General features: G+C 39.3%; 2 protein-coding genes and 1 long non-coding RNA gene across 3 annotated transcripts; 1 reads left to right on the forward strand and 2 right to left on the reverse strand.

Moving 5' to 3' along the window:
* Positions 1 to 12425: 12425 nt before the first annotated feature.
* MED10 (mediator complex subunit 10) lies at positions 12426 to 18170 on the reverse strand. The gene is made up of 4 exons (XM_039329301.1): positions 17915 to 18170; positions 16787 to 16870; positions 14928 to 15030; positions 12426 to 13318 (listed from the first exon to the last, which is right to left on the reverse strand). Exons 1-4 carry the CDS (start codon positions 18034 to 18036, stop codon positions 13223 to 13225), a joined length of 405 nt encoding a protein of 134 aa, XP_039185235.1. The 5' UTR covers positions 18037 to 18170; the 3' UTR covers positions 12426 to 13222.
* Positions 18171 to 36607: 18437 nt separating this feature from the next.
* On the reverse strand, positions 36608 to 85469 carry LOC120301715. The gene is made up of 2 exons (XR_005554988.1): positions 85355 to 85469; positions 36608 to 37442 (listed from the first exon to the last, which is right to left on the reverse strand). It is a non-coding gene; the product is annotated as an uncharacterized LOC120301715 (long non-coding RNA).
* On the forward strand, positions 85444 to 102507 carry UBE2QL1 (ubiquitin conjugating enzyme E2 Q family like 1). The gene is made up of 2 exons (XM_039329270.1): positions 85444 to 87236; positions 101178 to 102507. Exons 1-2 carry the CDS (start codon positions 86433 to 86435, stop codon positions 101307 to 101309), a joined length of 936 nt encoding a protein of 311 aa, XP_039185204.1. The 5' UTR covers positions 85444 to 86432; the 3' UTR covers positions 101310 to 102507.
* Positions 102508 to 115361: the final 12854 nt, after the last annotated feature.

Genomic DNA, 115361 nt, shown 5'->3' on the forward strand with positions numbered 1-115361 from the left:
GTATCTCTGCCTATACCAAGGATGTCAAACTGGCACCCCACAGGCCGGATGTGTCATGCGTGGGACATGCCCACCCGGGCTCTGCAATGCAAAAAATGTCATGAATATCATGATATGTCACATGATGTGACCGAGTTTAACACCTGTGGCCTGTACTTATATGATTATGCTTTTGGCAAAATATGTCTTTATTGGAAAAGATTGCTCACATCTTTTTATATCAACACTACTGCAACCTGAAATACTGTATATCAAGCATATCTTAGCTAATGGAGAAAGTCCCCCCAAACCCCTAATAAGAATTCTGTCATAGTTCTGACTAATGAAACACTTCAACGAGCTTCCAGGCATTGTTCATCCTAGAAAGCCTTTATTACAGTGTAACAGAGTGTCAGCACAACATGGATGGATGCCAAGATCTGTATTTCCCTTCCTTTGCACATAACATTCCAGGCCATTCCCCACCCCTATTTTGCTGTCATGAGTCACATTTTCCAATCAGCCTGGAGGGCAAAGATTCACTTCTGTTCCCTTCCCGTATCTTTCTCCTCCCCCCTACCATCATCTAAATTAACTCTAAAAATACCAGACAGTTCTGCGTATCTTGTCAGAGCAATAATATCCAATATTAGCAGTCTCTGTTTCAGACTTTTGCAGATTTTAGAGGGAATCTAAAATTCTCAATTTCTAACTTCAAAAGAAAAATGAGATGTTGGTTATCCAACACATGACCCACAAAGGACTCTTTTTCAAATGAATTTTGCCTGCAGCTGAAAAGTTGGGATCCATCACCACATAGTAGTGCCATTACCATTCAAATACAGTATACGGAAGAAAAAGCAGAGCAATACCTTACAAATACAGTGAAAACTCTGTTTGTGCTGGTACAGGCAGATCTTGACTTACGATCACAACTGAGCTCAAAGTTTTTGTTGCTAAGAGAAATGAATTTTGCCCCATTTTACAACTTTTCTTGCCACATTGTTAAATGAATGGCTGCAGTTGTTAAGTTAGTAACACAGTAAGTGAATCTGGCTTCCCCACTGATTTTGTTATCAGAAGGTCACAAAAAGTGATCACATGACCCTGAGACACTGCAACCATCATAAACATGAACCACTTGCCAAGTATCCAAATTCTGATCATGTGACCAATGATCATAGGTCACTTTTTCAGTGCTGTTGTAGCTCTGAATGGTCATTAAATGAACCATTGTAAGTTAAGGATTACCTATAGTAGGGAAGGGTTATATAGTTTAAAAAGGAGTTCCAGAAAACTGAGGATTAAAAATCAGTGGCAGTAGCATATTTGGGATAAAATATTTGGGATTTCAGGCCTGCATAGATGGATGACTGAGCTTGATTAGAATATACAAGATCCAGAGGCAGAGTTTGGCTGACTCTCCTCCCCCTAAAAGTCTATCATTTATTATTATCTACAATTATGGCAGGATATTACACTTCAAAAGTATTTCAAGCAAAGTTGCAAGGTTGTTCCCTTTGTATGTGGATGGCTGTTAGATTTTGAAATGAGTAACTCAGCCTAGAAATTTCTTGGCACAAACAGCAAAGATGAGAAATAAATGGCTCCTTGGAGAGTCTTTCATGGGATAGAAAGCAGCTCAAGTGAGATGAATGAGCTTCCAGCCTCCAGCTACAAACAGCCAATATACAGGTGATGTCAATCTGTACGATTGAGAGTCATGGATTTGATTAAAGAAGAGTATTAAGGCTGAGAGAAAAATCTAATTTGCTGATGCATCAGTAACTCCATGCTATAATCAAATGAAGAGGGGAGGGGAAAACAAAAACTTTAGCTAGGAAGGAATATATTAAAATGGAAGCAAAAGATGAAAAACCGATGGTGGTGGTGGTGGTTTTGCGGAGCGCTTTCTTCTGAGCTTAAGACTGTAAAAAGGGCTTATTTATCTTTGTTGCTCTTGTCATCTCATCAGTTTTCTAGCATTTTGCTGTCAGCTCATTTGAAATGTTAGATATTCAAGCAATTGTGATAGAGCAGTCTATATTTGCTGTCAAATAATTATTTGTAATACATTTCAGGGGCTCAAAGTCTAATGAATGTGGCTCAGCTGGGATGGATGATGAATAAAGGATCGTTAGTGAAAGTGTAAGCCTTGCGACTGCTTGGATTTATTTAGTAGATTTTTCCATTGTGGAACCTACAGAAGCTGTTGCAAGAACCTGAGACTTCTCTCCTCTAAACATTAAAAAGATCCACTTCTACTTACCTTCATCAAGATAGTCGGTCGACAGATACTCACTGTCACACCTAAGAGTCATCTTGGAACTGCTTCTGTGTGAACTGATAAGTGAACATGGGATGATTTGCCATTGCAAATGTAAACAAGTTCAAGTTGAGCATGTGAAAGGTTCTATTGAGAGACACTGGATCTGAAATGACAGGATTGGAAATGTGTACGACTTCTGGTGACTCATTCCTACATTCAAAAGCAGTGATGTCTCACTTCTGCCAGAGGCAGTTTTGTTCAGGGAAAGTCCTTTTTTTTCTGCTAGAACAGTACAATTTACTCAACACTCAAAAATGGTTATATTCTGGAATTGGGAAATTATAATGTTTCTTTCTCTCCACCCCAACCAAGTGACCCATCAATATCCATTGCAAGCAGCACATGGTATTGTGCAAAGGCCACAGCTTCTGAAATTGTTGACAATAAATTATCTTCACCCAATTTGTTTTTTGAACTTTAACAAGTGTCGAGACATTTACCAGGTGACCTGTGAGGGTTGCTAAGCAGCCAGCTTTTTATTGGTTCTACCAATCTTGGCATCTGAAAAAAAAAACAATACTAGATTTTTCAAAAAAGGTCCACCTTATATTTCAACTCTCACTTTTTAATCTTCACCATTTTCAACCTGTCAGGCTGATTAACTCATCAATTTACAAATCAATTGATTGCTATTTGGTGGTTAGCAATCTGGGAAGCAGTGTTTTTGATCTCAAGAAATGTATCCCCCCAAGAATTGACCTTCTTTTGGAATGAAGAATACTAGAAACATGCACGATTTTATACATATATATGTATGTATGTATGTATGTATGTATGTATGTATGTATGTATGTATGTATATATATATATATATATATATATATATATATATATATATATATATATATATATATATATATATTGTTGTTGTTAATTGCGAAATCGTGTCCGACCCATCGCGACCCCATGGACAACGTTCCTCCAGGTCTTCCTGTCCTCTACCATCTTCTGGAGTCCATTTAAGTTCACACCTACTGCTTCAGTGACTCCATCCAGCCATCTCATTCTCTGTCGTCCCCTTCTTCTATTGCCCTCAATCTTTCCCAGCATTAGGCCCTTCTCCAGTGAGTCCTTCCTTCTCATTAGGTGGCCAAAGTATTTGAGTTTCAACTTCAGGATCTGGCCTTCTAAAGAGCAGTCGGGGTTGATCTCTTCTAGGACTGACCGGTTTGAACGCCTTGCAGTCCAAGGGACTCGCAGGAGTCTTCTCCAGCACCATAGTTCAAAGGCCTCAATTCTTTGGCGCTCAGCCTTTCTTATGGTCCAACTTTCACAGCCATACATTGCAACTGGGAAAACCATGGCCTGGACTATACGCACTTTTGTTGGCAGGGTGATGTCTCTGCTTTTTAGTATGCTGTCTAGATTTGCCATAGCTTTCCTCCCCAGGAGCAAGCGTCTTTTAATTTCTTGGCTGCAGTCCCCATCTGAGGTGATCTTGGAGCCCAGAAAAATAAAATCTGTCACTACCTCCATTTCTTCCCCATCTATTTGCCAGGAATTGAGAGGGCCGGATGCCATGATTTTGGTTTTCTTAATGTTGAGTTTCAAGCCAACTTTTGCACTCTCCTTCTTCACCCGCATCAAGAGGCTCTTTAGTTCCTCTTCACTTTCTGCCATTAGAGTGGTATCATCTGCATATCTTAGGTTGTTGATATTTCTCCCGGCAATCTTAATTCCAACTTTTGATTCATCTAGCCCTGCCTTTCTCATGATGTGCTCTGCATATAAGTTAAATAGGCAGGGCGACAGTATACAGCCTTGCCGGACTCCTTTTCCAATTTTGAACCAATCAGTGGTTCCGTGTCCAGTTCTCACTGTTGCTTCTTGACCCGCATATAGGTTTCTCAAGAGACAAATAAGATGGTCTGGTATTCCCATCTCTTTAAGAACTTGCCACAATTTGTTGTGATCCACACAATCAAAGGCTTTAGCATAGTCAATGAAGCAGAAGTAGATGTTTTTCTGGAACTCCCTAGCTTTCTCCATGATCCAGCGTATGTTGGCAATTTGATCTCTAGTTCCTCTGCCTCTTCGAAATCCTGCCTGTACTTCTGGTAGTTCTCGATCCACATACTGCTGGAGTCTAGCTTGTAGGATTTTAAGCATAACTTTACTAGCATGTGAAATGAGTGCAATGGTGCGATAGTTTGAACATTCTTTGGCATTGCCTTTCTTTGGAATTGGAATGTAAACTGACCTTTTCCAATCCTGTGGCCACTGTTGAGTTTTCCAAATTTGCTGGCAAATTGAGTGTAGCACTTTTACTGCATCGTCTTTTAAGATTTTGAATAGCTCAGCTGGAATACTGTCACCTCCACTAGCTTTGTTGTTGCTCAGATTTTCTAAGGCCCATTTCACTTCACATTCTAGGATGTCTGGTTCGAGGTCAGTGACCATCTCATTGTGGTTATCTGGGATGTTAAGCTCATTCTTGTATAGTTCTTCTGTGTAGTTTTGCCATCTCTTCTTAATCTCTTCTGCCTCTGTTAGGTCCCTGCCATTTTGGTCCTTTATCATGCCCATCTTTGCATGAAATGTTCCCTTCATATCTCCAATTTTCTTGAAGAGATCTCTGGTCCTCCCTATTCTGTTGTTTTCTTCTATTTCTTTGCACTGTTCATTTAAGAAGGCATTCTTATCTCTTCTAGCTATTCTCTGGAATTCTGCATTCAATTGGGTGTATCTTTCTCTTTCTCTTTGCCTTTCGCTTCCCTTCTTTCCTCAGCTATTTGCAAAGCTTCCTCAGACAGCCATTTTGCTTTCTTGCATTTCTTTTTCTTTGGGATGGTTTTAGTTGCTACCTCTTGTACAATGTTGCGAACTTCCATCCATAGTTCTTCAGGCACTCTGTCTATCAGATCTAATTCCTTAAATCTATTTGTCACCTCTACTGTATATTCATCAGGAATATGATTTAGTTCATACCTGAGTGGCCTAGTGCTTTTCCCTACTTTTTTCAATTTAAGCCTAAATTTTGCAACGAGAAGCTCATGATCTGAGCCACAGTCAGCTCCTGGTCTTGTTTTTACTGACTGTATAGAGCTTCTCCATCTTTGGCTGCAGAGCACATAGTCAATCTGATTTCTATGTTGACCGTCTGGTGATGTCCATGTGTAGAGCCGTCTCTTGGGTTGTTGGAAAAGAGTGTTTGTTATGACCATCGTATTCTCTTGACAAAATTCTATCAGCCTGTGCCCTGCTTCATTTTGTACTCCAAGGCCAAACTTGCCTGTTATTCCGGTTATCTTTTGGCTTCCTACCTTAGCATTCCAATCCCCCATGATGATAAGGACATCATTTTTTGGTGTTAATTCTATAAGGTGCTGTAGGGCTTCATAGAACTGGTCAATTTCATCCTCTTCAGCACCAGTGGTTGGGGCATAGATTTGGACTATTGTGATATTGAATGGTTTGCCTTGGATTCGAATTGAGATCATTCTGTCATTTTGGGGATTGTATCCCAGTATTGCTTTTCCTATTCTTTTATTGACTATGAAGGCTACTCCATTTCTTCTGAGGGATTCTTGCCCACAGTAGTATACCTGATGGTCATCTGAGTTAAATTCACCCATTCCTGTCCATTTTAGTTCGCTGATTCCTAAGATGTCGATGTTCAGTCTTGTCATCTCTTTTTTGACTACGTCTAGCTTGCCTTGATTCATGGATCTTACATTCCAGGTTCCTATGGAGAAAAAATCTTTACAGCATCGGACTTTCCTTTCACCACCAGATATATCCACAGCTGAGCGTCCTTTCGGCTTTGGCCCAGTCGCTTCATTCTTTCTGGCGCTACTAGTACTAGCCCTCTGCTCTTCCCCAGTAGCATATTGGACACCTTCCGACCTGAGGGGCTCATCTTCCAGCGTCATATCTTTTTTCCTTTTAGTACTGTCCATGGGGTTTTCATGGCAAAGATACTGGAGTGGTTTGCCATTTCCTTCTCCAGTGGATCACATTTTGTCAGAACTCTCTGCTATGACCTGTCCGTCTTGGGTGGCCCTGCACGGCATAGCTTATAGCTTCATTGAATTACACAAGCCCCTTTGCCACGACAAGGCAGTAATCCATAAAGGGGATATATATATATATTCTCTTGATAAAGAAGGAGATGCCTATGAATCTAATGTAGTCTTAGTTTTTCTGAGTATGTAGTCTTAGTTTTTCTGTGGAACTCAGTGACACTGTCCTTGTAAGTAGAGATCAGCAGAAAACTCAGTCTACATTCAACTCAAAGAAGACTCTTTCCACATACAAAGATTACATTTCAGTGATGGCAGACATCAATCGCAGACATTTTCTAGGATTGGAAACAAAGATGGATGTGGTAGAGACCAATGAATTCCAAGGCTATAGGCTAGGCAAGGGTGTTCAACCTTGGCAACTTTAAAACTTGTGGACTTCAACTTCCAAAATTCCCCAGCCGCCATGTGGGGAATCCTTGGAGTTGAAGTCCACAAGTCTTAAAGTTGCCAAGATTGGACACCCTTGGGCTAGGCTGAAAAGTATATTTTTTGAAAAAAACCTTGGAAGAAAGCAGTGGCAAATCACATCACTATTGCTGTCAAGAAATTGCACAAACTATCTATAAAGTCACCAGGAGGTTTTATTGTGCCCTTTTAGAAAGATTAAGGTCTTACTCTCAAACAGCAAAGTGGTCATTTTTCAAACACAATCTATATATGCCATTGGCTTCAGACTTCATCCATAGAAACAGATTGCCCATTTAGTAAACAATGCACCAGCATTAACATTGTCAGCTCCCAGATCATCCATTTTCAATCATTAAACTGGTCAAATGCACAACATATATAATCCCAAACTCAGTATGTAATTAATTCAGCCAAGTCCAGTTCTTGTATGGTTGCATAAGGACGAATAGCTAAATTATCACAGCATTCCTTGTTACTCCTCATGAATCAAAGATAATGTAGGTGTAACTCTAAAATGGAGCCACATGGTCATTCCTCCTTACCTTCTAAACCCAATAACTCAAAATGTTTGAATTAAATGTTGACTAGCTTAACAAAATTGTGCAGTAACTATCAAACCGACACAATATTCTCATGACATTGCCTTCCATGCCCAGCCAGTTCATGTGTACTTCTGGGTACAATTTAAAGCACTAATTGTCACTTATAAAACCATTTTCATAATTGTCTCTGTCTCATTGTTTCTCATTTAAATCAAGCTGGAGAGGCATGCTGTGATCCCTGCCTATTAAAGAATGTCATATAGCACGATCCAAAAAAATGGGTTTTCTTGATTGCAGTGCCCGGCCTTTGGATGCCACACCCTGAGATTAGACTGGCTCCACCTCAGTCACTTTTCAGAAAGTTTTAAAGATTTGGATGTGTTCCTTGGCATAGGAATCGGAAAGTTAGTTAGAACCTGTGTGATGTTATTTCTCTGTGGATTGGGTTTTGTCTCGGTTGTCATCATAACTGTTTTTCTGATGTTCATTTTGTATTGTGTTTTTGTATGATATTAGCTGTCCAGAGTTGCTATGACAAGATGGGCAGCCATAGAAATCAAATCAATAAATAGATTAACCAGTGGTTATTTAAACCTCCCATGTTTCTCCTTTTCTGAGTAACTACAGCATGCCCTACCTATCCTAACCAATCTTTGGCAGGCTCTCTTTTGGGGGAGAGGCTGTTCCAGGTGATGTGTCACCTCTCCACTGTTGCCCATGCTCTTCTATGGTATCAGCTATACAGGCAATTACACAAAATCCATTGATAGTAGAGGATGTCTTAATAGCTTGTGCTCCTTGAGGACCAAACCTCCACTCAATGCCTTTCATATAAAGTCCTCTGTAATCTATTATTAAACACGTACCCAATATAATTTGCTCCCAACTAATGAGGTTCTGCCGTTACTCAGAAATATCCCACTGATTTCAGTAGCATCCTCCCACTAACACTGACACAAGTAAATATACATTTTATTTGAAATCTCAGCATCCCGTGTGTAAAAACAATATATCTGAGCACAAGAGGGCTGTCATTTTCAGTTCCCTGAGACACTTTGCTGAGTTGAAGTCACATGAGCAGCCATCCAGAAACACCAATTAGTACAGCCTGTACTGTTTCAGTGTGATCAGGAAGACTTTGCAGGCATCTCTCTCTTCAGATTTAGAAATGCCAAAGATCTTAGTCAGAGGTTCTGATCTCCTTTTCGTAACTTTTGTCCAATGATCTGGTGGCCATATCTTGACCAGAGCAATATCTGATAAAAAGCTTTACCAAAACTATTGCAAATGTTGAGGCAAAAACTCTTTTCTGGATTTCTCCTGAAAAAAAATGCAACTCCTGTGAGGGGATGAATCAACTGGGCTTTCATTGGTCTAGATTAGGGGTTTTAAACTGACCACGTCATGTGACATGCTGCGAAGTATCGTGACTTTTTTCCCCTTACTGGAGCTGGGGTAGGCACAGCTTCCACATGACACATCCAGCCCGCGGGCCCGCAATTGATACCCCTGGTCTAATCTCTCTCCCTTTCTATCTCTTCCCATAAATTACACATACACACTTCTTTTGTATCTAGCTATTTAAATTAGCATTATATAAAATGGTTTATCTCCAAACACACATTTTAAAATTTCAGATAAGTATTTTAAACATATATTGATATTTTTAAGCTGCCAGGATAATGTCATTCAGGAATCTGGAAACCACAGATAGTTACATTCCAACTCATGTATTAGTCTGATTAAGTCAAATCGTATTGGAATTTGTAAAGCTCTTTTTCAACCATGCCTTGCTGTACTTGAAGGTACAGGGGAAACACACAGCAAGTGTTCAGTACAGTTGGTTAGTAAATATTAAAACCTATTTTCATCTTTCTACATTCTAGCCAAGCATTTGGATGACTGACAAGTAAGAAATTCCTTATCCATTGTATAAGGAAATTCTCCAGAAGGAATTGTTATATAAAAATCAGCTTTGGTTATGTCCTTTAAGATTAAAAGATTGCTTGAAAGTCAAATCAAATTCCAACATTGAGAGGGGGAAATAACCGATTCCAGTATAAATGCCAGCAAATTGCTAACATCTCAGGCACAAAGAATAGTTATCACAGAATCTGCAAATTATGTCTATTATATAAATACTGTAGTGATTATCGATTATCATAGTGATAAGGAAAAAGCATGTTTTTTGGTAATGTACATTTCATATGATCAATCTATAAAACACTACCAATCCTTGCCTGACGTAAAGCTGCACTGAGCTCCCCAAATTTATCACCTCATCCATACATTAAACAAATCATATAGCCACTCACAAGCAAGCTACATTCACTTTTTAACATTCCTTTGGTTAAAGCATCTATACCTACAGCACCAATCTCTTTCTCTATATATGCATTGTACAATAGTCACCATTCTCATTCATTCTTGGATCTCCCAAAGGCTCAATCCCTTTTTCTGTACATTCCTCTTAGCATCAATAAACAGAATGATTTTTCCCCCATGGATCACATTTGAAATCAGGCTTACTCTAAACTACTGTATTCATTGGAATGTAAGAAGTAACTGGTAGAATCTATTGATCCTTAGTTTGTGGTTTGCCATGAATGCCACTGGTTGCAGTCTTCTATGCTTTATTGGTTAGCAAAGATAGATAGTCCTCAGATTATGACTTGTTCATCTTCAGTTATGATGGTACCAAACAAAGGGGACTTACAACCTGTCCTCCAAGTTGCAGCCACTTACAATATCCCCATAGACATGTGAGCATGATTTGGGTGATTGGCAAAAGTCTTGCAATTACAATGCTTGCAGTGTGTCACAGTCATGTGATGACCATTTGCAATCTTCTTTGCTGGCTTCCCACAAGCAAAGGCAATGGGAAAGCCAGCAGGGAAGGTTGAAAGTCATTTCTCTAAGTCGTTCCTTCTGTAGAAAGTCATGGGTTTTCCCTTTCTTTGGATATTGTTGGGAGTACACCTTAGGCTTGTTGGATATAGATACTGACTGCCATTATCCAGCAGGGCTTTCCTCAACATTTTTACATAATTCTTTTTAAGAAAATAAAAGCAGACTTTGGTTCCAGGATTGTTGACAAATAACACAGAGAAGGCTGAATTGCAGCACCTATTCCATCTTGCTTGAGACCTCCAAAAGACAAAAAGCTATGATAAGGTAGCTGTAACAATATTGACAGGCGAGACAGGAGAAAGAGATAAGGGTCAAAGTCACAAAGGAGAAGGTGAAAAAAGACTCAGACAATTTCAACATGTTCAAGTTACAGAGTGCAAGTCTTTCAATGCTTTAAAGCAGTGTTTCTCAACCTTGACAATTTTAAGGCATGTGGACTTCAACTCCCAGAATTCCACAGCCAGCAGTGCTGGCTGTGGAATTCTGGGAGTTGAAGTCCACATGCCTTAAAATTGTCAAGGTTGAGAAACACTGCTTTAAACTCATGCATTCCACACATTTCAGACTGTACTTTGAAAAAGTGCTCCTTTTTTTTTAACTAAAACCTACTTTAGAATATTATATACAGGTTCTCTCATCCACATGGATTTTAATATTACTAAGATAACAAAGTACACACCTCTCTGATATGAGTTCCATTCAGGGCACTCTGATTAGCAGGAACTACTGAAAGAGGGACGGGAGAAACAATTTTCATACATTTCTTATCTTTACCAAGGCTTAGTCTTATCTGTGCTGTCCCTAAAAATATTAACAATTTTTTTTCAGAAGACATTAGGGTCTGCAAAATTAAGAGTGAAAAAATGTCTCATTCCCACTAGCAAAAAGATTTCACTTGAATCACAGGAAGCCATCTTTTCTCTGCAAAAAAGCAAATACTAGATCAAACTATATGTTTTGAATTATTAGGGGTTTTTTTTCTAAAATTGTTCTGTTTTTTTACTTTTGTTATCAACACGTTTCATACATTTGGTATATAACTGCAGATTTTGATTACATGATTTTATACAACTGCTGTAATAAAATATACAAATTAGATTCATAGTAACAGTACTTTAAAGAAAAATAAAATCATAGGATGAATAGCCCTTCCATTACTAAAACTTAGAAAATATACCTTCCTAAGGATGATTGTATGTCAGCTTCTGTAAGCATCTGAGGCAATGTGTATTTCAGTGTTATCCCATTAAATATTTAAATCCATTTTAATTAGATTATATCCTTTTTTTCTAGGGATGAATATAACGCACACACATGCAACTTCATTTTTTTCTCTTACTGCATTATGTCAAATTGGAATTGGAGACGAAGACCAAATCTTATGACACTGTAATATGCTATTACAGGTTTCAACCTCATCACATCCTTGATAATAAATCTGATCAGTTCAATAACTGATCCTTTGTTTAGGATAATTGAAATATTCCCTTCCTTGCATAACCTAAGCAAGTAGAGCTCATCATGCTATCCCCTCCAATCTCAAATTCCCAGGACTCTGAAAGGCAATTCTCCTTTTCCTCTGTGTTTCAGGGATGTAGCTATCTTGCCTGCTATCTTGCCCATCCCATTCAGAGCTTACCAGCAAGATCCTTTTTTATTATTCAGCATCCTAATTCCTATTTGCATTTTTCTTCCAGAGTGATGATGTTATGTGCAAGAATACTGTTCCATTTACCACAATACATGCAATAGATTGCAACTGCAATCAAAACCCACGCACCTGTCAGTGCTTTAAATGTCTGAACTCACATTACTATTTCTATTGTAATTTGCAGGCTTCACTGAACCAGTTTTCAAACTGATCTGATTGTCTGCAAACAGAAAAATGAGGAATGAGGCAACAAGCAAGATCCTAGCCTGTGAGTGTGAAGGCTGCAGTGGATCATTTTAGAAGTCATTTCCACTTTTTTTAGGTCATGCCTAAGCCTACTTTCTATCTTTAACCTTAGGCATACAGCTTGTTTTTTTTTAATTTGTATATGTGTGTGTGTGTGTGTGTGTGTGTGTGTGTGTCTACATGTACACATATGTAAATGAGCTTACATTGTAATTATAGTGAAATATCAATTACAGTTAAATATCACTTTCCTTTTCATTATACACAATGGATGATTCAGAAGATGTTTTTTCATTAAATAGTTAAACAATTATTCCAATGAAAAATACTCAAGATAAGATATGCAAGTTTTCTTTGTTTATTCATAACTCATTTCCATGCAAATCAGAACTGACTGCCAGAAATTATTAACATGCCTGTATGAATAAGCTTATACCTTTAGAAGGTACAAAATGTAAATCCTTTGTTTACAATTTATGTAATCAATTCTCATGGTTGCCAGACTATCAGAGGAGATATAAACAAAAAGCAGAACAACACATAAAAGATGTAAAACAATTTAACATATTAAGGCTATAATATATTTAGAAGTTCAATTTTTCATTAACCATAAAAAACTGAAGAAATTAAAAGTTGCTTTGACAGTACCTCCAAGTATATTTCCATGTATAATATTAGAAACTTTCCTGTTTTTTTATGACAACACAAAATAAAGAAATATCATTCTTGTAGATCAAAATATAGCAAAAAGACTTCACCCTATAAACCGAATAATTTAGAATTCAGAAGAAAGACACATTTATACTATTACCCCACTTCATATAAGCTACAATACACAACCACAGTCCTAAGCCCTCTATACTTTGTAATATTTACAAGATGCAAAGGAGAGAGCTTTCAGTTCAAAAACAGGCTTCATGTCACTTTAAAGAGATGTTTTGAATTTCTGGATTCTTTTTGAACCTCCTTAATGACTGCAGATGTAGCACAAAAGAATTCCAACCAGGCCAAGAGATACAATGTTTAATCAGTATTTCAGTTGAACACATCTTCACTTCTCAGGCTGTCAATTATTATCATATAAATATATCATCAGAGTCTGGAAGGGAGTACAGGACAATAGAAAATGTAATTATGGAGAAGGATCTTCACTCCGAATAGCTTTGTACTTAGCCATGTCCTCTGGGAACACTTTAGTCAGTTCCTGAATCAATAGGCTTTTGAATTTCTAAGAGAAAAAAGAAAGAAAAGTCACGTCAAGAAATTGGAATTTCATTTTTTAACATGACAACAACCCAAAACATACTTCCAATCAACAAAGAATGGCTTCGCCAGAAGATCAAAGTTTTGGAATGGGCCAGCCAGAGCCCACATGTGAATCCAATTAAAAATCTGTGGGTGACCTGCAGAGGGCTGTGCGTAGGAGATACTCTCACAATCTGAAATTTGGAAGAGTGGGCTATGATTCCCAAGGCAAGATGTGCTATGCTGATAGGCTCATAACCCAAAAGACTGAATGCTAAATCATAATATATACAGAGCACAACCTCATCTTCTTGTACATTCTTGTATGTTCAGCTCTAATGTATTGACTATACAAAATACTCATGGAGATGGCTCAGCTAAATGAGTCCCTTTCCTGCAGATAAGAATGAAGCCATATACAGCAGATTTGCTCACTGTGGTATATTTTGCTTACATAAAATAAAATCGTAAAATCAAAAGGTGCTTCAACAAAGTATTAAGAGTATGCACACTTATACTGCCACATTATTCTAGGTTTTTTATTCCTCCTTCCCCCCAAAAAGATTTCAGTTTGTTTTTCAATTGAATTGTACAACTTATATGTTGATATAAAAGGTGGAAAAAATTCTGAAGTGATTTATCTTGGGTGTTTTTTTTACATCTCAAAAACCTGGCATGTTAACAGGAATGAGTAGACTTTTGATATCCACTGTATATCAAGTATTTTAAATTTTTCATGTTTTATTAGTTAAAAAATGTTTTTAAGGGTTCTATCAGGGAAATCTACGAGAACGCAAAAAATAAAAATAAATGTAAAAAACCCCATGGTCCCAAGCAATTTTTAAAATACATTAACATTAAAAAAAATGGAAGCAATGATTAAGCATGTTTGCTTGCAGCTTTTGCCTGCAACCACCAGTCAGATTCCACAAAGAAACAAAAGCAACACATTTCACTTCAAGGGAGCCCTAAAGTCAGATTGACTCTGATCTTGCTGGCTTTCTGGAAAGGCCTGGAGGTACGATTTTGCCATTTCACCTGAGGATCCTGTAACACGGGTATAGTGGTTCTATTGCCTAGAGATTATGGGATTTTTTATGTAGTATGTTGATTAGCCATTAGGCCATACCAGAAATACAAAATATAAAATACAAAGTAAGAATATTGTTAAAAATAGAATAAAAGTGTAAATTTAGGGGTGCCAGAGAAATATGATTTGTATTTTCTTTTAACCATGTTATTTTACTCTGTTTCAATATATGCTTATTATTGTTCTGTATTTTACATTCTGTATTTCTGGTATGGCCTAATGGCTAATCAATAAAGGATTATTAAATTATTAAAGGAGAGGGAGTTAATTATTATTCAAGTTTTGTTATGCTTTGGATTAATTTTCTGTCTTTTGTGTTTTTAACTCTGTACATCATTCACTGACATATGCAAGGTAAGAGACTGTATAAATTTACAAAATAAACTACATAAATTAACAGCATAAACTAATTCTGTAGTTATTGACATGAAGCTTTTGAATGCATATGCAGACAATGTACACTTAAGGAATACAGTTTTTTTAAGTATAAGTGTCAACTTACCTTCATGGTATCAATTTTACCTTTCACTTGTTCATTTTTAGCTAGAGCTCTTTCCAAGCATTCTTTAGTATATAATTGGGGATTACGACCTTGATCTATGTACCTGAGAAAATAAGTGTTATAAGTTTTTAATGTGGCTCGTATATATTAACCATGCACATGTTATGCATTCTACCAATATTATTTTCTGAAATTCACACTGGATTATCATTTAACCCATTTAACGTCACAATCACAATAGCACAGAATTTAAGTAACATTTACAGAAAGTCCTTGATATATGAACAAAATTAAGCCCCAAATTTGGGTCATAAGTCATTGTGGTTGTTAAGCAAAGCACCCATATGACTGCCATACTCAACAACTGCAATACCAGCTCCCCCTCAGGAAGCGGAGGAGACCTGGGATTAACTGCCATGCAGAAACATGCCAAAGGCTAGGAGGCATTGGCTGGCTAGCCCACGGGCCTGTGGGCCTTCTCCCCACCCCACTCCTCTCCCAGAAGTCTTGGGTCTTCCCCACACTCAACCACATGATTCCATGGGCAAAAGGGATTTTCAGCACCGGGCTGCAGAAAAACTTGCATCTTCATGATCCCAGCTTCCTTTCCTCAGCCCAGTGTTGCAGTTCCCTTCCCCTCTGTTTACAGAATATCTACACATGGCCAGAATGATTTTGCACTGTGGGGTACAAAATCAATCTAATAGGCAGCCCTTCTGCCCTCAAAGAGGGTGGCTGAAAGCTTAATGGAATTTTAAGTATAGGATACTTGCAGAATGGGGTGTTTGGGCCTGGCTCCAAACATCCTATGGTGCAAGAAACCCAAGCTAAAATCCCATTTGACTTTTGCTGTGGACTCTTTAAGCCAGCATCTTTGAGAGTGAAGGGCTGCTTGGCAGAGGAACTTTGCCCTACACTGAATAAAATCAATTTGATTTCTGTTCTCAAAGAGGCGGACTGAAAAAGGTCCACCTCAAAATGGGTCCCGGTGAACCTTTTTCAGGCAGCCCCCAGGAATGAGAGGCAGCTATATCCTTGCGACCTTCCCTGTTGGCTTCCCCATTGATTTTCTGGAGAAGTCAACAGGGAAGATCAAAAATGAGGATCACAGGATCATGGGTGCTGTTGTAAGTGCGAACGGGTTGCCTACAGTCCAGACTGCAATCACGTGATTGCAGGGGCACTAAAATGGCATAACTTTGTTCAGCAGCACCATCATATTTTTGAACAGTTGCTGGGCGAATGGTTGTTAAGCAAGGACTACCTTTAATGATACTGAGTTCCCAGCAATATATTGGGTCTATACAGAAAAGATCTGGAGGAAGATATGAAGACCATTCAATAGGATTGCATATGAGAACCGAGCAACCCATTGCTCTCATGGCCCATTTTGTAAGCAAAACAGACTGTACCAGTGAAATTCAGTGCTAAGCCACATGCAATTTCCCACTGATTTTTGAAAAAAGAAATACTACTGTATTAAACATGAGATAAACTCAATACATCTATAAGTTTAACTACCTCACCATATTTTCAGAAAAATGGAATAACTGTCCTCCAAGTCTGAATCTGTAGGGAGATTTCATTTCCTTCACATTGCAGATACAACTACAGCCTCTGCAAATGTATTTCCCAAAAGCAAAAGGATATAAGATGCTTCTCAAAAATCAAACACTATTTAGCATTGTACACTCCAGAGGATATTTAAAAATGAATTTCTAATGTTTACACATATACTCTATGCTCTGCAGTCCAATTTATTAGACTTACTGTGAAAATATGTGACGGCTCTTGTGTAAACAGTATCAATATCTCTAGGGCCACATATTGACAGCTGGGGTAAGAAGTTAAGCACTTACTCAAAGACTTCCAAAGGCACAGTGATATCATGAAGCTGTTGTCGGCACTTGTCAATATCTTGCAAGCCTGTAACCATAAAATTCCTAGACAGAAACCATTTTTATTAATGTATAGCACAGTGAAGTCAAATTATCAATTTATACATCCTCTGGGCCAACCAAGGGTTTATAAAAGACATTATGAGGCTTGTCAATAACCAATTTAACTCCACAATACGAACTGTTTGCAATAAAAATAAAGGAAACAGAAACTCTCAGAACAAAAGGGAAAGAAAGCAAATTGGCAAGTCTCATTTAAAATCCCTGCCCTGAAGCTCTCTACACCAAACAACAGTTGCCCACAAAATTAGAATGACCATTTCAAACTCCAATTCTACCATATGTTATGGTAAAATTCTACCATATGTTATTGTGGAAGAAAGGGTGAAAACAATTCCCAATGTATGTTATATTCCAGTATATGTTCCAGTTAATATTGAATATTAAGAAGAAAATAACAGCCCAATATTCAAGCTCTTAAGCTGCAAGCAACTGTCTTTAAAACTAACCTTCAGCCCATTATCAGAAAAATAATGTATACATTTGTTTTTGTTTTCCAGAATTAGTTTCTAAAAAAAGCAACTGTTTCAGACCATATATATGTAATAGTTACACAAGCATAACAATTCATTAGCTTTATGGGAAAGGGGCTGTATTTTTTTTTTTTACAAAACTTACTTTTTATAAACTTCATCTAAGTTAATGAGACTTAAAATATGCCTAGGGACATCAATCTTGAAAGGACAGTACCCTACAGCCATAGAGCCCAACGTTCAAATACCACCAACAAATAAACTCTTCAAGATTTGTAAATGGCTTTTTTAAGCCTCACTCCCCCAAAACACACACACACACACACACACACACACACACACACACACACACACACACACACTACTTGGTAGTTGGGCGGCTAATATATTTAAAATAATATTTGCTATTCAATGACTAGTGAAACTCCGGGATTTATTTTAAATAAAACGCCATCTTCCAGGTGACCATTTCCTACAAACCCCCCCCCCTCCCCCGGCTTTGGGGAAAGGATTTGGGAATCCGGAGTGAGAAGGAGACGCGAGGGAGGAAGCTCACAGTTTCTGGCTGAGTCCCGCTTGGCTGCTAGGCTGGAAGTCGCTGACAATGATGCCCAGCTGCCGGATATTTTCCACGAACTTTTCCAAGTGCTCCTCCAGGGAGTCGAACTTCTCCGCCATCCCTCGGAACCAGAGAGAGCAAGTTTAAGCCCCTCCGCGACAACCCCTTTCGCTACACCGGACTCTGTGTTGCTAAGAGCCCGGCCATCAACGCTTATCTACCATTTCCTCTTCCGGCTCAAGGAAGGCCTGCCTTTTTTTTCTTTCTTTGAATGGAATATAATCGGATTCGAGAGCAGATGTTGTAGACTCCGCCCATACAAGTAAAACAACCTTCGCCAGCCCTCATGCGCATGCGTAGTTCCATCTCCTGGTTAGTTCGCCGTTCTGGGGTCCTGGAGCTTTTGTTCTCATTTCGGTCGGGTGGCTTGATTTTTTTTCTAAAGGGATAAACGAACGCTTTCGCTTTTCACTCATTTAATCATTAGTCTCATGGCATCAAATTGCTCTCCTTATAATGGTATAAAGTTTATACTATAAACTGAACTCGGAGTTCATTTTATCAGCTGCACGCAGTTTAATCTTAAATCGGCGGTGGCCCGACGGGTATACATCAACCATTAGACTAGGATAGGGTGATTTTGTTTTATTAGGTTATTGGTTAAGTTCCACATGGCCACATATTCACCAGACGTGGTTGGGCGGCTAACCAGGATTCAAAAGACGGGGAAGTTTTTTTAAAAAAAATGATGAGCTCGGGTGGTGGAGGTAGACCCACGATTGATATAATTACAGATATCCCCGCAGGAGAGGGAAGGGCCCCCTTAAAACTCTATGGGATTGGGGCCGACCAAATTTCGAAGAAAGGGGAGTTGATTTTGCATCTGCTTTCCCTTTAAACTGCTTTCTCTTCATTTTACACATATTTCACACCAGGATTGTTGCCTATCACGTTAGAATTCCCTTCATGCATTTCGGGATGCAGAGTCTGATGTATAGACATGACTTTTTTTAAAAAAAATGGCTACAAGATTATTTCCCACTGCCTCTTTTGGTAAGCCAGTACAAACTTACATTACGGTCTTCACCTGTGATATAAGATACCTTGGATGGAATTGACCACTACCAATTTTTTTTACAATAAATAAACTACTTTGTTTCTTACCTGTTTTAAAATAAAATAAATTACAAATGCAATTAATTACATGTATTAAGTGTTTATTCTGTAATCTGATATAATGCTGCCATATCAGAATTTCATAAAATCTCTAGAAATTGGCCACTAGTTAGTAGCAAAGAGTTCAAATTTTATACCTCTTTGCTGCCATTTACTGCTCAAAAGAAATTTCCCAATCTACACATTTTATTGACATCCAACTAAATAATAACTTATTTACATTCTGATATATTAAACTGCTACAAACAACTGAAAGCCCTCATTGCACTAAGTCAGTGGTTCTCAACCTTTTTAATGCCGCGACCCCCAACCGGTAATAAGTTGAGGACTACCCAACCGGTCGTAAGTCGAGGACTTTCCCTGCCCGGGAGTGCTGCGCATGCATGGTGCCGCCCCCTGTGCCAGCCCAGGTGTAGCTGGCAAGCAGCAGAGATGGCGCAGGCCGACCACCGGCTGGGCCACCAGCTGGCCCAGCCCAAGGGAGGTAAGGCACCCGCCGGGCCCCACGCGCGCCAGCAACCGTCCCTGCACCCGCCGACCTCGCACCTCCCACCCCTGGCCCTCTTTTACTTACATTTTTAGTAGTTGCTCAGCAGGGAGGGGTGGAAACTTCCAGACAGCTCGCCTTCGCTGCAGACAACTTGCAGCACCGTTTGCAGAATGGGACTTTTGGCGGGCTCAGCAGGGCAGAGACAGCCTGGACAATTCCTATTGGCTTTTGAAAGCCAATAGAATTAGACTCTATTCAAGAGAGTCTATTCTATTGGCTTTCAAAAGCCAATAGAATAAAAGGGAGTAGCACAGCTAAGGAAAAGGAGGGGGGGGGAAATGGCGGACTGCGTTGTTTGGCGACCCCCATGAAATGGTCGTTCAACCCCAAATGGGGTCCCGACCCACAGGTTGAGAACCATTGCACTAAGTCATAATGTGATTTCTTTCATTTTAGCTTAGCATGTCACGTAAACTTAAACCAACATGTAATTCAGCAAGGACAAAGATTTTAATTCAGTAGACAGTTGCTACATTTTATGTTTATCCAGATATAAAGCTCTTTGTTTACAGGACCATGAAGAATTTGAACAAAGGAGATTTCCACTGCAAATAGTTACACCTCTGATGTAACAGTAATGGCAGAGAACAATGGAAATATATTTCTCTGTATTCTTCCTTGCTATGCTATACCACCCATTCCCCATTTAGGATTAAAACCTAGTTTTGGCAAGTTTGAAGCTGGTATTCCTTAAAGTCATGTAACTATACACATGTAAGGCAATAAATCTGTAATCCTAAATACACCTGCTTGGAATGTAAGCCTCACTGACTTAGAAACAGCAACTAATAGACCAACTCCATACTTCAGAACTGCCAGATGAACAGATCTGGCAGGAGGCCTATTATGCAAGGGAGCATAAAGTAGCTACAAGAATCAAACCAAATGAAAGGTTTATGTGTTTCAGCTGTTGACTTTCATTGTTCTCAATCCACTGGTGTTACCAGTGAACTAATGTAACTATTATCTAGTAGTAGTAGTGATGTTTTTATTTGATACATACTTAAATGCAATACAAAAAACAACAATTCTGTAAGAATCCTGTAAACCATGGAGCAAGTAGTCAATATTATCTTTTAGTAAAATATAGATAACAACAATTTATATTTTACCTTCTACCAAATCTTGAGTTCTTCCTGTTCCCCATGCTTGCTTTTCTTATTCTACATGTTTCATCACCAGGTTAGGATACCTATTATGGCAATAAAATAGAAGAAAACCAGGCAATAAAATAGAAGAAAACCAGGTTCAGGGAACATCAAGAACCTACATATATTTTCAACCAGTGTTTCCAGTGACTTAGTGCAGTATAATGTAGTTCTGCATCTCATTGCAGCTAAATTCATGAATGTGATTTTATTATTCATTTATTATCTTTATAACACACTTTTTTCCAGTTGCAAAAAGCAGCATATATTCCATCTTCCAAAACCTGAAGAATATCAGATCTAGTAAATCCCACTCCCAATATTCAAAAGTATCCAGAGAGTCTGACGCCAAATTTACCAAAATAACAACAAAGTCAGGATAAAAATCAAATAACACTATTGCAATGCAAACTGCCCCTTTTGTACTACACACAAATATTGTAACACAGGTATTAAAAATTGTGGTGCTCTCTGAGCTTGATTGTTTTCTTGATGACATTTCATTACCCAGCTAGATAACCATCAGTGCTAGAATGGAGTGGGTTTGCAAACTCCTCCTGCAAATGCCTTTGCCAACGTTTGAGGAAAATATCAACAAAAGCAAACATAGAAGCAGGAACTTCTTAAAAACAATTTCCTTCCTAGAATAGTTCAATTGTAAAACGGAGATCCCTTTTCCAAACCCCTCAATGCATACCAAAGACTGTTTTAAAAGTTGAAGCTGGACTATTGAAAACAGATGAGGAATTAAGATGCCATGTTTGGTAGTTGGCTAATGTTAAATCTAGCCCCTTCTAGACTTGTTCTTTTAATACATTCATGAGAGTGTTAATTAGAAGCAAAATTCAATTTATATGGCTTTTCACAAGGATTATTTTTGGTTTTAAAGCTTAAAACGAACATTAAAGAGTTAATTATATGGAACATCAAACGGACTAACAAGCAGTTATGATTTGTATAAAATAAATTGCTTGCTCAAGCCAGCTAAATATCATACAGATAGAACAACATACTCATTAGCAAGATGCAGTGCCTTACCATCTGCAACACCATATGGAAAATATAGGAAAATTCCATATGGCATGATTAGACTACATGCTTTTAAGAAGTGATCTTTTTGAAAATATTTGTTGCTCTATAATTGTCTCATTCTTCTTATCTTTCTGGGGTGACTCTGAACATTTCTGGCTTCCTTTTCACTTTAGAGAGAGACAAAAAAAGCTCACTTTTATATGGTAGCTCGCAGGATCCAAGAAGACAGTCATAATTCTCATCCTAAGATTTAAATTCTGGGCATTTTAATATTGAGATGGGGCTTTCTTTTAGAGTAATCTTATAGTACCATGAGTCTGTATTAAATAGATAGCTATGCTTTCACTTTTATGTAAGTTTTGGGCTTCGAATAAAAATAGTGAGGGGATGCTGATTTATCATGAACAAAAAAAATTGAGGAGTGACTTCTGACATATAATAACTTATTAATCCAGTTAAAAGGGTTATATGATCTTGGAAGTTTGATAAAACGAAAAAGCCTGCTGTGAGATGCAGCACCATAACTAGGGAACGGTTACCATAATCTTTTCTTAGAACTTGAGTCTAACATACAGAAATTATCAATAAATTCCTTCAATGGACAAAATGTTACAATGCCATGCAGTAGAGACCACTTAAAACGATGTTATTCTCAATGATGTATGTTTAACACAATTTGTTCTCTCAACTGAGTTGCAGCAAATACCAATTTTTTAATTAGTGTACATGTATGATACTTCAAATATAATTTTTGTCATATATGTACTTTATCTTTTGAAAGTGAACATTACAAATCTCTAACATATGTTAATTGTAATTGCATCTTTTTCAGAGCTTAGCCATCTATTATTTTTTTATGTTTTACTTATTCATCAAAATTATATGGCCACCCATCTCATGAAAAAGTTACCCTGGGCAGCATAAAATAAAAAGTAATATGTAAAAAAACAAGTACTGTTCAGAAAAAAATTAAATATCACCATTAAAGTCTAAGAGAAGGCAATAGATGTGAACAATAATGGAGCAACCTTGCTAGTCCACTGGCGCCTCAGACCTGATGGCATAATCAGATATTGTGGGCCTTCTGGAAAATTAACAGGGATGGAGCTAGCCTCGGAGGGGAGGATAGTCCATAAGACAGGTACAAAGGGAGAGAAGTCCCACCTCCTGAGTCCCACCAAGTAAAGCTCTCCAACAGACAAACCTGCAGCATGTCACTTCTGGTGGGGTAGGCAGATATAATCAGGGAGAGGCAGTCCTGCAAACAATCCAGCTCTATGTAGATGCTGAATAGGAGTAAGAGAGCATCAAATCCTGCAGCACCTCACACAGTAGGAGCCAAGGGCGGGAACTGTCCCCTCCATTACCTTTGACTGGCATTGACCCCAGAGAAATGAGGCAAATCAGCACAATACAGTGTCTCCCACCCTCATCCTCTGAGTTGATCCAGAAGGATATCATTATCAATGACACTGGAAGCCGCCAAGAGGTCAAGTAGAGTGAGGATGGATGCACATTAGTTTAATCAAGATGATATATTTGCAAGATGCATGTTTTTAAATTTTCAGTGTGTATAGAGCTTAGTTTAAGTTTTGTTATGCACCTTACAAGAACATGTGTGATTTATTATCAGCCTTGTACCTTCTGAAACCCAAGAAATGCTAAGCTTGCAATAACAGATGCAAAAATAGCTCTGGACAAAAGCACAATATATAAATCTTACACACTACCATTTGCACTCTGCTGTATCTATCAAGCAAATAACATCAATATCCAAAAGTGCTTTTTTTTCCTGAAGGTAAATCAATACCTTAATAATTGACATCATTTACAAATGCCAGTTTTGCAATACCTCCTGATTTACCCCCTTTTCTATGAATAACCAGAACCTCTATCTTTGCTATACCTTTTACTTCCAATGGGTTTAATATTTCATGATATGTAAAAATGTAGGTGTTTTGCCATTTTTAGATACATGCAGTTTAGAACGAGCCATGATGGCGCAGTGGTTAGATTGCAGTACTGCAGGCTAATTCTGCCCATAGCCTAGAGCAGGGGTAGGCAACCTTGGCTCTTTTATGACTCGTGGACTTCAACTCCCAGAATTCCTGAGTTAGAACAGCTGACTCAGGAATTCTGGGAGTTGAAGTCCACGAGTCATAAAAGAGCCAAGGTTGCCTACCCATGGCCTAGAGCAGTGGTGGCGAGTCTATGGCATGCATGCCAGAGACAGCACTCGGAGCCCTCTCTGTGGGCACACATGCCATTGCCCCAGCCTTGCCTCCTCCCATGACCCACTCCTCACCAGTAGCCCCACACAGAGCAGCGCAGCCAAGGACATAGCAGCCAGGCAGCGTAGATAAGACTCTGCCCTCACACCCCATTGTGCACAGTTGATGCTGCGGGGCGCGGGCAGAGGGCATGGCCGCAATGGTGCTGCTGGGTTGCCTGGGTGATCTGCGGTGGGCCCTGGAGGTAGTGAGTGGCCCTGCGGGCAGGTGACGTGGGGGTGGGGCGGGGAGTGGAGCAGGGGCAGGGGCAGGTTTTGGGCACTCAGTCTCTAAAAGGTTCATCACCACTGGCCTAGAGTTTAATCATGACTGGTTTAAGGTTGACTCAGCCTTCTATCCTTCCAAGGTCGGTAAAATGAGGACCCAGACTGTTGGGGAAAATATGCTGACATTGTAAACTACTCAATAGAGTTGTGATGACTCTCTCAGACGCTTCCCCAGATATCTCTCTAGATGTCAGCTTGGGGGAGAATGAACCAGTTCCTGGCACATGAAGAGCTGAATTGATTGATGGCTCCAAGCAGTCACCTGTGAGGGATTTGGCTGAAGCACAGCTGCAGCAGAACAGTCCTGAGGCTCCAGGTGGGGAGAGCATGCATCTGCAGTTGGCCAGTGATGAGGAAGTGGAATTGCCTTCTGCACCTGATCCAAGAACATGTAGGGCAAAGAAAAGGCAGGAGCAGAGAAAGTCATCCAGACTACTCGCGAGGAGAAAGCCTTGCCCTTCTTGATGAACTGCACCAGAAGCTGGCTATTTAGCACAGCAGACAGATGGATGCAATGCTAGGAACAACATGTTTGTCTCCAAGCTGTGTGTTTTCTAGTCATTGTGATTTTTGCCTCACTTTGGATTGACACCATGCCTTGACTTGGATTGTGCCTTGGAAACTCTGGACTTTTCTTGTCTCGTGGACTCTTTTGTGTTATTGATTTAAGTTTGCCTGGTGGATTTATTTTGATTGAGAAACTTTCAAGTACATTATGGAATCTTTGGCCATTGCTCCATGCACTAGCATTGCTCTGCTTGTGGCTAGACTTAATTGGAACGGTTCTGGGTTTTTGGTGAAGGGAATTGCTGGGGAATATTACTAAACTCACTAAACCATAGTTACATATGTATTTGTGTGTGAGAGAGTGTGAGTGGTAGACTCAAGAGTCTTTGCAATAAAGCTGAAATTAGTAGATCAGTCTTCTTTTCAAATTACTAAAAGACCATTTTCATAACTTCAGAATTCTAATGAGATCAAGAAAGAGATTCAACTTCTGGGTACAGCAATTGAGGACTGAAGATGCCTCCACTTTTGCATAGCCAATGACCACAGTGAAAAGGGAAGCTGGTGAATGGATTGGTTCCTTGGAATTCCTCTCCAGATCAAGCAGATGACACAGTACACCCACAAGTTTGCTCCTTACAAACTTTGTGTGTAAAGAAATTGTAAAATAGTGATCTCCAGCAGATGTGAGAGTTCTGGGAAGGGGCATGGAGAGGGAGGAAAGTCATCTTGCCTAAGCTGTGGTTTGACACCTTCAAACAGACCCCGGATTCATCTATTTCCTCTCTTAACTACATTAGGAAGCTGCTTATTACTGACAGTTTTACAAATTAAGAGTCTTCCAAAAGGCAAGTTTAATTATAAGATAAGATAAGATAAGATAAGATAAGATAAGATAACCTTTATTGTCATTTTTTTTTACTGTGGGCACAACAGCCCGCTCTCAAAGTGAAACACATACATACTATATGCAACATATGTAAAACCCACACCCCTATATATACATAACAAATATTAAATACTGTCCATCTTTAATATAATAGAAGGAGAAAGCTTGAGAGTTCACAAGGTTAATGCTGTATGGAATGAAACTATGGCTGAATCTGGATGTTTTGCTACGGATACCACAAAGCCTCCTCTCAGAAGGTAACAAGGAAAACAGGTCATGAAGAGGATGTGTAGTGTCCCAAATAATCTTACGGACCCTGCTCAAGCAGCACTTTTGTGCTATGTCCTGGATGGGAGGGAGGGAACTGCCAATGATCTTTTTGGCCATTCTCACCACTCTCTGCACCGCCTTCCTGTCTGAAGCAGTGATGCCTCCAAACCAGACTGTGATGCTGTATGACAGGATGCTCTCGATTGTCCCCCTATAGAAAGTGGTCAGGACAGGGGAAGGAAGATGTGCTTTTCTCATGCGGTGCAGAAAATGTAGGCACTGTTGTGCCCGCTTCATCAGTTTCTCACTGTTGAGCGACCAAGTCAGCCTACTCGTTAGCTGCACACCCAGGAATTTGATGCTGATAACCATCTCCACAGGTGAATCAATTATGCAGAGAGAAGTGTGGCTGTGCCTGCCTTTTCTGAAATCAACTATGATCTCTTTGGTTTTTCCAGTATTTAAAACTAGGCTGTTTTCCTTACACCAGTTCACCAACCCTTCCACCTCCTTGCAGTAAGCTTCCACCTTGTCATCCTGAATAAGGCCCACTACTGTTGTATCATCTGCGAACTTCACAATATGGTTGGTGGCAAACCTAGCACAAGAATCATGGGTCAACAGGGTGAACAGCAGCGGACTTAAAACGCAGCCCTGAGGAGAACCTGTGCTCAAGAAAATGGTATTAGAAGTATTTGTTCCAACTCGCATATATTGGGGCCTATTGGTAAGAAAATCAAGAATCCAGTTGCACAAAGGGGTGTTTAAGCCTAAAAGGCCCAGTTTGTCTACTAGATGCTGGGGAATGATTGTGTCAAATGCCAAACTGAAGTCAACAAACAACAAATGCACATGAGTATTTCTGAGTGCTTCAAGCTCAGATGGAGAACCGAAGAAATAGCATCCTAGAGCAATTTGGTCAGTAGGCAAACTGAAGCAGGTCAAATGCTGGCGGGAGGCTAGATACAATAATGTCCTTTATCAGCTTCTCAAAGCATTTCATAATGGTGGATGTCAGTGCAGCCGGATGGTAATCATTGAGGCCTATAATTGTGGACTTTTTTGGCACTGGCAAGATGATGGCCATCTTAAAACATGATGGGACCATTGCCTGCTGCAATGAGAGATTGAAAATATCTGTGAGAACACAAGCCAGCTTATCTGCGTATTCCCTAAGGACACGTCCAGGGATGTTATCTGGGCCTGCTGCTTTCTGAATGTTAACTTTCTGCAGTGTTTTCCGGACAGAGGTGACATCAAAGCTTAGCACTTGCTCATCAGGATGGGGCATAGCTTTCCTAGCAGAAGTGCTATTTGATGCCTCAAATGTACCAAAAAATGTATTCAGTTTGTTTAGGAAATCTGTGTCGTCCTTGCATCTTGATGGTGTCACCTTGTAATCCATAATGGCCTGGATTCCTTGCCACATTCACCTGCTGTTTGTTGGGTCCTGAAAAAAAATCCTGAATTTTCTGGCAATGGGTTTGTGCTTTGCACCTTTTATGGCATTTTTCAGATTTGCTCTGGCTGTTCAAAGTGCCAGCATACTGGGAGAATTTTCTTCCGCTCTGGATAAAAAAAAAATCTATGTAAGTTTAAAGATTAAAAAGAAAAACTTTATTTTTTTGAAAACAGCAAAAGGGATACTAGATATTGATTCTGCATAGTTAAGGAGCTAGATTGGCTTGAAAGAATATTTCTTGTGGGTTGTTTAAAATTTTACAAAATATATATATATATACTTTGAAATTAATTGTAAGAAACCCTCCTAATGGAAAGTTTTGTTGATTGGAAAATAAACAAATGATAAGAAAGAACTAGAAAGAACTAACAATTACAATTCAGAGGAAAAAAGACCTCTTAGTACAATGGAGCAATACTATCTGACTGTAGAAGAAAGGCTGTTTAGAACAATATACTCAGAAATTACTTAAAAGAGTGTCTGATTTTATAACATAGAAGAAATTTTATTGGATAAAATGAAGACTGAGTCTGAACTGAATGCGTATTTGGATTTTAAAAAATACCAGATTACAAAAGTGATGTGGAAGAAGATGCTACAATGGATTTAGAATGAAACCAGCTGATATCTCAATAATTAAAGGGGACATATGAATAATAAAGCAGAAAAGTGAGTTGGAAAACATTCATATCTTGGATTTACAAAATGATGGTGACAATGTTATCCATTCAGTCATGTCTAACTCTTGGTGATTTTATGAGCCCCGGGTCTCTCCACATCTTCCAATCTTGCATTACTTCTTTGAGCTTTTCTGCTCTCTGGCTGGTGTCAACTTTGATGGTGGGATTTACGAAAGGGGCATGTTTAACTAATGGAGCTGTTCTGGAGAGCAGACAAAGAGAATATGATAAGAGATCAGCTTCTGGGACATTATTTGATGTTAAAGATCAAGAAAAGTAAATAGAAGGAATTCAGTATGGACATTTGGTCAAGTTTATATGTTGTTTCTGATTGCTATGAATGGAATTTCTTTTTGAACAGGTTTTAAAGATGTGTTTATAAATAGGGAGATATTTCATTTTATTTTTAGAGAAAGATTTAAATTGGAATGCAAAACAGATTTAATAGATTAAGGTTAAATATATTTTTCACAACTGTTAATACACTTTTGCAGATTAGAATTAAATGATGAGTTTATATAATTTGATGATTAGTAACAGATAAGAGATTTATTTATTGAAATAGTAGAGAAGATATTAAGTTACTGAAGTTGTTTATATTTGCCTGGAGGGAGGGACGATCATTTTTTATATTATCTTTTTTCTTGCTTTTTATTTCCTTTTCTCTATCTCTTTGTACTTCTTTTTTTATCTTCTTTATTTTTTTTTACATTTTTCTTGGTTTGTATTAGTCTTTTATCTTTGTATCTGTAAAGTATAATAAAAAAATATTACAAAAAGATCAAGGAAGCTATGCCATCATAACCGTAAGGTAGGTAAAGGAGCTAGTTGAGTAAGGAAACACAGGTGCAGGCAGTAACCACACTTTCACTTTTTCCCCCATCTCTAGCAATGGCATCTTATTTAAAAACCAGTAATACTATGCATTGGTTAAGATAGGATAGGATAGAACAGGATAGGATAATAGTACTTTGTTATCTAGATAAGGAAGCAGATAGCCTGGATAAAGATGTCTGTCCCTGCCAGTAATTAAACACCATATTTACTGCGCTTAGAGAAACATTTGCCTGCATAATCCCAATCACATATTCAAAACTAGATGGAGGCTATAACATTTTGCCTTCTTAGCTACTTTTTATTGTGTTTTTTAAGTGATCTTAAAAATTGAACCTGCAAAATCTATGACTCACTGACCACTTACAAATGGCAGCCCAATCCTCTGTTTGCATGAAACTATAATTTAGTTCACAAATATAATTTGTAATTATACAAATTACAAACCTGTATTACAAATTAACAAATATAATGTACAAATTTAACAGTTCCTCAAGCTGTAAATGCAAGTGAATGAGATTTCAGCTATAGATAGTAGAGTTCTAGCTACAAATGATGAGGTAAAGAAATTGACCAGATTGACCCAGTGGTCTAGATATTACTGAATTCCAGTTATCATCATCATTAGCCAGTATTATTGGAATTCCTATCCAACACAACTATCTGGATAGCCATACATTGCTGCCTTTCCCACTGAAAATGCTACACATGCACACACACACACACAAACATACTGTACGTATAAATATATTGCATTTTGTGTGTGTGTGTCTATGTATGTATATGTATGTATGTATAACTAGATTTATTTTTTTCTTGAGAGTATATACAAAATAGGGCAATCAATAAGAAAAAAAACCTCCCTACAAATTCTTGTGCCCTGAACTGGAGCTGTTCCACTAGATGAGGTAACAGTTGTAGGCCTTGTAATTTATAGATGTGCAAATTAAAATTGCACAGGGGATTTGAAGGAGGTAATGTTAATTCATAACTCCATCTGTTTCCCAAGGCTTTCCTACTGTTAAATCAAAACAGATCTAAGAAACATTAGTGAGCAGAGCAGATTAAATTATTGAAACTCATGTTATAAAATACAAGAATAATACCATTATCTTCCTTGAATAAGCAATGCACTCTGTTTATTACATTATTTATCAGAAGAGAAGCTCAATCATATAACTAGCCACTGACTTGTGCAAAACATTCTTGATTTGACAGGGTAAAACAACACCTAGCACTAACTTTATTCCTTCCCAATAACGCAAATATTCAACTTCATTTTTAAAGCTCTTCTTCAGGATGTTGTATACACAATTTACTTCACCTTAGCATTTACTTTGTACCTGTCTATGACCTTCATCTGTGATATTGTAGTTTTTCTAATCCTCCCATAATACCATATTTATATCTAGGGCTGGTACATGGGGATTTCAATTTGCCACCTGGTGGCACTGAGTCTGGCATACCTCAGGAGTTCATGGCCTCCATGGAAACCATGAATGTGTCCCAAGTCATTGATGGGTTGGTTCACTCTGTCAGTGACACATAAGATCTGGTTCTCATCTCAGGGCAGTTACAGCATGACCCTGTAGTGGAGGAGATTGGCATCATACCATCTGGCTTAGTGGTATTCTCCTCCTCCTCTGTGAGGAGAAAGGATGTAACAAATGAAGACAAAGAGGATCTAGCTGATTGGCAACTGAGAGACCCAATGGGTCTCCAGGTGAACTTGGGTCCCTAAGGACCTGGTAGGTGTTTTTGGTGAAGCCTTAAATCGCTGCTTGGAATGAATGGCTAGATTTTTGGACTCCATGTGGCCTCTTTGCATTGACTGTGGGACACACTTTGGTTTACTGAGAAACTCCAGATGAAATGCCTGAACAGGTTCAGCCATGTTTAGTCAGACTCGCTTCAAGACTTTCTCTAATAATAAAAGCCCATATCAGGGATACTTCATGGCAATAAGGGTGGCGAAATGTCAATATTTCTCTACTCTTATTGCATCTGAGGGTAGCCATCTAGCAGCCCAATTTTGGGTGATCCAATCTCTTCTGGACAGGGATGGGCCACAGGACCATCTGCAGGACTATTGTGAGAAATATTCTGTCTATCCATTGGATAAAGCTGCTCAGATCTTCTATGACTGGGACTCCAACTGAGCAGTTCCTGCCACCATGTCTTCTGATGTGATCTGAGATGAATTTATATTGATGAGTCCTTGGTAAGTAGATGGTATTTTCTGTACTGAAAGTTTGGCCATCTGTTTATTGGGTCTAGATCCCTTCTGAACTGTGAAGACAACCAGGGAGGTGGCCAGTAGTTGGGTCCATGCTCAGGTGCCAGGCTTTTTTAAAGAGGGAGTGGTACCTTCAGCCTTGAAGGAAGGGGCGATGCACCCCTCCCTTAAATAGGGGCTCTCTTCTTAGACAACTACCATCCTGTCTCTAGCCTTCCTTCAGGGCCTCTTCCTGGCATGTTGATTGGGGTGAAGAAGTAATTCCATAGGCCATTCCTTTGCAGGGTACTATAGGGCTTGGTACTTTCCCCCTCTTGTTCAACATTTAGATAAATCTATTCGGTTAGATCCTCTGCAGATATGGGGTTCAGTATCATCAGTATGATACCTAATCGTACTCATCAACCACAGCCCAGCCAAGGAGGCTGACAAGTTTCTGTCCCTTGATTGGAGGCTATGCAGTCCTTTAGGGAGAAAGAACAAAACTGAGTAACTGTGTATATTAGGACTACTTTGATGTGACAAAATTCCATATTTAACCTTGGATGGGGTAGTACTTCCCCATTCAAGAGTGGTGTGCAATCTGGGAGTCTTCCTGAATGGCTCCTGTAGTAGTAGCGGTAGCTAGGGAGGCCTTTGCTTATTTATTGATTAAATTTGTTTGCCACTCATTTCACTGTGAGGCAACTCTGGGTGGCTTACAATGTTAAAGGCAGGAAAACCATCTATACCTACATTTGTATCTATATACAGGTAGTCCTCAACTTACGACCAAAACTGAGCCCAACATTTCTGTTGCTAAATGAGATAGCTGTTAAGCCAGTTTTGCCCCATTTTATGATCTAACAGTTGTTAAGTCAATCTGGCTTCCCCATTGACTTTGCTTGTCAGAAGGTCACGAAAAGGGATTACACGACCCTGGGACACAGCAACTGTCATAAATATGAACCAATTGACAAGTGTCTGAATTTTGATCATGTGGCCATAGGAATGCTGCAATGGTCCTAAGTAAGACAAACAGCCATAAATCACTTTTTTCAGTGACAATGTAACTTCGAACGATTACTAAAACAATTGTTCTAAGTTGAGGAATGAATATACCGTATATGGATGTGCATGGGGTCCATCAACCACCTCCAGTATGACATTCCTTCAATGGGGCCAGATCTTCAGGCTCTTATGGAAGGCTATGGGGAGGCAAGATGCTCCAAAATGCCAGCACCAAAATAAAGAAAGCCTTTCTCCTGGATCCCACCTGCTGGAATTTCTTGACAGAGAGGATCTGCAGCATTCCTCCCCTGCTAGCATGGGGGGGGAGCAGGTTTGTCTCATTGGGGTGAGACAGTTCCTCAAGTAATCTGGACCCGTGCTATGCAGGGCTTTAAAGGCAATAACCAACACCTTCAATTGCACTTGGAAGCAAACTGGCACCCTATGTAGTTGAACAGCAATGTAATATGGACCACTATAGGACACCCCCAAGACTGCCCACACTGCCACACTCTGCACCAATTGAAGCTTCTGAATGCTCTTCAAGGGTAGCCTCATGTAGAGTACATTGCAGTAGTCCAAGTTGTCAATGCTGCTAACATTGGATGTTCTTCCTTTGACAACAGATGAAAATGCAGCCATTTTCTCTATGCTTTTAGAATCAGTTGGTGCTGGGAGGGGGGATTGGGATGAGAGTTCAGTTAGCCATAATAATAATAACTCTGCTGTGGGAATCCAAGGACAAACTGGGTCCAGAGCTAACAACGTTTGGCGGGCTGGAGAGCTGGGGAGAAAGCCCGCGCTTCAGGCTAATTGGGGAATGTGATTTATGACTGTTTATTGGGTGTGGGAATTGTACTTTGTTACTTTGTATCCAGGGGAAGGGAATTTAGTTTTTGGGTTCAACTATGTAGTGGCGATACTTTGTTTCCTGAATAAAAGATTCTTTAAGGAAAACAATGCCTTGAAGTTTTTTTGAAGGGTTTCATCTGTCGGAACCATGACAGAAGTGTGAGATGACCACAGCTTGAATGGTTGAACTCAGAAAGTTCTGATCCAGGAAGGGCTGCAACTGGCAGACAACACAAATTTGTACAAAGGCTCTCCTAGCTTCGACTGCCACTTGCTCTTCAACAGGAGTCATGAGTCCAGGAGAATCTCCAAGTTGTGAACCAGGTCTGCCTGGGGTAGTGCCACTCCCATCCAGAACTAATGATACCAGAATCCCGGATCTTGAAGCTCCATGCACCCAAAGTCATTTGGTCTTACCAGGGCTCAGCCAAAGCCTCTTGTCCCCCACTGCCTCCAGGCACCGTGAAAAGGCAGCAATAGCATCACTTGGGTCACCAGAGTTGGAGATATAGAGTTGAGTATCATCACCATATTGATGATACCTCAATCCATGGTGACAGATGATCTCACCCAGTGGCTTCATATAAATGTTAAAAAGGAGTGGAGAGCATACTGAACTTGCAGCATACCACAAAAGACCAGCTGTGGGCTGGATCTCTCACTCCCTATTAAAACCGTTTGGGACAGGTCTTGGAGAAAAGAATCAAACCAGTGCAAAATTGTGTTGCCCAGCCCAACATCTCACAGCTGGCCCAAAAGGATACCATGGTTAATGGTACTGAATGATGCTGAGAGATCAAGGAAATGGTTTCACTACTCCCATCCTGCTCTCACCAGAGATCATCCACAAGTGCGACCAATGCTTTTTCTGTCCCATAACTGGGCCTGAAAGAGGAAGATGAGAAACTGGACAAAAACATTTTTATGCCATTGTGCCCTTTACTGGACTGGGAAGCCCTTCAGACAATCACTATAAAGCCTGCAGGGCAGTGCAGGCCACCTCCAGAGGCTGCTTCAAGGTGAGTGAGAGAGAGAGAAGCTGATGGTTGAGGCCCTGGCCATCCTCCACCCCTGCCCGCCCACCAGATTCCCCGATCCAGAACAGGCTTAGAAAAGAGGCAGCCTCTATTTGCCTCTGCCCCCGGCTCTCTTAACATTCAGGCTACCTTGTAGTGGCAGCACCAGCAGCAGGCGGAGGTGAGGGAGGGGAGACACATGCGAGCCGGCCTGCCAAAAAACAGATGGTGGAATAGAGTGAGTAGGCTCTGAACTAGGGATTATTTGGGGGCTAGGGCTTATATTAGGCCCACCCCAAAAAATCAGGCTAGGGCTTATTTTCTGGGTGGTTCTTATTTTGGGAAAAACACGGGTACAACAAATATGCAGTTAGAGGATAACCAGCAGTTAGGTGAATGGAGTTGATTACCACAGTGATGGGTGCACCATTTGAAGACCTGAAGGGTCAGGCTAAGGGCAGTTCATTGTAGAGCACTGGGGACAGATCAATCTACCGATGTGGTTACTAAGAGTCTACATCAATTCATCTCACTGACAAGTTTGGACATCTCAGTCACTGAAAATGAATAACCGAAGACTTGTCCCCTCCCTCTCCTAACAAAAAGTATTATTTCGTGATAGCCGAAAATCTCTTCTGAGCTCTTGGAATATTGATTTGGAAAAATATCACTCACCAAATTGTGATTAAAAACAGATTCACTGGAACCAGAGTCTGCTCTAAGTTTGAAAGAATTTCTAGCTGGACTTCACTGAAACAATGATTAGCCTTGTAGAGACAAGGTATTAAGGCCAAGCTAAGCCCGTTGCCATGAGAAATTTTGTTTGTATATAGGAAGTAGAAAAGGACAAACCAAACCACCATCAAAATCAGGGCATTGATTCAGAATCAACAGAAATCTGAACGTTAAAAGTTATGAATACAGCATATAGAATACAGTATGTGTCTTGTGAAATGAATTTTCTCTGCCCTTCACCCTATGTAGCTACCATAACTTTTTGTTGACATGTACATTAATCTTCCTCCTCTTCCTCCTCCTCCTCCTCCTCCTCCTCCTCCTCCTCTAGTGTTAGTAATGGTGACAGAAACAAGTTTCCAAAAGTTAACAAAAAGGGTTACTGTAAATACCCCATAGTATTAAATTTGTAACAGAAATTGACTTTGGAAGACATTTTGTGAGATTGTTTTAAAATGAGTAGGTTTGTTTATAATGTACTCTGCAAATTCCACAGTGTTCCTTTCAAATAGGATGTTACGTTCAGCAAAACTACAGTCTAATTAATGCTGGTGGTATTGTGGCACATTTCTCTATTTAGGAAAAAAGGAAATGTAACTTTCAAATTAAAGTAGAATCTTTTGTTTCATGACTATTATAATTACACTGTATATGAGGATTAGAAAGAATAATGTGCCTGTGCTAAAAAAAAATGCTTGAAAAAATATCTTTGAATTTTATAGAGAGTGAACACCTTTACAGGCAAATATTTTCTTCCTGTTTCTGCCCAGTATTTGTGTGTGGGGGGGTATATAAAATATTGGAGAGAGAGAGAGAGAAATGTGTTTGTGTATGTGTGTGCGTGCATTCTGAAACTTTTAATTTTATTGTAATGTTATTTGCTTGTTCTTCTATTTTATTTTAAATGTGTTTTACACATTTGATTGATTGCTTAATTACGGTATGTGCCATCAGGTTAGTGTTGACTCTTAGCAACCACATAGATAGATTTCTCCATGACCATCTGTCCCTAACCTGGTCTTTCAGGTCTCAAAACTGTGCACTCATTGTCACTGTAACTGAGTCCATTCACCTCACTGCTGGTCTTCCTCTTCTTCTTTCCCAGTATTAAGCCTTCTTCAGAAAATTAGGCATAATGTGTCACACATAGTATTGCATTTATTAGCTTCTTATGCTATGCTTGTTTTGGGCAAGTAAAATAAATACAACAAAGTGATTATATGCCCTCCTGTACTAATTTCTTCTAAGGAGGAATTTTATCTCATTATTTGGGAACAATATGTTGTAAATACATGTACATTTTCACATAAAAAGATTCAAGTCATGAAGATGGCTTTGGGCAAACACTATTGAAAATGATATACCAACAATTTTCTCCATAGCACAAATTAAAGCTCTGGGGACCAAAATCAAAACATTTCCTTTAAGCTCTGATCCCTGTTTGCGTCAGTTCCTGCTTCCCCAAAGACCGTAAGACATCATGATGGGTTTTCTGTAATCTCATAATCCTAATGTATAATGAGAATGTTTCATGATGCGTTTCATTGTGTTTCTTTTTCAGTTTCAGTACAATTAACTGGAAATTTGTGGAAAAGGTTATTTCCAGGAATATTAATTATAACAAGTATTGTAATATAAGTAAGTATATAAAGGTCTCTCCAAGCATAAAGATGGATGCTCTGTGCATTTTTCAGACACACTTAGTTCCCTTTCCTCCTAGAAGTACCACTATAAAATTAGACTATGAAATAGTTAATTGTTTAAAATATTTTAATGCCTAATTAATCAGAAGCAGCACAGACAGGCCCAATCACAATTATTCTTTATGAACTAACTACTAAAAAGCTGCTGAAAAAATTCTGCCCAGTAACTCTGCAATTCTTTCAAACTACACGAACTGCAATGGGCCAAAAAAAAAAAAAAATATTACTAGCAGACAGCACTCCTGAACATGCATAAAATCCTGCCCCCCTTGTAAATGTGACCTTTTGATCAGTGAGCGGGAGTCTTTTCACAAAATTAACTGGCATCAACTGGTTGATGTAGAAAGTCCAGAGAAATTTTCTTTTGACAACTGCTGAAAAAAACAACAATCATCTATGTCTTCCAAAACTGGCTTTGGTGATTCTAAAGGTCTAATAGGGGCATCAACTCAAGCCAGTTTGGTCTGATGGTTAAGGCACCAGCCTAGAAAGCAGGAGACTGGGAGTCCTTGTCCTGCCTTAGCCATGAAAGCCAGGTGGGTAGCAGCCTTGGGCCAATCACTCTCTCTAGTGGCATTCTTCTAGATTGTCTAAAAGGGATGTGGTTGAGTTGGCACTTTTTTACACTCGTATCTGGACAAACCACTTCAGTCAATGGTGCTGGAGAAGTCGTCAATCCACTGGCCACTTCTTTATGGAGTGTCACAAATCCCAGATCTCTCTCCAGATTTTCAATATCTAGCTCTATGAAACTTCTGAGGAAGTTATCTAACAGTTTGGGGAGAGGTATCATCAAAGTGTTGATTATATCCACACGTACATCTTCACCTCCAGTCAAGATGGTGGTGCACTGGAAGTCCTTACCCAGATCCTGGAGTTTGGAAGGATCTGAAAGAGAATAAAAAACTGAAATCATACAAGATATAAGTATTATTTATCCACAATCTGCCTAGCCTATTGTCAGTTTCTATATTAGCTGTAGATTGCACTTCCATGAAAGAGTTCAAAAATCTATGACCAGGTACCTTTTGTCCAGTTATAGCTGTGCACCAGTTGCTGCCTTTTTGGGAGCAAAATGTCTTGGTAAGAAAACCCAGGCCCTCGTCAACCTTAGGCTGAATTACTTCAGTGCATTTTATACAGACCTATTTTTGAAGATTAACCAGAAGATGGCATTGTGTAATTCCAGTCAAATAAGTGGCTGTTGTGGCTTTAACTGACCATTAGATTTAGTATGATGTCCCACTTGGCTTAGCACTTATATGAATCCACTAGTGAGGATTTGTAATGATCTGAAAGAAGGCAATTAGTATGTTAATGGCAGACAGATTGGGTTAGGGTGAAACAGATGAAGTGGTATTGCTATCCCTTCTCTAAGAACTTTATTGAAATGTTTGCTAGATGGAGCTGATGCAAAATGTTTGCTAGATGGAGTGTTGCAAAAAGGAACAGTTCTCACCTTTAAATGTCTTCTGGACATAGTTCTATATACTCTGAGATGGGGGGGATTCCAAAATTATTTTGTTCTGCACCAGGTTCATATCACCAATCACCCCAATGAAATTATCTTCAACCATTATCAAACAGTGAGGACTTTGATCTCTGCCATAGCATCTTTTGGGGTATTTGTGTATCCATGTATCCCAAACAAATAATCCAAACGAATATCTTTGTGCTCACTTTGCTAATACTGTAATTAGAGAGAGTTCTAGGAAGGGGTTAAATAGGCTAGTAGCTAAAGATGATATAATGGACTACATAGTTCCAGCGGCTGTTAAAGATGGATTACAGTTAAAATAGCAGAGATGGATTTAGACAGCAACTGGCTGTTGAAGTTGAGTTGTTGGGTTTAGTATAGCACAGTATAAGATGGATTTATTCATGGGGAAATGGGAAGATTCCTCTCTCCCCCCCTCCCCATTGAACACTATCCAAAGAAGCATCCTGAAGTAGAAAATTGATGACACTATCCAAAGAAGTATCCTGAAGTAGAAAATTGAACATGATCTGTTCAATCATGTCTGATGCTTGGCGATTCTATGGATAAGCTTTCTCCATATTTTCTGATCTCATACAGCCTTTTTCAGATATTTTATATTCTGGCTGGTGTTGGTTTTATGATCTAGCCATGATGGTTTTGGCAATCTCATTTACTTTTACGGGTGATCATTCCAAGCCTTTTCCAGTTAGTTTGATTGCATGACATGGCCAAAATAAGTAAGGCTGAATTTTTGTGATTTGTCTTCCAGCAATATGTCTGATTTTATATGCTTCAGTACCTGCTTCTTTGTCATCTTTGCTATCCAAGAATTGCACAAGAGCAATTCTGAGCAAACACCACAGCTGAAATGGTTTTCTCTTGTCTAGTTTTTTCATTGTTCAATTTTCACAACTCTAGGTAGATATGGGAAATCCAATCATGCAGACTAATTGGGTTGTCAGGCTAATGTCCTTACTTTTCCATTCTCAATTTATGCTCATCATTGCTGTACAACAATTTGATGATTTATTTCTGGACTACATTCATTACTTTGATCAATGATTGATCATAGGAGAGTTAATTCTTGCAAACATTTAATCTCTACACCATAAATTGTTATTTTGACATTTCCATTCTGCACAGCAGTCATGAGATTGGTCTTTTTTCATGTTCAAGAAGAGGCCAAATTTCTCACTTTCTTATTTAATCCTTTTGATCAGATGTTTCAGGTCATCTTTGATTTCTGAGATAAAAGTTATGTTGTCAGAATATTAAAGATTGTTGATGTTCCTTCCTCCAATCTTTACTTCAGTTTTTAATTTTATTCCTCATAATCACTTTGACATACATGTTGAATAAGAAAGGTGAAACAATGCAATCTTCCTGCACATCTTTCCCAATTTTTAACCAATCAGTGTCTCTATATGATGTTCTTACAGAAGCTTTCTAATTTGTGTACAGCAACTTCACTAAATTGACTGCATATGTTGGTGCCTTTCTGTAGACAATAAAGATGTAAATATATATACAGTATGTATGCATATGTTTGTGTATATACTGTACATTTATACATCTACATATCTATATATCTATCTATATCTATCTCTATATCTATCTAGGGAAGATAGGGAGATTCAGGATTGTTAGAGACCGGCTATAGACAATTAACATTCAGTCTGGTTGATGAAGGGATGCTAGACAGTACAGCCTTAAGTCTATTCTTAACTTTGGCAAGGTGGACAAGTGTATGCACGTGAGATGCAGACATGGCTTAAGTTAATACTATAACTTCTAAGAGATTCCTGCTTAAATGGCTTTGAACTAGAAATTAGGCTGTTGTGGGGGAGGGGAAATGCTCACTCTGCATGTTTATTTCTGGTGTCTAGCCCTGTCGGTCTGGAGGAAGGAATGTCTCACTAAAATGCAAAACAAATAATTAGAAAAACAAAACTGAATAAATTTGGAACATCATTTGATGGCTGTGGCTGGGAGGACCTTTGCACAAGTTCGTCTATTGCACCAGTTGCAACCCTACCTGGACCGGGAGGCTCTCCTTACAGTCACTCATGCCCTTGTCACCTCACGTCTGGACTACTGCAACGCGCTCTACATGGGGCTACCCTTGAAAAGTATTCGGAGACTACAGTTGGTCCAGAATGCAGCCGCGCGAGTGATAGTGGGTGCTCCTCGATACACCCATGTTACACCTATCCTCCGTGAGCTGCACTGGTTGCTTATTGGTCTCCGGGTCCAATTCAAGGTGTTGGTTATTACCTTTAAAGCCCTACATGGCTCAGGGCCAGGCTATTTGCGAGACTGCCTACTACCTCATAGTTCCCTTCATCCGGTTAGATCCCACAGGCTGGGCCTCCTTCAGGTCCCGTCGGCCAAGCAGTGCCATTTGGCGGGGCCACGGAGGAGGGCTTTCTCTGTGACGGTGCCCATGTCTTGGAACCAGCTCCCCCCGGAGATTAGGACCGCTCCCACCCTGTTGGTTTTCCGTAAGCTGCTTAAGACCTGGCTTTTCCGGCAGGCCTGGGATTTATAAAATCTGACCCCTGGATGACTGTAATTGTACTGTTTGTTTGTCATGTTTTATGTTGTTTTTATTGTTAACTGCCCAGAGTCCTACGGGAGTGGGGCGGTTTATAAATTTTAAAAATAAAATAAAATAAAATAAATAAATATGTACCTTACTGTCTTTTAAATTAATAAAATTAGGAAAAAATTATGCATATGCAGATAGATAGATAGATAGATAGATAGATAGATAGATAGATACACAGAGAGATAGAGAGATAGAGATGTATAGATATAAATATAGAAATAGAGATATATAGATATAGATGAATGATTCTTTCTTTTCTTTTTCAATCAAATCCTGAAATACATTTAGAAGTCTCCACTTGCATTGTAGTGGCAGTGATAGGAACTGGGTTCAAGCACAGTTCACATGTCTAGTTAGCATCCAATTATTTTTACCCACCCTAGAGTAGGAGAGACCCCCATACTCACACTAGGAGATGGGCAGAAGCCTTGAGTACCTCTACAAACATGACTGAGGAACAACCCAATTCTGAAGAAAAAAAATCTTATACAGTGCTTAGGGAGATGGGTATCCTTTTGTTCCAACTCAGAAGAGGGAGATGGGAATTGGAGAGTTGTAATCTTGGTGATAAACTAAAGAGATTAAGCCTCATTCTAAAGGGGGGGCAGAGAGAGAGAAGAAAATCCCATAGGTACTTCTTATCACCTTTTCCTGAAGAGGAAGGGAATTAGAGATGGCTGGCAGGGAAGCTGATTACTGAGCATAAAGAAGACAGAGAAGCTTTGCTTCAAACTTTAAATCATGGGGTATAGTTAATGTCCCATACCAGATAAAAATCCACCATTTAAAGAGTGAAGAGATTGAAATGTTTTTCTGGGCTGTGGAAGAACAGCCTGAGCTTCTGAATGACCAGAAGAATAGTGGGTCACAAAGCTCGCCCCAGCCCTCAGTAGAAAAAGATTAAGAGAGTAGCAGCCTTTCAATAGCAGATGCAGAAGATTATAACACTCTAAAGCAAGTAATTCTGCAGCAAGGTGATGTAATTCGGTGTAGGTATTGGCAGAAGTTCAAAGGTATTATAAAATTATAGGATAGATTGTTGGGATTATGTGTTCAATAGCCACAACTAAAGTTTGAACTTCTGAAGAAATATTGGAGGAGATTGTTTTGAAATAGTTCTTGCAAAATTTTTGGGTTTAGTTAGGTTCTGAGCTCAAGAACACTATCCTTGGTAAAAAGCAAAAGATGTATAGACACAGAAAACTCAGTGTGTCTCTATTATTTTTAGTAAACATTTCTCTCTCACACACTGCTTATTTTTTTCTTATTTTTTTTTTAGCATTTATAGATAATAATATAGTGGAGATTTTGGCACTAAGCTCAAAGATCTGTATTCTTTTTCAGACCACAAAATAACTCAATGAACTTTGTTTGATATGATCAATATTTTATTAATATTATACTGAGAATTTATTATATAATTGTAGTAACTTTCTTTCCCACTTACTGATGTTTCATCTTTTGAAATTAAACAAGTAACTTAAAAGGGGAAGAAAAGGAACCCACTAACACAGACATGTTAAACACAAGGCCCGGAGGCCAGATGCGGCCCGTGATGTGGTTTCATGTGGCCCATGAAGCCATCCTGGAAACAGTGAGGGAATGGCCCCCGCTGCCTTGGCCCCGGCCCAGGCTGGCCAGGAGCCAATGTACAATTTTGTGGTGGCCTTCTATGCTGAAATGCATTCAGTCTTAGCTCCACAAGGCTATCTGGAAACAGTGAGGAACCAGCCCCTGTCACATTGGCCCCATCCCCTGGGTGCATGCTGGGGAGGTGTCACCCTTTGTGAGGAATGAAGAAATGCACCATTGCCTGAAAGTGGCCAGCAAATGGCCCTCGCCTACTTCACATATCCGGCTTGATGGGCTTCGGGGTAGGGGTTTCAGCAGGCTTGTCCAGTGGACCATGCCTTGGTGCTTGTCCTGGTCCCACCCCCTTCTGCCAGAGACCCTAAGATCTGTCCCACTCCTGCCCAGGCCCCCACAGGCACCTTTGACACGAACGATGTAGAGCTGGCTATGCCCACCCAATAAGCCACGCCCACTCCATCCATGCCTACCCAAGCCACGCCCACCATGGCCACACCTACCTCCCCCCCAAGGACAACCGCAGTGCTGATGCGGCCCTCAGTGAAACTGAGTTTGACACCCCTGCACTAACGTAACTCTTTTTCATAATTCCCAGATAAAAGACCCCAACTTCCAATCTGTGTTGGTAAGTAACTTGTCCCAAGCTGCTTTCCTATTCAGCAAACCTCTGCTCAAAGAATTCTTTTTGGCAATTTGTCCACAAACTAAACCAGGCCAGGTTTACCAGCCCACATTGGATTTACTAAAACCAAGAACTCTTCTCAAACAGTCAGAAGTTCATCTTAGTCATCTTTAGCATTAGCCATTATAACATCTTTTCCTCTCCCCAGAATCATTTTATTAGTGTTTTGTTCCACTTCAAATGCCAGTATAGCAGCTGATATTGGTATTAGCCCTCTCTAACCCCTCGTTTTAGAATCGCTTTTTAATAATGTTTTTCTTATAAGAATCTAAACCAGCATTTCTCAATCTTAGCAATTTTAAGATGTGTAGACTTCAACACCCCAAATTTCCCAGCCAACATGGAGTTCAACTGGAAGTTGAAGTCCATGCATCTTAATGTTGCTAAGGTTGAGGAAACCCCTATCTAAACTAATCCCTGCCCCAGCCCCATATCAGCACAGTTCAGTCTGTTTTGTTCAGCGATAGACAAAGAGCCAAATGAGAAGCTATTGCTGAGAGTAGGTTCATCATGCAAGTTGATAGCACTTCCACCAGATCTAGCAACAATCTTTTAATAATCAAAGTTGCAATTTCCAAAAGGAGCAGATCTTTTTCATAGAATGAAGATCAGGCCGAAATATTTTCACATAATGGCTGACAGTAGTTGACAACAAACCAATTCATAAACAACTGGAGTTATTATTAGCTATCTCTTACTTCAACACTTTGGCATCGTGTATCTTCTCCCTGCTCCACCCAGTTATCTTACCTTAGAGCAATGTTTTTTAAACTTAGTCATTTTAAGAATAAGTAGACTTCAACTCCCAAACTTCCCAAGTTCAAAGTTGGCCAAGGTTGAGAAACCCTGCCTTAGAAATTAAAGAATTCTAAACTAGAAAAGGAGCCTAGTGGCAGTTTGAAAACAAAAAGTTAAGAAAACAAAAGGCTCCCAGAACAAGGAAGAGGATGCAACACTGCTTCATATTCCAATACTACTACAGAGGGTAGATGGGGAATTGATCACAACGATTCAACAAAATTAAATTGATTCATGTAGACAAGCGATATGGGAAATAATACCCTATACAGGTAGTCCTCATTTAGCAACTGCTTCAGATAGTGGCCATTTGCAATTATGATGGTGGTGAAAACTTTGTGACCCGTGCCCGCATTTACCACCTTCGCAGCTTCTCTCCCTCAGTCATGTGTTTGCCATTAGAGTCAGTTAGTATGCAGTGTGCCTGGCCTGGCCTGCTCTTTTTTTTTTTTTCTTTTTCCCCTATCACAGAGCAGAGAGATTGTGTAAACAAACAATTTCTTCCTGAGCTGCTTTTCTCTGCAGCACAGCATGTCCCTTGAAAGTGCTAACTGCAAGTTAACAAGCACAGCGCTGTGACTTTTATTAGTTGATTGGAACCCTTTGATGGCTCACATTGCTACCCGACACTGACCACCACATTTCCTTTCAATGTGCATTCTCCATTGTGTGCCTTACTCTCTTGTAATCTCTTCCTCTCCAAAGAACCTAGGTACAATCATTAATTCCCTTTTTGCTAATTATCCCAGCACCAGGACATCCCCAATGTGGTGGGGAGTTGGGGGTAAAGGGCTATAATAAGATTTCCTCCGTCATCCAACTTCCTCCTGAGTCAAGTTATGACTTCCCTGCCATTTGGGGTTGTACATTTCTGACACTGTAAAACAGTGGTTCTCAACCTGTGGGTCGGGACCCCATTTGGGGTCGAACGACCATTTCACGGGGGTCGCCAAACAAGGCTGTCCGCCATTTTTTCCCCTTTTCTTTGGCCATTCCCCTGGCACCCGGTGATGTATAAGTGGTTGGGGGGTCACCACAACATGGGGAACTGTATTATGGGGTCGCGGCATTAGAAAGGTTGAGAACCACTGCTGTAAAACAAAGGAAACCCAAAGTAAAATAATAAGCATAGTTGGTAGTCATGTGGTTTTTCACTTAGCAACTGCTTTGCTTAATAGCCTAGTCCTAATTATGGTCGGTAAACGAGGACTAATTGTACATTATTTAAAGATAGCTAAAATGAAAACAGATTTGTAATGTAACAACTTTAAGGGGGAACAATGTTAAAAAAGATCAGTATAGTATTTACTTAATGGGTATGATCGTCTTCCTGGAAGAATTTCATAAAGTTGTTAATCATTACAGTTAGATGGTTGTGCAAACAGTGCACAATAGACATTCACACATCAAGTAGATGACTATTAAAAAGAATTCCCTTTTACTTTTCAAAAATTAATAAAAACAAGATATAGTTATATAAGGTTTAACAACCACATATTAATAGCAATATACTTAGCTATAAAGCTACAAAATTTCTTTCTCCAGAAAATGTTTTTTAAAAATGTTTTCAACAGAAACTGCGATAGGAGAGGCAATATCATACAAGCCCGATTCCCTGCAACTTCTAAACAAACTAAACTAATTGAATTAAAAATTAGGAAAATGACAGTTTAATATCATATGGTTTATGTGATATTTGGAAAATTCAACATAAGGATGACAAGAGTTACACTTTTTATTTCAAAAAAGCATAACAGATTCATTTAATCTGATTTAATTTGATATTAGCAAAACATATTCAAAATCTTACCCAATTCTCCACTGGCCTAATTAAAACAACAGATCATGCTCCAGTTTCAAATAGTTATACACCTCTATTGAGAAAACTAGCAGAAATTAAATCCTATTTTACTATCAAGTAAGATGTATAGTAAGTACTAAATGAGATATTGAATAATTATTCCCAAATATACTGGAAGGCTTTAAATTGATGTGAAATGTATGTATTAAACAACTTAACTCATTTTAGAAAAGACAAAACAGAAAACTAAACTAAAAAGGGAAAATCAGTGAATGATTAAATATTCTCTCGTACTCTTTCTTACACACACACACAAGTTCTTTGAAAATATACAAAAACCTGAGACAAAGCTAGATCTATGGGATTCAGGTACCACAAATGTTAAATTTGAAACAGATGTTTTCTGAACAGAGGGGAAAAAAACCTTAAAATTCTTAACCAATAGATTGGAAAAATTACAATATCATAAGATATTGTAAGGTTTAAAGCAAGATTAGGGGAAGATTTTAAATAAGTCAAAATTTATTACAAAATAATAAGCAAGATTTTATTTTCAGTTATCCATATGGAATAAGTGGATTAAGCCAACACTGAGTATATGCAAATACCTTCTGTATCAGAACGAAGCAAATCTGGCTAAAACAAAATCACCCAGATAAGATTTTTATATTTTTAGAGCAAATATTTCAATCCTTGCATTCTTTCATTTTTAAAATCCTTGAAAATGAGGCATGGAATAAATGATACATGGAGATCAACTATCACAGTTCCATTATCTAAACTCCATAAATATCATAGATATCTGATATCTACTTTCTGCATTATTAAATCAAGATTATAAGATTTTTATTTTAATTTTTCCTCACCCCTGTCTATATATATACACAGACACCAAGACACACATACATAACACTCAAACTGATTGCATGTCCAGCAGGCATATAGCTGATTCAGTTTTCAGATTATTTAATAATAAAATGTAATGATTAAGCTTCATGACATTGTTAAATCATTTTGGGGGAGGGATATTTATAAAGTTTTCCATAGACTGAAATGGACATATTAATACTTAGTAAATGTTTTATAAATGGAAGCAGCAATGATAGATAGATAGGTAGGTAGGTAGGTAGGTAAGTAAGTAGGTAGGTAATGGATGGGCAAACGGACAGACAAATTGATTTTTGGCCTTTATTTTCAGGTCCTGTTGAAAGCCGGTCCACTCCCCTTTACTTTTATGTTAGCCAAAGAACTACTATTAGTAAAATTAAATGAGATAAGCAAATGAACAAAAATTCAACCATGGTCTGAATGTTTGTGCAGATAACATTTTACTTCGCTTATCTAGCTAAGAGGCAGCAATCACAAAAAGGCAGCAATTAAAAATCATTCAATGTTCCTCTCAATAAACTAAATCTATTTTTAAAAAAATTATTGATTATTTCCCCCAGAAATGGAAAGTCACAAGGCCAACAGGGTTTACAGGCAGGCTGAAGGCACAGTTCTCTAAACAGGATTTTACTTTGTGGCGAATGGCAGTGTTCTGTTCCCAGAGCATTCTGTCAGTGCAAAGCACTATTTTTTTTCTACCACTTCCTCCCTCATGAAGTCTTCTACTTTGCTTTCATTCCCAGAGTATTATAGAAAACTTATGAAGCAAAGGAGCAGCTCCTTTTAACATGCTGTAAACAAATTCTTGGGTTTTGAATTTGTATTCTGCCCGAGTATCTTTCCTAGCAACATGAGTGAGGTTGATTTCTTGGTGTTTCTCCAAATCCCCTTTTTTGGGCGAGATGGAGAGTCCCTGTACCACTCTTCTACTACAGCAAGTTAGGTTAAATTCTCTCTTAAACTCTCTCATTTAAGAAGCCATGCTCAGCATGCTTTCCCTGCTTGCTTGTCATTTAATTACTCTTGCAGAATCCTGAGATACAAATCAGATTCCAGATAAATTCCTACATTCTAGAAGAGATTCTACAATTCAAGACATTCTAGAAGACATTCAAAACATTAGTGCCAGGTCTAATATCTTTTTTAGAAACATTCAGCAAATTAATAATTATAATAATTATAATTTATAATAATTAGGTCAGCTCATAGATAGCTAAGTGGTTGAAGGATAAGAAACAATTATGCTTTTTGTATCTTTATCTTGCATGATGTCTGTTTAAATAATCTATCAAATCTTGGACTTCCGGTGGTTAGCGACGATGATGGCGGCTACATTGTAGCCATCCTCCTGGGACGGCGTTAGATCTGCGGAGCACAGCGGATATCAGCTGGCCCGCGGCTCGATATCCCCTTCCCGGGTGAAGGGAAGGGGTAGAGAACTACACGAATAGAGGTAGAACTTCTTAACCCCCCCAGGAGGTTTTTTTTGGGGGGTAGAAAGAGCGTTCCCTCGGAGTTCGTGTTCTCTCCGCCTCCCAGCTCTTTTTGTTTCTTCGGAAACAAAGTGAAACGCCGCTACCATCTCCGCGCTTAAAGTGTTCTGGTGAGTGACTTTTAAAGCGGACAGAGCTGTTTAAAGGATTTTACTTGTAGTGTCTCATTTTTCTTTTAGTTTATGTTGATTTCTTTTTCTTTTGTCTTTTGCCGGTGCGGAGAGTGAAAGTAAGATGGCAATTTGAAAGTGCCTTTGTTTTTTTTTCCCTCCGGAAAGAAAGAAGTGACTCAAACGGAATGTAATGGACTATATAGTTCTTCTCTTCTAAGCTTCTCTTTTTTTTGAAAGTGTTCTGGTGGCTTTGAAGCTTTTTTTGCACTCTCCTTTGCATTTTTGCACTCTCCTTTGCTTTTTTTTAAAACTTTGAGGATTTTAGTACCCTTTTTTTTTAAGAAGGAAGAAAGAGAGAATAAGATTTCTTAAAAAAATGGCTTCAAAGAGGCAACCAGCTTCTACAGTTTCTAAAGTGGCTTCTTCTCCTGCAATTCTACCAGTACAACAACCTAAAGCTACACCATCAGTACAACAACCTAAAATTACACCTCCATCTTCTCCTCCTTTGCCAGTATTATCTGTACAAGACATGAAACATATAATGGGAAATGCTGTATCTCAAATCAGAGAGGAAATGAAGGACCTTTTTGAACAGAATAAATCTGAAAGTAGAGAGGAAATGAAGGACCTTCTTGAACAGAATAAATCAGAAAGTAGAAAGGAAATGAAGGAGCTCTTAGAGGAGAATAATACTATTTTGAGGCAAGATACAGTAGCAGCCTTATCAGGATTGGCTTCTGTGGTCAAGAAGCTTGACTCCAGAGTGGAAGAGGTTGCAGATAAAGTAGACCTCTTGGAAGATAAATTTGAAGATATGGAAAAAAAGATGGAAATTTCACAAGATGATATTCTTATGTCTCAGTATAGGGAAATGGAATATGCCCTGAGAATCAGGGGTCTGAAAGAAGATATGAATCAAGATTTGATAGAGATGGTGGTTAAAGACCTTGCTGTTGTTTTGAATAGGGATAAAGATGGATTACGTAGAGAAGTGGAAAAAAATTACAGAGTTAACTCTTGGGTTGCGAAGCAAAAGAATTTACTAAGAGATGTGGTGATTTATTTTGCCAAGAGATCTCTGCGTAATGAAATCATACAAGCTTTTTATAATAAGAGGTTCCAGTTTGCTGCCCAAGATGTCATCATTCTAAAGGAAATCCCATCTAAAATTTTAAGAAATAGAAAAGACTTTGCTTTTTTAACTAATGAACTTAAAACAAGACTGATGCCATTTAGATGGGAAATCCCGATGGGTATTGTTTTGAGCCATGCGGGGACACGTTACAGACTTAACACTGTTACTAAAGCAAAAGAGTTTTATAACTCCGTACTGGGAGCAGGCTCATCTCCATCTATGATTCAGAAAGTTTTGGATGGCAAAGAGGTGGAACAGCAGTCTGAAGGATTAGGTCTGATGGTTGCTGGAAAGTCACAGGTTGAATGGTCGCGACAAACAGAGATCAAAGAGCAAAGAATGACTCATGCAGCACATAGACGCAAGGAACAACAAAAGAAAGAAGTCAAAGAATCTTCTCAAGAAAGTGTCTCGTTGCCGGTGGGAGGAGCAAGACCCAAGAGTTCTGCAACACATTCTTCAATGGCAGACCTTCAGGTAGTCTTCTCCAGGCTTCTGGTTAAGGGAGATGGTAAAGTTCCTGACCTGGAATGTTAACGGCCTCAACTCCCCTCAGAAGAGAAAGAAAATCTTTCATTACTTAAAGCAACATAATAATGATATTATTTGTTTGCAGGAAACACATATTTCACCTAAAGATCAAAAATACTTAGTTAATGCTCGCTTGGGATCTCATTTTGTATCTTCTGCTCCTGGGAAAAAAGGGGGCGTAGTTATCTATGTTAAGCAAAACTTATCAGTCTGTCTGGTAGAATCAGATCCTCAAGGAAAATATGTTATGATTGAACTTGGTTTATATGGTAAGAAAATACTTATAGTGGGACTGTACACACCAAACCAACAACAGGAACAATTTTATAGACTGTTACATCAGAAACTAAGCTCGTTGGACTATAGATCTGTGATATTAATGGGAGATTGGAATGGTGTTCTAGATACACAAAGGGACAAAAAAGGATTTTCTACCTTTTTTAAACAGGCTAAATTACCTAAAGCTTTTTTTGATTTGAAAGAGGACTGGGAGTTGAGAGATTATTGGCGTGAACGTAACCAAGAGGAGAGAGACTTTACCTTCTTCTCAGATAGACATCAATCTTTTTCAAGAATTGACTTTTTTTTATTACAACTGACTTATATTTCAGGGTAAAGAATGTAAAAATCTTTCCTAGGTCGTTGACGGATCATAGTCCAGTTTGGATGGAATTGGCTGATGAAAAAGAGGAGAGGAGATTGTGGAGGGTGAATGAGAACTTATTTAGACAAGAAAAGAATGTTCAAAAATTAAAGGAGTGCTTAAAGGATTATTTTGCTTTAAACATGCATAAGGGAACTTCAATATCAATGGTATGGGATGCAGGTAAAGCTTTCATGCGTGGGATTCTGATAAAAATGAATAATGTCCATAGACAAAAGCAGATTCAGAAACGTAAGGAACTGGAAGATGAGATTAAATTAAAAGAAAAGTCTTTGATTTTAAATCCTACAGATGAAAAGGTTAAAGAATCTATAAAGTTGCTAAAAACACAATTTAACATGTTGATGGCTGATCAAACCGCAACTAATTTATTGTTTATGAAACAAAATACATTTTGTAATGCTAATAAACCAGGGAGATGGTTGGCTTATCAATTAAGAAAGAAACAGAGACAGAGAATTATAGATAAAATAAATTATAATGGTAAATTAGTGTATCAGAAGGAGTTGATTAAGAAATCTTTTTTAGATTATTATCAAAAATTATATAAGAGTACTAATGTACAAATTTTAGATATAAATAATTACTTAAGTGAGGCCAACTTCCCCAAATTAACAGAAGATCAGAAACAAGAAATTAATGGTTTAATTACCAATGAGGAAATTGTGACAGTTATTAAGCAATTAAAATTAGGTAAAGCGCCGGGTACGGATGGCTTGACATCCATTTATTATAAAACTTTGGTAGAAGAGATGATTCAACCTTTATGTGAGCTTTTTAATAATATACTACAGGGCTCAGAGATTCCTCCGTCATGGCGCAGAGCTTTTATATCTTTGATTCCAAAAGAGGATCAAGATCTCACTTTACCAAAGAATTATAGGCCTATATCTCTTTTAAATGTAGATTATAAGATTTTTGCAAAAATTTTAGCTAATAGGCTTATGAGGGTTTTGCATCAGCTTATACATAAGGATCAGTCGGGTTTTATAACTGGTAGGTATATGAAGAATAATGTTAGACAAATTATTAACTTATTAGAATATTTAGATAAGAATAACCAAATTTCTGCAGGGCTGATATTTTTAGATGCTGAAAAAGCTTTTGATCAATTGAACTGGCAGTTTATGTTAAGATTAATTGAGGAAATGAATTTTGGAGAAAAAATATTACAAGCTTTTGGTGCTATATATCAAAAACAAACGGCACAACTTATTGTTAATGGGGGTTTGTCAGAGGTTTTTACAATAGAAAAGGGGACTAGACAGGGATGTCCATTGTCACCGTTACTGTTTGTTTTAACTTTGGAAATTTTGCTGATTAAAATTCGAGAGTCGCAGGAAATAAAAGGAATAGAAGTTAACAAAAAAGAATATAAATTAAGAGCTTTCGCAGACGACTTGGTGGTTACTTTGTCTCAACCTACCTATTCTGTAGTAAACTTATTACAACTGATTTATCAATATGGACGGGTTTCGGGTTTTAAAATTAATAACAATAAGACTAAAATATTATCTAAAAATATGACTAATTTGGACAAGCAGATTTTGGTTAATCTGACAGACTTTGAAGTTGTTGATAAGATAAAATATTTGGGGGTTACCTTATCTGTTTCTAATGGAAAATTGTATAAAAACAATTATGAAAGGCTGTGGGTCAGGGTACAAAAAGATTTGAAAAATTGGGAGAAGTTACAGTTATCTCTTATGGGAAGAATTGCAGTGATTAAAATGAATGTCCTGCCAAAGTTTCTCTTTTTATTTCAAATGTTACCTATTTTAAAAAATGAGGTTAATTTAAATGAATGGCAGAAAGGTATTAACAAATTTATTTGGGCAGGGAAAAAACCAAGGGTAAAGCTTAAAATTATGCAAGACTTCCGTGAGAGAGGTGGACTCAAGGTACCGAATCTGAAATTATATTATGATGCTGTGGCTCTAACGTTAATTAGTGATTGGGTTAATTTAACAAATGTAGAAATACTCCATTTGGAGGGTTGGGATTTATTTTTTGGATGGCATGCCTATCTAATTTTTAATAAAAAAGTGGACCGGGTTTTTAAATCTCATATTATAAGGATTTCCTTACTCCGGGTTTGGAGGAAATATTATAAAAGTGATTTTAAAATACCATTATGGGCTATACCTTGGCATGCGATAGAGGGGATAAGGAGAGGAGTTAAGATGGATAGGGTTTCTTTACACAACTACTTAGATGGGATGGTCAAAATTGGCAGTTAAAATCTTTGGAAGATTTAGCACATGAAAATATCACCTACTCATGGTTTCAGTATAGAAAAATAGTGGATAGATGGAAGATGGACCGTAATATGGGCTTGCTTAGAGAAGATGAAAACCTTGCTAAACAAGTAAAAGATCAAAAGCGAACCCATATTAAGAGAATCTATGGGGTTCTAGTAGAACTGGATTCAGAATCAGAACTAATTAAAGATTGTATGATTAAATGGGCACAAAATTTTGGTGAACCAGTTCTACTAGATACCTGGGAAACTATTTGGGTGAGGAATGTTAAATTTACACAAGCCCAGAACTTAAGGGAGAATTTTTACAAAATGTTTTATAGATGGCACCTTGATCCACAAAAAATGTCTTTTATGTATCCTGACTTACAGCCTAAATGTTGGAGATGTGGTTGTTTGGATGCTACTTATTATCATATTTGGTGGTCGTGTAAAAATATAAAAGTCTTTTGGATTAAGATATGGTGGAATATTCAAAGAATTTTTAGAAAGAGGGTAAAATTTACCCCACAACTCTTTTTGTTAGGTATCATTACTGATTGTGATGCTAAGGAAGTTATATTGATGTTAAATTTGATTACAGCCGCAAGGCTGCTAGTAGGGCAATATTGGAAGAAGGAATCCTTGCCTATCTTACAAGAGTGGTTTTTTAAAGTTTCTTATTTGGCGGAAATGGCAAAGATTTCGGCTTTCTTAAAGGAGCAATCGCAAGAGAAATTCTTTGTGGTATGGGAAAAATGGATAAATTTTATACAATATAAATTGGATATAAAAAAATATCATTTAGCTTTTCAATAACTTGTATATAAATTTTAATATTTTATAGATTGTATTTATATATATATATATATATATATATATATATATATATATATATATATATTCACGATTAAAAAGGTTAAAAATGTGAACCCTAGGGATATTCATAATAAAATATAAAAATGAACACTAGGGTAATAAAAACTAAAGTAGTTTTTAATGGGTTAAAACTATAAAAGTTTTAAAAAGCGCCAAGCTTTCGCCGTCACCTGCCGGCATCCTCAGGGCTGGCGTGCCAGAGAATGAGAAGGTCTTTGTATAGGCGTGTCGAGGTTTGCACTCGGCTCCTTGATCTTGTTATGGGGCCTGATTGGTTCAGCCGTGTGTAGTTGGCCTGCGCTTTTTTTCTCTTCTTAGTTGTATTTTTATCCTCGTCCGTCTCCAGTTCTCCCAAACTCAGATTAGCTGAATGGCAATTCCAGTTATTTCGGTTGCTTTCATGTTCCGATCTCCCCTCAGGCTTGGGTGGTGGTGGACGTTCCAAGTTCCTTTCTCCGCCCCGTTCTGTCCGGTTGCTACTTTTAGAGTCACATATATTTCCGGTCTCAATGCTTTCGGTTTTAATATGTTTATCATCCTGGTAATCCCGTAAATTGTTACGAGTCTGGTATAGCGTGGGGGGGTATTCCGCATGGTGGAGGGGTCGTCTCTTGTTCGTTGTCATGCCCAGCTGTCTCGCACGTGTCTTACTCCGAGTGCTCAATCCTGGGGGTGTGTGCACAGTCATCGGGGCGCGTCCCTCCTGGTTACCGTGGTCTTCCTTAGTTCTCCCCTTTTTTACCTTGTTGGAAGCGCTCGCGTATGTTCTATGGGAGTCCTCAGGATCGTCAGGTAGGGGGTATGACAGCTCGATCTCTCGCCCCCTGCCGCTCTCCGACTTTCCTTCCTCCTCTCCAACGGTATGCAGGGGTTCATCATCAACCACCTCCCGGGGTTTGTCCTCATAGGAGCTGATCGTTCCAGCTACATGGGGAGGTTTTCTCCTCCTTTCCCGACCAGCTGCGATGTTTCTTTTGGTGTGTGGGCAGGCCATTGCGTTTGGTGATTCCTCCGCATTTTCACCTGCCGTATCTTCCCTCATCTCCTCTTTGTAGCCGGGGGTCCGGACCTGGGTTCCTGTCCCTCCCCTGATCTTCTGGGATTGCGGCAGTCCCGCGGGGATGGTCAAGGTGCCTCGCGTTTGCTTCCTTTCTTTCGAATTGCACCTGGTTCGTTGGGCGGTGCGGGTGCTACCCAGATTGTTATCAATAATCGGCGGCAACACCCCCAACGGTTTGATAACAATCTGGGTAGCACCCGCACCGCCCAACGAACCAGGAGTAAGATACGTGCGAGACAGCTGGGCATGACAACGAACAAGAGACGACCCCTCCACCATGCGGAATACCCCCCCACGCTATACCAGACTCGTAACAATTTACGGGATTACCAGGATGATAAACATATTAAAACCGAAAGCATTGAGACCGGAAATATATGGGACTCTAAAAGTAGCAACCGGACAGAACGGGGTGGAGAAAGGAACTTGGAACGTCCACCACCACCCAAGCCTGAGGGGAGATCGGAACATGAAAGCAACCGAAATAACTGGAATTGCCATTCAGCTAATCTGAGGTTGGGAGAACTGAAGACGGACGAGGATAAAAATACAACTAAGAAGAGAAAAAAAGCGCAGGCCAACTACACACGGCTGAACCAATCAGGCCCCATAACAAGATCAAGGAGCCGAGTGCAAACCTCGACACGCCTATAAAAAGACCTTCTCATTCTCTGGCACGCCAGCCCTGAGGATGCCGGCAGGTGACGGCGAAAGCTTGGCGCTTTTTAAAACTTTTATAGTTTTAACCCATTAAAAACTTCTTTAGTTTTTATTACCCTAGTGTTCATTTTTATATTTTATTATATATATATATATATATATATATATATATATATATATATATATATATATATATATATATATATTCTTCTTTCTTTTTTGTTATTATCTCTTTTTCCTTCAAGTACTTTTTCTTTTTAATACTTATGCTTTCTTCTTACATATATTTTATTGTTAACTACTTTATAAGTTGTTTATGTAAGGTATTTAGATATATTTATGATTTATATTTTTTCATTTTTTTTTAAGATTCTTAAAAATTTTAATTAAGCCTATATTCAGCTCTGGGAAGGTCGGGGGGGATGGAGAGGGAGGGTTGGGGTGGGTGGGTTAGGGTTGTTTTTTTGTTTTTTGCTTTTTGTAAAAAAATTTAAAAAATTTTCAATAAAAAAAATAATCTATCAAATCTTATGCAATTTTTTAACAAGGAAGTGGAAAGTAGGAGTAAACAGACATTCTTAGAAATAGAAAGATTCTCGTGGAGATGATATTTGGTATAGTTTTTCATTAATGTAACTTAAAATGTGTTAGACCTCACATTAACAACAAGCAGATACTGTGACTGCACCTGACTAATACCATCAGTTCTGCTGAGGTTGTTAAATGAATCACCTGATGTCACATGACCACCAGATGCTTTGACCGCCGTAGGTTCAAGGACGAGTTGTAAGTCTTCTTTTCCAGCACTGTAAGTTTAAATGATCACTGAACGAGGCAGTCATTAACTGAGGATTACCAGTAGTAGCAATTTTCAGTTTAGTTTTCAGTTTGCATAATCCCAGTCAATCCTTATATGCAGCTTGCACCCATTCCATAAGTCATAGGGTTTTACCTTCACTTTTTATTGGTAAGCAGTTTTTCAGATAAGTGGCTGTGTTCTTTCCCCCCAAAATATTCTAATGACTTTGAAGCAAGCAGAAAATACCTATACAGATACCACAAGTTCTTTGTGACCGGTTTTCACTGTTGCCTTTTGGGAGAGGCTTCAAACAACTAGATTCTATAACAGTTTTGTTCCGTATAGTTCGTTCCTTGCTAATTTTCAAGATTCTTTTTTCTGCTATGCATTCAAAATAGATTGTGTTAATGTAAGTTTTGGTGCCATATTTGTATTAAGTTGGCATTTTGGCGCTGCTGCTGCTGCTATTATATTATTATCGTTATCCTTGGGATAGTGACATGATTCAGTAGTGTTCCTTGTTTCAAGAGCAGGGCATTGGAATATCATTGTAATGTATGCCTTTGCCTATGCAAGTAAATGATAATAAAGGTTATCTTATCTGCCTTTGATTCTTTTTTTCAACCCTTTTTTGATCGTGGGTCTAACAATAGTCTACACATTTATGACATTATTGCTCAGATATTTTTCAAATTACCAACTGCATTATTCTCACCTGTTATCTGACATTAATTTCTTAATTTCTTCAACAATTATTATTTACATAAGCAGAGTACACTTTTCATTTCTTAAAATAGTTTACTCTTAATGATTAAGAGATAAGAACAAATTTATTTGAGTAGCAGCCTATATATGTTAGAAAGTAGTTTTTCCTGCCTTTCATTTGGATTGTCATGGGACCATAAAAGTCTGAAAAAATAAATACCAACAGGTGATTGGCTTGTTGGATTCAGTCCCAGGAAAACTATTTCCTTTGGCTTTCAAACAACAATCACATTTTTATTCCCTTTCTTGCAAGAGCAAATAGTCAAGCCAATTCATCCTCTTTCTTAATAAGAGCATCATCTCTGTGACCAAAACTTTCACACCATCTTGTAGGATTATAATGCATCCTGTTATTCTGTTTGCCTTGAGGATGAAAAAAGTTCCAACAAGTTAGCTGCATTGTGTTTTCTTTTCAATATTTCATAATAGTTTCTGTGGCAATGCCAGTTTCCAATGCAAACTTCATTTTTAAGCACAGTTGTACAACCATATCACATAAGACAGAATAGACATATGTAATTTGCTTCCAATTCACGTAAATAATACACTTCTTGAAATATTCTTTTTTCCATTATGGCTTATTAGGCATTCCAGTTTAATCCTACCTTTTCCACATATTTTTATCACCATTCCATGAGCTGAATTAACTTGTTCTTGGTAAGAGTCACCAGGGCTTATAAGTGCATTTTCATTGCAGATATAATGATTCAGACGAGCCATCCATAACAAGCATCGGGGCATGCTGACTTCCGGTGTGGTGTTGGTTCATGATAATGCTCGCCCGCACACTGCTAGATGCACCTAAGAACTTTTGAAGCAGTTCCGTTGGGATGGTTTTGATCACCACCCCTATAGCCTATATATGGCGCCAAGCGACTACTACTAAGGAATTTCAAACTTTGTAAGATGTTATGACAATTACCTCAATTTGAATGGCGATTATGCCAAAAAGTAATGTAATGTTGTAGTTTTCTAATGTGCATAATAAAAGTTCTGTATCTGCAAGTGTCTGTCGTTGATAACCAAACGGAGGTTTATTTCCAAATTGCTCTTGTGTGAAGATTTGATTTTTGTCTAGAATGTGTGGTCTCTTTAATTCTCTGTGTTAGATGGGTCTTGGCATTGTAAATTCTCTTTTAATGCGTTCCCTTCTGTTTCAATAATGACAGAGTATACTTCTCCCTTTTATCTTATATAGAGAATTCCTTTAGCTGCATCACTCAAATTATGCTGGCGTAACTCCAGTCTGACAATTACATTCTCACATAAACTCTTCAATTTGATTAACTCTGCTATATTTTTATAGTTTTGTGGTGGCAAATTTAATGACAATTCCTTGATTAAATCATCTAAAAGTTCACACCAGTTTGGTTTAGTATCTTTTGAATAGGAAGATACACTGACACATATTCCACTAAACTTTCATATCCTTATAATTTCAGACTCATGAATTTAATTCTTTCCCATCTTCAGATATTCCAGTTCCAGTAACACTATGCTTTCTCTAAAATTTTATTCAGGCTCTACAGACATGAAAACAACTGCCCCTCAATTAGGATGTTTTAAGTCCTAATGAGTAACCACAATGTGCGGACTGAGTGCTGGTTCAGCTGTATGCTTGATCAAGCATGTGGAAATAAATGGAATGTTTTTAACTAGGGTGCTCTTGGTGAACTGTGTTTAGTTCTGGCTCCCTGCTGAGCCCATGACACTTTTGTTGAAAAATTGCTGTTTAGATTGTACCCAGCACACTCCCAAGTCTCTAGATCCAAGTTACACATGCTACTCAGTACAACAAGCCAAAAATATACCGATATTTGTTTATTAAACATCAGAAAATATTTAAAAAATGCTAACTAATCAAAGAGGATAAAAAGCAGGCAAAATCCGGGAGAGAAGCATGAACAAAAGGCAAGAGTTTGATAACCACAATTACATTTTCTATACCCATATCTACATAAAAAGGGACAAGATTTTCCATTGGAAGCAATACTCTGGCTTGTCCAAAAGGGAGTCGCCTTTGATTATTTCAACTTTAGTTCTTTTATGAACATAGCAGACTAGAATTAGAAAATAGGACACCAAGTGATCTTTCCTCTATTCTGTACAATAAGGAAAATAATTTGGTAGATGGGGTGATTTATCCAACAAAACAGAGGCAGTTAGTTTAGCAATGTTGCAACTTTCTGTTGGCACTGATATATATGTTGAATAGAAAAGTCAGGTATATATTTCAGTATTAAACTCTGCATTTAGAATTTTCTATGCATATCTGTTTTAATTTCAACAAAGAGCTTCAAAAAGAACACTAATAAAAAGCTATCTGAGATCTGAAATGGGTCTAGAATACTTGATTGGTTTGGTGGCAACTGAAAGTAAAATATCTCACTTTGAACCCTGATAAACTGATATCTGCAAGGCATAAAACAAGGATAATGTAATTTCAAATATAAAAGCAGTTGCTTTCTCTTTCAAGGGAAGTATGTTCTACAAGTGAAAAAAACATTTTAAAATAAAACTAGAAAGAATTTGGCTGTTATATGGTTCTTTCAGATACACGTTCTGTGAATATTGCCATCTTGAATACATAATTTTAACACCGCATGCTTCAGGAATTAATCAGTAATGTTGATCTGGACTTGTGCATACAATTTCCTCCAAACTGGTGTTACATAGATCAGTAAAACTGGTCCTGCATATACTTTGATAAAATCAGAAGTGTTTGAAAATCAATATGTAAATAAGTTTGAAAATTAAGAATGAAGTTATAAATCATTTCAAGAAGGTGCAAATGGATTTATAGAAGATATGAATTATCATAAACAATAATATCAGTAAGGTATAAGAAAGCTGTGAAAATATAACTGAACCCCTCAACCAGAATGCTGCACTTACAGTTGAGTACTTTGAGATAGTTAAATTGCTGGTGTTATCTATTAGGTCTTGTATACATTGCTTCTTTGACAATGAAAATTAATTAATAGGAAATATTTTCAAAAATAAAACCCTTTTTTTTCATCTTCTAAAGCTGAATTTTAACTATACATAATCCTTGTATTTGATATGTCGGGAATTGAAAAAGTTGGTTTTTAATCCCAGGCCAACTTTCCCAGTCAGGTTTGGCATTTTTGTTTACCTACCGAGTCCTTACCTAGGACTGGCAGATCTGGATGTTTGATGATGTTACAGATATCGTCGCAGGAAGTAGGATATCACCAGATATTCAGGAACTCCAATATCTAGCATGGATCTTGTTAACCTGGGTGACATCCAAGCTGGCAAGGCTTTCGGAAATTTATGTCTCACCATAGTTTTTTATGGGAGAGAGACTCTTTGTCTGACTCCTCTGATGAGGCCTTTCTCTCAGCCCAACTCAACAGGGTTGCTGTTGTGGGGAAATAGGAGGAGGAAGGTGTGTTGGATATGTTAGTTGCTTTGAGTTATTTGTAAATGTAATAAATGCGGGATACAGATAAATAAATAAATACTGAATGTTGTTTTTTCAATATGGGGGGAAAGGGAGGGGAATTGCAGTTATTTTTATTGCTTACACTTCTGCCCTAACCTGCTCTGCAACATACCTGGACATTTGCTGGATAGTGTACGTGAGGGGGGAAAGAGTGACAAGAGAACTGAGGAGAAACAGGACTTTTAAATAATTAAACAGAAGAGAAATATCTAAATCAAAGATGTTTCTCATCTTCGGCAACTTTAAGATGTGTGGACCCAGAATTCTGGGAGTTGATGTCTGGTCTTCTTAAAGTTGCCAAAGTTGAGACAAACTTATCTAGATTAATAGATGGCAACCTACCATATCCCTAAGCAAAACAATCTCCTGCTCATTTCTTACCAACCAATTAAAATAAACACATGTCTTTCACCCCAGTTCAAACTAGCCCTTTTATCTAGGTCTTTTCCAATTTATGTGTAGTCAACAAACTGGATGTGTTATTTCCCGGTGATTTTGATTCCTCAGCAACTATAATTCATTTTAATGAATAATCCAACCTAAAGCCAAAGAGAGTTTTTGCATAATAAGTCAGCAAAATAATTTGCTTATGCATTTCCATTATTTTATACAGGATTATTCAAATCTAGTTAATGCTGCTATTTGATGTACGGTTAGAAGCAAAGCACATGTAAGACTTCAAAATGGTAGTAAAGCTCCCAAGAGCAATATTTATAGATGCAGCTCTTTTGAACTGTAGGATTTTTAACTTAATAGAAGTTATAGCTATATTATAAAAAGTCTCTGACACCTTTGTGATTTATGGTTGCATCGGATAAGAATGTCTCTACAGTACACTCAGCACCCTTTTAATATTGCGACTGTGGAAATCACTCAAGATGTTTTATTATTAGTTTGGTTTCTTCTAATTCCTTTTGCATGTCTTCAATTATATGTCCTTTATTGCCTTTACAGTCCAAGAAATTAGGCACGATCCCTTCTGAAATGTTTGCCGTGTCCACATTACTTCTGTAAGTTAAACTGGTGCAATTACCCAAACATTCCCCGGATTGTGGCTCTTTCCCCTGTGTCCCAAGGTCTTTGCCACATACTTATTACATCTAGGGACTGGACAGCACTGAATAATACTTTGGAGGAAACTATCAAAAACAGGAGAAATGTTGCCTCAACTAATATATAAGCAAATAGTCATAGAGCATAAGTACTTAGCTTTTCCCATTTGGATGATTTACTGGAAAATTTGTTGGGCTCTTGCAAATACTGGATTCTCAGAATGGCACCAGTTCTGGCTTGAATATTACAACTTTTATACATCCTTAACTAAGAATGTTTGAGGCAAATACAGTGGTACCTTGATACATAACTGCTTTGAAACTCATCAAATTTGGTATTCAACGCATTTTGATGCAAAATTTTTGTCCTGGTACTCATCATTTGTTTGGTACTCAATACATAAGCTAGAACTTGTCGGTGTTGGCTGCCTTGTGACTCACTACATTATTCCTTATGGGAAAAAATTGCTTGGTACTCATTGTTTTTGATACTCATCGCACCTCCTGGAAGCAATTACCAATAAATACCGAGGTACCACTCTAATATGAAAACATAAATCAAACCTTTGCAATCGCAATACCTCCACACCATCCCAGTTGTAGGTTAAAACATCTGGAAGGACTCCTGCTGGAGAAGTGGATTTTGCAGGCTTATAGGGAAAGTATCATTCTAAGTAGATCTGTCTGTCACTTAGCAACCAGTTTGCCTATCTGTATGCATTTATGAATGTTTCTTCTTTTTGTTTTTTATGACAGCAATTGTGCACACTAAATATTTCCTGGTACATTACCAAAACAAAACACACTTCCTGCATATTTACGTGCATGCCATTTTAGTGTTTTAAAAGAAATACCAACCTATAATTCTTTACCTATTTTAATACAAAGTAGTGGTTAAAAGGCTGAGCTGCGAGTTCTCAGGTCAGTCCTGACTTTAATAATGAATTTGGTGGGCAGTTTAAGACAAAACACTGACTTGACTCACTTTATCTCCTGTTACAACATGACAATAATACAATTCTGTAAAGCCACGACAACAGTGTGAACTTTGCTGAATATTCTAAAGCATTTTATACATGCTCTGCATTACGAATGATTTAACTACACACTTCTTGCCATTTTGGCTGAGGTTGCTGCTTTTGATTACTTCTGGATTCAAGGGAATTTGGAATCCAACCATTGCCAACTGTGGAATAGTTAAAGCATCTGTCATTTATACTATAATGAGAAGGCCAATTCTTGAATTTTCATTTACACCAAGGCTTAATTAGATTATCTTAATTTGTTGCATAAATGTTCTTTGGTACTATGCTTTGAAAGTGAAAACACAATATGTATCTGCACAGTACAAAGTACAGCTTCCCAGTTTTTCCTTTTTAAAAAAAAAAAAATAAACTGGGAAGCACATTTTTTTTAGAAGTGCTTCAAAATACAAATTATCCACTGGAAGGATATGAGCCTCTACGGTTATTTATGAGAAAATAAACTTTATATTTTACTATAATGTTTCATTTTCAACTCAGAAGGTTCTGCTTATATTAATAAAACAAAGCTTTGACTAAAATAGTAATTCAATAGTTTTTGTTAAATCTTTAGTAAATTTGAATTTATTTTTTTCCTACCCTGGAAGCTTGCCTTAAACACAAATAAAGAAATCGATTGGTTAAAAAAAGGACTTTGGAACCTATCAAATATGAACTTGAAAATTTCTCTCCCCACAATAAAGTAAATAATTTCTTACCTTTATTTCATCCTTCCTCAGAGTGCTGACTTTCAGGTGCCTCAATCTTAAACTTTTGACTATGCTAAGGTGACCAACTTTTTTACAGTGAAAAGGAGGACACAAATAAATTGAAGAAAAAAAATATCGTAAATAAAAGAAACATTTTATTCGTTGCAACAATAATACCGTATACACTATAATATGATAAATGCATAATAAAAACATTTGTAACAATAACATTTTATATTGTAATTATGCTTACATGCCTATTATTATTTAAATGAGTACTTTTCCATTGAATGAATATATTTTGTCAACGTATCATCTTCTAACAATATATTGGAAATATCTGAACAAGAAATATCCTTCATATTGAATTCTGCAGCTAGAGTATCAACATTCAATCTCGATTTCTCACTTTGCCAAAAATCATTAGCAATTGAAAAAACCCTTTCAACTGCTGCATTAGTTCCAGGACAGCACAACATAAATTGAACAAGAATAAATAAATTTTCACATGGAATATGTTCATTTTTGAAATGGCTGAATATTTCCACCCATCTTTCATCAATTTCAACGTGTTTATTTTCCCATTGTATTAATTTTTCAGAATTTAAAAATACATTCAGTCTTCCAATTTCTTCAAAGAAACAATGTTGTCTATTTTAATGTCTGGCATTTCTTTAGCTAAAAACTCAACACAAGATTCAATATCTGTCCAATATACTTGCTGTTGAGTCCTTGGCGAAAAGCAGACACGAGAAGCAGTTGTAGTTCTCAGGTTTCCTTTTATTCTGTGTTCAACTTACAGGTGAAGGCTTCAGCAACGCCCCAAAACTCCCAGCTTCTTATATAGGCAATTCCCGGGTCAATGTGTTACTTTTCCCGCGCCAGCACCCGCGCATGCGCACAGGCGCTGGCGACAGCCTGTCTGGTCCCGGGCAGCTTGCACCTGCCCGGGACTGCCTGCAAACGCCCCGAGCCCGTTTGCAAGGCTCGAGACATAACACCCCTTTCCCCTTGGGCTAAGACTACTACCAACATACAATTATTTCTTGATGCAGTGTTCTACTCCCCAGTGCTCCTACTGTTTACTGGCTTTTGTTTAGCCAGCAATGTTATGTAATCCTCTAAGTACTTAGGAGATTTCCTTGCTCTCTGTGACCTTCTCAGCTCTGGGTTTCTGACAGGTGTTCCCTGACTGAGGGGAGACATGAGCCTGTTCTCCTTATCTTGCCTTGGTGCCTTCCAAGGACTGTGCCCCAATGCCTGGCCTGTTTGCTTGCCCACCGGGCTCATCAGGCCAGGGCTTCTGTCACTTTGTGACCTGGTTGACCCGCCTAGCTGTAGGCCCTTGGGCCCCTTGAAGTGATAGCCACTGCTGGGCGTCTCTGTAGAACCTCCTAGGTCCGTCCAAGACCTGTCAGGAGGCTGTCCATCCCCAAGCCCCGTTCTGTGTCCGGGCTTGTGTGGGTTTCTGTGCCTTCCCCAAACTCAGTTACTCCCTGATTTGGGCTAGAGGTGTTGTGGTTGGGACTTGGTTCCTCGACCACCTCCCTGTATGTTTGACCCCCTGTAGGACTTGGGGTAAGATCAGGCCAACTCTGGGGATTATGTGCCAGCTCTCCTGCGGGGTATGATTTATTGGGACGCTCCCGGGTATCCTCCCTGACTAGAGTGCTGTGTGGTGTAGATGGATAGTGATTGTGCCCCCGGGGTGACTCCCTGGCTGGAGTAGGCGTGAATGCCTGATGATTGGGTAAGCCCCATGAATTCCTGTTTGGGGCACTCGCGGAATCTTGGAATGGGCCGTTTGTGGCTCCATCATTGGAGGTGGACAGCAGCTCGTGCCCTTCCCTTTGCTCCAAAGGGTCCCCCTCCCCCCCTGGAAAAGACCCAGGAGTCTCAGCTGGAAGATCCCGCCTAGGGCGGAGTTGGTCGATGTGCTGGCGCAGGACACGACCGTTGTCCAGGGCTACCTCGTAGGATAGAGGACCTGTGACCCTGGAAATAGAAGCGGGGACCCATGTATGACCAGGCCCGTAATTGCGAGTCCAAACCGGGGCACCCACAAGTAGTTGTCTAGGTGCCCTAGGATGTGAGGTAGATGAAGGCAGTCTGTCCGGATGCAACCGGTCAAGCTTCGTAGTAAGTTTGCGCCCCCAGCGAAGTTCAGCTGGGCTTCTCCCTGTAGAAGTGGACGGTGTGGTGCGGTAAGAAAGGAGGAAGTCAGCCAACCTGTGATGCCAGTCCCCATAGGTGAGTCTTTTCAAGGCGTCCTTTGTGATGCGGACCATGCGTTCAGCCATACCGTTGGTGGACGGGTGGAAGGGTGCAGACGTGGCATGACGAATCATGTTAGCCTGTAAGAAAGCTTGGAATTCGGAGGAAGTAAATTGAGGGCCGTTGTCAGACACAATGACATCTGGGCTGGAAGTGCTCCTTCAGTAGCTTCTTTAGATCTGTGTAGCTGACAGACTCTAATGGGACAGGTGCTACAAGGTTCTCTGCGATTTCGAAGGCGTCTTGTCCGCAGACACAAAGCAGGGTGGCAGCCTTCAAGCTATCTTCCCTCACTTGGTTCACCTTGAGGTAGTTTTCCACCCTGGCTACGTAGGACTCCCACCGCTCTGGATGTGAGACGTCGAACTCCGAAAGCCTTCCAATCTTTGCCATCTTCAGGAGACGGGTCTATCAGCCAGCCTACCCCCGAATGCGCACTGGATTGGCGGGTAGCTGCCAAGTCAACGCCGTTCCGCTGCTCAGGACTCACTTGGGTAAGCTTACACCTCTTCCTTTCCAGGCGATGTAAGGCGATCCCACCTTCGTCGCCATGTTGAGTCCTTGGCGAAAAGCAGACACGAGAAGCAGTTGTAGTTCTCAGGTTTCCTTTTATTCTGTGTTCAGCTTACAGGTGAAGGCTTCAGCAACGCCCCAAAACTCCCAGCCTCTTATATAGGCAATTCCCGGGTCAATGTGTTACTTTTCCCGTGCCAGCACCCGCGCATGCGCACAGGCGCTGGCGACAGCCTGTCTGGTCCCGGGCAGCTTGCACCTGCCCGGGACTGCCTGCAAACGCCCCGAGCCCGTTTGCAAGGCTCAGGACATATCACTTGCGATGAAGTCAAAACACACCATTGAAAACTGTTATTTCCTGTGATGTTTGCTTCAGACCATTCTTCGATATATTGAAAACATTTGGTAAAAATTCTGCACTTCTTTGATAAACTTTTCCGTTATACCTGGATTTGATTCCTCTAAGTCTGACAATTTTCTTTTTATAACTAAAGGAAAACATTTTTCTTCAAATCGAGTTTTATATTGAAGGATAAAGTTATTCAAAATAAGACTAACTTCTGTAGCTGAAATGTGTTCACCTTCAATCTTTTGCATCATTTTGTGAAAAATAGATGCTTGATTATGTACAAAATACATTAGTATCTCAGATATTTCATTATTGAAAAACAATTCCAGGATTTTAGGACATTTGTCTAAACTTAAAAAATATGAATGGAGAGGCTCAAATAATTGTAGAACACACTCTATAGCAGGTGTTAGAGCAAGCCATCTAACTTTTGAATATCCTAAAAGTTTTTTGTATTGAACATTCGCTTCTTCACAAAATTGTTTTAAAGTAGCCACATGAATGGTAAAATGACTAAAATACAAATAAATGGTAGTTATTATTACTTCTACATCAATTGGCATGGCACATGACGCCGTGTTGATTGCATTTGACAAAATATGTGCATTACAACCTATTCCTAGTATTTTCTTTTGGAGTAAATCTTGTAATTTTACATACACATTATTCACCCCTTTGCGTCTTCACCCACCAAAATTTGTGTTTGTATTATCAGCTGTTAGTGCAACAACTTTGGATTTCAAATTGTTTTCATTTATTACTCTGTATAGATGGTTTGACAAAATTTCAGCAGTTTCGCCCTCAATGGATTCTAAATTTAAAATTTTTACTTGAATGCCCTTGGTAACATTAAAATATCTTACTAGTATTGGATACAATTTAGTTTCATTATGATTGGATGTATCAGATAAAACCATTACAAATGCTGCAGTTTTCAAGTCTTCTGTAAGTATTTTGTCACAGTAATTTTTAAATACTGATTTAATAATAGCCTCACATTTTATCCTGGCGCATGAAAATTTAGCATTGTGAAACTTTTTCAATAATTTAGTTGTACAATCCATACTATGAAAACTTTGATTGTGAATTATGGTATGGTATGGAATGCAAATGTTCCCTCCATTGCAGCTAACTGTTTTTCATCTTCAGAATACTTTGAAGTTTAAAAAAAACCTGTTACTTTACAATTAGAAGCAGATGCATCTGATGATTGCTTATGTTTCTTGGTGGTCAAGTGTTTCGTAATAGCTGCTCTGTCCCCAACTGCAATACAAAATTCTCCGCTGCAAATATTGCAAAAAACAATGTTATTCTTCTGTGATGTAATGAATGGAAATTCTTTATTCAATTTATTGTTGAAATGGCATTCCTTTTTTTTTATTTTTCCATCCCTAAATGGAAGTTGGTCTCCTCCAGGTATCTTCGGGACTAACTAGGAGATGGTGTAGTTGGGTAGCAGGGAGGGGTGCAAAGTTCCTGCCAATTCGCCTTCGCTGCAGACAACTTGCATGTGCAAAGTTTGCCGGCCAGGTGTTTTGGCGCACTCAGCAGCAATTCCTATTGGCTTTCGAAAGCCAATAGTGGGAGTAGCACAGCTCATGCAAAAGTTGGAAAAAAAAACATCAAAAAAGGTGCCAGAATGCCATTCTGAGCTTTCTATGAGAAAAAAAAGCCCTGCAGATTAGTCTTCAAATATCGAAAAGGAGGATATGTAGGAGGACACTTTTCGAGGGAGGACAGAACTTACAAAAGGAGGACTGTCCTCCCTAAAGGAGGACGGTTGGTCACCTTAGGCTATGCTGCCTAGAAATAATGGGAACCAAGTCCAAAATATCTGAAAGGCAACAGATTTGAGAAAAACTGTTCCAAGCATTTTTATGGAAGTTCACACGGCCTAAGAGCTTACAAGGTGATAAAAAACATCCTTTTAAAAAATATTTATAAACTTTTAAGTGTATATAAACTTCTAAGTCTAACTAAAGCATTTACCTTACAGTGATTCAATTTCATTTTTAAACTGACAGCTCGCTCATAAAATGAATGATATATTTTGCTGGGCTAAGAACATAAGTGCAATTCAGAAACTGGAGAAATGATTTTGCCAGTAAATTCCATTTTAATCTATTTTAATCTAATATGTTTATTTCTAGGTAAACATATTATGCAATATGATTATGTTAAAGGCTGAATTACTATTAGCCATTTTATTAAAAACAATAAACAGATTATCTCACTTTGAAAGTATGCATGCTGTGGCCAAATATACATGAAGTCAAATGAGCAAGTGTAATCCTGCCTGTGATATGCATAATCTAGCAAGAAGAACACTGCTACAAAGCACATTGAAGTGAATCAAAGTTCACTTCATAGTCATACATTAGAGCACAAGAACACACTTGCACTCTTCTTTTATGTTTATAGGGCTAGTCAGGGCTTTTTTTCTCATAGAACGCCCAGAACAGAGTTCCGGCACCTTTTTTGGATAGAACCTTGTAAGGTAGGCAAGGTGGGTTGTATGACATGTGTGAGTTCCGGCACCTTTTTTTTTTTTTTTTTTACAAAAAAAGCAATGGGGCTAGTATGGAAACCATCTGGGTTGTTCTTTCTCATAATAGTCAAGAATAGTTTGAACTTGAGACCTAAATGGATTTCTTCAGGAAAAATAGAATTAAATTTCATTATAATAGGTAATGCAGTTAACACATTTTTCTCACTTAGTTGCAGATTGCTTCAAAAAGTTTAGCCCGTCTCAAAAACATTTAAATTTAATTACAAACCTGTCTAATGCCAAAACAGATAAATAAATATTAAACAGATCAGGTTAAACATGACAACCTGATTATTTTCAATTAAACCTGAAGATCATTTTTAATTTTTTGCTGCTGTCTTGTTTTTTCAAAACATTATTTTTTCTGGTATAATTTCCACAATTGAACAGAATATTCAGTTATCCAAAGAGTCTCTCTCTATTTATTATTATCAGCAATATCTCCACACTGTGCCTCCAATCATATATTACACTAAGCTAAAAGCAAACAACTTTATTATAATTTATCCTGTTTTGGGGAAAAATACAAAAGCAAACAACTTTATTGTAATTTATCCTGTTTTGGGGAAAAATACCCTTTTCCAGAAATAGGCATCAAAGTTGCAAGGAAGTTTCAAATATGTTTCACTAATAGGTTTTCGCGGGTATTTGTATGTAGGTCTTTGGTTGTTCGGGTTTTCTCCCACGTAAAATTGGAAGTGTCTTGGCGACGTTTCGACGAAGTCCCATTCGTCATCTTCAGGCTGGTGCTTTCAGCTTCGTGCTTTGAGCAGCAATGTGTGGTCTTAGCTGTTTATTCCTTTTAACTGCCAGTGGGGGTATGAACTGATTGGGTGGGAGCTTGGCTGTGTTCTGATTGGGTGGAGGTGTGTTCTGAATGGTTAGGGGCTTGGCTGTGCTCTGATTGGCTGGGGGAGTGTTCTGTTTGGTTGTGCTCAGGTTAGTCTGAGTTGCAGAGGGGTTTAAGATTTTGGGCTGCCTTGCTATTTTTTGGCTTCGCGTTCGTGGTCGTGTCTCCTCTTCATGGAGGGTGTCAGTTTGCTTCATGTATGGATTGGAGGGGTTTAAAGTGGCTAATGATGCAGCTGTGGTCTGGCTTCTGGTTTGTGGTCGTGCCTCGTCATCGGTGTGGCTTTGGGTTTGTTTTTTGCGTGGATGTGTGGTGGTGACATCCTGTGTGGTTTTTGTGAGTGTGGGTCTGGTATCATTTTTTGTGTTGGGGAGTCGTTTGTCAATAAGGGCGGGTTTCCAAATGGCTGGTAGGCGGGAGGTATCATCTCGCTTGTTCATGCTGTGTGGGCATTTTTCTATCTCGATGGCTTCTCTGATTATTCTGTTATTAAAATGTTCACTTTTGGCAATGGTTCTGGTATTTTTAAAGTCAATTTCATGTCCTGTGGCTTTAAGGTGTTGGACCAGGGAAGATGTTGGTTCCTCTTTTTTGACTGAGTTCTTATGTTCTTCAATGCGTGCACTTATTCTTCTGTTGGTTTGTCCATGTATGTGGTGGGACAAGTGGTGCATGGGATTTCGTATACTCCTTGATTTTCTAATTCAATTTTATCTTTGGGGTTTCTAAGGATGGTGGATATTTTTCTGTTTGTGCAGAATGCTGTTTTGATGTTGTGTTTATGGAGGATCTTACTGATTCTGTCTGTGGTGCCTTTTATGTATGGGAGGAGGGCTTTGCCGTTTTCTTGTTCTTTGTCTTGGATTTTAGTGGGGGTTTCTTTTTGGATTAGGTTTGTAATCTTATTTCTATGGAATCCATTGGATGTTAGTACATTGGTGAGAGTGTGTAGTTCGGGTTTTAGGTGTTGTTCGTCAGCTAAGCGTTTTGTTCTGGAGATGAGTGTCTTGGCTACAGAGTTGATCTGTGCTGGGTGGTGGTGTGAGAGAGCGTGCAGATAGCGGTTTGTGTGTGTTTTCTTCTGGTAGATGGTGTGTCCTAGGGAGCCATTGGATTTCTTGTAGACTAAGACATCCAGGAAGGGAAGTTGGTTGTTAGCTTCTGTTTCCATGGTGAACTGTATTTTGGGGTGTAGGCTGTTGAGGTGTGTGAGGAAGTTGTCCAGTTTTTCTTTCCCATGTGGCCAGATTATGAAGGTGTCGTCTACGTATCTGAGCCAGAGTTTGGGTTTGTGATCCGATTTTTCTAGAGCTTGGGTTTCAAAGTGTTCCATGTAGAGGTTGGCAATGACAGGTGAGAGGGGTGATCCCATGGGTGCTCCTTCTGTTTGTTTGTATTTTTGTCCATTATAGATGAAGTATGTGTTGGATAGGCAGTGGTTGGTCAGATCTAAGATGTGTTTGGGGGGGTTATATTTGTTTTGAATAGCTGTCAAGGCTTCTTTGATAGGCACTTGGGTGAAGAGGGATATGACATCGAAGCTCACTAGTAGGTCGCTGGGCTGTAAGTTTTGTTTCTTTATGATCTCTATAAACTGGAATGAGTTTTTTACGTGTGAGGTGATGGATTCTGCATAGGGCTGTAGTTGTTTGGCGAGAAATTTGGATAGGTTTTGTAGAGGTGAGCCTATGGAGCTGACTATAGGTCTGAGTGGGGTTCCTTCTTTGTGTATCTTGGGGAGACCATAGAGTTTGGGGCATCTGGATGATTTCTCTCTGGGAATGATTCTTTGCTGGATCTCTTCACTAATGGGGGAGGCTTTTATTTTGGATCTAGTGGTTTTTCCCAGGTAGGTGGTGGGATCTGTATTTAGGGGTTTGTATGTGGAGTCTTGGAGTAGGTTGGTTAATTTGGTTTGGTAGTCAGATGTGTTCATAACCACCGTGGCGTTGCCCTTGTCTGCTGGTAGGATTATTATGCGGGTGTCTTCTTTCAGGTTACGTAGTGCTGTCTGTTCCTCTTTGGGTAAGTTGTTTTTGGGTGGCTTGCTGGTGCAGAGGATGTTGGTGATTTCGAGTCTGATTTTGTTGGCGTCGTCGGGGTTGATTTTGGTCAGGCTGGTTTCAACTCCACATATAATGGTTTCAGTGGGGATGTGTTTGGGAGCGACTGCAAAGTTGAATCCTTTGGAAAGGACATTGGTTTCGGCTTTGGTGAGGATCCTATCTGAGATATTATGCACTGTTTGTTTCATGTGTGGCTGTGAGGGAGGAGGGGTTTGTTTCTGGCGTTCTTGTAGTCTTCGGAGTTTGTTGCTGTGTGTATCTGTCTTGAGGGTGGTCTGTGTTTCGGCTCTCCAGACGGCGAGTTGTTTGGATTTGTCCCAAAGTGCGGGGTGGATCTTGTTGCTGAGTTTGAGGTGGAGTGTGAGGAGATCTTTGTTAATTCGGTCTAGGAGGAATCTTTTTGTGTGAAGTTCATTTCTGATTAGGGCCAATTCTGTTCCTTTCAGGATCCGTTTGGTGGCTGCAGAGTTGGAGTGGAATTTCAGTTGGAAACATGTGGGGATTAGATTTTGATCTCGGCAGTTGCGTAGGAATGCGAGGTCGCATAAAATGGAAGCCCTTTGGACTTCAAGTTTTTCATAGGTCCTGGTCAGATGGTGGATTTCCTCCCCGTAGAGGTTCGATATTTGTTTTCTGAGGTTGCTGTCTGTTCCTCTTTGGGTGTGTGTGTGTGTGTGTGTGTGTGTGTGTGTGTGTGTGTGTACATAATTACATAAACGTATGTTTCACGATTATAGTTAAACAAGTTACTAGTGCATTAGCTTGGGAGTGCTGTCCTTTGTGAAAAATAAACCAAATATTTAATCCAGGAGATGAAGTTGCATATAAAAAAACTGTATTACATGTCTGATTTATAATGTTTTTCCAATTAGATGCCAATTGCTACAGATTTTAATAAGGTTCTCAAAAAGAGTATTGTGACTTCTTTATATTATCAGCACTGAATTTGCCACTCAATTTTCCTGTTAAAGCCTTTTAGTTTATTAAGCATTCTTAGAAATTAAATTATAACTTTTCTCCTATCTCTGTCACTAGTTAAGTTTTATTTTATTTAAAGGTCATAAAACAGATATTACAGTAACAGCCTAGGGTGATTATGGTTTAAAATCTCACCCAAGAAATCTGCTAAATTCTAAAGATTTAATCTGATGGAATTCTTGCCTTACTGCATCAGTTGATATTCCAATACATCGGGGGGGGGGTCAAAAAAAGACAGGGAAATATGCATGTAGACAACCAAAACTAGTCACCTTACTGACTTTATGGGGGAAAAAACGTAGGTGCTACCAAAAAGCAATTATTGTGTAATATTTTTCCCCCATCAAAAACAGCTCTGTTGAGAAGGATGACAAGTTTTTCCAGTATTCAGTTAGAATTCATTTACTGGATATGTCTCCAGTAAACTATGCAAATAGTAAACATTTTGCAGAGGCCATTGAAAAATGTCTCCCTGATTAAGGACTCAGTCAAGAAAGTCATACAATACAGTCTCTTTCTCAGTCAAGGCTGTTGTATGATTGACAAGCACAAATGGGGTATGAAACTTTTACAGGAAAAAGGAAATCATAGGCAAATGTATGGTGTTTGCTATACATGACTCTGGGTATGTCTACCAGGGAAATATACCATAAAGGTTCTATCCCTTGACCCATGCAGTTATTTTAGTGGACCCTCTTGAAAAAGCACCAGAACAAAATAACTTCTCAGGGTTCTTTTGACTTTATTATGAAACAATTAGAAAGTTCCTCAAACATGCTGGGATTTGATGGCTCAGCATGTCTATTTGTATTTGTGGAATAATCTTCCTTAAATATTTGGGATGTTCTTAAAGACACTGCCTGTTGATATCACGAAACAAGACTTTTACAAAATTGTTTATAGACATTATTGCATTGCAACTAATTAAGAAGCAGGAATCTGGATTTATGGTGAATTTTTAGAAATTGATATTCCATGCTATAGGAGTCATTATCAGAATATCCCACTCTATATGAAATAAAAATTCCCATTCAGTGACTCAGTATTGACAGAAGGAATTGTGTCTGACTGAACAGAAATAGAAAATCTGAGATTTTTGTTTTGGTTTGGTTTAAATAATTTTCTGATATCATGCCACAAAACACAGAATGGAGTTCCTATGCACCAAAGTGTGCTAGGCGGATTAAGCAGTTTTGGCTTACATCTATACAAGATGCGAAATTCAGCTCCTAAGTAACTTTTTGGAGGGAAGTATATACATTTTTTTTCACTCAGTATCCCACTCTATAAAGCTTTCTTCAGTCCTATTTTAAGCATAATTAAAATATTATCATTTAAGTTAATATCTCTATGTAGAATTCAACAGAAGAATGTATTGTAGCCAAAGCACATACAAAATAAACTGATATTAGAAACAGCCTCTAGGTGACCCTGGCATCCAAAATCAAGAAATAACAATGTGCCTATTTATTTATTTATTTATTTATTCACAGCGACTCAAGGGGGCTTACAGGAAATAAAAACACAATATAAAAAGTAAAATTAATGAAAAATAAAAATAATAAAATAATAACCCCCACCCACACCCACCCTGGTGACAACACGCATTCATATCACACATTTACTGGGCTCCATCCCGCTCTGGGTTCCCCAGACCCACTAGCAGAACTACATCTTCAGGGCCTTCTGGCAGAGTATTAGTGTGGGGCCAGTCTAATTTCTGGAGGGATGATGTTCCAGAGGGAGGGAGCCACCATGGAGAAGGCCCTTCTTCTGGGTCCCGCCAGATGTACCCACAACATTCCTTGCCTCCCCGCTTTAGTGGTTTGGATGGATGTGACTGGCAAGAAACAGTCGCTCAGATAACCTGGTCCCAAGCCATGAAGTGCTTTAAACGTGATAACCAGCACCTTGAATTGCACCCAGAAGCAATTTGGCAACCAATGCAGCTCCTGCAGGAGAGGTGACACAAGTGCACATCATGTTCTGCACAAAACCATGTGGGCCGATGCGTTTTGCACCAACTGGAGGTTCCAGATGCTTTTCATGGGCACCCCCTTAAGAGCTTTCAAGAGTCAAGGGGGGGGGTAACTAGGGCATGAGTGCCGTATTGATTGTTGGTCTAAGACAGTGGTTCTCAATCTTTTTAATGCCGTGACCCCCCCAACCGGTTGTAAGTTGAGGACTACTCAACCGGTCGTAAGTCGAGGACTACTCAACTGGTGCAGCACCATTTGCAGAATGGGACTTTTGGTGGGCTCAGCAGGGCAGAGACAGCATGGACAATTCCTATTGGCTTTTGAAAGCCAATAGAATTAGACTCTATTCAAGAGAGTCTATTCTATTGGCTTTCAAAAGCCAATAGAATAAAAGGGAGTAGCACAGCTAAGAAAAAGGGGGAAAAAATGGCGGACTGCGTTGTTTGGCGACCCCCGTGAAATGGTCGTTCGACCCCAAATGGGGTCCCGACCCACAGGTTGAAAACCACTGGTCTAGGAAAAGGCATAATTGATGCACAACCTGTAGTTGCGTAAAGGCCCTCAAAGCCATGACTGCCATCTGCTCTTTGAGCAGAAGTTGCGAGTCCAGCAGAACCCCCAGATTATGCACTGGGTCTCTTTGAGGCAGTGCCACCCCAACCAAGGCCAAAGGTGGCAATTCTCCATGGACCAAAGAACCAAGATCAACTTGGTCTTGCCAGGTTTCAGTTTCAACCCATTGCTCCCTATCCAGCCTCTGACAGCCTCCAGGCATTGCGAGAGGGAGGTCATGGCATCACGTAACTCACCACAGGCTGAGATATATGATCACCAACTATTGATTTAATCTAAAGCAAAACCTGTAACATACAGAAACTCTCAGGCAAGGAAAGCTTCTTAGAAAGGTTGAACTGGTCAGTGACAAGTTCTGCTCTAGCCCCAGGTAATTCTCCTTTTTATCCGATTGGATTTAAAGGACTGGATTTAAGGAAGACTGCATCCACAGTCCAAACACTGCTTTAGGCCCAGTTACTGACGCTTTGTTTTGTTGGAGCTATTCTTTTATGATAGCAAAACACATGGGGTGGGGTAAGGACAGAAAAGAATGCAAAAATATGTTAGGTACTGTGCTATGCAGAGCATGTTGTAATAGCTTTATTTGTTTGGGTATTTTTAGATCATTTAATACCTGGGTTTTAAACAAAATAGCAAAATCGAACAAATTATGCAAAAACTGTAAAATATTATATTAAAATAGAATTAAATAATTTCGGCAACTTTAAAAAAAAAAGTTAATTAGCAATTAAACATTGTGAGTCATTGCAAAAAGGTGTCTTTTTTTTTTTTTTTTTTTTATTAAAAGTTTTATAAATTTTACAAAAAAAACAAAAACAATACAGAACAAAAAACAACATATACAAAAGAAAAAAAAATTAAACAATACATATAAAAAAAAACCCCCCACCCCACACCCCTCCCAAAAACCCTCCCTTCCCCCCCCCCCTGAGCTTCCCAGAGCAGAATATAGGCTTAAGAAATAATAATAAAAAAAAAAAATAAAAAAAAAAATAAAAATTAAATTAAAAACTTTATATTTATATATATAAAAAAGATATCTATAATATATATAAAAATAAAACTTATGAAAAAGCTATATAATATTTTTGTATACCCAATCTAAATTGTATAAATTTTATCCATTTGTCCCAGATAGCAAAAAAATTCTCTTGCGTTTGTTGCTTTAAGAAAGCCGAAATCTTTGCCATTTCTGCCAGATAAGCTACTTTAAAAAACCATTCCTGCAATGTAGGCAAAGATTCCTTCTTCCAATATTGTCCAACTAACAGCCTCGCGGCTGTAATCAAGTTTTACATCAATACAACCTCCTTTGTATCACAATCTGTAACAATACCTAACAAAAATAATTGCGGAGTAAATTTTACCCTCCTTCTAAAAATTCTCTGGATATTCCACCATATTTTGATCCAAAATGCTTTTATCTCTCTACATGACCACCAAATATTATAATAGGAAGCCTCCTTATAACCACATCTCCAACATTTAGGTTGCACGTCAGGGTACATGTAAGACATTTTTTGTGGATCAAGGTGCCATCTATAAAACATTTTATAAAAATTCTCCCTTAGATTCTGTGCTTGAGTAAATTTGACATTTCTCATTCTTATCCCTTTGTGTATCTAAGACACCATTCCAATCACCCATTAATACCACTGATCTATAATCAAGCAAAGTTATTTTTTGATGTAACTGTTTATAAAATTGTTCCTGTTGTTGATTTGGAGCATAAAGTCCAACTATAAGTACTTTCTTACCATAAATACCAAGTTCAATCATCACATATCTCCCCTGGGGATCTGATTCTACCAGACAGGCTGGCAGGTTTTGTTTGACATATATAACAACTCCCCCTTTCTTCCCAGGTGCAGGAGATATAAAATGAGATCCCAAACGAGCATTAACTAAATATTTCTGATCTTTAAGTAGAATATGAGTTTCCTGTAAACAAATAACATCATTGGTATGTTGTTTCAAATAATAAAAGATTTTTTTCCGTTTCTGAGGAGAATTCAATCCATTAAAATTCCAGGTCAAAAACTTTGCCATCTCCCTTGGCACGCAGCCTGGAGAAGACACCATCAAACTCTGACAGAGCTGCGTGTGTTGCATAACTCTTGGGTCTTGCTCCTCCCACCGGCGGTGATGCACTTCCAGGAGAATTCTCTTTGGGCTCTTTTTTACGTTGCTCTTTCTCTTTACGCTTATAAGCTGCACGAGTCATCCTCTGCTCTTTAGCCTCCGTTTGGCGTTGCTTTGCCACTTCTATCATCCCTGCGGAAAACAAATCTAGTGCCTCAGATTGCTGCTCAGGTTCCTTAGCACTCAAAGATTTCCGACCAGATGAAGTTGAGCCTGCACTCAGGACCGAAGTATAGAAATCTCTAGCTTTATCACCTGTGTTCAATCTGTAACGTGTCCCAGCATGGCTCAAAACGATACCCATCGGAATTTCCCATCTGAAGGGCATCGATCTAGCTTTAAGCTCATTGGTTAAAAAAGCAAAGTCTTTCCTACTTCTTAAAATTTTAGATGGGATTTCCTTTAGAATGATGACATCTTGGGCGGCAATCTGAAATCTTTGGTTGTAAAAAGCTTGTATAATCTCATTCCGCAGGGACTTCTTTGTAAAGTAAATCACCACATCTCTGGGCAAGTTCTTCTGCTTAGCAATCCAGGAGTTGAGTCTATAAATTTTTTCTACTTCTCTCTGTAATTCTCCTTTATCCATATCCAAAGCCAGCGCCAGATCACTAAGAACCACCTCCATCAAATCTTGATTCATATCTTCCTTGAGGACTCTAATCCTCAGAGCATACTCCATTTGTCTGTATTGAAACATCAAAATATCTTCTTGTGAGGAGTCCACCTTCCTTTCCACGTCTTGAATTTTGTCATATAAAGAGTCAACTTTGTCTTCCACTTCCTCAAGCCTTGCATCGAGCTTAACCACCACAGTAGCCAAACCTGAAACAGCTGCCAGTATATCTTGTCGTAATTCATTATTATTTTCTTGCAATTTAGACTTTATCCCCGTTATCTCTTCTTTGAGATCAGATTTAATTTCTGATTTAATCTGTGAAACAAATTGAGTCATTTACTCTCTCATTTGAACTACAATCTCTCCCATTATGCCTCTAACCTCTTGCACTGAAAGTCCAGGTAGAGGAGGGGAGGGTGGTGGCTGAGCCGGTGGTGCATGTTTAGATTGTTGTTGTAGCTGTGCAGTGGAAATTATAGGAGAAGAAATAACCTTGGGTACTGAGGAAGGCTGCTGCCTCTTTGAAGCCATTTTAAAAAGCACAATTGTCACTTCCCTTTCCCCTCCAGCCAAACAGGGAGGAGGAAAAAAAGAAAAAAAGAATTTTTAAAAAGAGACAAACTATAATCATTAAAAGTCCAGAATAAATCCCAAGAATAAGTAATAAAAGAACAAACAATTCAATAAAAAAATTCTAAGCCAAAAGCAAAAGCAAAAGCAAAAAACAATCCTTAAAAAGGGAAAGTAAAACAAAAGAGAAAGGAAAAAAAAACTCCGACACTTTCAAAACGCCATCTTAAGTCCTTTCACTAGTATAACAAAGAAAAGGAGGAAAAATAGTAAAATCAAAAGATAAAAAAATAAACACCTAAAATATAAGAAAAAGTCCTTTAAACTGCTCCGTCCGTTTAAAAATTACTCACCAAAATGCTGTAAACACGGAGATAGAAGCGGCGGTGTCTTTTGCTTCCAAGGAAGCAAAAACAGCTGGGAGGCGGAGATCAGCAAGAGCTCCGAGGGAACACTCCTGTCACCCCCTCTAGAAATACATCCAGAGGGGGTTCAGGGGTTCTACCTCTACTCTTGCGTTCTCTATCCCTTCCCTTTGCCCGGGAAGGGATTTCCGAGCCGCGGGCCAGCTGATGCGCGCTGCGCTCCGCGGCTCTGACACTTCCCCAGCTGGACGGCTAAAAGCTAGCCGCCATCGCCGTCGCCTCCCACCGGAAGCTCAAAAAAAAAGGTGTCTTTTAAAAGCACTTTAAGTCAGTATGGATGCATTATATTGGTAGTTAGTTCCTCAAATGCAAGCAAGGACCACTCCAGAACCTCCTAACCAGAAGGCCTTCCCAAGCTGACCTTCGATGTGTGGCAGGAATTTTGTAAAAGAAAGTGATCTTTCCGTTTTCCTGGGTTTAATTTTTTAGGACTTTAAAAATAATAAACCAACTCTGTTTTCCTATTCTGCTTAAGTGTTTAAGCATAGTAACTGTATTTCAACCCACTTTGAGAATTTCATTGTAAAAAATGAAGCTATAAACCTGAATACCAAGCATTCCTCTATCGCTTTCTCTTTCAGAGTACCAAGAAATTTCTGCTTAACTGCATCTAAGTATGAAAATTTTGTGTAAACTGATAGTCAATGAGAGCCTTAACATGCAGGAATATGATGTATGTAATACTCTTTTTAATCAATTTTGTTCAGTTGCTTTTTCTGGCAGCAGCGAAGTCCATGTTAATCACACCTTATAAATAATTTTTGACAGTTCTAAATCTACCATTTACTTTTTATTTTTAGAGTACTGGCCAATATTATATTTCTCTGATTCTTATAATTTTGTAAAGTAAAAGCAGTATTGCTACGTACATAGACTCTCCTATTCCTGCACATAATCATTGCATAAACCTCAGTTAAATTCTGTATTTGAATTTTAGAACAAACCAACAATATTTCCCACTATTACTATATATATGTGAAACACACATTAAAATATGGATCCACAAAACATATTTAAATATCACAGCAGATGCCTGAAAATGGTTGCAATAAAAAAAAAAACCAGAACCACTTGGTATGAGGAACTGCAGTCTGAACCTTGGCCCAGCATCTGCTGTTGCCAAGACAACGGCATCCAGAAGTTGCTGACATGACATAAAAACCCATATGTGGGGTATACAGGAGGTCTCCTATACTTTCATAAAGAAGCATTCTGGTTGGTCCAAAATTAGAGCATCTAACCAGCAGCCTGTCCACACCGCTGGCAGATCTGGAAGAAACTAGGCTACATGATTTTTTTTTTCCTCTGACATTTATTTTTTAATATACAAGATTAAACAGAAACAGAAATAATTGAGTTGGTTCTGTTAGTCTTCATAAATGAAATGTGGTAATAGAAAAAGAATGAATCTGATGGTGAGGAAGCAGGGGAGGAAAGCCCACCAAATTAGAACGATGTGTAATATTAAGAGCTATAAACTCAAGACATACAAGATTCACATTTTGTCTCTACTACGAAGACAGTAAGGCAGCATCATGCAGTCTCTTAATTCTCCATCTGCAATTTGGCAATAAATACTGACCTACTGTTCTGAGGTGTATTAGAGATAATGTGTTATTAAGCACGCAAACACAAAATAAAAGTGTTTCAAATGTTAGGTGTGATGACTGTGCTGGTAGAAGCGAAAATGATTAGGAAGATTTGAACCTAAAAAGAGCCCTAGAAGAACAAAAACAATCCAATATTCTGTTCTAAGAGAAGAAAAGCAGAAACTCAGAAGCAAGAGGTGAACTTATTCACATTTTCCAATTATTAGAACTAAAAGACATTACAGATAGTCTTCAGTTTATGACAGTAGAAACCAGAATTTCCATTGCTAAGCAAGGCAGTTATTAAATAAGTTGTACCCAATTTTATGATCTATTTTGCCATAGTTGTTAACCAAATCACTGTTGCAAGTTAAGTGAATCTGGCTTTCTCTTATTGACTTTGCTTGCCAGAAAGCAGCTGGAAGGTCATAAATGGCAATCGTGTGACTTCAGGTCATAAATACAAGCCGGTTGCCAAGTACCCAAATTTTGATCGTGTGACCATAGGATGCAGCAATGGTTGTAAGTGTGGGGACCGACTGTAGGTCACTTTTTTTCCAGTGCTCTCGTAACTTCCGTCACTAAACACATGGTTGTAAGTCAAGGACTACCCATACATTTCTGATACTGAGAGTAGCATAGAGCCACCATGACACTGAAATCCTTACCATCCATAGAGTTTTTGCTTGTTTGTTTTTCGTGCCTTCAAGTCAGACTTGACTCCTGGCAACTGCCTGCATTAATCCTTGTAGTTTTCTTGGCAAGGTTTTTTTGGCAGCTGTTTGCCTTTTCCTCCTAAGGCTGAAAGAAAGTGACTTTATGCCAAAGGTGGGACTAGAACTCACAGTCTCTTGGTTTTAAAGCCTGATGCCTTAACTACTAGACCAAATTGTTATTTCTAGAGTTGTTTAATCATCCTTCAAAATAATCAAACCTGGCAGCTATCATTTCATCTTATGACATAATTTGTTTATGAAAACTTTGTTTGTTTTAGCACTTTTTTCATTACATAACTTCAAATTCTATTATAAAGGGGGGGGGGGAATGACATCTTCCTGTCCATTTATTTCACATCATGTATAATCCAACCCACTATTGAAAACAACTATTGGGATAACTGGAAGCAATTGAAATACTGCAGAAAGACGAAGTTTGGGCATAGGCATTTAATGTAATATATGTTCAGTTCAACCAAGAGGATACAAGTACAATGGGCAATGGATGATACCAAAAGAATCCCAGAAATAGCTTCGGCAAAGAGAAAGAAGACGCAACAACCGCAAGGAAGAGTCCTTGGGGAACAAATAGAGAAAGATGGACGTTGCTATGGGAACTAGAAAGGATGTATTCCAAGAGGGAAAAGATTGTAGACCAAAATGAAATGGTAGACTCTTAACAAGGAATGAGAGAAATGAAAAGTAGAGCAAAGTATGTAACAGCAGCTTTGACTAAATGACATCAAGTACTGATTGTTCTTTTCTGAACCTAAAATGTAGAAGGCACTGGCCCCATTCTTCCTGCACTATGGCTTACTTTTCCTTTCATCTGGATATCATCCTAGAGAAGAATAAGTTCAGAAAATATTTCTCCCATGCCCTGTGGAACCTATTGTTATTACCTCCTTTGATCCCTGCTACCTTTTGATGCATATGAATGAGCTTTTTTTGTCATTTCTCTTGACTGTGTAGGTCATGAGCTTCTCTAGTTCAAACATGGTTCCAGTTGTCTTAGCATAGTCATAAAATCCTTTTTATAAATATATTTTCAATGCACATAACCTAGAGAGGACAGTAGAAGCAAAAGTCAGATCTGTCTCTTAGGGAAGATGTGCTTAAGAAGAAGAGAAAAAATAGGATAGGAGAGTCAGAAGATGAATTTCAGCTGCAGTTATTCCAACTTGGTGCTTTCCAGATATGTTGTAGCCATTATTCCAAGTCAGGAATTGTCCAGTGAAATGGTCAGAAAAAAAGCAAGGGAAACCCTGATTTGGTGGAATATATTTGAAGAAAGAGAAGCATGATGTTTTAGTATCATGTACTGATGGAGCACTTGAAGTAAATGTATACTTATGTGAGGACCTATAAGGTTGGCAGATATTTCTAGCAAAGAATTACAAAAAATTAAAAGGTGGGCAGAATAATGCAACATATAGGAAGCTAGAAAATTGCTCAAGGAAGGATCTTCTTAGCAGCATTGAAAAACCCTGCCTTCAGGATGATGTGATACTATGTGTATGAATGAGCCAGTCTGGTCTAGTTTGTCTAATGCTCAAGACACCAGGCTAGAAAACAGGAGACGGTGAGTTCTAATCCTGAAAGTGAGCAGAGTCGCTCTCTCTCAGCCCAACCCACCTCACAGGGCTGCTGCTGTGAGGAAAATTGGAGGAAGATGAAATGTTGGATATGTTTACTGCCTTGAGTAATTTGTTAAATAAATAAATAAATAAATGTGTGTTCCACTGAATGACTAAGTCCTTCTTTTAAAAAAGAGAGACCATGCAGGCATCATCCTTCTCTTGAAATTGCTGTGATGGTGGTTTTTTCTGATTTTCTTTGTCATTAGGAAATCTGATTCCTGGATTGCAATAACTTTCAAGTGACTCAAGTTGAAGTCATAGGAATGTAAGTAATGATAAGACATAGCTAAATGTGTAACTCATTTCAAATAGCAGAATGAAAAAAATTAAAAATGTTTTTAAAAAGTGATATATTACCCTAGTTAAAATTATTTTGCAATATAAAAAAGAGGGAAAATATTGATTTTAGAGACAAGCACTGAAAGTGAAACCCATATTACAGGGGCAGGCAACCTTGGATCTTATATGACTTGTGGACTTCTCCCAGAATTCCTGAGCCAAAGTTGCCTACCCCTGCCATATTACTTTATATAATTCCATTGCATTCCATCCCACCCCAGTGCTGTTCTCTGTTCTATTCTATTTCATTCCATTCTATATAACAGTGATGGCGAACCTTTTAGAGACCGAGTGCCCAAACTGCAACCCAAAACCCACTTATGCATCGTCCGGTGCTGGGTGGGCATAGCCCATTAGGTGGGTGTGGCCCATTGGGTGGGCATGGCTGTGGTGGTAACAGCAGACTGGGTGGAACTAAAAAGTTCAATCAATCAATTCCAACTTTGCAAGATCTTTTTTTTTCCCCGAGAAGTTGAAATTGACTGATTGATTGAACTTTTTTTTTTTGTACACAGTGGTGGAGGCCTAAAGCAAAAAGGTTTTATAAAACCCAGCTGAAGGCCTAGGATTGGGGCGACGGCACGTGTGCCCACAGAGAGGGTTCAGAGTGCCGCCTCTGGCACCCATGCCATAGGTTCGCCACCACTGCTATATAACTTAATACATTATTATTGAAGATGCATGTACTGGAAGAAAAGTCGGAAGAATTTGCAATTGAATATTTATCATTCCAAAGAGGGAAGCAAAAGGCATCTATCAGCTCTGGACTTTCCCAGAAGAGGGAAAATAAAATCTCCATTGCCTGTGCTCTACTCAAGCAGAAGAAAACCAAAACCTCCAGCACTAGCAGTCTCTTCATCCCTGCCTACCACTAACTGAAATTAACCCACGTAAAAAGAAAAGCAAGCTTAAATCTTCAGGCAGACAAAGAATTCTTGAAACACATTTGGAAAGTTATTGGTGTGTTGCTTCGGTAAGTCAGAGGAGGGATAAATACTGACAGTGTTTCCAGCAGAGAATGGAATAGTGGGTCCATCTAGTCATCAGTTGAATGCAAAACCTGGAAGTGTTCTTGATTAGTACTACTGCTTAGATACAAAGAGAGAAGACTAAATAAAGTTTTATCTTTAATTAGATCTAAATTTGGCAGTTCAAGACAGGTGGATTAGAAAATCTCTAATTATAAACCAGATTGTCTTTGTTTGTCTTTGACTTTGGAAAGCTTGCTTAATAAGTGAATGACAATATGAAAAATGTGATCTACGTCAATTATTAAAAGCAGTTACATTTAAGTAATTATATATGTAATTACTCAAATGTAACTGCTTTTAATAATTGACTTAGATACCCTTTTACGACCCTGTAATCCCTTAATTTGCAATGAGTTGGGGCAACTGGATAGAGCCAAGCGTTTACTGGCGTGATGCCTTTCCTGACATTGCCACACTGAGTTCACAGTTTGGTGGGGTGGTTTTTTTTGCACCTTGGGACAGAAACTTCTGCCACTATCTAGGATTGAACTTTCAACCTTCCTAGTGAGGAGGCTAGCGTCTTCACCATTAGGCCACACCATTCTCTTCAAAAATACATATTTTAATATGGTAGAGAAATGAACATTCTTTAAGTTGTTATGGGACCCAAGAGGCTATTATTCAAACATGTAATCATACGGACTAAATTTTATAGAACAACGTAGTTTTGTATTTCTGTTTTCTGTTTTAAGGGGTTCCATCACGTGTTAAGACTGTCTGCCAAGTACAGTAAACAGCAAACAGATCTCTTTCCCAACCCACCACAACGCTGTTTCTCACACATGGATTTGTCTTTGGGAAAAATAACAAAAATTATTTGAAGAAAATTGTTGTAAATTTCTATTATCTCTGCATCGCAAACGCTCCCTATTTTGTCTCCTTTTGTATTTACCAATAGATACAATCAACCCTCGCTTTAAAGCAGGACCACGGTAGTTAAATTAATGTAATTTTATAAGCCCTCCAAAAGGCAGATAATCTGTTGTTTGCCTGGCACCGGTGATTGCGGAAGAGGCGAAGAAAGCGGGGAAAAACCGACGCTTTGAGGCTAAGAGAAAAGAATCACGCATCGCTCCCGCATTCGTCCCTCACAACATAATTCCCACTCGCCCCCCCCCCCACCTTCGCTCTCCAGCTAGGGAGAGCCCGGCCTACCACCACGTGAGCTTTCGCCTAGGACGTCCTCTTCGTGAGCATACAGAGTAGCGGGGTGGAGTTTAGTCCGCTTTTCTCCTCCGCGACGCCAGTAATGTCAGATCCGCTGCAGAAGCGCGGCAGACTCTGCAAGGGAGGAGGAGGAGGAGGAGAGCCCGCCGCGCGGCTGATTCGGGTTCCCCCCATTTCTGTTGTCGAAGAGGTGAACTAAAGGGCAGGACGCCGGGCTCGTTAAAGAAGGTCGCCTTCTTTTGCGCAAAGAAGACAGCTCTCCAACCCTTCCCACAGCTTGCTTGCTTTTTTTTTTAATCCCGAGCGTAAACGCCTTCAGTCCAAAACGATCCCGGCTGCCGGCTTCCAAGCGAGAGAAGCCCGAGGTGGAACAAAGGAGAAGAAAGCAACCAGTGCCGCTTTTCCAGAAGCGCATTTGAAGAAGGAGCACCACTTGCTAGCGAGGACATTTTTCAGCAGACCGACGTTGTCGACCGGCGGAGCGGGGCGGGAGGGAAACTGCCTTGGGATCCCTCCTTCTCCCCTCGCTGCGCTCCGCGCCGGTGGGTGGGTGATTTTTGATTCGCGCAAAAAGAAAGGGGGGTGGTGGATGATTCTTGGATAAGATCCCGTTTTTATTTTCGGTCAATAAGACCTGAAGGTTATTGTGAAAGCGAGGGGCCTCCTGCGGTACCAGCAGCGTGCCTGCGCGAGTGGGCGGAGGTAAAGGGGGCTGCTGGGGGTGCTTCCCCCTCCTTTTCAACGGGGGATTCAATGGCCACGGCAGCGGAGCTTTGGTGATTCCGGGAGAGGCGCTTCGAATGCTGCAATGTTGCCGACGGCGCTGCTGAAAGGAGGGATCTGAACGGCGGAGAAAGAGGCTGGGGGAGCAATCGGACCAGAAGTATCATCCAGATCGCGTCCTTCCGGCTTCCTCTGTTTTGATCGGCTTTGGAACTCCGGGGATCCCAGGTCGCCGGTTTAATTAGCTCGGACAGGTGGCCGATCTGAGGTCCGCCTTCCCCCTGCTGTTTGCCTAGCCCCGTTTTGCCCTGCCGCTTCGGCGACCCCTCAAGGCCGTTGGAGAATGGCTACTCTACTCCGGAAAATCGGGCTGATTCGCCTTCACAATAGGGACACGGAGGACCCCAAGCACCATCATCACCGGCGCGGCAGCCTCCAGCAGGGCTCCTCGCTGCGAGGCAAAAGCAACCATAAGAATAAGCAGCAGCTGCAAGCCACGCCGGCTAGCGGCTGCGGCAGCCCCAGCAGAGAGAGCTGCAGCAGCCGAGGTGGTAGCCCGGCTCGCAACAAGCCGAAGAAGGTCCTGGAGCTGGCGAAGCAGCAGCCGGCGGCCCACGACGCCGGGAAAGAAAAAGCGCAGCACCCCGGAGGCGGCAAGGAGGGGGGCTCCGCAAAGGAGCAACCTTTAGGAGGGGGCAGCGGCATTAGCCGCTCCGGCTCGGCCTTGGTTTCCACGTCTTTGGTGCCGGCCAGCCGGCAGGCGCACTGCACACAAGTGCGCACCCGACGGCTAATGAAGGAGCTGCAGGACATCGCCCGCCTGAGCGACCGCTTCATCTCGGTGGAGCTTGTGGACGAGAGCCTCTTCGACTGGAACGTGAAGCTGCACCAGGTGGACAAGGACTCGGTGCTGTGGCAGGACATGAAGGAGACCAACACTGAATACATCCTTCTCAACCTCACCTTCCCAGACAACTTCCCCTTCGCGCCGCCCTTCATGCGGGTGCTCAGCCCGCGCTTGGAGAACGGCTACGTCCTCGATGGCGGAGCCATCTGCATGGAGCTGCTCACTCCCCGAGGATGGTCAAGCGCCTACACTGTTGAGGCTGTCATGCGCCAGTTTGCCGCTAGCCTAGTGAAAGGCCAGGTAAGGAAGTTTCTCCTCGCTGCTGAGGAATACTTGCGGTGCTGGGGCGGCGGGGGGGCTACTTTGAGAGAGAGGGGGGGGCTTGATGGAACTAGAATCTGATTGGATGAAACATGGGGGCTTTCTCTGATGGCCTCTAACAGTAGTACAAACATATTCTGGTAACTTAATTCTGACTGGTGTTGGTGTTCAGTAAGGGAGATTTGCCTGGATTGGGAATGGCTTGGTCTTGATGAGTTTTTTTAGCTAAGTGCCTGAGTTGGATTATCTAAGATGTTGCAGCTATCTCTATACCATCTCCAGATGTGGCTCAGCTTGCTTCACTGCAGCATTGTAGAGGACTCTCATCACTTCATTAGCAGATATATCAATATTGCTGGTGACCTTATTATTTAAGAGATTTAATCAGAGGCTGAGTTCATAGAGTGCGCTAAGCCATCCTATAACTGCTTTGGCTTAGTGTTTTGTGTAAACCCAAGCCTTCAATTTTTATACCAGTTTATGAAGTGGTAAATAGCATGTACCCAACAGGTGGAGTCCAGGATATGCCCCCAAACTATGCTCGAGGTAGGCCAGGTCAGAAAACGAGCACTATGAGGAGGATAGAAACACTATTTTATTGTTATAGGATATGATAACAGATTCTTGAAAGCCTGTCATACCTTCTGTCTCCTCTTATACCAAGCAGAATCAAGGCAGGGTTGTTCTAAGTTTCTTTCTCATGTTATCCACTTCCCCAAGACTAAATTGCCATTTAGCCTCTCTTAATGGTTCCTGCATATCTTCATCAAGATTATCTTCATACACCTCTACATTCTGGTTTACTTCATGCTGGCTGGCCTTTGGAATTATGGAAATGGGAAGAGATGTCTCTTGTGATCCACCACTTTTTGTGAAAGGATGGGTGGATGGATGCATTAATTATTTTCTTTTATACAACGCTTCAAAGATTTTTCCTCTGGTTTAATGAAAGGCAATTTGTGGCATACAGAAAGAACAAAAAATATTGCAGTTACAATTAATCTCGTGAGTGAATAAAGATTAGTTATATACTTACCTCCTTTTACTTTCACTCTGTCTCAGAGCACAAGGATTTATCAAAATCTTGATTAATAGGATATAGACTGTAGAAAAATAACACACAATCCTTTGCCATAATGTCACCCCTATTGTGGTGGCAAAAAAATGGGGTGGGGGGAGAGAATCATATTCATGTGTACAATTGCGGGTGTAATAAGGATCTTGAAATAAGGTGAAGTGATAAGGTTCATGATGTACAGTAGGCATTTAATTGGTTCCTTTTGGAAGGATAGAGCCATAACACCTTTGCTCTAAATTGGAAATCTGCAAATGTTTTCCTTAAAGGGCTAGCCGCTAGATCTTCTCCCTCTTCCACCTCTGTGGACCTGGTTAGAGGCCAAGGCACACAGCAGCCACTGAACAGTGCTAGCCCTCCAACAAGGAGGCTGCTGGTAAGTCACTGCCTAGGCTACCCCAGCCCTTAGCCCCACCATTACCTGGGTCCTCGGTTGAGGCTCAGACTTGGAGAACTGCCATTCAAGGATTGTATAAAAACAAACAGTGGACCAGATTTGGCCTGTGGGCTATAGTTTGCTGACTGCTAACCTAAATAAAACAAGCTTTTTCATTTTAACAAAATTCTGATATGAGTTTTCCATATGGTAGTGCTACAGTAAGTAGAATTAGGCTGTTATGATGCCAGCTATTTATATAATCTGAAAGAGTTCAAAACCTTGCTGAGATAAATGAGTTGGAAACCCAAAAAAAATTTGATCAGATTACCTTCTCCCTTTGTCTAAATTATCTTCCTGTTTCAGGTTCAACCCAATATAAATTCCAAGTGCAAAGATAGGTGTACATGCACTGCATAACTGTAAAATCCTATCCAGAGAATGGCATCAAGATCTTTAATATGCTTTATGCTGATTTCTTTCTAGAAATGTATCTGTGATTATAGAGCAAAGCAATTTTTTGCTGCTTTAAATTCAGTTTGGTATATACTAACCATTGCAGCCCGTTTTCAAGTAATTGCACTTCTGCATCTTGAAGAATTTTTCTTAACATTTCTCTGTTTTTCAAATGGCAGTGTAAAGCATTGGGCAATAATCAATATAACACAGATAAATTGGGAATAGGCATTTAATGTAATATATGTTTAGTTGAATCAAGGGAGTACAAGTATAGTGGACAATGAATGATACCAGAAGAATCCCAGTACAATGAATTCTTCAGCTTAAATCCCGTTGAAATGGAGGAAATGTTAATTTCTTGGTGCATTCTTTTGAATTTTTTTCTGTTACGTTGTGCCCTTTTTTTAAGATATTTATTTATTAGATTTATATATCTCTTCAATTCATAGTGCTTCTTCCTATTCTCTAGAACAGGGGTAGGCAACCTTGGCTCTTTTATGACTCGTGGATTTCAACTCCCAGAATTCCTGAGCCAGCCATGCTGGCTCAGGATTCTGGGAGTTGAAGTCCACAAGTCATAAAAGAGCCAAGGTTGCCTACCCCTGCTCTAGAACAATCACCCTGTAGCTTGTGCTGAGGGTGACTGACTCAAATTCCAATGAGTTTTGATGGCTGAGGGTGAAGCACAAACTCAACGCTCCTCTGTGCCAGTTCAATACTAGACATTTACATAAGGCTTGGAAAGATTACTGTTTAGTTTTAATGTCTAAAAACTTTCACCTGCTTATAAAATGAATATAAATAGGTGACTACTTTTAAATCACTTTTAAAAAATTCTAATATGTTAAATTAGATACTTATATTTTATTATATCTACTGTGAACTGCCCAGAGTCTGAATGGATTGATGCAATGTATAAATTTTATAAAACGTAATTTAAAATAAAATAAATATTTAAATACGTGTTGTTAAAAATTAAACTGCATTAATTCACATTAAGCTTATTAACCTCTTAAGACTAAATCAGTGACTCTTTATTAATCTATTAAATGAAGGGATAAAATCTTAAAATTGCATTGAAATGCAGCTCTGACTGCTGTGGGTGTAGTCTTATATTACATACTATGCTGCCATGCAAGGAGGAGGTCATTCTTTTTGCCTTCACTCAAGTACCCCACTACAGCAATTTATCTGAAAAGTCCACAAATTATGTGAAACATCTTTGGAGGCTTTATTGAGAAGACTGAAGAGCAATGTCTGTTCTGATGGCAGACAGATATTACAGCAATCATCACTAAAACTAACAGCCCAATATGGAATATAAACACTATGTATCTATCTATCATCTATCTATCTCTCTCATTAATATCTGCAGGATCTGGGGGAGGAAAAGTTAGCCCTCTGCCAAAGCTACCCTTGTTAATACACTGGAGTTAAGGTTTGGGTGTTAACTGGTAAGAATAGGATACCCAAACAGATATTTTCTCCCATTTAATTATTCCTGGCTATTTACAGATATTCATTAGTATCAATCAGGTAAACAGTTTTTTCCCCCCCTATGGCGCCTATTCTCAAAATACTTTTTCCACTTACCCCTCACCTCCCCACACACTAAAATAAAGCATGCTGTGATTTGCTGAAAGCATCTCGGGATAATGCTGATGCATTGTTCACGGTCATTAGTTATATTTGATGTATTTTATCATATTTTATATTTATTGCAAGTTGATGGTTTACACTGCTCAGGATGTTTTACATAACTAGTAAATATTTGGATAAAAAAATTATAAGTTACCTGCAACTCTCTGCAGAAGATCCAGAGTGGCTGTCTGAATTAGAACATATGATATTTTTTCCCTCTTTAACTACCGGTACCTTGAATGACTTTTTTCATTTATATTAATTTCCAAATGGAGAATTTAGATGGTTGTTATAGGTCTATAGTATTTAACCATAAGTTCTGTGTTCCTATGTCTCCAACCAGTTGTCCAAGGACTTTACAGCTGGTATGTTAGGAGTACTGAAGATTTCTGACATTGATTCCTATATATAGCCCAAAACTTGCCAGATTATTAAGTTAATACAATAGTTTCCCAAATTCTTTGTAATAGAATTGTTGTAGTCCACATAAAAGAAAAACCCACTGTATAGATTATAATGGCAGTTGGGACTGAAATTTCCATTGTTAATCAGTACAGTCATAAACCATGACATCATGTGATTCTATTGCTCAGTAATAGCAATTTCAGCAGTCCCAGTTGCCATTTTTAAGGGAAAGCCACATGGATCATTAAGGGTGTGTACTTCATGATCACGACTTCCAACTTCCTGCCAAAACTTCCCTTTGACTTTGCTTGTGAGAAGCTGGCAGGGAACATTGGAAATTGTGATCATATGACTACGTGGATACTGCAGAGCTGAACTCCAAAGACTAATCATAGGTACCATTCATTCAGGGCCATCATAATTTTGAACAGTCACTGAACAAGGAGGATTATCTGTATATCAAAAGTATCCCCAAGCTTGCCTGCAATAATGCATTACAAACCAATTCAAGCTCACTCACACCAGCCCCATTTACAGCACAGAGGAAGGCAGCAAATTTCCTGTGGTTGTTGAGAACTATAAAGATCAGGTCAATCTCCCACTTGCAATAATGTTTTTCCATAGAAGGACAATGTCCAGTGGTTATTGGTTGCCTTCAGTTCTCTAGTAGGAGAGTTATTTAGAATTAAATCCAACTGGAATTAGTCTGTGAAAAGTCAAATATTTTAGAAAATAACTAAGTTAACACCCTGAATATATTATTAGAGCACCAATAAATGACATTCTATTTAATAGATAGTGGACTATGCACCCTTTTCTAAAATGAGTAAAAGTGTCATTTAAATCAAGAGAATAATTTGTGTATTGATTTAAATCAAGTTTCTATTAAATTATAACTTTTTCAATTCTGAAACAACTGTATGTATTGCTTTAATTGAAATGGTCCATCTTTCATACTTAAAAGTATGAATACGTTTATCTGTTTTTGTCTGCCAAAACACAATGAAATTATATTCCATTAATGAGAAAATACTTTTTTGCCTGATGAGCAATAAACAAGAAAAGTTTCTCAGATTTCAGCGTGATTGATGTTTCATTTATCAAGGACTAAAAATGAAGCAGTGGAGGGGGGGTGCCTCTTTTTATAAGAAAACCCTTAGAGAAATAGATTTTCAAGTTTTAAAAAATATTGTACATTTGGTTCAAATATTCCAATTCCATTCCTACAATCCTTGATCCTCATCCAAGGTTATGATAGAAGAGTTTTCTTGATGCAAGCAATCCATGCTCATTTTTCCACGAACAGTATGACATTGAATACAACCCTATTCCTCCATTTCCAAAATTCTTCAGTAAAGATCTGTGGATTTTGTTTCCCTGATAAAATAAGTATTGTAAATATTTATATTCTGTAAATATCCATTTTGGGGAGAAGTGTTTGTATATTTAATTAAACAAATGTGTTATTATTTCATTATTTACTTGACTAAATTCATATCCCTTTATACATAATGTAAATCGGTTGTGCTTGAGTTTTTTATAGCCTGGCAAACAGAAAATAGGCTTCTACTTAATTGCTTTCTGTGACTCAACCATTACTCTTTCAAAAACAGATAATGACTCTTGTGATACCTTAAAGATAAATTAACTTTATCTCCTTAATCTTAGCTTCACTTCATGGCTTTTATGCCTCTTATTTTAATGAGATTATGCTTGATCTGTATTGCCCAAAGAGATCAGATTCCATTGAGTCCCTGGGATCAAATAACTAGCTATCATTGAAAAAAAGTGACTGAACTAATAAATTCACAATTCCTTAACAATGTAGTGACTTACTCTTTTGTTCTAGCTTCATGTTTTAATAGAAGGTTATCTTTCACAAATACATAAATAAAGGATGAACATTTTAAAATGAACTGGATGATGACTTAAATATGCTTATTTAACATAAGCTTTCAATACTTCTTTAATCATGTGGGAGAAGGGAATCAGAAATAGTGTAAAGGTTTTATGTTATAACTAAAAAAATACTTTCTTTAGATTAAAAATATTACAAACTAAAAACTCCTTTCAGTTGATTTGAACTGCTGACTGTTTTCATGGCAACGGTAGATAATTGGTTGGCCCTTGTCTTCTGGGATATGTTTTTCAGCATTCCTATATAGACTACAGCTCTGGTCTTATTTAAAGTCTCCTAAATAGTAGAGACTGCTTAGATTTTCAAGATGAGCCAAAATCTAATAAATAGAAGGCTTTTAAAGTTTATATCCTAAAGTCATTTACTATTGAGAAAGACTGCTTTAAATAAATGGCTCTTCCTTCTGAACAGACAAGAATGGCACATTCAGTATCTGTCAGTAATTCACCCTGCAATATTTCACTAGAGTTCAATCACTGGTTTTTATTTCCTATATTTTTTAATATAAAACAGTCTACCTGTTTTTTATGCAGTAGTATTAAACAGCCAAGGGAAACAAATGAAATAAAGTACTGCAAACAGGCACAAATATTTTATTCTTACTAAAAATGGCATTAGGAATAAAGGAGTTATCATTAAAAGTACAGAGTGGTCAGTAATTTCCTGATAATCTGAGCAACTGCTATCAAGCATTTAGAGCCACTCTGTGTTATATAAGGGTGATCATTCTGTTGCTAAGACAGGCTGTACCAAAGCGCTCTGATCAGTGACAGAAACACTGATTCCATTACGACTCTCTTTTCTCATCTGCCAGGAGAGATATTGAAATGTACACTATTGTAGTCATTTTTCTGCTATCTTTATAAATTGACACCTTGCATCCCTTTATAATATCTTTAGAATAATTTCTGTCATTTTAATTAGGCAATGGTGATAGTTTTTTAAAAAAAAATACATAAGACAATAGGATCATTTATCCCAGGTTTTGCCAACTAGACAGTTTTGTATTTTGTATCTCTTAAAGACTTTCCAGCCAGCACCATCATTTTGGCTGAGAATTCTGGGAGCTGACATCTAGATTATAGATTGGGAAGCTCAACATACCCATCCCAAAGTGGACAGCGGAAACTGGAGAAGCTTATTACTAGGGTTCAAAATGAAAAGGGATTACTGTAGAAGGATTGTAATCAAGAACAGAGGTCTCCAACCTTTTGGGCACCAGGGACCAGTTCTGTGGAGAGAGGTTTTTCCATGGACCAGAGAGTGCATGGTTTTGTGTACAGCCTGCATCCCACAGATGGGGCTTTGCTTGTTTGTGTGGACCGGTTGCTGCCATGCTGCAGCTCAGTACCGGTCCACGGATCGGGGATTTGGGACCCCTGATCAAAAACATTTGAAGGATATTATATAAGTTATGCCTGTTCCATGGAATGTTCTCTTTGTTTAACACTCAGTGTTATATGTATCTTGGAATGTTGAAATGTCATTTAGTTATCATGATTAACATTTGCCATGATCAACAAGCTAATTCCCATGAAATTATCTTGATAGCAGAAGGATTGCAATGCATATCTATTCAGAATTTCCATTTAAGTCAATATATGTTATTTCTGAATAAGTTTAAAATAAGGAGTAAAATCTGGCAGGAAGTACTCTGGTGCAGGTAGCACTGAAATGAATATAAATTACATAAAATTTGGTCTCTGCTGCAATACCTCCAGAGACCTCCCATAATACTTGCCAAGCTTCAGAGTCCATTAGATTTTGTTTCAGATTTTTTTAAAGAAAAATATAATAGAAGGTTATAACATGGCAAGGCAAAGTACCAACTTCAAGACTAATCTTTATTTCTAGAATGCTTTTGGGTCCTACAAATATCCTGCTAGCTTTCTTTAAAAAATAAAAATGATATAAGCCTTCAGCCCATTCTTTCACAAAGTGATCATGCCAAATCTAACTTTAGGATCAAGTTGTGATTTGGTTGAATTGCAGATAAAACTTAATGAGATAGGAGTATGTGGTTCATGTAGTGCACGGGTGTCAAATTTGCCGCGTCACATGACGTGTCACGATGTATCATGACTTTTTTTTTTTTTTTTTTTCATTGCCGGAGCTGGGGTAGGTGCAGCCTCTGTTTGATGCAACCGGCCTGTGGGCCGCCAGTTTGACACCCCTGATGAGTGTCTCAAGTTTGTAATAGCAATCGCAATAGCACTAGACTTATATACCACTTCATAGTGCTTTACAACACTCTCTGAGCGGTTTACAAATGTCATCATATTGCTCCCAACAATCTGGATCCTCATTTTAGTTAGCCTGCAATACTGCATTCTAACCATTGTGCCACCAGGGCTCCTGTAATGTTTTCTGCCTAAAAGGACTGTGTCATAATTATTTTATAAAACAATACAGAATAGAGGAGGAGAATCACTCTTCCTCTACAGAACAAGAAAAGGAATGCAGATAACAGTATTTCAAGAAAGAGCTTCATGGCTCAAGGGACGGAGTTATTTTATTTTTGTTTTTTTCCTGAATAAAGCTCCAAAAAGGAGTAACAATTCTATAGTAAGAACATAGAAAGCTCAAAAATTCAGGAACATTTGGTCATAGAAACTATAATTATTATGGTTGGCTGAACCCTGCTGATAATAGCAGGATTTGTACACAACTGATTATAAACAGGATTTATTGGAATGACATGCACTTGAGCTCCTGAAAGAATTTGTGTGTGTGTATGTGTGTGTGTGTATATGTGTGTGTAGTGTGTTTGTGAATATACATATATACACACACATAGACATATATACAAACACCAATCAATTCTTACTTTCCTCATTTTCATAAAATTCTACACCATCTTCTGATAAATAATGAGTGTAAGCAAACATTCTTGATAATTCACATTTTAGTATTCTCATCTTTTGTTATGTAGCTATGATATAAAGTAAATTTCTGAACAAGATAGCTAATTTGAAAAAAAAGAACGCTACTTGCAGAGCCAGTGAATGAAACCAGCTAATACATTTCAGGCATATTGGATATGTGTATTTCTGAATCTAGGAAAGTTTCAGAAGTTTAAAAAACATTTTTTAAAACAGTTTTGGGTCCTGCAGATGCCATACAAGCAGAATTTGGTTTGTGAATGGGTACCTCAGATTGTAGCAACAATGGTTTCAATCTTAGTTATTTTGGGTTTTTTTAAATGTAATAATTAGTGTGTCTGCCATTGTTTGTATATGCCTTACCCTATTTTTAACACATTCTGATAATGGGAAAAAAATCAAGTTAATGCTGCAGTCAAGTCAGAAATCACCACAGAATATAAGTTTTACAATTCACTTTAAATAGCAGGGGAATCAAATCAGGACTAAGTAACCAATTCTGGTTTTATGAAATTCTCCTTTTCAGATAATTTTTAAATAGTTAACATAGTTACGATCAGAGGAAGTTATAATGTTAATTTATGCATTCAGCAGTGCTTAAATGTGAATAATCAGCTATTGTCAGCTACCCTGGAAAATTGCAATGGTCTTTATGCAATAACACTGGGAGTTACTACTTTTTAGAGTAGTACAACTCACAACAGCCTAGGAATAACCTACAGAGCAAAGGGAAGTTGGGGAAAAGCACAGACAAGAACACTTCCAGCTTGTTATTGCAAATTGGATGCAATGGGACCATTTCTGTAGGAACTACCTTGTTATGTGAGTTCTAGGAATAGAGTCATAAGGGGGAAGCAGTGAGAGTGAATCAGAGAAATTGCTCCCAGTGAATGCTAGAAGGTATCCTATGGCCTGGAAATTGAGTTTATGAGCAGAATTGCCAAGAGGGTTTCATATTCAAACTAATGAGATTAGGAAAATTAAAACCCAAGATAGTATATCAAACCAGCTTTCTGGTTCCAGTATATATCTAAGTGTATCTAAGTGCGAACTGCTCAAGATGAATAAGGAAGGGGCTTTTCCTGTGCAATATGGTCCTTCATTTTCAAGGATTGCTTAAATCAGAGGTCCCCAACCTTTTGGGCACCAGGGACCGATTCTGTGGAGAAAGGTTTTTCCATGGACCAGAGAGTGTGTGGTTTTGTGTGCTGCCTGCATCCCATGGATGGGATTTTGCTTGTTTGTGCGGACCGATTGCTGGCATGCCGCGGACCGGGTTGGGGACTCTTGGCTTAAATACCGAACTCCGGATCTTTTGTTATTCCACATAGTATTTTATTATCAAAATCTTACCACTTCATTATGCCTAAACAGAAATCTAAACAAAAAAATTCATTTCTTCAGCTTGTCCAGTCCTGTCCAGCTCTAGGGGGCAGTGCTCATCTCCATTTCTTAGCCAAGGGAGCCAGCATTGTCCAAAGCCCTTTCCATAGTCATGTGGCCAGCATGATGAAGCACACGGAACGCTGTTACCTTCCCATTGAAGTGGTACCTATTTATCTACTCTCATTTGCATGCTTTCGAACTGCTTGATGGGCAGGATATAAAACCATGCAAAAAAGCAAACATATGTCTTTTGTGAAACAAGCACTTTCCCCATAAATAACTTTATTATACTAAGCACATATAAGCGGTAAAGTCAGTAAATTTAAAATCCTCCTGAGCACTGGTGAGCTTTTCCTCCAGTCAGGGCAATCATTGTAGAACTTTCTCCAGGATTTTCATTGCCGATTAATTTGCAATTTGGTAAGAATGATACTTTAAGAAAGGCAGTATATTTCCAGTCAAACAAATAGCTCATAAGAAATGTAAATGGAGATCAGTTACTCCAGCCACTGCTTTGAAAAACAAAGCTGACTGCAGGTACCATGAATAAGCAATTATCATAAAGTGATTATTTTCCCCCCACTGAGTACAAGTGGCAATTTTAAGAAGGATGACAAGCTCTTTGAAGCATTTGTCACTTTTGATGAGGTTTGTTTGATTTTGACCTAGTACGAAGTTGGAATCGGGTCATCAAGTATTGTTGGTAAAACAGTATTTTTAGTCTAGTATTACATATGAATCTGGCATGGTTAAAACAAGTCGTTCCTGAATGGTAAACCTTTTCAGGAAGTTCATAGCATTTGTTTATGGGGCAGCCAATTTCTCTCCCGAGATCCCCAATGGTATAGAATGTAAAAGCAGCCTTCCATACTACCAGTCCTTTTCTCTCAGATCCCTTCTATATCCAGTTGATTCAATCCAATTCTACACCTAATCCATTGTTTGTACAAGAAGTGTTAACATTCAAGCACAAGCACTCGTTCATTTTATTGCACATTCTGAGTCACTCTTGAGCCGTGGTCCCCATTTCCACCTACCCACAACACAATTGCTCCTTGGCAACAGGAATTTTCTCCCACATTTCCTTGTTGTCATCTCCAGCCCTTTGGGAAACAGCCTTAACATATCATAAACAGTACTGTTACTAAACTAGTATTTTTTCCTTATTCCAAACCCATCCAACACCTTAAAGCACAACCTTAAGGGGTGTATATCTTATGAGGCTTTATTTCCTGGCAAAGGTAGTTGTGCTGGGGGAATGTGCCTGGGAAGAAACAATATAGATCCACAGTGAGGAACAGCAGTTTCATGCCTTCTGTCAATTCAAGGATACATGGATAATAATTTAATTCAGTAGCTGGGAAAGACCCATAGAGATCCTAGGATGCAGAGAAGCAAACGGAGACAAAGTGATTTCATAAGTTCAGAGTTTCATACAGGGTTCTGTTAAACTAAAACTACAGTGCCAGGGAAAGTCAATTTTGGGTTTGATGGGATTAAGCCGAGATGAACTGGGTTTGACCCTGGTCATAGCCAAAAAGATGGAAGTGGGAGGAGCAGTTTCCATTTTGTTTGTTCGATGTATTTTCTCCACTATACTTCCTGTAGGATATTGCCTCATACAGGTAGTACTTTCTTATGCATGTGTATATGACGTTTCCAATTTGCTAGTTAAATAAATTGGCTTTCAACTTTGTCTTACAGTCTTTATTTCCTTGTTCGTTTACTTGTCTCTTCTCTTTGCCTCCTATCTCTGTCTTTCCTTTTTGAAATTCATGTCCCTGAACATCTCTCCTGTGTAATAGATTTACTAGGCATGGCTGTACCTTAGACCTAAGGATAAGATTTTTGGGGGGAATTCTGGAAACTGCAGTCCTCTGAGGCCAGAGGGTCATTACAAAATTCTTGCATTCTAGCAAACAGCAGTTTGAGCTTTCTTTCAAAGTTGCATAAGACTAAAGTAGTGTACATATATTACACAAAGTGTGCTTTAAATAAAGTTGGATTCCTGGATTTCATGGACATGCCCAAGTAGTAGTCTTAGCAGCAGTAAGAAGCGCTTTCCATTGCCTTTGTCCAGGATGATTTTTTAACTTCTCAGTCTACAACTTTGATATTCTTTGGAGATCTCCCACCCAAGTATCAAACTGCTGTTTCAGAACCCAAACAAGGTTACCCAGGTGCTGTTTCCTGCTAAGACCTAGTTTGTGTAGAAAAACAAATCAAGACTTTAAGATGGTATAGTGATTATACTATAATCAATGTTGTTGGGATTTGCTGAGTTCAGTCTAGTATTTTTAAAATACCTCTACAGAAAAAAAGTTGTGTATTCTGCATCTCATATTTGGTTGTTCTTAATCATTATATTCAAGTGTCTTAATGTTTTAGCTGATGAATCAAAATGGCGGCATCTATCTGACCCTAGCTGATCAAGAATGCTAAGCAGGTTGGCTTTCATTAGTAGTGGAATAAATCCCCTCTGGAAGGTCCAAGGCTGCAGGCTTGACTTAATATTTAAAAAAATCCTGAAAAAAGGATTGCCATATCATGCCAAGAAAACTTGAAAAATGTTGATCAAGTTTCAGTAAAATAGACTTCTTTCTTCAAACCACAAAAAATGATCTGTACATTTTGTTTATTTAAAGGGAGAACATTCCAGACGCACAGAAAATACTCCCTGAATCTCTGCTTGTACTTCCTAACTTATCTTTTTTCCCAAAGTTATTTAACCTAGCTTAGAAATTTAGCTATGGCTTACAAAGCTATTAAGAGATGAAGAAAGTACAAAGAATAAAGATTGTCTTTTTGTTGTTATCAATCCCACTGTGGGTCTTTTGCATAGAATCTTCCATTTCACAGATAAAAATGTCTTACGCTTCCCTTTAAGAATGGCCCACATTATAAGAAGCCAACATTACTTTTTAAGAAATCTCCACTCACACTCCCACACATTCTCCCAGCATTTGCACACACCGTTAGAAGATAGTGCATTTTAAAGACCTTTATCTTTCCCAAATACAATTTTGAAGGAGCAAGAAGAGGATAATGCTTTTATTACCCCTGTTCTTATATTCCAAGGGAGGAATATTGTTGAGTGGATAAGTAGCAGATGTAACACAGGTGTTAGGTGGGCAGAACATAGACACTGAAGCAAAGACACTGAGGCCTGGAAATGACTGTTGGGGATGTGATGTCTTCTTTTCTCTAAAGACTTTCAGGACAGATGGTAGAGCTACGAATTAATGTCTTTTTAGAAATATGAGTGACATGCTTTTTAAAGTTCTAAATTACTGTGTTTCCTTCTGATTTTTTTCCACATAATCCTTGAAAAATTGTGCAGTAACGACACAAAGCAGTCTACAAAAGGGTAGGCAGCAGGGTGCATTTCCACCCAATTTCATGTTTTTGGATTTCAAAATATGCAAATAAGAAACTGGCATAACACAAAGTTTAAAAACAGACTCTAGCATTCTTTCTGTTTACAATAATAGCTCTCTGGAACACTTAGAAAGTAAATGTGGTGGGTAATTGCACTTCCATGCATTTTCTGCTAGTTTCTCCAGGAAAAAAAGGGCAGAATGAGCCAGAATTATAGAAAATAATGGGTGGGACAGCTAGAGAAATTTGTGGCAAAAAAATGTCATCAGTGTGTTTTCTGGTAAAGAGAAGCTTTGCCAATGGAAAGCCCCAATACGTAATAAATTGTGGTATTATTGCCAGTATCGGTGGAACACCAGATTCCTAAATTTTCTTCTCTTGGTTATTTTCTTACTTTCAGGGCCGTATCTGCAGAAAATCTGGAAAATCTAAAAAGTCCTTTAGTCGTAAGGAAGCTGAAGCAACTTTTAAGAGCTTGGTGAAGACCCATGAAAAATATGGATGGGTCACTCCTCCCGTGTCTGACGGCTGATACAACTTGCAATCCACTCATCAGACGCTAAACAACACAACTCAACCACAAAAATGAAGTACTTTTTGACATTTTCTCGATGCTGTATACCATATCCATCCTTTTCTACTTCAGCTTCTGTTAAGTATCATGAATGTCATGGAGACATCCAAATTATTTATGAGCAGATCTGTTTACAAAGGAAAGGAAGGGAAATGCTGTAGAAGATTATATTTTGAAACTGGTGAATGATCGATGGATCATCTTACGTCACTTTAGTGCAGATGCTGAGCTCACTTGCCCCTATCAACCATGTCCCCCTTCTCCCATCTGAGCCACATTGTCACCTGCTTTTTCCCATGGCGCAGCAACAACAGCTGGTGGTAGTGGAAATTCCATCCATTGATGCTTAATTCATTTAAATGTGAAATGAAGCCGTTAATATTTAATTAGAGAAACAGTGCATTGAAGATCCATGTTTGCTGTGCTGTTTTTAATCTCTTTTTTCAAGCAGGTCAACCTACCTTGAAGATGTGTTTTCTGTGGAGCTGTGGTCTGCTGTGGCTGAATTTTAGACCTCATTTGTGCTCTGTAACATGACCTTATGTTCATTAAAATAAAAAGTCAGGATTCTAGCAAAGACACAAAGACTAGTATTTAAAAGGAAAAGCACTCCGTGTGTCAAAATGTGCTAGCTGTGTGATATGTGGAGTGCAATTGTTCACCAGTAAAATCAGTCTGATCCCATGAAGGTCAAGTAGAAATTGGAAGAGCCCATAAATGGGAGATTGCAAGGAACTGGTGGCCAAATAATTCTCATCTTCCCAGTAGGGTGAGCATATTTTCCTGTTCACTTCTGCAATGGCCAAGAGCAGATTGCAGAAGGCTTAAACTTAAATGCATGGTATTCAGCTTGAAACGATAGACCTGTTACAAAAGCTAAGTCAGATTTTTTTTTGAAAAAAATAAGGCATCTTTAGAATTATTTGCATGCCTGGATTTCCTTTTGACAACATAAAAAACAAGTACATTTGAGTCCCGTGTCAGAAACATATATAAATGTCCAGCAGGTACTAAGGATTCACATTCTTTCTTATATTAAACTGATTTTTAAGACTTCCTATAGTGTTCTGAGGAATACAAAGGGTGAATCTGAAATATGGAACCCAAATGGAAAATTGCATTGGACCCATTCTAAATAAAATCAGTTGAACCATTTGATTGTCTTGATATTTAAATCATTCTACTTTAAACCATTGCACTACAGTGTAACATTAGAAATGTTACAGCTATAATACTTCCTGATGAGTAAATTTCAGGCTGAGGCTTTGGTCTGTCAAAAACCTGTTCATGTTACACAGATTTTAGCAATGTGTATGTAAAAAAGAAAGCTTATTGCTTAATACCATTGCTACTGTTGATGATATTAATACAGAAAATTATTTTTTTCCGCTTGAACACCTGTTTTTTTTTCTACTGGGAAGAGGTCTATAGCAAAGAAATTTAATTTTTTTCACTGCTCTAAAAGATATGGAGAGTAATTAGCTGCCTCTAGGGAATTGTATCCTCTTGGCTGATAGCCAAAAATCAAGAATTAACAAGCAAAGGGGGGCAGGGAAATATCTGAAGAAACACTACCTCTCATAGAGTATGGAAGTAAACAGCATTGTGTGGTTGTGAAAGCTGGGTGACATACATACAAAAAACATTGCACATTACGGCATTTCAATTACACAGTTTGATGTGAGCAACTTCAAAAGGAAAGAACAGAGCCTACATGTTATTGCACTCTTTTAGATATCATAGGGCAGGCAGCCTATAGCCTTCCCTTAATGGTCCCCTCACACTGCCAATATCTGACTTTAATTTGAAGGAGGGGTGTGGTTTTTGCTCTGTTGAGAGGGGTCATTATATTTTGGGATAGGAATCAACATGAAACGTCTGTGAAACGTAACACTCTCATCTCTACTCTTAAATTCTCATCATCATGTCTCCAAACAAAGCAAACAATTACTCTGGAAATGTCCAGCCTCACCTATTCAATTGATATTCCTGTATGGCATCACCAGAAAATTGTTTCCAGTGACATTACATCACCTGAAAATCTTTGGGCAACCACCAGACAAAAATCTATCTTGTGACCTCCAACCCAGAGAAATCTTCCACCTCCAAATGTAATATCTAAAATAATATAAGCAAAATCTATTATAGACAGAAAATTAGGTATACAAAAACACATGTATCAACTGTATTCTTCCATAGCACTAGTTATTTTTTTCATCAGTATCACATTGGAGACTGGGTTTGGATGAAATTCTATGGTTTTGGCTTGGCCTTAAGCCCTGAGGCAGCATTTCATATTCTTGTGAATAAATTCCTGACAAGGAAGAGAGATGAAGGGGAAAATGTGTTGCTCCCTCCCCAGCTGATTTTCCTCAGCTGCCCACAACTTCATCTTTTGGTGCAGAAGATGAGGAGGAAAGGGAACAGCTTGGTAATAGCAAAGCAGCAGCACTTCAACACTGGGATGTGCTTGTTTAGCAGGAGCACTGCCATCATTAGGAAGAGCTATGCCAGATGTTTGTCCATTAACTGCTCTATCTCAGGCCAGCTGCTGCCAGGCAGAGTTACAAAGCAACAGCTGAACATGTGCATCTGGCTAACTATATATGGAAAGACAGAGTGGTGGTGGGAGGCATCAGCGTAACCAGTCTGCAAGAGTGCTGGAAGGGCAACAGTGGGTTGAACCATGTATGGGGCAAGAGAACTGTATGTGCATAAGTGGAGATTAATAGAGACTGAAGCTGGACTGGGGTAAGGTTTATGGATACTGATTTATTAAAACAATACACCACTCCATCTGATGCCTCTGGACAGGTTTGTAAGGATGCATTTGCACACTAAGCATGGGAATACTAAGCATGGGAATAAACAAACACGGATAAGACAAACGCACATGGATAAGATCAGGATGGCAAGCTTCAGTATAAAATTTATAGGATTTACAAAAAAGGGCTATTATGAACACAGCCTCTGGTTATGCTGTGTGCTGTATATGATTGAACTTTTTAATTGTAAGCCATCCAGAATCATTCAGAAATCAGGCAGCCTTGAAATTTGATAAATAAATTTGCATTTTACTCAGTTATATTAGATATAGAATAAATGCATGGATATAGAATAAATGCATGGATATAGAATAAATGCAAAAAATAAATACAAGCCAGGTATGTAACTAAGAACTAATATGTGGAGCTTCATGTCCTACAAAAAAACAAAAATGTACAGGAAGCAGTTTTTTCCATTCATGTATATATTCCTCAGTTATGTGCCTGTCTTTTTTCAGTCGGCACCTGACACAGCAAGAAATGAGAACACCCTTCCTGAAGATGTCCACATCAGTTGAGTGGGCAAAGGAAACTGGGGCAGAGGTGAGGCAAGCTAGTAGGGTTTGCAACATTTCACTTCTCTGTGACCAGATGGAGTCACAGAGCTAGTATTGCTCATTTGTCATATGCTCCAGTTGGTTCTCTATTCTAGTGCGTTAGCAATAGCTTGAATTGTTAAAGACACGGATACTCATCATGATTTTACTTCTTTATCCTAAGTTCCTTGAAGTCAAATCCTACTGTAAAAAACAGTGACTTCATCTCGCTTCTGACTCATGGGCATGCAAGTGACCACTACAGCGTTGGATCAAGAATGAGAAACTGCCCTTCCTCTGCCTTCTCCCCCGCAGCATTTAGACTTGGAGGAAACCTTTGCCTTGGAGCCAATGGGGAACTTTTTTTTCATTTCTAATTACTGTTGAAGCTGATGGGGAGTCACAGCTGGAGAAGGAGGTGCTCAGCCTGCCAGTTTGCATACTGGCAAGGCTAATTTTGAACTGTTGATTATAAGTGTTGAGCAAAAAGTTTTCAGCAAATCTCAGTGGGCTGGAACAGAGAATAAAGGCGGAGAACCACAATCTCTTTAATAATTGGGAGTAAAATGTAGCCATTTGAGCACAGATGATGGAATTAGTTTTTGGGGTTTTTTTACGGTTTATTAAAAGCTTTTCTCTCTATTCTCTATAGCAGTGGTTCTCAACCTGTGGGTCGGGACCCCATTTGGGGTCGAACGACCATTTCACAGGGGTCACCAAACAAGGCTGTCCGCCATTTTTTTCCCCTTTTCTTTGGACACGCCCCTGGCACCCAGTGATGTATAAGTGGTTGGGGGTCACCACAACATGGGGAACTGTATTATGGGGTCACGGCATTAGAAAGGTTGAGAACCACTACTCTATAGGATAGATGACTTTGGATACAAGCTCTTTTTTGCTTTTTTGTTCCTTGTGGAGCTACATCTACACTATTTGTCCTTTTAAGTGTTTTATTTCAATCAACCCACCAAACCTAGCTGGCAAAGCAATTGGGATGTCCTTTGATTTCTATGTATTTGGATCTGCCCAATTTCCAATACCCCTGTTTCCCTCTTCAGTAAGCAGTGCATGCAGGTATTTCCATAGTTCTCTGCTCATCCACTATCTCCTGCCGATTATAATATTTTTATTTCTGTATCTTATAACAGTAAACGAAGATAACATTTGCCATGATCTTTTTAAACAAGAATCCATAAGGACATGAAGGTTCAAAGTAAATAGGCCCAAAATTAGAGAACGGTGCCTTTCCTTTCTTCACCATCACCATATCAACATAGAGGAATAATTTTTTTTTTTTGAAATAGATAGATGTAGACAAGTTCCAGTGCCCACCTCAAAGATAATAACCCATTTGCCTTGAAAGCATCTATACCTTTGCACTTCTTACATAAAGAGTTCTGTTTCAGTGGATTAGTCCCATTAGAACAAAAATAGAAATTAAACAAGGGATACTGACATTTGGATCTATCCCCTCCAGCCAAAATTAGCTGCGTGGTCTGTCTACAGCAGGGTAGTCAACCCTGGCTCTTTTATGACTCGTGGACTTCAATTCCCAGAATTCCTGAGCCAGCTTAGCTTAGCTGGCTCAGGAATTCTGGGAGTTGAAGTCCACGAGTCATAAAAGAGCCAAGGTTGACTACCCCTGGTCTATAGTATTGTAGAAACTAGGAAGGCAAGAAAACCTATTCTCCAGTATTTCTCAAGGTGGGTGGCTCCCAGAGGTGTGGGCTTCTAGAATTCTCAGTAGTGGCTGTGCTTGCTGGAGAATTCTGGAAATTGAACTCAGCACCTTTGAGAATTCTCAGGGTTGAGGAATCCTATTATAATCCACCGTACCTACAATAAAAGCACTGCCTGGAATGCTAGCATTGCCTATTTCTTCAGCCTGCCTACCTTGAAAGGCTGTCATCAGTCTTGATAGCCTCTTCATGCATTTCTCTGTCTCATATTGAAGAAAATCAAGGTGGAATTATTTTGAGTTTCGTTTCCATACCTTACTCTTTCTCAGAACTGAGTAATCTTTTGTTAAAATTCTCTCTGGACAGTTCATTCAATCTTTCTCTAGTCTCAAGGTTAATGTACATTCTTTCGCACCAGGACAAGACACACTAATTTTAAGCAATTGCAGCCAGGTGCTGCAACTGCCACTTGAACCAAAGCATTTGTCCCCTTGAAATCTGAAGTGCTGCACAGCTCTAGGGCAGTGGTTCTCAACCTTTTTAATGCCGCGACCCCAACCAGTCATAAGTCGAGAACTACTCAACCAGTCGTAAGTCGAGGACTACTCAACTGGTGCAGCACCGTTTGCAGAATGGGACTTTTGGCAGGCTCAGCAGGGCAGAGACAGCCTGGACAATTCCTATTGGCTTTTGAAAGCCAATAGAATTAGACTCTATTCAAGTAGCACAGCTAAGGAAAAGGGGGGAAAAAATGGCGGACTGCGTTGTTTGGCGACCCCCGTGAAATGGTCATTCGACCCCAAATGAGGTCCCGACCCACAGGTTGAGAACCGCTGCTCTAGGGGAAGCATTATCAGTCACAAACCTTATTATCAATAAATATCAAAGAGTCTGCAATTATCTCCACAACTGAAAAACGTAAGGCCTGAAGATGGTAAAAAGATTAAATTATTGTATTCATTTATAGAAAAATAATAATGCATTGTACCATCACAGAAGTATACATGCATACATCTATGCTTATATTTTGAAATACTTTTGATTTTTTAATCATTTTCCACTTTTGAGAACAAGTTCTAAGTCAGCTCTTAAATAAAAATACGAACAAATAATATCAGCTAAATCAATTATTTAACAGATTTAATTGTGTTTTTATATTTGTCTTTTCCACAACAACTGAAATGGAACTGGTACAGTTCAGCAGCAACTTATTCACATTTAAAGTCAAACAATGGTTTGTTACATAAAATGCTTTGCTTGCTTCACTGGAAATCATTTCTGTAACAATAGAAGAGAAGGTACTGTGGATATAAAAGATATTTTAAGTCCCCATTTTCTGTTTTGTTTAGGATCCTCAGGGGTGTTGTATGTAAGTTAAAGTTAGTCATTAATCCACCTACATTTTAGGATTTTAAGAGAAAAAAGCTGGAGGAGAAAAAAAACAATGGAAGAGACTTGCATTTAAAAGAAAGGCACAAATGAGCATTAATCCTAGGTTAAAAACAATTTTCCCAGTCTGCTGTGATTATTTTAGCTTGATCACCTCCCTCACCTCTGCTACCAACTGATCGATTCTGATGCTCTGTTCAGGTAAAGGGCAAATGGAATAAACGGATTAGCTACTTAGAACTGCAGTTCATCACATCGGTTCTGTAGATCTGAGGCTTTTAAATTAATAAGCTCCAATCCAGCCAGTTTCCATAGGGCAGTTTTCAGATACACATGTAGGATCTGAACACAACCTCCTGTCCTCATTGACTGTAGCAGAGGGATGGTTCCAAACATGTATTTCTTTTGTCCAGTGGTGGGATTCAAATCATTTAACAACTGGTTCTCTGCCCTAATGACTGTTTTAAGTATAAAAAAAAACGATATACTGAAAGGTAGTTTATTGTTTCATGCATTTAATACTTAAATAAGAACAATAAAAGAGGTACACAATACTAGATTATGTTATAAGAAAGAGTTTTAAAATATTAATGAAAAAATATTAAATAATGCCTGACAAAAAACAGTAAAACTATTATTTAAGATATTTCCCTATTGCTTCTTGATTGGCGTCCTCCCTTGCAATTTTCTTCGCTTTTACTAAACTAAGGTTTGATATATGAAATTGAAATTCTACTATTTAAATTTAAATCATAGGTCTCGGTATAAAATAGGAAAGCCCATTCTGCTACAAAGAACTTCATTAGAGTTTAATGCATGAAATCCCAGAACCCTTTAAGAGTTTTCCCGCTCATCATTAGTTGTGCTCTGTATAGCTAGACAGGAAAAAGTTCCAGAGCCACAAACCCAGCTAATACTTGGTGGCCTCTCCCCCTTTCCCATATGCACCAATCAGGAAACTAGAGAGAGATGAAGCATCTATTCCTGAAATTACCTCTGAGAAGCACCACCTACTGTGTTTCCCTGAAAATAAAACCCGGTCTTACTTTCTTTTGGGCTCTGAAGTAATCACTAGGATTTATTTTTGAGGAGGGCTTACTTTTCGCCAGTACCAGTAGGCCATGAGCACACGGGGGTGGTGCGGGGGCTGAGCATGGGGCAGAGAAGCAACGTGGCAGCGAGAGTGTGGAGGTGGACCAGGTATGGTACCAGAGTGGGCGGGTGGATAGGGCACATGCCCTTCCTGTGCCAGCCAAGGCCCTGCACCCCGGGGTGGACATGCTGGGCAGCGGTGGGAAGGGTGCCAAGGTGGGGGCTGCCAGGCTGACCAAAGCAGCAGGTGGAGCGCCAGAAGCTCAGGGAGGGAAGGTGGTGAAGCAGGCAGGCATCCTGCCATCAGTACCCATGCCAGCTGCCCCTTCTCCATGGAGCTGGAGAGCTTACCACACTACTGCCCAGATGCCCTCGCTTCCCCCAGGAATTGCATTTCTTTCCTTACCTGACTTTCAGCCCTGTATCATTTCTTCTTCACAATCCGCTGCTACCACATGCAGGGTAACAAAAGAAGTTTGTGGAGGGAAAAAACATCAAATCAATCAATTCCAACTTTGTGAGATCTTTTTTTTCCACGGGGAAGGGGTAGCTGGCATGGGTGCTGATGGCAGGATGCCCACCCGCTTCACCACCCTCCCTCCCCGAGCCTCCGGCGCTCCATCTGCTACTTTGGTCAGCCTAGCTGCTGCCACCTCAGCCCCCTTCCTGCCACTGCCCAGCACAGCTGCTCCAGGGCTATGTTCTGAGCCTCCAGGAGAGGCAGGGATCCACATGCGCCCTTTTCGCACTGCTGTTTTTGGCGCCGTGTCTCTGTGCGTATTTGCCTCTGTTTTGGGCGGCACTTTGGGGGGATGGTCTATCTCCATTTGCAGCGTGGCCTCTGTCTAATCGCCACGCCGCCTATCAGGAGGGCAGCATCAGCTGCCAATGCAGCAGCAGGAAAGACGGAAGACAATCCCGCCCACCAGATCAGTCTGGTGGGGTGTGGGGTGGGAAACTGAGCAGTGCAAAAAGCAGTGCTCAGAGCCTGCAGGAGCTATAGGAATTTGCATGTGCACTTTGCAGTCATCCTCCTGTAATGTACCACCTCTCCCTGTTAGCAATCCAGCTCACCCAGAGTCAGGTTGGCTGTTGCGGGAGACTCGTCCTGCATGTACGGGGGAACTGGAGGATGGGGATGTACCACGCCACCCACGACGGCCAACCTGACCCCATGTGAGCTGGATTGCTTCAGCTGCGAGGAGCCTGGCCTAAGTTTTCCATCGACCAGGTTTCCTGAAGTTGATGGAACTACGGCCCGCCGCAGCTGAACAGTTTAGCAGAGCAGCAAAATTGAACTCACAGCAATTGGCAAAGGCAGCAGGTAAGGCAAGGGGAGGCACATGATCCGGACTGCCTAAAAAAACAATGATGGGACAGAGTGGGCGGGATTAAGTAGGGCTTACTTTTTGGGGTAGGGCTTAGATTAGCTAGGTCTTATTTTATGGCTACGTCTTATTTTATGGCTAGGTTGTATTTTCGGGGAAACACGGTAGTGTTCTCCTGAGTGACATGATCGAAGATGCCGCATCTCCATTTGGTTTCTATCATTCCTCTCTTGGACTTTTGGGGAGGATTTTTTTCCCACCTGGAAGGAAGTTGAACAAAAACCAGACGTGTTCCAGAATACACAGATTTATCATAACCGGTTCGCCGAATTCAACAAAAAATTAGGTATTGGTTCTGCCAAACCAGTGAGAACTGGCTGAATCCCATCACTGATTCTGTCTCTTTTATCCTTGTGCAGAGAGACTGCAGTTAAGTGAAAGAAGGCTCATGTACACAGAATGTAGAACGATTGGCCAACAAGAAAACAAGTAGCACTGCCAAATAAGTACCTTTATAGTAAACAACAGGGAAAGCTCCTTAAATCTCAGTTGATTTTGTCATCTGCCCTAGTACAATTCTATACTAACATTGCGATACATTTTATAATAATAGGATGTTCTCCCTCTCCGAAGTCTAAAAGGGTGTCATTATTGGAGGTTTTCAATTGTTGTTCTTTTATTGCTACTACAGTTATATATATTTTTGTATGACTTAACCAGTGATAAGTCTGAAATTCAGAATGAGTGTGATAAATGAATTTCATCCTTGTGGTCTATGTGACAGTGTATAGTTGATTAATTCATTTTAAAAAATGTAAATATGTATGCATTGCAAATATAAAATATTCTAGATGTCTTTTTAAAAATTACAAAATAAATTACACAAGTCCATTCAAAAAGATAAATTTCAATACTTCGTTTAGCTACTACAATGGTATAGCAGAACAAAAGGCAGAGTGCTGTGGCCTTAATTCCTTATGCCCTTGAATTAAAACGTATCATCATATTGAAAATTGGACCCCTACTGGTTAATTGATGACAACTTTTGCTGATTAATTTATTAATTTAATCCTGCAGCTAAGTTTAATTAATTGTTGTATCTTAGCAGCATTAGAATCTGGAAGAACAGAATGCTGAGAGATGCTTTCACATTTAGCGCTGGGTGTCTATGTGTTTGTGTCCCTGCATGTGAATCCAGGCATATGCACAACTCTTATTTAATAATACATTTTGCCGCTTGAAAGGAAGGGCAGGTTCATTTCCTTTTCCACAGTGGCACAAGATTTGATGAGTGAAATCTTATCTCAATGCAGAGGAAAACACGATTTCCTCCTAAACTCCTGAGAACTCCAAGTCCAGGGTATAGGGTTAGAATGCAGGGTACATGGCAAATACAGCTGAAAGATGTCACAGAGCTTTACATTTAGAAAGCTGTTCTTTACTTTAAAGGAGCTCAGTTAGTATAGTAAATTATTAAACAGTTAATAAGTTTTTATTATTCAATCCTAAGGGTTATCGTATCAAAGTTGCAAGAACCCAAGATGCAATTTCCATCTTCCTTTGCTGGTTTGCAGGATTACTGAGCCCCGATACGCAACCTAGAGAATCCACTCAGTAATTTTCTATTGGCAGTTTCAAAATCCATTTTCATCCCACCTCCAATTTTTGGCCTGCTGCATTTTTTTTTTTTTGCACAATAACTTATCTTGCACTGATAAGATCACATAGGGGTTGAAGAATGGGTATTACTTTTTAATTTACAGACTAATTAGAAAACACCACTGCTCACAACTGCGCATCAGCAATTTAACACCAGAATTTGATTAGCATGAATTTCAGAATTGTTGAGTCCTTGGCGGGAAGCAGACACGAGAAGCAGTTGAAGTTCTCAGTTTCCTTTATTCAGCGTTCAGCTTACAAGTAGATGGCTTCAGCAGCTCCCAAAACCTCCCAGCTTCTTATATAGACGCTTCCCGGGTAAATGTGATACTTTTCCCGCGCCAGCACCCGCGCATGCGCACGGCGCTGGCGACAGCCTGTCTGGTCCCGGGCAGCTTTGCACCTGCCCGGGACTGCCTGCAAACGCCCGAGCCGTTTGCAAGGCTCGGGACATAACACCCCTTTCCCCCGGGCTAAAACTACTACCAACATATAAACATTTATTTTATGCAGTGTTCTGCTTCTCAGTGCTCCTATCGTTACCTGGCTTTTGTTTAGCCATCAATGTTATGTAATCCTCTAAGTATTTAGGAGACTTCTTTGCTCTCTGTGACCTTCTCAGCTCTGGGTTACTAGCATGAGTTCCCTGACTGGAGGGAGATGTGAGCCTGTTCTCCTTATTTTGCCTTGGTGCCTTCCAAGGACTGTGCCCCGATGCCTGGCCTGCTTGCTTGCCCACCGGGCTCGTCAGGCCAGGGCTTCTGTCACTTTGTGACCTGGTTGACCTGCCTAGCTGTAGACCCTCGGGCCCCTTGAAGTGATAGCCACTGCTGGGCGTCTCTGTTGAACCTCCTAGGTCCGTCCAAGACCTGTCAGGAGGCTGACCATTCCCTGAACCCCGTTCTGTGTCCGGGCTTGTGTGGGTTCCTGTACTTTCCCAAAACTCAGTTACTCCCTGATTTGGGCTAGAGGTGTTGTAGTCGGGACTTGGTTCCTCGACCACCTCCCTGTATGTTTGACCCCCTGTAGAATTTGGGGTAAGGTCAGGCCAACCTTGGGGATTGTGTGCCAGCTCTCTTGCGGGGAATGATTTGTTGGGATGCCCCCGGGTATCCTCCGTGACTGGAGTGCTGTGTGATGTGTGTGGAAGGTGAGTATGCCCCCGGGGTGACTCCCTGGCTGGAGTAGGCGTGAGTGCCTGTTGTGTGGGTAAGCTCCATGAATTCCTTTTCGGAGCACTTGCGGAACCCTGGGATGGGCCGTTTGTGGCTCCATCAGTGGAGATGGGCAGCAGCTCGTGCCCTTCCCTTCTGTTTTCCTTCCGTCGTGGGGTGGAGACGGTCGACTTCCTCGTCCGGATCCTCCTCGGAGATCCTTTGGGCGTCTTCCTGGTGCACGGATGCAACCTCTGGACTGTTTCTGATCGGCCACATGTTCTTGATAGCGCCGCCTGCTGCTTCTTCTGCGGTGACTTCCCTTAAGGCATCTTGGTAGGACAGTTCTTCTTTAGCGAAAAGTCTCTGTTGTAGATCTCGATGCCTTAACCCGCACACGAATCGGTCCCTCAGTCGTTCTTCGAGGTCTTTGAACTCGCAGTGCTTGGCGGCCTTCCGTAATGCGGCGATGAATTCTTTGGCCGACTCGCCGGGCCGTTGATCCCTCTGCTCGAAGGTGTGGCGCCATGCGATGACGGACATCTTGGGGTGGAAGTGCTCTTTCAGTAGCTTCTTCAGATCTGCGTAGCTGACAGACTCTACTGGAACAGGTGCTGCAAGGTTTTCTGCGATGTCGAAGGCGTCTTGACCGCAAACACAAAGCAGGGTGGCAGCCTTCAAGCTCTCTTCCCTCACTTGGTTTGCCTTGAAGTAGTTCTCCACCCTGGCTACGTATGACTCCCACCGCTCTGGATGTGAGACGTCGAATTCCGAAAGCCTTCCGATTTTTGCCATCTTTAGATCTTCAGGAGACGGGTCTATCAGCCAGCCTACCCCCGAATGCGCACCGGATTGGCGGGCAGCTGCCGAGTCGACGCCGTTCCTTTCCACCGCTCAGGACTCCTTGGGTAAGCTTACACTTCTTCCTTTCCAGGTAGTGCAAGGCATCCCATCCTTCGTCGCCAGTGTTGAGTCCTTGGCGGGAAGCAGACACGAGAAGCAGTTGAAGTTCTCAGTTTCTTTTATTCAGCGTTCAGCTTACAAGTAGATGGCTTCAGCAGCTCCCAAAACCTCCCAGCTTCTTATATAGACGCTTCCCGGGTAAATGTGCTACTTTTCCCGCGCCAGCACCCGCGCATGCGCACGGCGCTGGCGACAGCCTGTCTGGTCCCGGGCAGCTTTGCACCTGCCCGGGACTGCCTGCAAACGCCCGAGCCGTTTGCAAGGCTCGGGACATAACAAGAATCTTTTGAAATAAGGTTCATGAACAAAACCTTGATCTGCACCCAAATGGATGGAATCAGTGAAAGTGCAGCCATTTTATTTACCCATTCTGACTCTTTATAAGTATTGTTATTTCTTCTGATTTCTTTGCTTCAAAGAAAAAGATTAAGAACACAAGGAGTGCACTTTCAGAGATAAATGAAATACAGTATGCTTATCAAAGGTGTAAGAAGATTGCTGGCTATGTTTTAAGGGTACCTGTAACTCTAGAAATGATATCTACATGTAAATAATAATAATAAAGAAATCTAAATATATGTATATCCTAGCAGAATCAGCTAAATTCTGTTAACCAAAGCTAATATTCTTTCAGGACATTTAAGAAATCTCCCAAATACTATGGAAGGGTAGGGGAGATGGAAAGAGAGAGCAGTTCATAGGGAAGGTCCTCTGAAGTAGTCATTCTGCAGTCTGAGAACAGGCGAGACATATGACGAGAAAATGTAAAATTATGAGATGGTGACATCAGGTGATCTATTTCCAAAGTACAAGTTTGGAAAATTTTTTGTCTGACTGGATGATTTTTTTCTTTTCTTTTCACAGAATAGTAGTCATAGAAGAGAATCAAATAAAAGCCCAGCAAAGCAAATGCTTAAAAGGGGGTGTATTTTTACTAGTAACAGCAATTCATCAGAGGAATAACCTAGTGAGCTAGAGAGCTTTCCTGTGTGACATCTGTTCAAGCAAAGTCTAAACAATCAACTCTTGGGGATTGACTACCGGTAATTTGAATTATGTACATTGAAGATAAGGGCTGGATTTGATGGATCATTCCAATTGTATGATAATATATACAAATGTTTAAAAATATGCCATATATTTTATGTTGAAGGCAATCTCACAGGCCTAAAATAGTGGATACTAATACGAACTCAGCCCCTGCACCTACTTAAACCTTTTGTTCTTTTTTACTTGTATGGCACCATGTTCAGAGATTGCCCTTGTGCTATTTCATTATACAAATATTAATCCCCTGCCAACGGAGTGAATGTTTGTGAGGAAGAACTTTCGCAACAGCCAAGTGATGATTTACTTAGCAATGTATAATTTGCTTTACTTCTCCA

This window comes from Crotalus tigris, unplaced genomic scaffold, assembly GCF_016545835.1.
Source record: "Crotalus tigris isolate CLP2741 ecotype Arizona unplaced genomic scaffold, ASM1654583v1 scf7180000024391.5723578, whole genome shotgun sequence".
NCBI lineage: Eukaryota > Metazoa > Chordata > Lepidosauria > Squamata > Viperidae > Crotalus > Crotalus tigris.

Excerpts from the sequence above, each read along its gene's own strand:
- UBE2QL1 (XM_039329270.1), top strand. The coding sequence starts at position 86,433 with ATGGCTACTCTACTCCGGAAAATCGGGCTGATTCGCCTTCACAATAGG. Across the intron at positions 87,237-101,177 it reads CTAGCCTAGTGAAAGGCCAG|GGCCGTATCTGCAGAAAATC; the intron begins GTAAGGAAGTTT and ends TCTTACTTTCAG.
- MED10 (XM_039329301.1), bottom strand. The coding sequence starts at position 18,036 with ATGGCGGAGAAGTTCGACTCCCTGGAGGAGCACTTGGAAAAGTTCGTG. Across the intron at positions 16,871-17,914 it reads GCGGGACTCAGCCAGAAACT|GAATTTTATGGTTACAGGCT; the intron begins GTGAGCTTCCTC and ends GTTTCTGTCTAG. Across the intron at positions 13,319-14,927 it reads GTAAAATTGATACCATGAAG|AAATTCAAAAGCCTATTGAT; the intron begins GTAAGTTGACAC and ends TTTTTCTCTTAG.